We start from the raw sequence: 125,626 nt of genomic DNA, 5'->3' as shown, positions 1-125,626 counted from the left end.
AAAATTTTCATTGCAACACAAAACTTCTCTCTGTCTGTTAAGTACATTGTCTGTAGTGGCAGAGAGGAGGCTGTGGTGGTGGTGGGGAAAGGGGTGGAGGGCATGGCTGTCTCTGTGGGCAGCTGTGGCTACCAGTGGTTACTTGAACTATGAATAGCTGTCTGCCACTGGGACTGCAGCAGGGAATGGAGGGAGATGCTGCCCCAGGGGGGAGGGGGTGGCATTGTCAGGCTGCCAGGTGTGGCACTGCAACCCAAGCCCAGGGTGGGGGAGAGCCGCCTGCAAAAATTGGTGCCCAACACCTGGCCTGGCACAACACCCCTAACCTAGTCTCCCTGGACCTAGGTGGGCCATGTGCTGTGCAGGGTTAATGAAAGCACTCCAGTGTGATTAGTTAGCTGGCAAAGCATTTATTAATTCCATGCAGGAACCAGGGTCAGATTATGGGGTGGTGGTGCAGTCAATAAGGGCAACCCTGGGGAGCCAGGAAGGGACAGCAAAGCCCAGGGGGGCACTCATGCCAGTGCCATGTGGAGGAGGGTGCCTATGACCATGAAGGAGCCCACAGCTCTGACTGTACTCTGAGCTAGTACATAATAAGTGCCCACCATGGCAAGAATGGTTAATGGGTCCCAAAATTTCCCTTGCTGTCCAAAAAGATGTCCTTAGCAAAAAAATGAGGAGGTAAGCTCTGTCTCTGTTGAGCGTGTTTTGCTCGGAGACTTTAACGTACCAACTTATTGGGCTTTAATGGGTTCTCAATGTTCCACTGCTGTCTGTAAAGCTGTCAGGCTTTTGCAACAACTGTGGACTCCATGCAATGGTGTACTCTGTGCAATTAACATGCCAACTGTAGGTTAACCACCCACCCCTCACTTAGGTGAATTAATACACGAGCCAACTGTGCCCAGGGCCAGGGGCCCCTAGCTTGGCACAGATGAAACCAGTGGCCAGGCCAGTCTGGGCATGCATGATGTAGCAGGCCATGGCTGCCAGGTAGCTGGGGGGGGGGCGGGGAGGGGGGCACAACTGTGCCAGAGCCGTGGGAGCAGCCAGAGCCACTGGCGGTGGCAGGGAGCAGAGCTGAGGATGGTGTGTGGCCAGGACTAGCCAGCAGCAGGACAGCCCCAGCAAAGCCAGGTCCCAGCCTGGCCCAGCAGTGATCTTGTGCATTCGCCGGGCACCTCTATGGGGGGGACTACAGGGAATTTTGGGGTGGCTATAGACCCCCCAAGCTCCCCCCCAGGCCTGCCCTCCTGGCAGGGCATGCGGGAGGGCGCAGAGCTGTTCCACAGCTGGGCTGGGATCTTGTGGCAGTGACAGCATGGCCCAGGGCATGCAGGCTACAGATCGCAGCTCTGCCCCAGCTCCAGACCACACTGTCACCACTGCAAGGAGCCGCAGTACAGCCACAATCTGCTGCTGCATGCCCCTACCTGGCTGCAGGTTGTGGCTCTGCCCCAGCTCCGGACCATGCTGTCACTGCAGCAAGATCCCAGCCCAGCTGCAGAGCAGCTCCACATCCTGCCACGCAACCTGCCAGCACATCTGGGGCCAATCTCCGGAGAAACCCTGGCCCCATGTATCACAGTGTGGCTGCTGCTGGGGTCTCCATGGAAACCAGCCCCAGCCATGCAGGCAGGGGCTGCTGGGAAATGGAGCCTGGCTGCTGGCCAGATCCACCACTTTGCCCACCCCTGAACTATAACTTTTTTTGTATGTCATCTATTACAAAATAGCCCAAAATAAGCACCCTCCAAATAAAGCAAGCCCCCAAATGAACAACCTGTGACTCTCAAAAAATTAAAATGCCTGCAGACACTACAAGAAAGAACTGAGTGTCTGTGGGTTCAGGCAGAGCCTCCCCCCTGACTCAACCTAGCAAAGACCCACAGTGACCCAAGTGAGCTGCAGTGGCTGGCTACAAAACCTGCAACAGTTATCTGTCTGCTGTGCCAACTTGTGCAAGCAATTACAGGGTCGGTTGGGGGCTGGAGGGAACTTCCCTTGGCCAAGCCATCCCAAAAACCTTTTGGCCAGCTACGGCTTGAATGCTCCCCCCAGGGCCCCATTAAATCTCTGGCTACTTTTATGCAACAGTGACTAGCAGGGTTCTGAGAACCCCATCATGAAACTACAGGCTGCCACTTTATGAATAGTGGGTACACAATACCCAGCCCTGCCTGGCCCCCCTGGCCCCCCCAGTGCTGCTCACGGGGTGAGGCAGCTGGCCAAAGGAGCCTGCTGAGGGCAGAGTATGGGCAATTAGCAACAAATCAACACAGCAGCTGGCAGAGCGAGGTGGGGGGGAGACCTGGTAGAACCAGTAAATCAACTAAAAAACTGCAGATCAGATTTGGGAGGGGGTGGGGGAGAGATGCCTGCACAGTGACTGAAAAAAAAATTAATTTAATATGACACCTCTCACTTTGAACCGGGGGCGTCTTTGGGACCTAGCCTGCTTGGACCTGGGGAGTCCTGTGAGTGGGCGGGCGGCATTTGCTCTGAAGGGCAAATGAAAGTGCTCTGGGGCCCCACCTTAGGTGCCCAAGTTGTTCTTAATTCCCTGATGGAGGCAGGGATGGTGCCACTGGCAGTAACCGCATCCTGTGGGGAGCCGCAGGCAGCAAGGCACAGGGGGGGCAGCCATGCCAGAACCCTGCAGGCTGTGGGGGGATGACCATGCAGGTGAGGGCAGCTTGGTGTGGGGCTCCCTGTGGGCAGCTATGGCTTCAGGGGGATGGGTTTTGGGAGTGAGGGGATTACCCTTTATTGTAATTGAGTACCAAAGAGTTCAGCGGGGTGGATTGTTATGCGGCTCCCTGTGCTGTAAATTACTGTGAATTGTACACTGAACTTCACTCAATTTAAAAGCTGTCGCTTTTATACAGTGATGTAACAAATTAAAACACACTGCATCAATTTTAATAAACCTGTTTAATTTACTGAGGATTAAAACCCCGTCATGTATACTAGCGCCCCCCTGTGCTAAGTGTTTGTCTGCTACCCCTAGGCATTTCCCTCCCCTCTCCAATTTCATAACTCTCCTCTCCTCTCTTAACATTTGCTGTGCTTGTCTTTCTCCTCTGAGTTGTCTAACCTTATTTCTACCATGCAGTTGGTCCAATAAAAGATATCACCCCCCCAAAAAACCCTTTGTCTCTTGCACAATGAGACAGTTCCAGCTCAGAGAAATCTCCAGAATGAATTTTAAGCTAATCTACAGACCCTTCAGTTGAAACCCGGAGAGCGAGCACTTTAATTTACATGACTTAAGCTCTGTAAATCATGGAGTTGTGTCTGAAAGACAGTTCAGTTCCAACCTGCTAACCCTGGGAGAAAGGGAGTCAAATATAGGAATGCAGCAGGAGTCCAGACCTGAGACTTCAGAGTGTTCAGGCATCTTGTGATGCAGAGTCTTAGTTTTGGTTGGTCTCTAGCACTGCCTCCTCCCTAGGCTGTATTAGCTTCACATCACATCTGTTACAATTCAGACTTCCTTACTTGCAAAGCATTTACCAGCTTGGCTGTCCTTTCCATATCTAGCCACATTCCTGTCTTCCAGCTCCAACTGTTTCCTTTGCTGTTGCTTTTATTTGCTGCTTGAGTTCTAGATCAGATATGTTCTTAAGTGATGCATAGTAAGAACCTAGAGAAAACAAATCTCAAGCCACTCCTTTTGCCTAGAATGGTTTCACTAAAAGTACACCTAGTACAGACTCTTCTCTCCGTGAGAATATCTTGAAAAAGATCACCTGTTCCATAAACCCTACTATTTTTAATAAGAAGGCCACACATTGTCTTTTTACAGGATTAGATACCCTGCTGTATCTTTTAACGTTAGGCTTCTTAGGACAGAGATCTTGTCTTTGTATTGCATACTTTAAAAGCATATGCCACAAAAACTTTATTCAATGAAAGGATTATATTATTTTCTGTTAACTTTACAATTATATTGGTGACCCACAGTGGTATTTAGAAAGCTTTTAGAATGGCTTTGACTTTAAAAAGGCTTTTAAATGTAAAATCTTCTTTATGACGAATATGGCTTATATGGCTTTTGGCTACAACACCTTTCATAACCTTATTGGTCATTAATTTGTTCCTATGCTGATTTTTGACTAAGAGATTCGTTCTGTGGCCTATCAGCTGCTTTGTTATTTATCAGAGCTGCGGGCCAAAGTCTCATCAGTACTGAATTTATATATCTATCACAATATCTGTCTATATAAATAGAAATGGAAATTATACCTACATTAAAGATTGAATAAAAATGCTCCAGAAGCTGTTTCCCCTGAAAAAGTTTTTACCTAGCTTTACAAAAAAGATGGTAAGGAATGTACTGATGTTAACCTCTTTCAGGGGTTTCCTAACCCTTACAATACTCAGATGTTATAAATGATAGCTATTATGAGTTTTACCATTCACAGAGAACAAAACCTATATTTTTGATTTGAAAAAAAAACACGAAAATGTAAAGTATCCCTTTTTATACCCATGTACCACAGAATTAAGGTTGTTTCTTCAAATTTTAATTTAGTCCCCTCAGCTCGTCATTGAATTTGTCCCTTCCACTGGCCTTTAGTGTTAGTGTCCATGTCCAGCCAGTTCTAGCCTCTCCCTGATCATCACCCCCCTGATTCTCTTCCACTTTCCTTTCCCAGCCCTGCTCCATCCTCCTGCCACGTTAGCTATCATACTCTTTCCTCTGACAATCCCAGTCAGTCCTTAACCCTAGCTCTCATTCTCAATCTCTGACTTTTTTAGCTCCCAATCCACTGCATTCAAATTCTTCTGCCCATTTCCACAAACATTTTGTCCCGATATATACTTTTCTCTCCACCCCCAACCCATCCAATTTTGTCCTTTCTGCATTCAAAGCAGACAGCTTCCTTCTCTCTACAGCCAGGATACCAGAAACAGATGATTTTAGAGAGCCCAAGACAGTTTGAGTGCCTCGCCCCTGGCCTATAATAGCCAGGAACTGCAGTTACAAGGAAGCTGTATTAGAACCTAGGGTTGGAGCATACTCAGTAGCTTTGAGGGATGGTGTGTTCACAATCCAGTTAAATGAAGCACAGCTGGCAAATATGGGATCTCCTGATTTTTTTGGTGGCCACCATCTCTAGTGATTATGTGAAAACAGATTTTTTAGATGTTTGCAACTTGGCCAACTTTTTGCATATTTTCACAGGGTAATAGGAACGTAGCTATAGAAGGAACTTTACAAGTTAGGTGTCCAGGTCTGACATCCTTGACTTGAAAGTTTTTCCTTCTCCTGGGTGAGTTGCGTCAGAGTTTTTCCTTCTCCTGGATGAGTTGCCTGCAAGGCTTATTAACCCCACTTACTCAGAAGAGTATCTACCAGGTAACTACTGTAAAAAAATCAGCTCTCCTACAGCCACAGGATTATTAAAAAGGTGCTGTCCTATGTCCTGGGTAAGGTGGTCTTATTTGCCTTGGTTCCACTATCTTAGGACTTGCACTGGACTTACATTGGCAGACTTATAACCATGCCACCAGCTATCCTGTACAGCCTGTTGATCCACAACTGTTTATTGTTGAGTATTGCCAGATGTCCAGACTAGCTACAGGATGTTCCCTTATGCACCACTCAGGGATCTGCTGGAAGGGAGCTGGTTGCTCAAAATGGGACTCAGTGGTGAATCAATTTCTATTTGAAGTTGTCATGGATATGAAGAGTGGGAATACACAAAGGGAACTGCCTGAGAATATGCTATTTGCTGATGACTTAATGAGATATTTGAAGACTACAGTGTCTTTAGCAAGCTGGACAAGGAGTGAATGTCAGTAAGACTAAAGCCGTGATAACCAAGAGAACTGGGCCACTATAAAGTATATTGCAGGAAGGGGGCTTATAATGGCAATTACTGATAATGGCCTTACTGATTCTTAGCATCAGTGCTTGGTGCAAATGATGGGAGATGACCCCAGTTCTCCTTGATAAAACAAATGTGTATAAAATTGAAAAGTAAAGAATACAGACATATTATTTGCTTCATCCTCATCTAAGAAATGGAAACTTAGCCAACAAGAGGAGACTGGATAGGCACCTGGCTGGGGTCTTTTGACCCCCGCCAGCCCAGTGCTCCTTCCTGCCCATGGCAGGGGGTCGGACTAGATGATCTGTCTAGGTCCCTTCCAACTCATGATTCTATGATTCTATGAAGAAAAAAAATTAGTATAGTTGCTACCTGAAATGAGGATGTGAAATGAGAAAGCTGGTATAGTCAATGTTTGGACATTCTGTAATAGGAAAGAAAATGAGGAAATGAGTCTAATATGAGTCCAATTCACTCAGTCATATCTTCTACATGGGGCGTTGGGAACACAACAAACTTAGCTACCACACTGACCTTTCTAAAATCTATACACAGATGTAGGGACCCAACCTTTTTAGGGACAATTACAAGGGGACTTTGCCACTGGCTTCTTGATTCTCTAATAATCCCCTTGTCTAGCATCTTTTGTAGTTCCTGCTTTAGACCCATGTAAATGTGGGGGGATCTACTGCCAGGTCTCTCCAACCACACAACCTGGGGGTGTGGTGATCCTACATAATACCCCCTTTGCATGTCCAGGCCCAATGCAAAATACATCGTGGTATTCTTGTATTAAATCTCATAATTGCCGCTGTTGTGTAGTGGTGAGCTGCTTACCCAGCATGGGTCCTCCTGCAAGGTTGGGCTCCTGGTCATACTAGGTCTTTTGTCTAGTCTGGCATTTTGGGAGGTTTTTCTTTACTATTTGTCAGGTGCTCCTTAACCTTTGTTGAAGGTCTATGAGATGCCTAGGGATGTCTAGGGATGTCTAGGGACCTGGACCACTAGGGATGGTTGCTGTTCCCAACCCTCTTTTACAATGTTCAGGAGGCCTCAGGGCTGATACCCATCACTAGTTCAAAAGGTGAACATCCAGTGGAGGCCTGAGAAGCCTCTCATATAGTGAACATTAATGGTGTCAGCATTTGGTCCCACTGTCTCAGATCTCACTAAATGCACTTTTGAAGCATGGCCTTCATAGTCCAATTGAACTACATGACTGGACCATTGGTTTGGGGATGATATATGGAGGTGCTCAGGTGTTTTATCAGTAAGGTATTGCATACTCTGCACATCACCCCAGCCATAAAATTGGTCCCCTAATCATTAATAATCTCCTTAGGGATGCCCACCCCGGCTACCCACTTCAGCAGTTCATTAGCTATCCTAGGGGCTATTGCAGGCCTTAGTAGGATGGCTTCAGGGAACTGGGCCGCATAATCCATGATTACCAATATATGTTATTAGCTCCTGCTGCTTTGGGGCATGTTGGTATATAAGCTGGTAACTTCCATGGTGGCTAAGAGGGTATCACTAGTCTGTGGTCTGTGTTTTTAAGTTTTCATAGAAAGTCTATTGTGTCTTGGACAAAACTTGATCTTTGGGTGACAAAAGGTTTTAGGATGGATTCAATAAAACTTGATATTTCCTCAGTTAGGGTTCCATGGTTGGTTATTATATTATATTATATTATATTATATTATATTATATTATATTATATTATATTATATTATATTACTGGGGTATTCTCCAGGGACTGCCTCCACCCAGTTCATGGCCCTTTTTCCTTTCCACAGCGATGTAAAAGGGCACAGAATACATCCATTAAGACACAGGACTGGGACTGAAGTATGCTCATTAAATTCCTGGCTCTGTCATATGGTTCTTGAGTAACCCTAGGCAAATCCCTTAACCTCTCTGTTCCTTCATCTGTGGAAAAGGGAGAACAATTTTCACCTATGTTTCAACGGAGTTATAAAGTATTAACAGCAGTAGAGGGAGCTACTAGTATGAAATAACCTTGTGTGGAGATCATTCCACATTGTAATTGGAAAGATGATGGTGTAGGGTGCTGTAAAAATTTTACTTAACACAAGTTGGGGCTGACAAGGTAGCCTATAATGGATTCAAAGAGCATCTGATTGGAGGAGAGCTGTATTTCTTTCTCAGCTTGAATCCTGGGTCTTTTAAAATAAAACAGACTTTTTGAAGAATAGCAAACCAAGGGTTTTTATCTAGAACGAAATGAATGTTCCTACTTCCACCTGTTTGACAGATTGGTTATGAAAAACAAATTAGAAGATGCATAACTACAGCACCAATTAGGTTTTCCTTAATACTGGATGTTGAACTGGGAGGCTATGTGCATGACTTTTCTCCTTGTTACTGCATTTCGTTTCCCTGAATTATTTCAGAGGTATGCTATTGCACTGGTATTTTACTCCCTCAAAGGCAGTTATGCACATTGCAACCCCTCTCGTGAGCATATTTAACACTAATTATCACCTTTAAAAGCATTCTCCAAAGACAGACCAAGAACTGAGTTATTGCCTTACCACTGGTATGTATTATGTGGCTGCTGTTGTTTTTTAAATATTATTTGAAAGGACATCCTCCTTTACCCCCTGACATCAAAACTCCTATTGAATACAAAGCATAAGATCAGATAAGAAGTTTCAGATAGTAATCAGGGAAAAGGGAATTCATGGTCAGAGCTAGAAATGGATAATTAGGTATTATGAATTAAACCCAGAAACAAGACCTGATCTGTAAGTGCCAGTGGTGCTTCTCCTGGTGCCCCAGCTCCCTAGCCGGCCCTCTCGGGGGGACACCATTGCTCCCACCTGCCCCCGTGCTCCCCCTACATGTCCCCACTGCATATCATATGTTGGCATTAACACTTACACCTAGGGGCAGGTCAAGAGAATGGCATCTTATCGGTAGGGATACTTAATCTACACAAGAGAGCAAGTTCGCAACGGGACTCTCATTGGACCTAGAGGGACGGTTTTCCAGCTTCTGCTTCTCCTGTGTGAAAATGAAGTTTATTTCCTACTAATGGGGACTTTTTCCCCTCTCCAACTTTCCCTGAGCCTGGTGAAGGATGAGCCTGAAAGCTTGCAGAAGAAGATATATATATCTATCTATATATAATTGCAAATATATAGATATAGATATATATAGATAGATAATTGCAAATATCTATCTCTATATATCTATTATCTATCTGCAATTATCTACCTAGCTATCTATATATATGTATGTATACACACTTGCAATTATATATAGATATATATGTCTTTGTCTGCAAGCTTTTGGGCTCGTGCGCCCTTCATCAGGCTCAGGGAAAGTTGTTATATCTATATCTATGCATCTATATATAGATATTTGCAATTTCTCAGTTGCTGTAATCAAAGGTATCATTTAAGAACCAAGAGTCCTAGACTTGTGCATTTCTGTAGGGATACTAGGCATTTTTTTTTTAATCACTTAGTAGCAGAAATGATCGAAGGCTTCTTGCCTGTTCTTTGTTTGCACTCCGTCTTTTCTCTCTCTCTCTGGACCGGCAGTGGAGGCCCCGACGCAGTGCCGAGGGGCGTGGCCGCGGGGCATTGTGGGGCTTGTAGTGCGGGCGGCGGCGGCGCTGTCCCCGCCCGGGCGCGGGGCGGCAGTGCAGCTCCCGGCCGGCGGCCGCCGCGAGCCCGGCCGGCGCCGCGGAGAGCGGAGCGGAGCGGCGGCGGCGGCCAATGCGCAATTGGCTGGTGCTGCTGTGCCCCTGCGCGCTGGGGGTCGCGCTGCACCTCTGGCTGCTGCTCGGCGGCCCCGCCAGGCGCCCCGCAGGTAGGGGCGCGGGACGGACCCGCGGGGCTCCCCGCAGCCGCGCCGCAGGGTGGGCTGGGGGCGCGCCGGGGCGTGGGGACAGTGCCGGCTGGGCGGGTGCTCCCTGGCGGCGCTGCAGGGGAGAGGCTCAGCAGCTGCCACCTTTGATCCCCACCCCTCTGCTTGCAGGAGGGCCGGGATTGAGTCCAGCTTGCCCCCGAGCCCCGCGTCCTGGCAGGAGCGGGGTCCGGGTCGGGCGCCGACATCTCATCTTTCCCTGGCTGTGGGGTGGGTTTGCTTGGAAAGCCTGAGGTGAATGCGCTGCTCCCCTGGCACCGCCTTGTTCAGAGCCCGCGTTCCTGGGGAGGGGTTGGGAAGGCATCAGTTGTGTGTGTAAAAAATATCAACTAGTACAGACCGTAGGTCTTAGATGATTCCAAAGTTGGTGACTTTCTGAGGAAGTAGTCCTGCAAGAAAAAGAGATTGCTTTTAGTATCCTGTACCTTGTATTTCCTGTGCTGGCAGCCAAGTCCCAATGTCCTGGCAGGCGCAGGGCTTCCTCTTTCTATCAGTCCAAGTGCCAACAGCTTGTCTTACCCTGGCTGTGAAATGGGTTTGCATGCTTGGAAAGCCTTGTGCAAATTTGCTGCTCTCCTGGCACCACGTTGTTCAGAGCTGGCGTTCCCAGCACTCAGTGAGGTCGGGGCATTGCAGCCTGGTTGTGGCTCCAACAGCAGTCGTGAAGAGATGCCTGGCAGGCTTGTTATCATGCATCTCTGCTGGGAAAAGGGTGTTTCTTTTACTGGACAGATCTGCCTGGAGCTTCATGTTGAGCTAATAGCTTATTTAGTTATGACAGACCCTTTAAGAGGGAGTGAGCTGGAGCCTCTTCCCTCTTGAGTTGGCTGCGGGATTGTTCAGTGAATCCTATAGCCAGTTCCTGGCACCTCCGGGATGGGCACAGTGCCAGTGGGGCTGCAGGGGCTGGTTGCACAGGTGTCCATGAAGGCCCATGCTGGCCTTTAGAGGCCATGGCTGCCTGGCAAGGAAAGAGCTCAGACTGAATTTTCACATCCTGGGTGGTCAGGAGGGAAAAAAATGAAGCTTTATTTAGAAACGTAACACATTTGATCTGGGACCAGTAATAAACACAGACCCACCTGGTGCCTTTATTACCGAGAGGATCAATTTTCTGCATTCCTCTGCTGACCAGCATTTTCTGGAGAAAAACCGAGAATTTTTCCTGTAAGTGGAAGGAAATGCTTTCCTGGAAGGATGAAGAATAGCTTAAGTGTGTAAAGATGGTCTCTTTATACCTCTCTTATTTTATTGCTTGGTCTTTTATACTGTATCTGTGCTAGGGCAACACTGGGGATAGCACCAATGCACCTCATCCCAGACAGGGCAGGGTAGGGCTGGACGGGGTGTCACTCCGGTGTCTGAGGGGGTTGGGAAGGCACAGGTTGTGTGTGTAAAAAAAACTAACTAACTAAATAATAGACTCAATACTAAGCACAGGTATTAGATGATTTCAAAGTTGCTGAGTTCCTGAGGAATTAGTCCAGCAAGAAAAAGAGGTTGCATCCTGTACCTTGTATTTCTTGTGCTGGCAGGTGCATTCCTCCGAAAAGAAGTCAACATTTCTCCGTGAAGGGCAACCTCTTGGTTTAAGAAATGCCTTGTTAGGGGAAATGATACAGTCTTCATATCTGAAGATTCTTTTCCCTCATTCTAAGGATTTCTATTTCTATCTACCAGTTATTACTCTTTCAAGGACAAATCCTGGTTCTTTTCAATGCAGTAGCAAAGCACTCCCTTCAGCAGAGCCAGTATTTAGCCTGTAGTACTATAATGATAATGATTTTGGTGTTAAAATACATTGCCAGTTCGGAGTTCAATTCTCCAAGCACTTATTACTGGATTTTGTGATGCTCAGTGCGAGAGTAACTCCTTGTACTGTGCATGGTAGTGTTAGGGTGATCAGATCCTTCTTAATTAAACAGATGCCAAACATTTTTTCCAGATTTTCTTTCTCTCACTCACACACCCCTCCCAGCCCCTATGACCTTGCATTTTGATATATGTAGATCTTATTTAATTGTAACGAAAAGAAATCTCCTGTATTAATGTAAAAAAAACCAAAACGGATCTTGCACAATGTGGGATCATTTCCTAGAGATGAAAGCTGCCACCTTTGTGTCTTGTTTCTTCAAAGGGGTAAGCACCCTTGCTCAGCATCTTAAAAGGATCATACACCTTATTAACCCTCAGAAAGTGTTGAGAAGTGTATGTTATAAGAAACATCCCTGCACTGGCAGAGAGAAGAAAGATGAGTTAAGAGGCCTCTCTTATCTCTGCCTATTGTACTATGATTTGCATTCTTCAAAGTTCTTTGTGATCATTAATAAATTAATATGCCACAGAGTAGGAAATGCACTTATTTTTAAAACACTTCTCCAAACTTGAATTATTAAGGTGGTCTGACAACACTATCTAATAAAGCCAGCTTCGATGCCTTTTATTGTTGAGTAATTCTTTTTTGTTTTATTTTATTTGCTGTGCCTGCCACTCTGTTATTTACCACCTGGGTTCTTTGGCAAGAACAAAAAGTGAATTGATCTCAGAAGAGTTCTTTACAATAGCTGTGGCATAAAAATGTATTGTTGGTGCATATTTTGGCATTTCCTTAAGCTTTATGGCATCACAGCAGTTGTACAATTATCCACCAGTGTGGATCAAAAGTGATATGAATAGCAGTGAGTCACAAGGTACAGAGCCAAGCTTACCCTTATATTAATCTGTGAAGGCAAATGGAATTATACACTTGACTTTTTCATTTGGATGGAGGTCTCTGGATTTAATGCCTTTTTTGGGCTGGATAGTTCTGAAAGAAAGCAGGAATAGCACAAATCTGAGAGCTGTGTTTCTTAAAACAGGTTAATCTAAACTATCATTCTCATTTGTATTTTATAATGGAATCATAACAGAAAGGTATTGATGCATTAATAAGCATGTTTAGTTTTTGAAGGGGAGGGCAGTGATGTGCATACAGGGAAAAGGGAATTAAGGTGAACAGAACCTTCTGTAAAGAAAATAGCTGAACCTTAAATTTGGCATGCTTACATTAAGATAGTAAAATGAGAATCAGAGAACTAGAAAGGAACTGCTGCAAAATCAAATCTAGTATCCTTCTGCTGCAGGTACCTTGTCATCAGGGATCCTGGTTTTTGCTGGTAAAAAATTGTAAATTCTCTGATTGAAACCCCCAAATTTGTGATTAAAATGAAAGGTCACTATACATATATATATATATAGGTATCAGTTGAACACAATGTTTTCTTGATGCATTTACAATTTAAAGCAATTTGGAGTGTCACAATTACTATAATAAAATACATTCTAAATACCTATACATTTTGGTATTTGATTTTGGAGTTTTTTATCATGGAAAATCAGAGCTCCCCATGGCCCCTTAGCTAACAGAACGCAGATCCAGGCTCCTCATTCCCAGGGTCACAGCCCCCTGGCCCTGCTTATGCCCCTCACTCCCCACCCCCAGCCCCCTGGCCCTACTGGTGCCCCTCATTCCCCACAGCTCCTAAGGCCCTGCTGCTGCCCCTCACTTCCGCCCACACAGCCCCTGCAGCCCCAGCCCTGCTGGAAGGGGCCCCCAGCTGCCAGGGCTAGGGGGCCAGGGACCCAGGTCCACAGCCCCTTGTCCCCTACAGCAGCGCCCAAGCCCCAGCTGCTGCCATGGAGAGGAGCCCAGCTGCCCACCCCGTTGCCTGCTGCCAGCCTGATGTGGGTTCAGGCAGGGGTGGCTTGCTATTGCTGCACGTACTCCTGGGGCAGTGTGGAAGACCTGTGCCCCCCAGATCTGTGCATAGGGTGAATGTGGGCTGTGGGCTCAGGCTCCCTGCCCTGCTGCCCTCCCCAGAGCCTCTGCAGGCCAGTGTGTGCGATTTGGTGCAGCTGGGCAGAATGGGGCTGTGTGGAGAAGCACCCTACCACTGTGAGGTTTGGGCTGCCCTGGCAAGGCATCCCCTGCCCGTGCAACAGCAGTGAGCTACACAGCCCTGCACCACTGTAGCTGTGCAGGCAGGGGGCGCTTTGTCAGGGCAGTGAGGAGCTTGTGGCAGCAAGGAGCTTCCCCACCCAGTCCCACTGCCTTGCCATGCCAGATCGCACTCACCAGGCTGGCAGCCCCTGCCCCACACACAGATCTGGAGGGCACATGCCCCCACAATCCTCCCGTGGGAGTGCGTGCACCCCCCTGCCTCCTGGATGAGCTGCCAGGATCCTGCAGCCGCGCATTCTGGCCCTAGGCTGCAAGCCCCTCGTACCGCCCAGCCGGGCAGCAGCCCCAGCCCTTCCCAACTCCGTTCCTCTCTCCCTATGGGGGCCTCAATCCCACCCCCCACCCCAATTTGCTTGTATGAGCTGCTCTCCAAGCTGCCTGGCGGCCATATACATATTCATGCATATGGCGCCCGCTGCCAGACTGCCCTCCTCCTGCTTCCTCCCAGCCCCTTGCAGGCTGTAATTCTGCCAGCCCGCAGGGAGCTCTTTACAAAACTGCAACACCCATAGGTTTCTCTGTTAAAGTGAAAAAATGTGTTTTCCTCTGGTAAAGGGGGAAATCCATATTTTACTCCGTTTTTTTAGTGGGAAATGGAAAACACGGATCCTGCTTATCATGTAATCCTGTTCATCAGTTGATCAAACACTGTCTTAAAGATGGTCTGTTTTTTGGCCCCAGTTCCTCTGACTGGAATGTCATTGAACCCTACTGTTCTGATGGTTTGAAAACCTGCTAATTTCCAGGCTAAATTTTATTCATGGTCAGCTTAAGATACTCACTTCTTGTGCCAGCATTGTCCTTTAAATCGTCTTCTCATTTGGTGGTTATCTTAGAGAGAAATCTTACAGACCAGGGGTTTTCAACCTTTTTTAACAAGTGTACCCCTTCCGTCTCAAAATTTTAGCTCATGTACCCTTTATACGTTTTTCTTGTTTTTAAGTGGGAAGCCCGCTGCGCCCTGTGTGCAGATCTGGGGGGCACACACCCCTGTGCCCTCCCAGGGTGCGTGCATTGACAGGAGCTGCCACACCCCTGAAAGAGCCACTCGCGGCTCTGTGCCCCAGCTGGGCAGCTACTGCCACTGCTCCAGTCCCAGCTCCAGCCCCACTCCCTCCCTCACCACAGGGGCCTATGGAAGTGAGGCTGTCGGGGTGGGGGGAGGCTACAGCCACCCCAAGATTTGCCATAGCCTCCCCAGCACCCTTCCCAGCGCCACCTCTACCCGCTCTGAGCACAGCACGGCCCAACCCCCCTGCCAGGAAGAGCCCAGTGCCACCTCTCAGTCTGCAGTGACTCCCCACCACACAGATCCCGGGCACACGGTGCCATGCTCAGAGTGGGCAGCGGTGGCTCTGGGAGGGTGGTTGGGGGTTCTACAATGAATTTTTTCTGGTGCCTGTGGCCTGCCCCCCCATATTGCCACTCCCGGCACTGCCGCCACTCACCCCAAGCACAGTTCTGCCCAGCCCCTCACTGAGAAAAGCCTGGCATGGTGTGGCTGTAGCCCCAGCCCGGCCCACCCCATGCGCAGCTCCAGGGGCACACATCCCTCATGCCCTCCCAGGGTACACATAGCAGAGGAACCTTCCCCCCCGCCATGTGGCTAAGTCTCACACCCCACCCTGGCAGGCAGCCTCTTCCCCAGCCCCACTCCCTCCCCCCACAACAAACTTACCAGCTGGGCCCGGCTGCTCTCCATATGGCCGGTCTGTGCGCATGCAGCTGGAGTTCTGCATACCCCCTACAACTCTTTTAAGTACCCCTAGGGGTATGCATACCCCCAGCTAACAACCACTGTTATAGACAAAAACCTTGATTAGCCTTCTCCCTCAAGATTAGTTCTCTGTTCCCCTGAACATCCTAGTAGCATCTCTTTGTACTTGTTTCAGCTTCAACCTATCTTTCTGGAATATAAGCGACTCAGGTCTTCCCAGTGTCTATTACAAGGTCATTAACACTTCTCTATCCTTTACTGAAAATACCCCAGTTAATAGATTTTTTTAGGATTGCTTTTGCCTTTTTTATGACTGCATCATGTTGGCAGCTCATAGGCACCTTGTGGTCAACTAGTACACTCAGGTCTTTTTCCTTGTCAGTTATTGCCGACTGATGAGCTCCCAGCTTATAGCAGAAATAGTTTCCAAATGCATGACCTTGCACTTTGTTCTATTGAATTGAATCTCATTTCTGCTACTCCATTCCTTATAGTCATCCAGTTCTTCTCTGTATGGACAATGTTTCCCAACTTTGTATCATCAGCAAATTTTATCACGCTCCCTTCCTTTTGTGCCAAAGTCATTATTAAATATTTTTATTAAGATCAGTTGTCAGACCAAGGACACTTTAGCATGTAGTGTTTTAACAGTTTATCTTTTCTCCCAGAGTTCTGAACTTTGTGACTTCTCGCTTTGCTGCAGTTTTATTAGTCCAGAGTGTGCTGGTACTAATGCTTACACCTAGGGGCAAGGCAAAAGGAAGGTGTTTTATCTGTAGGAATAATTTCTGCTAGTGAATGATTAAAAATGACTTTTATCTGAGGCTTCTTATTTGTTCTTTAAGTTTTATATAACCTTTTCTACTGAGTATATTGGACATTTTCTTCTTTAAAAAAAAGTTTATGAAAAATAAAATATAAGCAACCTCCCCTCACCCCCACAAGCTCTTGCTTTAATCCAGCAGTCTACCTGGTGATCCGTGGGCTGCATGTGGTCTGTAAAGGATTAATTTACAGCCCCCAAATCCCCATCCAGCAGCCTCTCTCCCCATTGTTCCAGCTGCAGAAACAGCTTGGGGTCTGCAGGTTCCTTCTCCAGCTTCCACTTCCTGCCCTCACCCCAGGGGATGGTTTGGTGCAATGCGGTGCAGCCCACGGGCCCAGAAAGGCAAGGTTTGGGGATAGGGTGCCTGTGCTGTTGCAGCCACCAGCTGCTTAGAAGTTGGACAGGCTTGCTTTAATCCTTATAGGGGGACTTGGTGCTTTGTTTCTAATCATGAGTTTAATTGATAGCACCAGTCCAGGGGCAATACCTAGTAAAGTGGGAAGTTAGTTGCCTGTTGCAGGACTGTAGTTAGTGTTCTTGCTCAACAAGAAAATACATGCACGTTACATTTTACATGGTACATCTCTAAGGTGTCATGGTTACACTTATTTTGGATACCAAATGTTCAGATAAATATATGGGCCTTCATATATTTTAGAAATTTGGTGTTTTACTGCTGCATTATTATTTCAGACAGAATATAGCACCCAATCAAACCCCCACATAAAGAAGAGTGCATGTGGCCTAGAATACTTGGACACATGCTAACTTCAAGCATTGTCTTCAAGCTGATGGACCAGTCCCCATGCTTCAGGCTCATGCTAAACACTGCCATGATGGGCTGGTGCCATAGTGTTTACAGACTACTTTGCCTATGGCAGCAGAGGGTGAGCACGAGTGCCACCTGTGCTGAAGGGAAAGAATGGGCGTAGAAACAGAAGTCAGCAATCAACCAAATGCTGCGGGTTTTAACAAGGCTTACAGAAATGTGGTAGGATTCATCCCATCCCATGCACGCTCTCCACACAGCACCTTGCAGCCACACAGCATGCCCCACCCCATGCCGGGAGCACCCACCAGCTGTGGGCAGTGGAGTGCACAGGTGGGTGGATGTGTGGCTGGGTGTGTGAGTGTGTGTGTCTCTGAGGTGTGGTGGGGTCGCACAGGGCGGGGTGGCAGCAGGGAGTTGCATGTGGCTGGATGCAGAGCACGGGGCAGTGGGTGGTGGTGCACCATCCGCCTGTCATTCCTGACCGGCACTTTGCTGCTTATAGGATAACTGTCTCTCCAGTGCTCTTTTTTTCCCTTTGCAGCTATGGTGGTTGCTACTATTCCAAATACTCATAAATCACCCTTCTTTCTAAAAGGTTTTTCTTAGTAAAGCTGTAAATTACACCTAAAGTTTTATCTACATCATGGATTGTTAGCCAGCTGTGCAAGGGCTCAAGTGTAGATGCAGTTGATCCAGTGTAAAATGGGACTTAATCTGGTACAACCTATCCTAGCTTCCAGCTGAGGAGAATTCCTCCAAAGTAATATACCTATTCTAGGGGTTTACCATGCTGTAGTTACACCCATGCATAAATCCCTAATGCAGGGAAGTACTTTGCAAAATTACAGTAAATGAAAGAGATCAGAGAGAAAAGAGCTTTCTCTGCTTTTTCAGTTTTTCTTTTGCATGCTTGTCACTGCTTTGAGAATAATGAGCTTTTTTGTATAGTCCATTAGTTCCCCCCTATTGTTTGTTAGAGCCTTCCACACAGGTAACATAGGAGAGGAAAGCATTTGAAAAATAGGGTTATGGGACTGCCAAGTCTCATAAATTGGCAGTTACTGCACCTGAAGCTACTTTTACACTTTTTTTGTTTTGACGTTTACCTGAAGCTTCTTTTTAACTTTTTTTTTTTTTTTTAAAAGTCAATTATTTTCAAGTTGATGGTGTTCCCAGCAACCTCTGTCTTGCTTACTCAGGTCTCAGGGGAATAAAAAATGTTTGATTTCATCTACTTATTTAAAAACAAGAATCAATGAGGCCCAGATTCTTGTTACTGGAATCTTTCATCCTCTTCCTCGTAATGATGTCTAGAAATCTGTAATTGGCTACCCAAGTTTGACATTTTGGTTAGAATGGTGCGTAGTCTCAGTGAGACGTATTTTACTACTTCCATGTCTTAGCCTTTGTTGCTTCTTCGTACTGAACAATACAAGTAATATTAAGATCTGCCTGTTGTGAAGGTGGTTGTAATGTGGCTGAGGCGAGCATGCTGCCTTCCAGCATGAGATCCACCCTACTATGGCCTGACACAGCTCAGCAGTGCATGTTTTTACATGCAACTCTGAATGGCAACTCCGTAACAGGCAGTGCTGCTACTTGCTTCCAGATCACCATAGTCGTTGCTATGGGTTAAGGAGGTCAGGCAAAGTGGAAGTGTTTTGTATCAAAAAGGTGCGGGACTGGAGTTGCAATGCTAAGATACGAAGGGTTTTGTTGAGCCAGCGGCTCAGGCTGCACAATGTCGAGAGTTCAGTCTCGGTGTCTAATGGCAACATAGCCTGTGTTGGAAAGATTCCCTTCTTCCTGAGTCCCATCCACTATCAACATTCACTGTGATACTTTAGGATTTATTACAGAGCTTTGCATCCTTCTTTAAAGCATTGCATAAGTGGCATGAATATTCAGTGATTGGGAAGTGCAAGTGTTTTCTCCATTTTGTGGATAGAAAAACAGAGAGAGTGAGGGAGAGGGCCTGGCTCCGGGGGACTCAAATGGCACAGCTAAGATTAGAACCAGGCGGTCTGTTTGAGTCCTGCTGTTGAGCCACTGTTACTTGCTCTTTGTGTTCACAATTTCCAGTTACTGATGATATTAAAACAGGCAGCCGTGTGAGCAAGCCAAGGTTGGAAGAACACGTTACATATGAAAGTGATGATCAGACTGCAGGCAATAACAGATACAACTTCAAATGCCATTTGGCATATATAGGGAATGATCTGGCTTCTGAGTGCATGGAAATAGTCATAAATTGCTCCAGTTAAATTTAATTCCATTGGTTAAAAATAAATAACTAAATAAATAATGCATACTTCAGAGGTCAATGTTAATTTGCTCTGATTTGCTGCCGCTGTAGAAGTTCAGATCATACATAGGCAAATCTCATGACTGGTTCATGATAGGTAAATAAGTTTTCTCTGTACCTCTAATTTTATCTCCTTTTCATAATATTGGTTTGAAGAAAAATGGTGGATCTCTGTTGCCTTAGAGCATAATAAATGCTTTTCTCCAACTTGCCAGTGGGAAGGAAAAAGTTTTGCCTGGCACACATCAGGCCTGCTTATCAGCTTGTGCAAAGTTGAACCTTTTCTTAAGAAAAAAAAAAGTCACAGACTCTTAGGACTAAGAAATAAGTCTTCTGAATATAAAGGCTGAATATATAATGCTGCTGTATTAAACCTGCCCTGCTGTATACACCACCCCTCCCCCTGGGGCATAGGCTTGAGGAGGGAAGGGGAGCCAGCTCCTGTTCCAGGCCTAGCAATGGGAGGAGCACCAGCTGGGTAGGAGTTGTGGGACATAACTTAACCTCTCATGGGCTATTAGTTGGACAGCTCTGGCTTAAGGAATTCTGCCCCATGAGAAGGCTTCATGATTTTAATTTAGGTCAGTTTTAAATTTAATTTTGGTGAACTAGTGCAAACATTTATAAGTGTTTCTGTTTTGGTTTTTGAATGGCTTATTTTGCTTTAGCTCAAGTCAGTAAAGACTTGATCTATGCTAAGCTGGTATTAGCCACTCTAAATACGTGGCTTTAATTCTTAAGCAACACATGGTTTTATACTGGTTTGAAATGGTGGAAGTCTGGGTAAGCAAGGCCTCAGGTCCTGTTCAGAGTATCAGTGTCAGTTCTCCTGTGGGATGATGACACTGCTGCTTATTGGATAGCCTGGGTGTAGACTACAGAAGCTCTCTAAAGCATACTCAAATGGAGGAAAGCCATGTAAAAGAGAGTATGTGAAAGGGAAGAATTGTAGAAGCAGAGGAACTAATTGTTTTCTAGTCTATCAGGTATGGGCCTGTTTCACAGATACCCTTTATTATGGAAAATGGATTGGCTCCAGCTATATAAGGGTCTCTGTGGACCTCCAGTAATCTGCATGAAGGAAATCCAAGTTATTTTCTGGATGTAAAATAGTCTGACTTGACCTACAGTTTTTGTCCTGTAAAACTGTTACCTACGGCAAAGTATTAATACACAGTTAAATGCAAGAAACAAATCAAATTCCTGAAGCTTCCAGAATGTCAGTGCATATTTCTTAAAAACAGCAAAGCAGCGTGAGTGGGAAACTTAGGGCTTTTTGAGGAAGAAATGACATTTTAGTCAGTGTAAAAATAAAATAGCCTCAGGGATCTCATATCACCTCCAGAGTTGCTGGATTATGTAAACTTCTCTCAATTTAACCGTATGTACTAACCTTCTGTTTATAGTATGCTACAATGGAAACTGTGCTGCCAAAAGCCATGTTTTAAACTGTTTGCAAATGTAAATTTGCTTCAGACATGTGTATCTGGTGCACCCTGACTCTAAAATGTCTTTTTTAAAGACACAGTTGGCAACAACTTAGACTTTCGGAAAATTTGTTTTCTTTCTTTTCAACTTTGACCTCATACTGACTCATGGGCGACTGGTGCTTCCTGAGTCTGGGGGGGCATCAGTGGGGCATGACCAGGGCGGGGGGTCCCCCAGTGGCCAGCTAGTGACTCGGGGGTCCTCCAGCAGCTGGTCACTGACTGCGCCAGTTGGACGGCAGCTGCGGTGGAAGTGCCAGCACTTCCGCATGTGGCACGGCGGAAGGTTCCACCGCTGGCAGTTCCTCTGACAACATCCCACTGCCAGAGCCCATTTCAGGGGGGCACGAGCACTCTCTGTGCCCCCCTACCAGGCAGAGCACTAACTCTCAGGGGGGGCATGTACCCCCATGCCCTCTATACGCGTCGCCTATGTACTGATTGTGTATGCAGTTGTGGTGATGCTCATGCTTCCCTCTGAGTTTTTAAGGAGGACCCTGATACAGTGAACAGATATTTAGAGTTTCCAAATCAAACCATTTTAAATGGAATAGACAGTATAAACTTACAGATATTTTTTTGACTCCCCAGAACTAGATCCCAGAATGACTTTGTATTATTTGCAGTGTTTGTGTTGGAGAGCTCTGGCATTTGTAGATATGTCATTTTAAACTTTTAGATTAGGGGTTGAACTAAAGAAGGCTGGAAGGAAGTGATCCCTACCGTTTTAATTCTAATATAATAAAGGGCTTAGTCTGTCTGTCTGTAATGCTCTTGGAGCACTCTGATTGGTTACTGAAACAACCAATCAGAGTGCTCCAAGAGCATTCTGGTTCAGAGGCATGGTGGAGTGCCACCATGACAGCAGGCAAGCCCTGCTCCCTGGAGGCAGTGGCAGCGCTGGGTGGAGGGGCAAGCTTCTCCCCTCCCACCCTCCCATCAGGCAGCGGCAGTGATAGTCTGTCCCAGTGGCAACACATAAGGGGTGCATGTGCACCCCCTGAGAGCACTAATGCACCCCCGACAGGCCTCACTCCCTGCTTAAGCGATGGGCAGGAGGGGCCCCTGTAAACATTGGCCAAGGTGTGGCGGCCAGTTCCGGAAGCCAGTGAGTGAGATCAGCCATGGGGGGGACCCCCCCCCCCCCCGATCACTGACTGGTTGCTGGGGGGGCACATGCCCCCCCTGAGAGAGGTGCATCAGTCGCTCATGCTCCATCCTGCCCCAGCCGCCCCCCACATCATTCCTGGGGAGCAGTTGGCTAGCTGTTAAATATAAACCCAACTCTCTTGGCTTTAGAATAACTCAAACTAAACTGTGCAGGTCCATTAGATTGGTTGATTGTGGGATCCAAGTTGTGCATCTCAGGGTGCAAAAAGACATCCGAACCCCTTATCTCACTCCAGTTGTCCAAAAATTGTTCTGCTACCCTTGCTAGTCACAGTTTATCGCATCATATTGGGAGGCCATCTGTTAATGTATTGCACGCCCTGGGAATTTCCCTGCAGAGGAATCCTTGGGCTGTGCATCTGCAAGTGAGAGCAGGGAACTTCATATAACCTCAGAAAGTGCTTAAATATTTTTCTTTACAAAAAAAAAAGCTGATGAAGTTTTGGGGTTTTTTTGTTTTGTTTTTAAAAAGGAGAGGGGAGGGCAGGAAAGAAAAAAGCCCAACTCAGTCTGTGAAGGGGAGACCAGGCTGAGCACCAAGTGAGAGCCAATAGTCACTGGAGTCTGTGCCAGGCTGGGGTCAGCGAGTGCTACCCAGCAAGTGCACTTGGACTGAAAAAAAAGCAGGCTCAAATGTCACTGTACCAGAGTAGGATGAAGCAGGCTGTCTGTCAATTGGCACTCCTTCCCCATCTCCAGCTACTACAGTCTGGGAAGTCAGGGAAAGTGAGACTCTGCCATAAAGGAGCACAGAGCTGGTGGCAGGAAGATGCAGCCTGCGGCTCACCTGTTCTTGCCCACCTTGGAGCCTGCCCAGGCTGGAGGGGACATAGGACACGCCACTGTCAGGCTGCTCATTTATTCTGTAACTCTGGTGGACATGCTGAACAAGCATGTGGCTGCCTCCAACTGCTGTGGGCAGGGCAAAGACTGGGGATCTGCTGCCCTTCTGAATACATTCAGGCAACCATTACTAGAGGCTGGGTCAGCTGCAGCCTGGGACATTGGATGCTTTCCCCTCAGTGGCTTGGCACACAAAGATGGACTCTACTTCTAAAAGCTTGGACAGGGCCATTGTCCTACAGGATCAGGCCCCTGAAACAGTAAGAGAGGCAGGGTCCTGAGACTAGGAGACAACAGCAATATCTATAAATGCTAGTGAAGCAGTTTAGCTGTGCTGATCCCACAACAAAGATGATGTCTGTTTATACCCTCAGGTTACTCTTGAGTCAGTCTTGCTTTAAAGAGAAGTCTGATTTTTAACAACCTATACATTTAAAGAAACATTGTTAGCAAATACTGAATTATGTATGCACACTTATGGTGGACCCTATTGTCACAGATCTCTGTGCACACACACGCACACAGACACACACACAAGCCCTAATCAAAGTAAAAAAATATATATATATATATAGGGGAGCTAATGCTCGACAACCTTATTTCTCTGTTTTCACAACTTTGAAAGGGCAGAGACTAGGAAGAACTCAGGCAGGAAACAAAATGCTGAGGCAAATGAAGCCAGCAATAGTGAAAAAGCCTGGACAGAGGTGCAGAGGCATCTGCTGTGTGATTGTAACCAGGCTCAGCTGGAGTGTCTTGGTTGAGCATTCTGGTTGTGAAGGCATGATAGATCGCAAGAGTCACCTAGCTCTGGTCACACAGGGAGATGATAGCTGCATGAGAGAGGTGTAGCCAGAGTCAGTTCAGATTTTGCAGATTGTGTAAGCGGCACCTTCTGTTTTGCCCAGTGTTCAGCTTGAATTTCTGGTAGCTCATCCAAAATGTGGAGCATGACTGCAGCATGCTGTCCTAGAGCAGCTTGTTCAGAAGGTAGGTAGCCACATAAATAATCAGTCAAAGGAGGGTTGTGTTTGCTTTATGGGCCTCTGATCCTCAGTTAGGTTGCCAGCTGGCTATTCCCTTAGTTCTCTAGGAATAATTTCATAGCTCTGTAAGGCTATATGGGGAAAGCTGAAAATACCTTCCAGGTGTTAGGCATAGAACGTGACACTAATTTTCTTCCAGTTTTTTTAATGCTTCAGGCATTCAGTACACTTACCTTTGATGTGCTTTTGAATTACTGCTTGCAGCTCCGACTTGTGGGATTATGTTTGTACAGTAAATCGTTGTTATTTTAAATTCCTAGGTCCGCTCCCTTTCTTTCCTCAGTGGAAGCTAAAACATTATGATGTTATTGTGGGTGTATTATCTGCTCGCCACAATCACGAGCTACGCAGTGTTATAAGGAACACTTGGTTCAAGCACTTGAAGCTACGCCCAGCACTGAGCCAACGGTAATCTCTGATATTTTACATTACTTAGGCTGTGTGAGAATCTATTAGCCAAACAAATAAACATTACTTAACCTCTGCTATGAAAAGACAAGCCTTGCCTTAAGCTGATGAGCATCCTCTCTGATGGATGACAGGCTGTTTTCATTCATGATACCTCTTTAAAACCATAAAAATGTTATGCAAATGTGGGGCTGAAATGGATTTTTGATGGGAATTAACATTTTTAGTTATTTGTGTGTAAGAGTATTTTCTGATATTAAGAAATACTGACACTTCAGCTTAATGGAAGGATTCAAAGCTGATCTTACTTCACAGCATAGCAGTTATCATGCCTACAACTCTAGGTCATGTGCTTCCTTTTTGGTAGCAAGCTAACAGTATGCCTACATCAATGATTCTGAGCCAGGGTACCTTGATCAAGGGTGCTTGAGGGTGCCACACAATGTCAGCACAGTTAGGTGTGCAATCATGGCTCACAACCCATTTACAGGCTCGGCAGTGCTATGCTTGCTAGCACCACATCTGAACAAGACTTGGGTGTCATGATAGACAGCAAAATGAACATGAGCCACTAATGTGATGCTGTAGCTGGCAGAGCTAATCAAACACTGGCATGCCTCTACCAAGGCATCTTGAGCAAGGCTAAGGATGTCATCTTCCCGCTCTACTCAGCCGTGGTGAGACTGCAGCTGGAGTACTGTGTCCGGTTCTGGGCAGTGCACTTCAGGAAGGATGTGGAGAAGCTCAGGAGAGTCCAAAGGAGGGCCATGTGCATGGTTGGAGGCCTGGAGACCAGGTCATATGAAGAGAGGCTGAAGGCCTTGGGACTGTTCAGCCTGGAGAAGAGAAGACTGGGTGGCAGCCTACAAGTACATCAGAGGCATACATCAGGGCCTGGGGGAGCATCTATTCACCAAGGCCGCCCAGGGGAGGACAAGAAATAATGGGCAAAAGCTGATTGATGATCACTTCAGGCTAGACTTAAGGGAAAACTTTACAAGTCGAGTCCCAAGGATTTTGAACAGGCTCACCACAGAGGTGATACAGTCACCCACCCTGGCAATCTTCAGAAAGCGTCTTGACTCCCGTCTTGCTGAGGTCATCCAGTCCCAGCAGTCTTTCCTGCTCAAGTGCAGAGGGGCTGAACTTGATGATCTGTACAGACATATACCTTTGTTTTACGTAATGCAGCCACATGCCTACAGTGGCTCAGGCCAGAAGCCCAGTGGGCACTAGAGCATGGCTCTCTGGCACATAACCAGCAGGGGCTGTGTGTTCACTTCCTCTTCCTGCTGCCTCCAAGGTCTCTGGGATATGCAGACCAAAATTACAGCAGCAGGACTCTGCAGGGTTGCTCATCACTTCCTCTTCCTGCTTCCAGCTGTCTCTGGGATTTGTAGTCCACAGTTACAGCCACCAGTAAATTTGAGCAAGAAAAGGGGTGTTTAACCCCGCCTCTCTGGCCCCAGGCCCCAGCCAGGGTTTACCTGGGGTGAGGAGGCAGTCCCCCCTCCCCCTTCTCTCTTCCTGCAAACCGAGCTGCATCCCCAGCTGGGCTTGCCCCCCACCCCTTGTCAGCCAGCCCTCACTGCTCCAGTTAGGGAGCAAAGCGCAAAGGCCAGACTTGCTCTCTGGAACAGGTAGCACAGCCCAGCCCAGGGCTGCAAAGCATGCTAGGATGCTGGGGGACTGTGGTTTAAAAACCAGGAAGGCGTCTGGGACAGAAGTTTCATAAACTGGTTTGACCCAAATCAGTTCAATCTGATTCTATATTCATCCAGGTTTATCGTAAACCAGTTTCAGCCATTTTGAAACAGGTTTATATGCACTGAACTTCTGTTCTGTTACAGGTTTAAATCACTTACACCAGTTTATATGTAATTTCTGCCTTAGCCAGAGAGTCATGGTTTTGGTTCATTGTAGGTATGCATAAATTCAATTACTTTCCTCACACAATGTGTCATTCCGTTTAGCACACAATACTTGAAGGCAGTCTGGGTCACCTGAATTTCCTTTCTCTTTTGCTGCTGAACTCTCAATCTTAAAATCTCATTAAATTGGATTTATTTTTTCTGTGTTGAATTGCTTGGTTATGAAAATTGGAATGTCTAAGTTGGAATGGATGGCCTGATCGTTGCAGAACTTGTAGTTATGTCCTATGATTAAATAAAATGAGGAACAAAACAGCCACTTACAGGAAATCCCTTTGTTCTATGTGATACAATAATTTTAAGCTTTATTTTAAAACTATCTGTAAAACCACATACAATTCTGTTAAAGAAACAGCTCTTGGCTCTATTGTGCTTAACAATGTTGCTTTGCATTTGAGATTTGTAAATCTAACTCTCTAGAATAGAAAGGAATAAACTGATGGAACAGAACAGGGTGATGTCTAAGAGCTTGAACATGCAACAAATTTGTAGACAAGAAGTGAATAATTAAAGCATTATGCTGGTGTAGTTACTTATGCCTTGAATTCAGGGTAAAATTACCCCACGAGAAATCTGTCCTCTTCCAGGTGGGGTAGCCATTTGTTGTAGACTAGGGGTGTTTCACCCCTGACTCATGGGCCTGGTCTGGCCTGCAGAGCAATGCCATGTAGCCTGCAAGGCTTCCCTTAGTTCCAAAAATTTGGTAGAGTAGTGGCAACATTAATTGCTGGTCCCCTGCTCCCAAATTTTCAGACCATGGGGAACCTCTGCAGGCCACATACCATGAGCCCTGTGGAGTAGATTGGTTGGGGTAGCTCAGTGCTGGCCTGATCCAGGTGTGTGGGGCCAGCACAGCATAGGGCCCTGATCCGGGGTGAGGTCAATACAGTGTGGGGCTTGATCTGGCCATGGGGGGCCCAATCCCATGCAGTGACCCTGTGTGGGTTTTTACTTGGGGACCATCCCTGCACCATTCACCTGGCCTGTGGGGCCAAAAGATTGAACACCATTATTCTAGGAAAATAGGCTATTATATGCTCCCCTACCACTTAGGGTCAAAGTGCTATAATAGCACCTATTGGAAGCAAGCTATTCCTTAGAGCAAAGGGTCTCAACCTTATTAGACTCAAGGTAGCATCTTAAGTCTTAACAAGGACATTTTTGACTACAGAAAAATAATAGAGCAATTCATTGGTTACCGAGAACTCAGATAGACCACACCAAGTCAGAGTGCTTTTGACACTATGGGTTCCTGTTTGAAATGTCTGGATTTATCTTATGAATCATATTTGCACATCGAAGAGTGCTAACATTGTGTGGCACCCTGGTTGAGAACCACTGTCCTAGACAGCTGCTAGTCTGTCTGCTTGGGATCCTGGTAAAGTTTACATCTGTGTATATAACTGATGGAAATTGCACTGATACATATGTCTCATGTGTCCAGGCCCTCGGTGAATTATGTTTTTTTGGATTCAGTAAGTTCAGTTATAAGTGACACTTATTCTTCTGTCAAATGCCAAATTGACAAATTTCCATTAAAAGGATTATTTTAAAGGACTCAGAAACCCTAAACTGTGGAAGAATGGGTCTCTGTATTGAAATCGTCTTACTGAAGATAAAAATAAATAACTGGTGCTAATGGAAGCCAATTGTTTTAGTGTCCTTGTGAAGTTTATAATAGGTGCACATGGCTGTGATGTGCCTGTAGAAGACAGAGAAGATCCTTATTCCTGCAAACTTCTGAATATTAGTAACCCAGGTATGGAGGTTCTTCTTTTAAAATATTATATCAAATAGACTCCTCTTTATTGGGACACCCTGACAGCTTAGTGGTGGTCACAGTAATGGGCCAAAATCTTGCAAATGCTCTCTATTAGTTATGGAGTTTACTGTCTAGATATATCATATGTATATATCAATGGGGGAGACTTACCAATGCACAAAAGGAAGACTGTTGACTTTTAGAGTATGTCTGTGTGCCACAATGTTGTGCCATGCAAAAACACCTGAATTTGCTCTGATACCAGAAGCTGTGTAGTCACTTCAGTTTCTCAGCAAGACATATAAGCCTTGGCAGAACATTGGGCTAATGCAGCTATGCTGCTTCTGGTATTTGAACTAGCTCATTTGGAGCAACCTGGCACTGTATTGTGCCATTCAGACACAATCTTAGTCTTCCAAGCATAAGGAGATTCCCAAAGAAAAAGCATTCCCAGTACAGTGAAGCACAGTGTTAATACCTAATGTGTTTCTTCTCCTCTGTCCAAGCAGTGACTTACAGTCACTGGTAACCAGCTGACTATTAAGCAACTTACAAGCTTCTCTTTATGGCAGTCAGTCATCTTTCCTTTGGAGTTTGATTACATTTGTGCATATGCCAGCCAGGCCAGTTAATCAGCTATTCCATGCCTTGTCTATAATAAGTTAAAAAATGATGAAATCTGCTCTCACTGATTGTGTCCTTTTTTTTTTTTATATATAGTTTTGAATCAAGAAATTGAAGCATTTAGTCTGCCTGAGGATACTACCTCTTTGCTGTCTGAAGACAGAATTGTTAGCATCAATTTCAGAGTCCTTTACCCGATTGTAATTACCAGTCTGGGGGTATTCTATGAAGCTGATGGTGCAGGATTCCAGAGGAATATCACTGTCAAACTGTACCAGGCAGAACAGGAGGTACAGTATTATAAATATCTTACTAAAATATATCAAAGTGTACTTTCTGTTATGGATGGAGTACCTGCAGAATATTACACATATGGTAATGACCTAATAAATTCATGATTTCACATCTTGTATGCTAATAAAAGCATTTCCTTTTTCATTGCACTCTTGCAACTGTCAACTGAGTAATTGAACATTTTTCATGTTTCCCATTTTTTATCTGGTGCGTGTGAAAACCTGTGGAATTTACATACTAGTCCAGTGATTCCCAAACTCTGACAGATTGCACACCACCAATTTAAAATGATACAATCTTAAGTATCACCAGCAAATTTTTCCTCATATAAAGTAATTATAATAAATCTGTTAACGCAGCACTGACAGGTTGTCTGTGTACCATTGGCAGTACATGTACCACAGATTGGGAACTGCTGGCCCACTATCAAATTTTCTCTATAACAGACATTTTTAGGTATGTGATGTGTGAGTTAATAGAAATGCTTATTAATTTAAATATTTTCTGTAATTCCAAAATAAACTATTTATTTTTTAATCTTTAACTTAAGAACATTGAAAAATATTATATGTATTTAAACAAGCATACATAGAACACTTCTTTACTATCTAAGGCTGCTTGCAGATGTTAAAAACAAAAAAAACCCCAAACCTTTGCTTTACCAGAAGAAGCAGAGTCTGTATAGACCGGATACTTCAGTGGGACTTTTTGGCATTTTAGCTAAAGATAAGTCAGTCAGCTATCAGATAAAGGTGCCACGAAAGCCCCACAAAAGCGTGTGATCTATACAGATGTTGGGTGAGCCAGGTCTAACTAATGCAATACCTCTTTGGGCATGGGAGCGTGCTGAATTTAAAGTAGAGCGCCATTTTGGTTTTGGTTTTTTAATGTCTACAAGCAGTATAAGATTATGGAAACACAGTAAAACTATTGATTCATGTTTCATATATTTTTCCAGCTTCTGTCAGGGCATCTGAAAGCTATTGTTCATTTTATTAGTTAGTACATAGCCAACAAAATAAACTTTATTTAATTTTCCAGATGTGTTACAGACTCACACTTTAGGTTGGTAATATAAAGTGTCGCTGCTGGGACGCGACTAGCTGTTCTCGGGCCGCTCTTCCCCGTGGGGTTGGTGTTATCCCTTGTCGGCATTCCTGCCGCTGCCCGAGCGAGTGTTCTCTGCCCAACTCCTTGACCCCATTCCCGCCTGCCACGACTTGATGTTATCAGTGTTAGGGGTCAGTTGTGCATGCCTGTGGCCCAGGGTTCCCCGGCGGTCACACTCAGGGCTCCACCACTCTTGCACCCCGGTCTCACACCTCCTTATGGTGCTGTCAAGCCGTTAGTTGTCTTGCTCTAGGATTATTACTGAAAAAGGGGCCAACTTCCCTTCTGCAACCAAGACTATACCTGCTACCGGTCTAATGCCCCCTGGTCTCCCCTAGAACTCAGGGAATTAGGTGAGCCTTTTTCGTGTTTTGTGTTATGCTTAACACAAACTGGGCGTACCGCCTCTTTAATTGCCCCCCCCACCTTACAGAAGCCCCGTCTGTTTCATGCCTAGGCGTTCAGTTCTAGCCCCACTCCCCGGCACCTCCTGGTCCAGCAGTGACGTGTCCTATGGGGGCACTTCTCTCTGGGGCTTCCCCGTAGGCTGTCTGCCTCTGTCTGCTGTTGTCAGGGATATCCTCTGCAGTACTACAGAGACGATCCCAGGTCTCCCTGCCGGTTGCCTCTGCGGTGATGCTTCCGCGGCGTCCCTGCCTCCTCTTTTCCTCGTCCGGGGTGCTTCTCCCCTCGTGCTCCGCTGTTCTTGCTGGTCTCATTTTTATTCGAGCCAGCCGGTACTCTGTGCTTGCGTCACCAGCTGGCCGCAGCTGTATAAACGAGCGGCTGACGAGCCGTGCGGGTTTTGCCTCGTGGTCTGCCTTCCCCGGCTCAGGAGTTGCCGGTAAGTATCTTTGCGTCCCGGGACATAACCCCCCCTGCCAGTTGCCTTGTGGCGGTTTTTCAGGGTACCGGTTGGTGGCACTAGTGCCTTGCTGTATGACGGGATGTTGTGGGCTGTCAACCTTCGGCTCTGGGTCTTCACCACACCTAGACAAGAAGTCAGCCGTTACGTTATCCTTTCCTGGTCTGTACTGGACTTGGAACTTGAAAGGTTGTAATGCTAGCGCCCAGCGCATGATCCGCGCATTGTCCGTTTTGGTGGAACTAAGCCACTTTAAGGGTGCATGGTCGGTGATAAGGGTGAACTCCCGGCCTAGTAGATAATACCGAAAGTGTTCCACCGCCCACCGGATAGCCAGGCATTCCCTCTCTATTGTTGCATACCTGGTCTCAGCGGGCAACAGTTTTCGGCTCGCGTACGCTACCAGTCGGTCTATGTTGTCATCGCATTGTGTTAGAATGGCCCCAATGGCGGTGTTGGAGGCATTGGTCTGCAATGTGAAAGGTTTGTTAAAATCTGGTGAATGTATAATAACATCATCGCAGAGGGCCTTTTTCAAGGCTTGGAAGCTTTGGAGCATTGTTCTCGTCCAGAGTATATCTTTCCAAGGCTGCCCCTTCAAAGCTTCTGACAAAGGTGTGGTTATTTCAGCGAATTGTGGCACGAACCTACGGTAATAATTTACTAGGCCTAAGAAGGACCTTAGTTGTTTAAGTGTGCGTGGGGCCTGGAAGGTCCATATAGCCTGGACCTTATCTTCCAGGGGTCAAATGGTCCCCTGGCCCACCCGGAAACCCAGGTATTTGGTAGAAGTGTGGGCGATAGCGCATTTACACGGGGTCGCCGTTAGGCCCTCCTGCCGCAACTCAGTTAATACGGCCCTTAGAGCGCGTAAGTGTTGACTCCAAGACCGGCTAAAAATAACAATGTCGTTGATGTATGCGGCCGCATACTCCGCATGCGGTGCTAGGAGATGGCCCATTAGCCGCTGGAAAGTTGTGGCTGCTCCATGCAGCCCGAAAGGCATTCGCACAAATTCGTATAAACCCCATGGGGTCCTGAAAGCGGTCTTAGGTTGGTCACAGGGCCGCGCCGGTATCTGCCAGTATCCCCTTGCCAGGTCTAGCGTTGTTATAAATTGGGCTGCTCTGATTCATTCTACTAGCTCCATTACCCGAGGCATGGGGGAAGGCATCGAATGTAGCAACTGAGTTCAATTTACGATAATCGATACACAATCGTAGTGTTCCATCGGGCTTTTGCACAGGTACGAGGGCACTTTGCCAGGGGCTTCGAGAGGGCTTGATGACGCCGAGGGCTTGCATTTTTTCTACTTTTGTTTTCACTTCGGATGTTAGGTGATGCAGCAGAGGCCACCATCAGTCCCTAACTATGGTTCCCGGAGGTGTCAGGATTGGGTGAAACACATTCTTTACCTTCCCCGGGTTTTCTGAAAAGACCTCCTGGAATTCCCTGAGGAGCTCCCATACTTCTTTCTTTTGGGCCGGTGTGAGCTCGGTGCCTATATGAAGCTCTTTCATCGACTCAGGAGTTTCCTTTTGCTTGTCAGGTTCTTATAACCTCAAGTTCTTGGCCAACTTGGTCATGAAAGCTGCCCAGCCCTCAGGCTGGAGCCACTCCCACAATAGGTTGACATGATATATTTACCTGGGTCTTAGATGGCCCAGATGGTGGACTTTATAACCAACTGGGCCAACTCTCTGTGTAATTTCGAAGGGGCCTTGCCACTGGGTCAGGAGTTTGCTAGGTGAGGTGGGCAACAGGACCAGTACCTCTTGTCCAGGTTGAAATTCACGCTCCTTAGCGTGGGCGTGGTATCTTTCCTTCTGATGTTGTTGGCCCTGTCGTAAATTACCTGCGGCCAATTCTCGCGCATTCTGGACCCGTCATTGGAATGCCTGCTGATATCTTGAGGGATTGTTGATAACTGTCGGGCCTTGTTCCCATCCCTCACGAAGAATCTGCAGGAGTCCTTGCGGCTGATGGCCCAATACCAATTCAAATGGGGAGTATCCTTATGGCTCGGAAGGGGCATCTCTCAGCACCAATAAGGCTAGCAGTAGCATCAGGTCCCACCACCGTGGGACCTCTTGTATACACCTCCTCAGCACCCTCTTCAGCGTTCCATTCAGCCGTTCTACCAACCTGTTGGTTTGGGGGTGGTAAATGGACGTCCGCAGCTGCCTGATTTGCACGGTCTGGCAGACTCCCCGTAGAACTCCAGACATGAAGTTCCGGCCCTGGTCCGTAAGTATCTCGTGGGGAATCCCCATGTGAGAGATCCATTTCACTAACTCTTCTGCTATTTTTGGAGCCGTTACTGTTCTCAGGGGTATGGCATCAGGGTATCTTGTGGCGTAGTCAATAAACACCAAAATGTACTGATACCCATTGCTACTGCGTGGTAGTGGCCCTACTATGTCCGTCGTGACTCTTGAAAAAGGCAAGTCAATTATCGGCCTCAGGGGGGCGCGAGGTGGTCGGTCTTCTCTGGCCTTTTGGCAGACAGGGCATTGCGCGCACCGGTGGGCTATGTCCTCACCTATTTTAGGCCAAAAGAACCACCTCGATATTTTCTCTAACGTGCCTCCCCAAGTGGCCTCCAGCTGGACTGGCATGGGCCAATACCCACGCAGCTCTCCGGAAACATTCCAGCACCACTAGTTGCCTCTTCTCTTCCTCTCCAGCCCTACCCAACAATACCCTATAGAGGAGGTTGCTCCTTACCTCGAAATAGCTGGCTGGACCTGCCCCAGATGTTTGTCGTGAGGATCCGTCCATGGCTTGATCCCAGGGTCCTCGCAATCCCGGGTCTTCTTCTTGGGCCTGCCTAAACTGCTGGCCACTGGCAAGGTCACGCAGATCGACAAAAGGCTCTTCCGTCTCATCCACAGGGTTGTTCCCCTCTCTGGCGTCGCCAAGCCAGCCTTCCCAGGTTCTCAGGGATCTCCGGGTGGTCTCCACATCCCGCACCCTGTCCATGACGTCATATAGAGGGGCCCAGTCTCGGCCCAACAGCATGTCGCAGGCCAGACGTGGGGCTAAGCCCACTAATAAGTCTCCCTGGTATTCCATAACCTGAAGATCAAGCCACGCTCGACGCATAGCTTGGGACTCCCCATGGAGATACGCAATGTTCACCGGCTCAGCCCAGCGGTTCCGATGTTCCTTCACCAGACTGGCTTTTACCATCGATTGGGCACACCCGGAGTCTAACACAGCCTTTACCGGGCGGCCCTCAATCCAAGCCTTTACTACTGGGAGCTGCCACACCAGGCCCTCACCTCCAACCCCATAACTGCAATCCATCGGCTCGCCTTGGGCGGGCTCCCTTCCTAGTTCTATTCCTCCCCTCGGAGAACTACGTGGCCGCCACCTTTCTGCAGCCCTTTCTGGACACTTTTGTGCGAAATGCCCCCCTTGTCCTCAGTGATAGCAGACCATGTCTCCGCCTTGATTCTTGAGGCCGGTTTTCCGCCGCTCGGCTTCCCTGGCAGCTGGCGCCGGAGGTGTGGTCCCACGCCTGTCGCGTGGGTAGCATGCCTCCGCAGCTGTGAAGACCTCAGCTAGTTTTAATGCTTCATCACAAGAGGCAGGTGAGTGCTGACGGACCAGTCTCTGGGTCCTTTCCTCCAAGTCAATTAAAAACTGTTCTAATATAACCGTATCGACTATCATGGCAACCGTACATGAAAGCAAACTAACCCATTTCCCAAAGAGATCTCGTAACTGTTGCAGGAGGAGTCTCGGCCGTCTCTCTTCTGCCCCTTTCTTGGCCCTAAAAAGCCGTCGATAATGTTCTGGACTGATTTCTAATCAGTAGAGAATGGCTGCCTTGACAGGGAGGGTTGTATGTTTTTCACATCCATCACCTTGTCCAGTTGGTTCCAAGTATTCATCATGAAAATTTTCATCTAACAAAGGACTTCACAATGCATTTCCAGTGAATAGGTTTATTTTAACCAAATTTTAGTGATGGTTGTGTGTTAATATTAGGCATGCAATGGACATGACTAAACTTTATGTAGCCTTTCTATTATAGTGTGCCTTTCCTATGAGGAGCATGTATGAACTCTTGTTACACCTTATGATATAAAAAGGAGTATGCAATGAATGATGCTGGAAATGAAAGAGCCCTTTTCTGACAGCATATTGGTTAGATGTTTAAGTTTCACCGTGCTACACTTGAGTTATGCTGATATCGGGAGTGGCCTTGTGTTGATGCATCTGTGTGCAGTTTGATGTGTCCGGTTCTTCAGGCAGTGAGAAGCTGGTCATGCAATGATGGGATGGTACAGATCTCTGGGGACAGGGAACACACCATGTTTTTCATGGCAACCTAGTGTCATAGATAATTCCATAAACCTGGTTCTGTTATGTTCCTGGGCAAGGTTGCTCCAGCTAAAATTCATATGGTTAGTTGTATGCGTTTGAGATGAGGAATAGGGAGCTGGGAGCAAAAAGGGGTAAGAAAGATGATAGGGATACCTTCATAACATCACCTCATCCTGTGGGGACTGAAAAGAAGTTGGTGAACAGAGAGAGGGAGGCAATAAAATCACATATCCTGAGGGACAGTCTAGACATATAAGGTTCTTTGGGTAAATGTGATATCTTCTATTAAACTGGAAAAATTGTTCTTTACAAGCTTTTGGGCACACACCCTTCTTCAGGCATAGGAAGAGTCCAACTCGAGATGAATTAGCTTTACAGCTAAAGTAAAATGGGAGCTAATGAAATACTACAGGAGAGAATGCCTTGTTTAGGGGGGTGGGCATGAACAATGGTGTCTTGATTTCAAAGTCTCCAGGTATTATTTGAAAGGTGTTCATTGGTTCAGGTCCTAGTAACTAACTGTCCTTCATTACCAACTGGTAAGAATTAGTAGGCTGAGAAAAGGTGCATCATGTAGATCAAGAATGAGAAGCTGGAGGTATGGAACAAGGTAGCTGATACTGCTGTTGTTTCCTCTTTCTGGGTTATTGCCTCATGACCATTCACTAGCAGGCTTATGGGCTATTTGTAAGCAAAAAACATCCAATATAATTGTTTAAAACAGTACTAAAAGTTGCTTTAAGAGGCGTTTTGTTTCCACTGTCAGCTGGTTGGGATAATGTAAGTTTTCGTAGTTTTTGCAGCTCTTGAATATAAGATTTTAAGCTTCTTACATATTTTTTTCTTTCTTTTTCTTTTTGCATACAGGAAGCTCTCTTCAGTGCTCGCTTTAGTCCTCCTAGCTGTGGAGTGCAAGTGAACAGAGTGTGGTACAAACCAGTAGAGCAGTTTATTTTGCCAGAGGTATGTGCAGTATTTAAACCACTCCGAGTAGCTATAAGTCAGCATGGGACATTGATTTGTAAGACTGGTATTTCCCTTCTTATTCTATTTATATTTCTCAACAATCAGTATGTAGTGAGTAGTGATACCAACATGCCAACGTTAGCCATTCTAGGTGCTAACACTTGGCACCTCTTTGCAGCTGGTGCTCTAACAATGTTCATTTGCTCTTTTCTGTCTTATGCAGTCCTCTAAAATAATTTTTCAGTGGTTTGTTAGTAGCATTTCAGTGAGAATTGTCTCCAAACCTTGGCCTGTTGATATACCTCAGGCTTTTAAGCAAGTGTTTCCCATAAAATGGGGCATGCCCCCTTTTTTTTTTTTTTAGAGATGAGTGCGGAAGACTTCCAGAGGCACAGACAGATCTCTCAGTTTTCCAGTCCCCTGCTTTCATGGTGGGGGTAGGGAGAGTCAAGTTTTAGTTATGACTGCAAAATGTGTAGTGGGTATAAGTGAGGCAGAGGCATCTGTCCAAGGTTGCAGAGATCTGGAAGCAGTAGCTCTGAAATATAGACTTATTGTTTCAACAGATACTAACTCAAATCCTGATGATACTTTAAATTTCTGTGTCAGCTATTTCACTGCTCATTGGAAAATGTGGAAAATAAAGGAGGAATCATATTAAAGTGTGTATGTGCATGCATATGTACTCATGAAAACCTACGTAGGGGTGCATAAAGGATGTGTATGCCTTTTGCAACACATCTGCTAAGGTCAGGGGGAATAATGATCTGTGTAATTTTCCTGAAGTGGGAGCACAGCTTTCAAAAATTTGGGAAATCCTGCTGGCAGGGGAGGCATGGGGTTTTTAAAGTTGTTGCTGATCCTGAGCATTTTTCTTTAAGCTGTAACACTTGGATCCAAAGTTTTGTTATCCCATTAACGATGTCTTGAGTTTAGGTTGTTTTGTAAGGATATGTTTGTAGCAGAAGGAAGTTGTTAAATAAAGCAAAAGAGAGGATAGGCAGACAAAGAAAATAGAATGGGCATTACTACAGTGAGGCTACTATCTTACAGTCACTGCTCACGTTGCACACCAACTTTAAACAGGAGCACTGGCTCAGGAAAGCTGCCAGCTGTCGGGAGTATGTACTGTGTTCTAATCTTATAAATATTTTAGATGTTAAGTGGGTTTTCATTCCTTTATATGCTGCTTCTTACTATTGTCAGACCAGTGTTGTGATACATACACTACATCAGTGCTTCCCTAACTTTTCCTCATCACGGCCCCATTTCCTCTGCATGGCCCCTCACTTCCAACCCACAGCTCCCCCACCCCTGTGACCCCATCTGCTGATGTTACAACCCCATTTCGGGTCACGACCCACAATTTAGGAACCGCTGCACTACATCATATAGAAACCATATTTCTTACTCTGGATCAGGATGGTATTAGGTCATGGGAGAAACAGTAAAATGGTTTCAATGAAAGGGAAGAAAACTGAGACAAGTATGAATCTGGGGCCAGTTTAAACCCTGACTTCATTCCAATGGCTTCACAAGATTGAGTACACTGGGTGCCAGTTCCCTGTAAGAGGAGGAAGCACTTGATCGGTTGTTTTATCTCCTTAAAAAAATTTGTTTAATATTCCACCAGAGTAGTGTGTTGGCAGCATAGCTTGTCAAGTAAGCAAATATCTTGCAGTATTTTCTATGTGATTTACTGGTGCTTAAATTTCTTCAGGGGAAGGAAATGTAAATTATTGTGATGTGCAGAATATGCTGTATTTTTATTTTAGAATGCTGTTTGGCCAACAGTTTAGTGATAGGGGATTGGTTTCTGCAGGGCTCTGATGTTATTAATGTAAATCTTTGAAGACTTTTTCAAGATACCAAAATCCAAGACCATTATAATATATTTCCTCTTAGCATCTCTAAATATTAATGCATCTCCACACTTGGATATAAATTATTGCATTCTTATTAAAAAGAAAGATCTGAAGAATTTCTCTTTTCTAAACAAAATAACACCAACTCCTTTTTGCTATGGGGCCTGCTCTGTTGTTCTTCCTGTCCCACATGTGTTGTAAGTCTACATGGTGATGTGATGTTAGGGGCCTAAAGTTGAGATTCAGACAGTGCTGAGAAGGAAGATGTTTAAATCAGCCAGTAGGAGAGAAGGGTATGTCTCTACCTTGGATTTAGGCACCTATGAGAAATTGGGATTCACAGCCCCAAACTCCTGCCAGCCCGGAGGTGCCTGAGTGACTCGCTCTTTTCTTTAACCACAGGAGGGGGAGGAGGTGATGGTGGTAGTTTCCATCTTATATACAATACCCAGGGGGCACTTATTTAGTAAATGGGAGACCAGGGTTTTAGGTGCTCCTTAGCCTGAGGGAATGGAAAGCTCATCTCCCATCTCCCGTGAGTGCCCTAACCACCAGGCAGCAGGTTAGTCGGAGCGGGGTACTGTGTCCAGGATCTGAATTATGGGGAAGCTCGGGGGAGAAGGGGGGCGTTGAGCCCTCCCATAAGAGACAAGAGCCCTCCTGCAAGATTTGAAAAACATAACCTGGGGGGGTCTCTGATTTTATTAGGGCGTTGTGATGAACAGCCCAATTGTTTTTGCAGAGCTCCCCAAGAGGCAAAGTGTAATTCAAACCCTGACTGTGTCCATCTCTCCTGTTGAAGCTGGGACAAAGAAATGCAGGATTGATAGAGGAGAGAGAACAGCCCCAGGACGAGGGAGGGAGCCCTGGCTTCCGGTCTGTTCTCAAGACTCCTCGTGCATATTATCCAACAACCCTTTAATGCAACATACAAGAGAAGGGCCCAGTATCCAGGGCTCCCCTTTCCTGGGGGAATCCCCTCATTGCAGAGCTCCAGGGAGATGGTCCTCCATGCTGGGATCTCGCATTCCTTTCCACAGCTTCACAGGATGGAGACCGTCCCCGCTCCAGCCTTTCTACCAGCCTCCCAGACAGGGCATCTGTCTGGGAGGTGAGAGATGTGGTTTGTGCCCCTTCCGGCTATGGAAGGCATTGAGCTCAGGTCTGACTTCCTGGCAGCTGCTTTAACTTGTATTGTGTAAAAGGGGGCTCCTGCTCGGCTAGGTGTGTTTTTTTGAACGAAAGCAGCCGGATGCTGTACTTCATGCTGCACTCAGTGCTCTCTGCCTGGTAAGCACACTCTGAATCTAGGAAGATGAAGACCCTCAGGGAACTTAGGCATGGGGACCCACAGTTTGCAAACAGACGTAGGTAGGACTTAGGCACCTGGGCACTCGGCTTGACTGACCTGGCACCAGTTGTGGGTTCTCTCAGCAGCACAGTTTTAGGTACCTGGTGAAAACTTTAGTGCCTCTGGCCTCTCAGTTGCTTGAGAGATGAGGGTGGCTTTTGGGGGATGGACAGAAGTGCCTGATTTTTTTCTCTTGGATGCAACTGTAGGTGTGTACGTTCCATTTTGGATTTGGCTCATTGTTCTCTGTGGCATTTAGGATATTGGAGCAGGCAGCCTCATCTGGAAGAGATTCACAGCACACATTTCAATATGCAGTCACGTTGAGGTGGATAGATTAGTAGTGGAGTGTTTAATTGCTATAAGCTGGGTACAAGGCTACAAATATTTCCTACTCTTCCCCCCAGGAAGAAAGAATCTCACCCGTCTTTCAGCTAAGGTGCTACTTCCCCCCTCCCCCCCCATCATCCTAAGAGGGATGGAGGGAAATAAAACATCAGTGCAAGCATCTGGCAGGCCAGGTTGTCCAAGGCAGAGTCAATCACACAGATATTAGTGGAAGGACCAGGAGAGCACAGCCAGCAAACACCGGGGCTAAGGGACTCTTATGGACAAGTTTTAAAGAAGCATTTGTTTTGACACAGAGCTCCAGACCACTCATGTAGAAGTAGGACTCTGTGCCTTATGTACCCTCTGTTACTAATGAGAAGTAAAACAACAAAAGACACAGCACTGTTTTACATTAGGAAAGGTGTTTGACAAGGCTGCATTCTGTCAATACACCTGTTCAGTCTTCATTGTGAATGCCAGGGCTCTCCAGTTGCTAGAAGGGTGGAATTTAAATAAGGAGAAAATAGATTATGTGGTCTCAGGTGTGCTGCTAATGATCTCCTTTCAGCATTTCTAGGCCTGAAGTTTCCATTAGGAGCTTAGAAACAGAGTAGCTAAAGGCTAAAGCCATTAGTAAATTTGCTTACAAATCTCTCACCTTATAAAGCAATAATATTTTGCACCATCAAAATACCTTGCCTTCAACGATCTTGAATACTAATTGATTTAGCCTTTCAACATGTTTTTGAAGTAGACCTGGAAAGTGTTATCCTATTCCCTTTTATGCAGGAGGAAAAGGAGTCTCAAGCCTGCAAAAAATGTGAAAATAGGAAAAAGCAGCTACTAAAATACCTTGTAAATACATCACCAAGGGAAGAAGAGATGCTATCTGATTTTTCACAGTGGAGGATGTTGGGAAGTCATGCCATTAATTATTTACAAAAAGGCTTAGTAATGAGCCATTTGTCTTTTCAGTTAAGAAGTAAAGGCAAGCAGAGTGAAGGTATTAAGCATAAAAGTTGGCTTTGTCAGAGGACTAACTGGGTCTGTTCCTGAGTGAATCTAGGATTTTGAAAAGGTGGGTGTAGGTGGTGTGTGGTACATCATCATCACATATAACACAACACAGTTTTCTCCAGTTAAAAATAAACTAGAGAATTTACTATGCTATTCCATCTAAGATCAAAGCAAAAACTAATGCAATTTTGTTGGAAAGTATATTAATTCGCTATATCATATTTTGTGAATAAAAAACAAAAGTTAGTGTTTTAGCTAGAGATAAAAACAGCCTGCAGAGCTGTGAAATAGGAGCTAGGTTTCCAGGAGCAGCTAACAGACATCAGTCAGCATTGCAGAAGAAAGCCTAGCGTGATTAGTGAAATATCAAGACCATTAAAAAGGAGAGCGGGTCATTAACACCTGTGGAATGAAGAGTTTAGAAGGAATCAGGTAGATTATAATGATCCATTAAATCAATTGACTCCCTCACTGCTGCCTGAATAGAAATGCTGCTGCCACTGCCAGAAAGTTGGTTTTAAACTTTGAGTGGTGCAGAAATCAAAGGCAGTGGGGAGCAACCCCACCACTGCACCACCCCCACCCCCCGGATCTGGCTCTGTGTTCATTATTACTAAATTGAAATTAAAAACCAAGAGATGAGGGACTTCTGCAGTGTGTATCCATGACTGAATATTGAGCATGCCACAGTGATGAAAAATGGCCAGTTGGTGGATGATATTGAGAAGTCTGATGAAGCTGCAGGAAGCTGAACTGTTTTGGAACTCAGTCAATGAAGAGAGTCTATGGAGAAAAGGACAGTGCAAAGCAGGAACTGAAGAGCGGCATACAGGCAGGCTGGCAAACCATTCTGATCATTGATGAGTTGTCAGCAATCATGGATAGTTGTAAATAATGAGAAAGGTTTGCTTGTGTGCACACAACAGCCACCTGCCTTTGTGGTCACTGTACCAACATTTTCAGTTTCAGGTTGGGAGGCATTGATCTAAACCTCGACCACATCTCGCTGAAAAGAAAATCATTTAATGTTTGTGAAACTTTTGATGGATCTATTGTATGTTTTTTTCTGGTGAGGACAGGCTTACTTTAAAAATGAGAACTTAAAATTCAATTTTAATTTAATAATTATAATTTAAATTCTCCTTCATCCCTTTTTGCCTCTTTCTCACCATCTGAGAGGTTTCATCAGTAAATTATTGTAGCATTTACATATCTATAGGTATCCATATATGCAGTATTCCGTGGATCAGTGAAGAAGCTAATTGAAATGGGTTTTTTTTTCATAATTTTTAAAAAACCCTCTTAAGATCATATATGCCAAGAGATAGCTTTAAAGTGACAATTAAAAGCCTGAGGGTGGGTTGTGGGAAAGGAAGAGAGTGAAGAAAATCCTTATATCTTTTACTTGCCTGCCAAGATGGGCCTGGGTCCTGTGATGGTCCTGCAATAACTGTGCCAGGGCAGCAAAGGCAGTTCTATTTCTTTGTCTGAGTTCACTGATTTTCAGATTTCTTTTAATGTATTCTGTAATGTACGTTTTTATAGTTAATTAAAAAAACTTTCAGGTTACTTCTTTTTTAAATACAGTTCAGTTTTTTAAACATCTGGAAAACAAACTTTCTTTGTAGGTTTCTATTAAATTTTAATATGGCTCCTAACGTGGAGAAATATGATGTTTGGCTAAAAAGCTTAACTGTTTTGTATGCTTCATCCTTTTATTTCTGATTTGTTTTGTTGCCATCAAGGCTAAGAAAGATACCTTTGCTGTGTTACAAAACCAACATGTATATCAAGCTGGATCTCTCAAAATTAGAAATATTTTGTTTTGCCCTTAAAGGTTTGTGTGTGACTATGAGATGCATGTAAGCATATGTTTGTCCTGGTAATGGTAAACTGCCATATGCTTTTTTCACAGAGTTTTGAAGGCACTATTGTATGGGAAAGCCAAGACTTGCAGGGCCTTGTTTCTAGAAACCTTCACAAAGTGATGGTGAATGACGGAGGGGGTGTGCTCAGAGTCACTGCGGTGCGTCAGTCTCACTTTCCTATCCTTCCTGCATTTTTCTATAAACTTCAGTATATGAGATAATTTACGTTTGACTTCCTTAATTGGTTTAAATTTAAACTTGTACTACCAGCAGATCACTTGGGCCCTTTGGTGTACAAAAATAATGGTGCCACTAAAGGTCTTTTTTCATTCTTGATGGGAATGAAGTTGGCTTGTTCCCTCTGGGTGCATTGAAACTAATGGGTCAAAATTCACTGTTTTTGAAGCTCTGTTGAAGTCAGTGAAGTCAGTTTTTTACTGTGGTATATTCTGGCTTAGTTACTGAAATCCTGGCATAATCATTTATTTCTATGTCAGCATTTTAGATCACAAGCATGGAGAGCTTTAGTCAGGGTTGTTTTAACTTTTCTTTTAAATTTCAAACCTAGCTTTCCAGTCTTATCTGGAGTAATGGAACAAAAAAAATTAGCAACTCTGAAAACTGCGGCATCAATTTTTTGACATCCAGGTGCTATTAATTTTTATGGCAGTTGAGCATCTCAGATTGTTTAGGCATTTATGAAAATTTCGACCTAAAATTATAATGATAAGATCTTACTATTTCATATATGCACATGCTGAAAAATGAGATACTGAAAATAGTTTTATTTTTATTCTTAGTTATCACAAAGGTATATACTTTTAAACAAATCACTAAGAAACGCACATCAGGAGTGTACACTGAACTTTTTTTTAAATCACTCTCCATCAGGCAGGGGAAGGTTCATTGCCACATGAATTTACAGAAGGTGTGGAGGGAATATCAGGAGGCTTTATCTACACTATTCAGGGTAAGTAGAAAGAGGTAGTAGGACAGCCTCTATTGTTATACAGTAGGACATTTAAATGACTGCCTTGAAACAGCTGATGAAACTATGTCCACTATTACTTCGCTGGGCTAAAAAGTTCTACTTTTAGGATAATCAGTCTATTCCTCTAGAAAATAAAATGTGGTGATGTTATCACAGCCTTTCTGCTTCCCTGGCCCAGCTGATGTTGTCAGTTCACTATCTTTTCATCACTACAAGTAACCTTTTTATTTTTGATTCAAGCTCATTTTCCTGCCTTTGTCCTTGATCCTTGTTATCAAGCCCATGTTTTAAAAAAGAAAAAAGTTTATAGTGGTTGTCTTATGTCCCCTGTACACGTTACAGGTATTGCTTGAGACCAGCTGCATGTGCAAAGTACTTATCACACTATAAAAATTGCCAACCAGCTTTAAAGTGCACAAAACCCCTGGGGTCAGAGGATCACTGCAAGGACAATCCCAGTGGGGTGGGAAACCTCCAGGGCCAGAGAATTGCTGCAGGGGGTGATCTCTGCATTCTGGGGTTGCATGAAACTCCTGGGCCCAGAGGATCACTGCTGTGGTGGTCCTCTGGCTCCGGGGGTTTCACATCCCACCAGGGTGGGGAGACTGTGATCCTCCTGCCCTGCGGGGCATGGGGCACCCCTGCAGCTGGGAGCTCCTCAGCTGGGGTGTGTGAGGTTCCTAGCCACAGGAACTTGGTTATTGGGCTCCCCAAGGTGCAATGGGATCTAATGCATGATCTCACAGTTGCACTTTCTGCCATGCATGTGTGCTGTGGCAGGAGGCACGATTGCGTGAATTGCACATTAGATCCCCTCGTGTCTTTACCTGATGTGGAGAGGGGGCCTTAAAGAAGTCAGCTTTTTGCCAGTAATTAATGTGGTATATCTGGCACCGCAGTGGTACCTATTGATGAGTGCTGACACCTTAATGGTGATAAACCTGACTGACCTAAAATGCTCTTAACCTGTCCTAGCAGCACAGTTACCCTTTCTTCCCATTTGAGAAGACTGAATACAGAGCCTCTGGGAGCCCTTTCAAACTCTATGGTCTTTGGGCCATTAATACTGAAGCTGACAGATACAGTGGCCCCATGGATAGTGCTACAATGCAAAAAAGTTCATGTTTTTTAAAAAATCAGGACAAGTTTCTGTTTCAGAATGAAAAGAAATGAGTTATTTAACCTGTTTTTAAAATGATACCTGAGGGTGAGTCCACCAGCTTATTTGTAGAACCTCTCAGGCACCTAGAAGAAACATAGGACAAGCACAAGGCTTTGCTCATACTAATAACTGTCTTTCTACACCGCAGATCTTTACTATGTATAACAAGGTTGTAAACACAGCAACAGCTATGTTACAGCATAATTCCTATGCTGTGGTGAGGTAGGACTAGGAGATAAGATTGAGCAGTCCCATCTCCCAGACATCTGTGCAGGAGCAGGTTCAAAAATGCATTGACTATACCCAGGGAATGTCTGTCCAGTTTCCCTTAATGCAGAGCTGGCTGACATGGGAGTATCTGGGGGATACAAAGTCTGCAGGCTGCACCAGCATGGACCAGGTCTTCCCTGAGACCACGTTCACCCATGTGTGAATGCTTCCTTCCCCATGCTGCACCAAACCACATTGTACACAGGTGCTCACAGTGCTATACACACAGCCCCCTGGCTCCCCAAGGTGCGGGATATACTGCTATGCCCTGCGCTGCCCTGGGGCAGAGTCAAGAAGCAGAGGGAGGGGGAGCCTGAAGCCCTCCACTGCCCAGGGGCCACATATTAACCCCTCATGTACCACGTGCCCCAGGGGTCACACTTTGGACAACCCTGCCTTAATGCATTTATGCAGCAATGTCAGGTCAATGTGACAATATGCTGAGCTTCAGTAGTGGTTTGTCAGTCTTGGTTTGTTCACTAGAGCAGCCTTCCCATTTTTTGAGGATAAAAGGAAAAGAATAAAATATCAGGCAACTACTTCTGTTCAACAAGAGTTAGTATTTTGGAATTGTTTCCATGAAGCAAAGTAGTGTTCTGCAAGACGAACACGTACAGTCTTCAGGTAATCCTGTAATAATTATAATTTTAATCATTTAAATTGTTAAAACCTTGTGCCTGTTTTTTAACTACTTGCAGAATTTCCTAATTTATCTCAGTGTTTACTGGGAAATTGAATCTATAAATATGAGGATGTGGTATAAGAAAAATTACACAATTGCATGGGGACAGTAGTAATAGGGACATAATTTTGTCTGCATAATTTTTCCTCCCTCCTTCAGAAGGTGATGCTCTCTTAAAAAACCTTCATACTCGCCCTGAAAGGTTTGAAAGCCACTTAAAAAACCTGGAAGAAGAGGATACCTTGTTGAAAGAAGAAAGCAGGATCTACGATGATATTGTATTTGTAGACGTAGTTGACACATACAGAAATGTTCCAGCCAAACTGCTGAACTTCTACAGATGGTAGGTTGGAAACAAACATAACTAAAGCACTCCCTAAGAATATATTTCTGGTGCAGGGTAGTCCATGCTGTTACAGAGTATGTAGCCTGCAGTAATTTCTTTTTCTTTAAGTTTTAATTATTTTTCTCACTGCAAAAGAAAGAAAACTGGTGATAAAAACCGACAATGCTGCCATGAAGGCTATAGTCTCTGCCTTAATGAAAGCAAACCTACAGAACAGACTTACTCTACAAATCAGTCTGCTCTACTATCCCACACCAGTGTTAAATCATATTCTGTTTTGATTGTTGTTAGTTTTCTTCATAAGGTTGGCCTCAGCCCTACCTGAAGTCATTTCTCATTTAAATTGCTAGTCTTCAGATAAGTCTAATGATGGCATTATACCATAGACTTATCTGAAGACTAGCAATTTAAATGTCAGTGTTGGATGCTGGTTGACAACAGGAGGCCTGACCCAAAGCCCATTGAAGTCAAAAGAAAAGTGGGAGTTGAGTTTTTGAATAGGTCCAAAAGGTTCAACACTGGCAGGAGTTATGTGCTCTCTATTTTAGCTCCAATACAGATTTCATCTGAAAGAAAGTACTCAGTGTCTCTCAGGCTCCATCCCCATTCTGGAGGGCTTCAGAAGGCCTTCCACATAGTTCAGAGCACTAGTTATAACCATAGCACCCACTTGCAACCACAGCCTGTGGGTCACCTGTTGGGGTGTACAGAAAATGTCAGAACTGTGCCTACAACACCTGGAGTGTCTAAAATATGGACTCATATTAGATGTAAAGACCTTGGACCTGCTTCCTTATTCTTATTTCTGTAGGTATGGAGAAACTATTGAAGCTAATTAAATGATATGTTTTGAGCCTGTGTTCATTCTTCCTTTGTTTTAAATGATAACTTTAAAGAACTACCAGTATCATTCTAAACACCCCATAGAAATTGTTTGAGGGGGATAGGAAGTGCACAAATGATTAACTGAAGCAGTCAGCCAGTGTTCAGGGGGGTTACAAAAAAGTTTTCATAATAAGTTAAAGTACAGTTCTTCCTAGTGTCTATATTGTCTGATTGCACGTTAGCAGAAATGTATCTCCTTTTCAGTTTCTGGAATAGTGGTTATAAGGAAAATATTTTTCTCTTCAGGGGATGTGACTATATAGAGTGTTCTTAAAAATATGAACAAAATTGTGAACAAGTCCTTTAGGGATAACTCAGGGAATAATCTCATTCTAGTTCTTAGAGTTTCTCGTTTCCTGCCAGTTTCTCCCATCTGTAAAATAATAGCAGTACCTTCCAGCAGTGCTGGGGATTACTCATTTTAATGTGTGGAAACTGCCTTACAGAGAATAAGCACCAAATTATTGCTACAGATCATTCCTTGGACACTTTCCCAGTTGTATCACATTTGAACCAACTATAGCGTGCAGAAAACTAGTTAGGCCACTCACCCTTTATATAGCCTGTGGCCTTAACAGCTGTGGTGCAGCCATCAGCAGGAGCTTGCATCCTTCTGGGGTCAGTACTATTTCAGACAGATTTGTTGTAAATTAATCCTGCCATCTGTCCTGGATTGCAAAATTCCTTCCTCAAGTTTCTTGCAGAAATAAACCCATGCCATGAGGCAATGTCATAGTGGTTATACGGTCCTGAGTCTATAGCATAACCATTTAAAAAGACAGGGAAGAATGGCTTACCTCTCTAAAGGGTCCCTACCATTTACATTGCATATAGGTTTTGTTACAGAATTTTAATGTAGTTTTGAATTGCTTTCCAGTAAATCACTACTTTTGTCTTGACAACAGGACAGTAGAATCAACAAGTTTTGATTTGTTGTTGAAGACAGATGATGACTGCTACATTGATTTGGAAGCTGTGTTTAACAGGATAATGCACAAAAAATTGGACAGGCCAAATATTTGGTGGGGAAAGTAAGTCTCAAACTCTTCCTTTTGGTGGTTTATATGGGTAATTTTTCAGTGTACGTTGCTTTTAAAATTCAGTTCAGAACAACTCTTTCATGGAGTCTACCTTATGTCCATGGAAGCCAATTAAAAAACTATACAACATCAATAAGAACAGGATTCTACTCATTTGGGTTGCAGAAAGTACTCCTTTTTATAACTGTTTTATAATGCGCTCTTATGAAAGCTATAGCTTTTTCAGATGCTGATATGTGGTTTAAAATGTGGTGGATGGCTTGATGTAGCGCACTTCTCTGTGCCGCATAGGAGTCAATAGACATTTATCTGGGTGAAACTATGGTGCAGCTAAAACTGCAAGTGTGTGTCAGTATTTGAATTTTAGCCTTTTAAGACCTATATGACTTTTCTGGGTGATATTTTTTAGAAGTGAAATGTGTAGGAGGGAACAAAATCGACCTTATAATCTGTTTTGTGTTCTGAAGATTCTGAATGCCAGTGGTTAATACTGTTGTTTGCTTCTCTACAGGTTTGTATTAGCAGTAGAAACCCCCAACTGTCCTCTGCCCATGGGCTACAGCTTCCAGCTTCCCACAACTGAGAGTTTACAGTGCAGCTCTGAATACTGTCAGTGCAAAAATATAGTGAATGTTGAAATAGAGTTAGCTATCAGACACCCACCTTAGCAGTGAAGATGGTTAACCATTAACTCAGTTTGCCAACATAGGTGGTGGATTCTCCATCACTTGACTTTTTAAGTCAAGATTGAACGTCTTCTCAAAAGTGTGCTTTAGCTCATTCAAAAGTAAGAGCCTTGATACAATAAATACTATGGCTCAGAACAGACATTGCATTTGTCCCTGGATAAGTTGTGCCTGTGTTTGTTCTGAATCAGAAATATCTCAGGATTGGTATATACACCCTTCTGATCAGCAGGGATCCGGGTTTTCCGTTCACCATGGAAAAACACAGTAAAACCCAAATTTTCTCCTTTTCAAGAAAAAACCTGGGAAACGGCAGGTTTCCTGTTGCAGGCTGGCAGAGTTCCTGCAGTTGAGTGGGGCTGGGGCTGGGGCTGCTGTCCAGCCCAGACAGCACATGGGGCTTGGGGCCCAGGGCTGGAGTGCACGGCTGCAGGACCCAGGTGGGAAGCAAGACAGAGGTGTGGGTGGCTCGTCTAGGGAGTGGGAGGGCTGGCTCCCCATTGCTGTGTGTGCACTCCTGGGTAGGGCACGTGTCCCCAGATTTGTGTGTGGAACAGGGTGGATGCCTGCTGCGGGCTTGGGGCTCCCTGCCCTGCTGCCCTCCCCACAGGGCATCCATGGCCCAGCAGGTGGGACCCAGCATGGCAGGGCAGAGTAGAGCGGGGAAGCTTGGTATCACCACTGGGAGCCCTGCGCTGTCAAAGTGAGGCACCTCCTGCTCACCCAGCAGCAGCAGGGGCAGCAACACCAAGTTGTAACCCTTGTTACAACTGCTGCCAGGCAGGCAGGGGTGCCTCGCCATGGTGGTGCACGGCTTGCAGTGGTGGCATCCAGCTTCTCTGCCCTGCCTCACTGGATCTCACTTGCTGGGCTGTGGAGGCCCCAGGGGAGGGCAGCAGGGCAGGGAGCCCTGAGCCTGCAGTGGGCAACCCACATCCATCCTGCCCCCCCCCTTCCCCCCCCCGATGGGGTCTGGTCTGGCTGTGTCGCCTGTGGGGAAAGGGGAACCGGGCTCCACTCCACCTCAGCAGCCATTGCCTCCCATGGGGAGCAGCCAGGGCTTGGGCGCTGCTGCAAGGGGCAGAGGGCTATGAACCCGGGTCCCTGGCCCCATAGCCCTGGCAGCTGGGAGACACCTCTGACAGGGCTGGGAGGGGCTGTGGGTGGGGAGTGAGGGGCACCAGCAGGGCTGGGGGGTTGTGGCTTGTGAGTTATGGGGCAATGGCCTGGGCAGGGCACCAGCATATTAGGGCTGCTCAGTGCCACAAAGCAGTGGGGGTGGGGAGACAGCAGCTGCTGAACCTGCATCCTTGTGAGCAAAGAGGCTGGGGGAGCTCTCATTTTCCATGATAAAACCAAAATTAAACACCAAAATGTATAGGTATTTAGAATTTATTTTAGTATACTGATTGAGGCCTGATACACTTCAAAATCACTTTAAATTGTAAATGTATCAATAAAATGTTGTGTTCAACTGATACCAATATAGATAGATAGATAGTTAGATAAATAGATATAGTGGCATTTTATTTTAAACCCTCCCCCCCTCCCCAAATCCATGTTTTTTCATAATTAAATCAGAGAATTTGCTGTTTTTTATCTGAGAAAACCAGGATTCCTGCTAATCAGGACTGAGTGAATAGCTGAATGCACTCCTACCTTTCTACCATTGATTCAGTCATGCAAACCCAGTACAGCCATTCAGATGCACTTTGCAATGTCATGGGATAAAATGTTAGGACTTCTTACCCTGTGAACCTTTTTGGGGTTTATCCTAGAACAATGAACATGGAGCATCTGAATGATTGTACTTTGTTCTGAGATAAAATGGTTTATTCTGGGACAAATGCCACGTCTGTTTGTAGCTTTTGTGAAATTCTGTGGAGGTGTTACACAGATGGTCAGATGAGATAACTGGGACAGTTCCTTGTGGCTTTAAAATCTATGGCTGCAGCACTAGACTGTATTGTATGCAGCTTCATATTTTAGTTCCATTTTTGAAAAGTGTTCTTAAAAAACAAGAAACCCCCCCCAAAACCAAAAATAACCCAAAACCTTAAACTACTTCAGAGTCCCTCCACCCCTGTCAGGGAAACCACTGGTCCCCAGTTCAGAATTTGGATCCACCTTGCAGGAGCTTTGAAACTCACTGAAGTCCACTGGCCCCATCCTCTGCCTGCCCCCTGAACCCTCCCATCACTGCCCCACCGAGCCCCAGCATCCTGGCAGTTAAAAAAAAATTAAAAGCCCCACAACTCCTGAGCAGCAGCAGCTGCCATAGGGGTTACTGGGGCCTCATGGCACAATCTCCCCCATACAGTACAGGGCAGTGGGGGGCAGTGGGAGGCAGAACCGGGCTCTTTATTCTGAGCAAAGATTAAAAACAAACAGGAAACTTGAGAAATCTGTGCTTGTAGTGCCCAGCTCTTCCCAGGGGAGGTCTGCTTTACAAACTGAAGGAGGTTTTCCTTACCCTTCCTTTTCAAGTAACTGGCAGGTTTTAGGCCTTTCCCAGGCTTTTAGCAATACTCAACTTGGCATTCTCATTAGTGTTTACAGCAGACTTTAAAGTGACCTTGGCCTTGAGCTGGGCAGGACAGAGGTTTAAAAGAGTTGCATGGCAGAGTTGCTAAGTCTTTTGTAGCCGGGAAAACAAGAATTCTACAAGTCCAGTCCTAATGATTGTCTCTCTTGATGTCAGCTCAGCCCAGAGACATCCACTGTTCCCTTATTTTAGTCACCTGGGCTTCTTGCCATGTCTAAATGTGATCAAAAACAGGACAGTGCTCACGGTTACGAACAAACGTATATTTTATTGCTAAAGAAGAAGGAAAAGGGGGGAGGAATAAAACACAAGTGGTAAAAGGGGGTTAAATGGAGGACATGCAATGGAGATCAGATACTCCTCTGGTAGGATCGCTTGTACCTAGGTAAGGTGAGACCAATATGCATTGCTTGTATCATAGGTGAGCAAAGTTATTTTGATTCAGGGTCAGCAAATCCCATTTAATCCTGAACAGGTTTTAATGGTTTGTAAATGGACAGAGCTGAGCGATCTCAATAAAATCTGATGCAACAGAAAGAAAGAAAGAAGTATTTAAACTGGTTGCATGCAAATCTTCAGGAAGAAAACCGGAGAAGGGAAAATGATGGATATAAGGAATTTTAAATTCAGATTAAACTGTGCTGTATCTCACTGTTCATCCTGGTTAACAGATCTGCCCTATCCCACAATAAGTTGTCCAAAGAAACGGCAATTAACCAAAGAAGCTATTTTTGCCTTACAATGGCATTTCCATATCCTATTAAAGTCACTTCAGAAACTATTTAAATCTCACCCTATGGCAATGCTTTTGTAACCTCCCATCTATTGAGACCTTTGATGTATGGGAGCAACTGTGTTACAGAAATGGGGCTGTATTGAAAAGGGGCTGCTTTTTGTTTCCATGTTGTGAGTCTTTTGTTCATCGCCTTGCAGATGTCATTTGCTTGCTTGTAGACATGCTAGCATGGAAGCCTGATGAGGTGAAAATGAATAGATTGAGATGAGTTATATAGGAGTGAGTGAAAGAGCATGTAAAAAAAGTATAAGCAAAAAAGTATGCATCTTAGTTTGGAGGAATTTATGCTCTTCTTTTGACATAGTCTCATTGAAAGTAAAAAGTGCATCCCTTTCCAGGGCTGAATTCAAATACCAGTTGCTGTCACCTTTCACTGGCTCAGCACCTTGAGGTGATGGCTTTGGTAGCAGCCTTAGTCATTAATACGGTCTGCTAATGCGTATGCCAAGCTTATGTTTGGATCTTAAACTTAAGTGATTCCACAAGAGACTCTTTAAACATCCTGGGAGAGATGGTTCTTGCACTCAAGTTTAGTAAGGAGTTGCTTAAGCATTTCCAGATACCTAATGAATTTTCCAATTAATATACTCTTTTGTATTTAAATAACTTCATACATTAATAACCAACTAGAAGAAATCACCTTGCTATAGATTGCATAAAACATCTTGCTACTCCTATAAAATGGCATAGGGCAGCAGATACAAAACTTTGTAGATAATACTTCTTTTGAGAGATTAAGTATTTGAGGACAGGAAAAATTTTGCACGTTGGTAACGTAAGTTAGAATTAACCAGTATCTCCTGAGAAACGTTTCCAAGCCATGAATGTTTTCCTTGAAGAATGAAAACTTCATAGTGTTTATAAAAGAAACTGGTTTCAGTAAGGTTTTAGATCCAAAGGGTTTTTCCATTTGTAATGGGGGGGGGGGTAACAAGGTTGGCTTCTTTAGTTTGTAACTCTGAAAACACATCCTGGCAGAGATGAATCTGGTAGGGTTTGCACCCTGGGCAGCTGCAGGCTCCAGCCAGTGTCCAGGACTTGGGGAATGGAGCCAGGAGGGCTCTAGGGTCCTGACAGCTATGGGGGAAGGTCCTCCCAGCCAAAGAGTTAAGCTTTTTGCCTGCCCTCTTATCCACAGGCACTGCTGAATGCCATGATGAACAAAAATGTAGAACATTGAATTTAGTGACTGGGGGGGTGTATGGGGACAACACCTTCCTGCCTTCACTTCCTGACTCTTTTCTCTGCACCAGACCTGTTGCTGCTGGAGTAGCAGTGTATAGCTGTGTCTGTTCTGGTGCCCTCTGCCTGCCCCCTAATCAGCACCCAGGATTCGTGCCCCCCTTGCCCACCGCTAATTATACTGCTACCCTGAGCACAACTGCTCTTTAGACTACCCTGACTAAAGCCCTTTTCTAGGTTGTTTTGTACAACTGGCTGTTTCTTAAACACAAATAGCCTAAGACATTTTTTTCCCCTCTAGGGATAAAAGTCACGTCTGTACCGAAATGGTGGTGGGCACAAGGCTGAGGTGTCCTCTTGTTTAAGAAGGTACTTTTGATTGGTTCCTCTTGTTTGGATGGTTTTCGACCACTATTTGCTGTGTTTGTAATTGGCAATTGAAACCTACTGTCAGATTTTCGATACAAGGTGCAGTAACAACAGTTACAGCATCCTTCAAAACAGTGTAAAAGAAAATGCAGAATGTCAAAACAAAACAGAACACACAAGCTGTGTAAGTGTTGGTAAACTTGAATGTGCGGGGCGGTTATAAATGCGGTTTCTGGCTGAGACACTATTGTCCCTTGTCGTAGGCCTGATGCTTGTCAATTGACGGAAAGTAAAAAAAATTCCGTAACTGGTTCAAACATTTAATGTTGTACAAGTAGTAGAAACTATAGCTGTGGGGTCTCCTTTTTCAGGCAGGGCGAGTATGAAAACACTTTATTGTATGATTCATTATAGGTGACAGTCCAGTTGTAATCATCTGCAATTATATTTGTATTGATTTATTTTTTCCATCAGTATGTTGAGGTCTCTTCTCCAAGGGTTGCTACCTCCAAGGGTTGGTACATTCAGGTTTTCTTTGGGAACATTCATTGCCCATGGTAGAGGTACTAGAGATCCAGCAAGAATTACATTGCCATCCTGAATTCATGTTGCCTTCTTTCTTTAATTGCTTGCAGTGGTGTAACTGCAGAGCCAGGGTTTTGCTTAGCAAAGTATGCGTATGTGTGTGTGAATGTAAATGTTTGCACCATGACTCAAAGTAACTAGCCTAAAGTGGAAAAAATGTATTTTCCTGCAGCTGAGCATCTTGGGTGAACATCAATGCTTGTTAGACAGAGTGATACCGATGGTTAGCATCAGCCAGTATGTGGGTATGCTCTGTGGTAGTTTTATGCTTGCCTCTATCAAGCCATCAGTTCTACCCTACTAGGATCTACTGCATCCAGACTACTCTGCCAGTATTTGATGGCTCTAAAATAACTGTTGGGCTATTAGGAAGTTTACTGAGGCTGTTGAACTTACTTTATGATGGATTTAAGTCTTGTGCCTTCTTGTGAAAGGGGGAAAATCTGCTTTGTTGTCAGACATGCCACCACATGGGTGTCTGTCAAAGAAAGCAGAAGATCACAGAACAAAGTAATCCTTGAACTAGCCAGACAGCCTGCCTCATCTTCCAGACAGAAGTTGGAGGAAGAGCTGTGCCTTGTATCGTGCAAGGGAATTGTAAAGTACAGAATCCTTTTGCACAAAACGCTCAGCCTCCTGCCTCAGAATAGCATGTCTGTTCAAAGAAACACTTAGCTATTCCCTAGCCCTCTTCTGCCGCAGCTTGCAAAATATTCTGTGGAGCAGAGCAAATACCACAAATTGCAGGTACAGGGAATTGTATACATCACTTTTTAAAACTGAGAAAGGAAAACACTAGAGCTGTGCTACCGTGTTCCAAAGGCCATGTTTTAAATGGCAGACCTTTGGGCTGAAAGTGGCAGACTCTGAGGGAGGGATCCTGGGGAGCAGCACATAGCATGGGAAAAAACCCAGATTGCCGCCTGTCTAGGAGCCCTGTAATCAGGGGTGATCAGGGCTCCCAACTCTGCCAGGCTCCCCCTAGAACAGTAACCTCAGGACACAATAAAATATGCTGGGGAGTGGGGCGGGGGAGAGAGCGCAGGGAGCTTTGGGTCTCTGTAGACTTGGAGAACTCTGTTTATTTTTAATGTAACATCGGTGCTGGGAGCGGGGCTAGAAACTCGGTTGGGATCTTGAGGACAGGACTTATTAGTGTCTTTGAATTGAAGACTTCACTGATTTGGTTTAAGGCTTTGCCACCAGGTTGAGGAGGAAGGTCTGGGGCCCTGGAGAAAGAAGACTGGGGGAGGGAGGGAGAGGCCCTGCTAGTCTTGCTATACATACTTGCTGCCTGTCAATTCCTGAATTTCTCTCTGGTCACCCCACAGGCAGCAAGTCTGTGGCAGGTTTGCGGGTCTGAAACCAGATGATTTCTGACCTGGTGCTCTGCAAGCTTGAGACTTGCTGCCATGGCAATTCAAAGGCAAAACGGCCATCTCCAGAATGACCGGGACCCTCAACTTAGTTTAATTTCTGAATGGTCATTAGCAGGGATCCAGATTTTCCGGTTCCCGGGGAAAACGGAGAAAACTGTGGATTTTACTTTTTACCAGAGGCAAACGAGGATTTCTCATTTTACTGGAAAAATCTGTGGATTTTGGACTTTTGCGAAGAGCTCACTGGGGGCTGGCAGAGTTCCAGCTTGCGAGGGGCTGGGAGGGAGCGGGAGGGCAGGCAGGCTGGGGGCACCGTATGCACATGGCTGCCAGGCAGCCTGGAGAGCAGCTCCCGCAGGTAAGTCTGGGTGTGGGGATTGAGGCCCCCATAGGGAGGGAGGGAGGGAGTTGGGCAGGGCAGGGGCTGGGGCTCCTGCCCAGCCAGGCAGTGCCCGGGGCTTGGGGCCCAGGTCCACAATGTACAGCCACAAGGCCCTGGTGGGGAGTGGGACGAGACCGTTGGCAGCTTGTCCAGGGGGCAGGGGTGGGGACAGCTCCCCGTGGCTGCACACACTCCCGAGGGCCGGGGGGGACCCACGCCTCCTAGATCTGTGCGTGGGACAGGGCAGGCTGCCTGCTGTGGGCTTGGTTGGGGGGGCTGCTCCCTGCCACTGCGTGCACTCCTGGAGGGCAGGGGTACCCACACTCTCCAGATCTCTGCATGGGTCTAGGGCTGCCCACTTCAGGCTTCCACCCTGCTGCCCTCTCCCGGGGCCTCCACACCTTGGCAGGGTCACACATGCCCACCAGCATGTGGACTGTACTGGACTGCAACAGATCCAGCCGTTTCCTGAAGCCTTTCTTCAGACGCCTCACCGGTGCCTGCACAATTGGTGCCAGCAGCCTGCCCCAGCCAGGAGCAGTGATCCCCTGGAACTTCTCCATTTGGTTCTCCAGTTCCCTCACTAGGGGAATCACCTGGCTAAGGAGGGCATCGCCAGCACTGAGGGTCTCAGTGGCCTCGAGGAAGGGCTTGAGGACCACCAAGATCTGGGAGATGGTATCCCACTGAGCTCTGTTAAGGGGGCCGCTGATCCCAATCTCCCCAAGCAAGGCCATCTCATGGATGGCCTTCTGTTGCTCCAGCAGCCTCCTGAGCATCGTATGTGGAGTTCCAACGAGTCTCCACATCCTGCATAATTTTGTGCTGCAGGATGCTCAGCTCTGCCTCTTTCTCCTGCAGCACCTTGCCTGCCTTGATGCTGCAGTGGAAGTAGTCCGCCACCTTCCTGCATTTTGAAATCAGCTGGGTGGTAGTGATGGCACCATCACCGGCAGCCCTATCCCCTCCAAGGCATCCCTATGAGGTGGAACTTGTGTGCCACACAGTGGATGCCAACAAAGTTGGCATCCCAGACCACCTTGACCATATTGGCCCCATTGTCGGTGACCATGAACCTGTGGGTGAGCTCGGCTTGCCCAATGAGCCACCCCTGCACCATGCAGTTCATGGCCACCATGATCTCCCTTGTCATGTGGGACTCATCCAGCACCTCCACTTGAAGGAGAGTCCACTGACGGCCTGACCAATCGCACCAGTGCTCTGTGAGAGAGGGGTAGGTGTGATCGCTACCCCGGCTGCTGCAGATGTCCGAGGTGAAGTGCAAGGCTACCTGCAGCCCTGCCTTGCACAGCTCCTCCTTCAAGTACTTCATGCATGCCTCATACAGGGAGGGCACCACCGTCCTGCTACAGGTGGTGCATGTGAGCACTTGGTAGGATGGGGCCATGAGCTGCCTGAACCCTGGCCACTCAACAAAGGAGAAGGGCTGGCCATCCACACCAAGCATCTCCCCAGTGCTCTGGGTGATATCTCTTACCCTTGTAACACACATCCCTCTGCAGCTTTCCCCCCACCACTCCAGGGTGGCTTGCCTCTTCTTTGTGTGGACATGGGGTTTGGAGCAAGAGGGGAACTTTCCTTTGGGCACACTCCCACTGGTGCCAAGCTGAGGAGAAAGAAGACCAAGGGGGTGCTGCCTCCTGAGATGAAGCAGCATCGCTGTGGTGCTGAAGTGTTTCACCTTCTTGCCCTGGCTGATCTGCCTTCAGCAGTGCTAGCAGATAACATACTTGGGATCATCTGCCACTTCAAAATGATCCCACAGTACACTATCTCCCTGCTTCTGGGTTGAGGGTGGGGATCCTACCTTATTCCCCTCAACAGGCTGAGACACAACAAGAGGAGGAGCTGACTCAGTTGAGCCACTTGCCTCCACAACCTCAACCCCCTCCAAAGTGCTGTTTTCCAGAGAAGGAAACCTGGGTCTAGGGGAATTTTGAGGGATGTGGGCACAAATTCTGATTCCTGCTTGGTCCCCAGAATTTCTTTTGCTACAGCGCTCAGGTCCCCTGCTTCCATATCCAGCTCCTCCTCTGGCACTGGGGGGCTCATGCTGGGAGATAAAGTTGGGGTGAAGGAGACTGTCATTCTGCTGGTGGTGGCTATTTGTGGTGTTAAGGGAGGTGATGCAGGGACAGGCACTACTCCCACCTCCTTGGACCCACTGGCAGCAGAAGACTCATGGCTGCCAGGAAAGAGGGTGCACCTATGTTTGGGAGGGGAACTTGCAGTTCTAGTTTTCCCCCTACCCCTTTTGGCCCCTCTCCCTCCCACCTTGCTTCATATTAATCTTTCCTGTGCTGGAAAACATGTCTGTGTATGTGTACTGCTATAATATCTCTTCTTCTTTTCTGATTACTGTATGGATTCATAGATTGTTAGGGGCTGGAAGGGACCTTCTAGATCATTAGGTCCAGTCCCCCTGCACTAGGCAGGAAAAGACAACTAGGGTCAAGTGACCCCAGCAAGGTGACTGTCCACTCTCCTCTTGAAAACCACCAGGGTAGATGACTGCACCACCACTGGAGGGAGTTTATTCCACAGTCTGGACACCCTGACTGTGAAGGAGTTTTTCCTGGAATTGAACCTGAAGTGGCCTTCCAGGAGTTTGTATCCATTGCTCCTGGTCTTCGCCAGGGGTGCCTGGTGAACAGTTGTTCACTGAGCCCTTGATGTACTCCCCTAGTGTAGTGGTAAGCTGCTACCAAGTCCCCTCTCAGCCTTCTCTTCTGTAGGCTGAAGAGGCCCAAGTTCATCAGCCTCTCCTCATATGGCTTGTCTTGCAAGTCCCTGATCATATGGGTGGCCCCTCTCTGGACCTTCTCAAGTTTTTCCATGGCCTTGTTGAAGTGCAGCACCCAGAACTGGACACAGTACTCCACCTGCGGTCTCACTCAGCTGCAGAGTACAATGCGAGTATCACTTCCTTAGTTTTACACGAGATGCAATGGTTAGTGCATGCCAGTGTGTTGTTTGTCCTGCTAACCACAGCACCACACTGCTGGATCATGTTCATGCGATGGTCGATCACTACCCCTAGTTCCCTTTCAGCTGTGGTGCAAGTCAAATTATTGCCATCAAACCTCTAGGTATGTTGGGAATTGTTTGCCCCCCAGATGGAGCACTTTACACTTCTGAGTTCTGGTCCGCCCAACTCTCGAACCTGTCCAGGTCTGCCTGTATCTGCAACCTATCATCTGGCCTGGCCACGCTCCCCAAAACTTGGTGTAATCCGCAAACTTGGCCAGCGAGCTTTTCACCCCCACATCCAAATCATTGATAAAGATGTTGAAAAGCACCAGTCCAAGCATGGGCCCCTGAAGGACACTACTGACCACTTCTCACCAGGATGACACATGAGAACTCTCTGGGTCCTACCATGCAGCCAGTTTTCCACCCACTGAACTGTTGAGCAGTTAAGTCCACAATCTTCCAATTTTTCCACAAGGATATTGTGGGATACTAAATCAAAAGCCTTTTGGAAGTTTAGGTATATAATGTCAACCTTCTCTCCCATGTCCTGGTGGTAAGAGATCTGTTCATAGAAGGAGATGAGATTGGTAAGACGAGACCTACCAGTGATGAAGCCATGCTGGCTGTCATTCAGAATTTTATCCTCAATGAGCGTATTGCACATAGATTCTTTAATGAGTTTTTCCAGGATTTTCCCTGGGATGGAGGCTAGGTTGACCAGCCTGTAGTTGCCCGGGTCCTCCCTCTTCCCCTTCTTGAAGATGGGCACAATGTTGGCTCTCTTCCAATCCTCAGGGATTTCCTCTGTGTGCCACGATTTTTGAAAGAGTTTTGCCAGGGGTTTCGCAATGACCTCAGCCAGCTCCATCAGCACTCTATGGTGAAGTCCATCTGGTCCTGCTCACTTTTATAAATTTCTAGCTTTTCTCATTGGTTTTGCGCCAACTCAGCATCCACAGTGGGAAGGCTATCATTCCCGCCATGTCCCCTGTGATCCTTATATCACTTGTCTTTCCCCTTGGTCCAGTGAAATACCATAAGAATGTGTCTGACTTTTGTGTTGTGTTTAGTTTAGTGTATGTGTGTGTAATTAATAATAGTAATATCTCCTCTTCGTGTGTGTGTGTGTGTGTAATGTGCACAGTGATGAATCACACTGCTAGGGAAAACAGCTTTCTTTTTAAAAAGTGTGAGGGATTAAAAAAACCCAAGAACAAATAAGAGGTTTTGGGGGAAAAGAATGGATTGGATAGGGATAAGTAGAGGGATTCTAGTTAGTACGCTGTATCCAATCCTTTCCAAAAACAGAAACTAGCAGGAAGCTAACTAGGAAGCCAAGCCAGTCTAGCACCTTTCAGACATTGTTGCTCAGGCAGAAACAGCTTACCAAAGGGACAGAAAGGCTGCAGACAGAGGCTTGTATGCTGTTTCTGTGTCCTTCCCCCAGAGCACTTTAATTGGAAGGGGACTCAGGGAAAGATCACGGTCACTGGCCAGCTACAGATTTTAGTCTTTCCCCACCCTGTTCCCTCTCCCATTTCTCAGTTTCTGTTCCCCTGAAAGATTGCCTTCAGAATCTCCAAATCTTTTTCCAAATCGATTTGGGGGGAGGTCCTCCCGATTCAATTTGGATTCAGTGATTCGGCCTCTGAATCGAATCAGCGACCAAAGCTTCTCACACCTCTAGCCACTGGGCTGCAGAGGGGCATAAGCATGAGCATGTTGGGGGTGCTGTGGAAGGGAAATGAGGGGCACCACAGGGCTAGAGGGGCTGTGAGGGGGCCTTTAATTTTAATCACAGATTTTGGGTTTATCAGAGAATTTGAGATTTTTTATCAGAGAAAACTAGGATCCTTGGTCATTAGTTCCCTCTTTTCTAGGGATAACGGAATAAATAGCATCCCTTTTGCTGGATCATCCCTTTCCCTTGCTTGCTACATTTTAAGAGAGTATCAGTTGATATTGGTGAAGTTGATACCAGTACAGCACATTTAAAAATCCCACTACCTGCCTATTTGCTGGAAGTACCTGTCATCTATTTACAACATATAGGAGAGGCAGGGATCTGAGCAGGGAAGGCAGCAGGGTGTGTTGTGCAGACTGTACATATGTACATTTGTGGTTTTATAAACCAAACCTAGCGGCAGTGCAGATGCTCTGTAAATTAGCTGGCTGGTAAAGTTTTTGGGTTTTGTGCTGAAAAATGTCTGCATCTAAAGGAAACAGGATGTAATTTCCAATTTCAAGACAGAGTCAGAGTGCTCAGTGGTTTGTGCTTGGCCTCAACAGACCTCAAGGACTATTTGAATTATAACTCCAAAGAACAGATTTTTCCATGCTTTTAAATCAATGCTTATTATTTAGCAGTGCAAAAGTACAGCAAGCCAAGTTGCATGGGTGTTGAAGTGACATTACTTAAAAGAAGTTCACATTATAATTTTGATCTTAAGTTTCAGGCTGAATTGGGCAGTTGACCGAACTGGGAAGTGGCAAGAATTGGAGTATCCAAGTCCAGCTTATCCAGCCTTTGCTTGTGGGTCTGGTTATGTTATCTCCAAAGACATTGTTCAGTGGCTGGCAAGTAACTCTGAAAGGCTAAAGACCTACCAGGTACTAGAGGTGTGTTTTTTGAGGGGTTATTGGGCAGCTGTTGGGTTGCTCGAGTGCTCTAAGCTGCTGCTTGGAGTTTTTGCCCCAGGGGTTAGATTCTTCCCCTCCAGGTACTAGAGTGGTTTTGGGTAATGCATGGTTTATTAGAGGAGAGAGACATGATTTGGGACTGAGAGCTTCTATTCTAATCATGGCCCTTGGAATATGGTCTCAGAAATCACTGAATCTGTTTGCCTCAGTTCCCAATTAGTAAAATGCCATCATATGCTTATTAACTACCTTAGAAGTGCTTGGATGATTAATTTTACCATTGCCAAAAGCAGGGCTTCATGTTATATTGCATGCGCATGGCAGATGATATCATTTAGTTCTGAATTTCATAGTGCATGCATTTTCTGAAGCTAATTTTTGCTGTTTATTGTTTGCATTCTGTAAATGGGTCGTTTTAGGGTGAAGATGTGAGCATGGGCATTTGGATGGCAGCAATAGGGCCTAAGCGATATCAGGTGAGTAAGTCTGTGGGCATTCTCTACTGGTTTCCATGGTGCTACTTGGATAGGGCAGGGAAGCTGAGCATTACATTACAGCACTGAGATTTTTTTCTTGCAGATGCTAAGCAAATGTGCAGCTTGCATCACAAGAGGGCTGGACAGCGAGCATACACACTACAGCAGGGGTCAGCAACTTACAGCTCGCAGGCCAGATCCAGTGTCCAGAGCCTTTGAATCTGGCCTGGAATGAGGGAGGGTATGGCAACATTTGGTGTCAGAGGAGTTTTTCCCTGAGCTGGTTCATTCTGGCCTGCCTCTGGAAAAACTGTTGCCAACTGCTGGACCAGGCTACAGCCTGGAGGGTATGGCTGTCTACTCAGCAATGCAGTGCTTCACACTATTCTAAGGCACTGGCTCCCAATGTGTGTGTGAAGGGTATTTGGAGAATTGGGCCCCTCAAAGGAGATGAGCAAAGGGATCCAATTTTAGATCCTGATCAGGCTTAAGGAGGAGCTAGGAGCCAGCCTGGGCGGTTCTGGGCCTGTGAAGAAACAGACCTCCCTCAAGAAACTGAAACAACCTAAAAAGCAAACAGGTGCATCTGGGGAGCTTGGGCAGCAACCGATGCTAACTGTATCGCAGCGTTGTATTAAGGCACTTCATTTCCACTGAATACCGCCTTAGGCCCCTAAAGCTGCCTCTGCCTGTAGGCCTTTGACACTACAACAAACCATTTCCTAACCCCAGGGACAGACAAACCCACACGTGACCTTTGGCAAATGCTCTGGGGCAGTTACCCTCAGGAATGCATGCTGGGCTTTTCACTTTCAACCACAGCTGGCTCCTCTGCAAGTATTCATTAGTAGCTTTCCATGTCTGACCTGTGCTACAAAGGGGCTGCCTGCATTCCAGCATGGTGTGGAGATAAATGAGCAGGCTGAGGTATGGGAGCAGTGTATGCCAGTACCACAGCATCTCATTTGAAGCTGGCTTCTGTGACGTCCATGGAGACATTTTCCCCATGCAGAGAACATTAAGCTCTTACCCATAAGCTACCATCAGCTTCAGCTTTCCATGGAGGTTAGGGTGAAAAATTCAAGGGCAGCTTGTCTTCATGGGGAAATTCACTAAAAACTGGTGGGAGGGGGAGCAACACCTAATCCACCTAGATACGCAGACCTAGCTGCATAGTGGGCTTGGAACTGTGGGCTGAGCTAGCTTGAGGGGAGGGATTAATACCCTGTCTAGCCCTACTTCATCCAGGACCTAGGACTTTGTGCCAGCTCCAGTCGCTCTTCAGGCTGGAACCACAGGATAGAGCTTGCTTGGCCTTCACAAACCCATTTTGCTCCCTCTGCTTCATTCCTGCTAACGGATGCTTCCAAAGGATTTGGAACAAAACGTGGTCTTATACCGCTGCTAAAAGCTTGCCCTTTGGCAGAACTTCTGCTGTAGCATTGTTAGAGCCTCTGGCCAGTAGGAATCTAGGCAAATATACACTGAAGCCAAGTTAGAGACTTTCCAGCATGAGCAGGGTTTTTTTTGTATGAATATTCCTCACCTCAAACATAGCAAAGGTCTATTGGGTAATGTGCACATACCCTCTGCTATACCGTTGGCCACCATCACCGACTCGTGATCCTAGTAACAAGTGTGCGGTACACCATAAATACCTGATTCATTGTAGCAAGTGTTAATGTGGATGGTGAAATCTTTTTTAAAATCTCTGATTGAACTCATTGTCTCTAACAGGATAGTCTCTGGTTGTGCGAGAAGACATGTGAGTCTGGCATGCTGTCTTCCCCTCAGTATTCTCCACAGGAACTAACAGAGCTCTGGAGGGTGAAGGAACTGTGTGGAGATCCTTGTAGATGCGAGGAAAGATGACAGACTGGAGGCCAGGCAACAGACAGGTTTTAGGAGTTACCTAATCAGGAATATTAAGGTGGTGAATGGTGGGAATTCCACCTGCAATGTATTTGCACATCCCTTTTGATAACTAACTGACTGATACCGTCACATTAACATTTTCTATAGGGTAGGTGTTGGTCTGAGAAAAACCAAAATGTTTAAGATAAGCAATTTCTTTTTTATTAAGTCAAAGCACTTCTTGTAATGAATAAATGATAAATGCACACAGCAGAATGCCAACTAGCTTGTTTTTTAAATTAAAGCACTACTGACTTAACTCTGGGCTGGAATACTGCCTGAAGCCTGGATCTAAGTAAGTCTGAGCCTATGTGTACAGTCTTGCACTTGCTCACTCTCCCTGAAGTCCAGGTTGTAGGCCAGGATATTTGTTTGCAGAATTAATGTAATTTGCTATTCAAGACAGCAGCGATGTGAGCTTGGGATAGCTGGGTTCAGGGTTTCTCTGGTGTATTTTTATACTTAGTTTAATCATTTGGATGGGATGATGATGCCAGGTATCAAAGTTTGCTTATACCAAATCTTGAACTACTGCAAATATAGCCAGTTTCAAAAGGGAATTCTGATGGCTCTGTGAATAATTAGATAAAGGGTACACACTTGAAAGTACAGCAGGTTCAAGCAATTTACCAGTATAGACACTACCTTTTAAATTGTAATGCCCTGCAACATGCTAACAAGATATTTTTAATAAATTCTCAAATTCAGCAGTCTCGTCTAACGGCACTATCCATTTTTCTTACTGATTAAGTAGAATACAGGCTTATGTCTGTCAGCCTTTAATCTTAAATATTCTGCAAAGCATTGGAGATGCTGTGTTTATGTCCTCTGTTTTTAAGGTCTTTAGAAGTGAAGGAGACAAGGTGATGTAAGTGGCCTTTTCCAGTACAACATTAGTTCTCTTAGAAGCTTGGTGCTTGCACCTATTATAAGTGAAAATACGATTCTGGATTCCATATTGTTTTCTGTAACAAATGTACTGTTCTCTCCACACCACTGCAGCATGAACTTAAGGGAAAACTCCTATTCCACTGCCATTTAGGCTGCAAATTTAAAGAACCAGTAAAATTCTGATCCGCTGATATGCTAAACAATTTACTGATAAACCAAACCGCAGTGAATTGCTAATCTCATTTATTATGCTACTAGTAGTGCAGGAGCCAGGAGTTTCTTTCAAAATGGTCCCATCCCTGTGTACAAAATCCATGTTCTTCCACACAAATATGTGCAGGCACAAGTTGTAGAGTGATTCTGTTCAGGCAGTCCCTGGCTTCTCTTCCGAAGTTGCACAGTCCTTTTTTAGTCCATTACAAATGTATATTACCACCGTACTAACATGCAGTCTCCATTTTCTATTGCGTAAAATTGCAAGGACTTCAGGTCATTGTCTAGCTCAATTTCTTTACCTTCCATCTAGGATTTAAAAAAAATGCAGACATTCATCAGGCTCATTTGAAACACACACAAGTGAGAGTTGGATCAGATGGCTGCAGTTAACAGGGGAGCTATGCTTTTATCGCAGTTGAACAGAGCCTTAAATTACAGTGAGAAGAATGCTGTGCTTTAAGTGAAATGAGGTTCTTTCTGTGGCCTTCTAGAATGCAGTGGTGACCTTTCACGAGTTGTATTATTCAGAAATAAGTTTGAATTCATGCATTGATTTACTGAATGTCAACTTACTTTCGAACTTTCATAGGATAGTTTCAGTTCTGAACCAGGAATTTTAAGCAGACGATACAGCAATCCTTTGACCTTCTGAATAGTCATAGAATCTGTTGAGGGGAGAAAAAAAGAAAGCCAAGCATTTACCCAGAACAAGTGGCCGTTTGAGGCATTTATGCCCCTGCAACTTTACATTTTTTGTAGTTAGTCCATAAAATGGTTATTTCTGATTCAGTTCTAAAAGCAAAATCATTCCTTTTGTGGTCTGAGGAGAACTGCTAGCACCAAGCTGAGGTCTGTTTTATCTTTAGTAGATTAGATTGATAAGTAACGTGTTGGAATGCTACTACCTAACCTCTCCTCACCTTAGATACCAAATTAAAGATTTTTAGCCTCATTCTTTCCTGTTCATGTTTAGGATGGATGATTGACCTAAGTGACCTTCAGCACATATCGCACACCTTCCCTACTAGCACCCCTCCTGGTATGGCATACCATCCTGGTACGTTTGGCCCCAGGGCTCAGCTTTCCCAGAACAAATGGACAAATGTCTTTCTGGAACCATTTCTGTACACAGTTTGCAGAATTCAGTTACTTTCATTAGTTCTAAACATATTGTGAGTTGTTACGCACTTACATGATGAACCAATGCAGAGAGTGATGGGAATGGATATTTTTATAATGGAACTTGAATGAGTAAATTTAGTTTGTAAAAAAGGTTCACTGTGTTTGGAATAGAGATACTGGATATTTCGGTTATTTTTTTGGTTTTTTTGAAGCTTTACCTGAAGGCACAGCAATAGTGAGTTATTCCTGTAATGCCACATTGTACTTAGACAAATATTTTTCTATCAAACATTTTGTAAAAGCTGTATCTGATTTTATGCAACTTGTGATAATAAATGTGACATTTATTTTAGAATAAATGTTGAACATGTCTTTCCTCAGAGAATGTCTCTCTCTGCACATTTCACCATCCAGACATGCTTCTTTTCCTGCTTGGGAAGCCCACAGCTTCAAACAGTCAAAGCTCTGAGAGGAGTCAGTGATATCTATGAAACCAAGAGGTTCTCCCAGCCACACCACACACTCGGGTAACTGCAGTCACAGAATTCCTGTCCTTTTGGATTAAATTTCTGCCTTAAGCTTTCATTCTGATTTCAATATCAAGAAGCCCAATTCTGATAACCAAGTCATAATTTTTCTAAACTGAAGATGGCCTATACTGAAGGCAAATTCTTTGCATTTACTGATTTGAGTCCTACCCCAGCAGGCGTGAGTGGGCTACTGCTGTTTCAGTACACAAATACTGCATGTTGTACATCAACTATAACTTGGAAGTTAACAGCATGACTAGTCTTTGGCATAACCACCCTGCAGACCCCCCTGTACCAAGACTAAATGGCAGTGTTTAGAATTTGTGCAAGCTTCATTTAAAATTTGTACTTTTAAAAATTATCAACAGGAGAGAGGTTGCAACTACCTGCCCTCTTCTGTACTGCCCCTTCCAGTATGCTTCTGGCCTGCTCTGGAGAGAGCAGGCCTAGGAGTGAAGGAATTGAGTGACCACTGTTTGCTTGTTCAGAAAGATGCCCACTAAGAGCTGGAATTAAAGCAGCAACATGCTTTTTCACAGACCAATGAATAGCCACCACATGGTAATAGGGCTCAGTACTGGCTTGAGGTGAAAGCCTCCAGACACCAGGCTCACATCCTGTTTCCAAATTCCTCAACCAACATTCAGGTTGTTTAGAATAAAGGCACAGGTCCTGTCTTTGAAGGTGGGCAGTGTCTTCAGCTGGTCACCTGTGCTGGCCTCCCTGGAAGCAGCTGCCTCCCGCTGTCCTCAGACTATTTACAGACTGCAGAAAAGAGAAGCAAGCACCACATCAGCAGCCACTGAAACCAACTTGCTAACATCCCAGTTCTTACCTGGTAGTTTCTTCTCCATTGGTTTCTGATCAGGTTTATCAGGACACTTAATTGTCACAGCTTAAAAAAAAAAAAAAAAAGGGTTATGGTGACAAATTTAGCTGGATTTCAAACCCAAGTCTACCACAGCCCACTTCTGGCAATAGCTCTCCAGCTCTAGACAGAAGCCCTGAATTGTGGCTGCGTCCAGACAGGTTGGGTTTGGTTTCCCCCTCTCAAATTGGCTAAATCAACAGAATCTGAGCCCTAATTGGAATGTGGAGCTCCTTGTTTTAAGCAGTCTTGCTCTGACTGCATATGTTACAGAAAAGCAAAGAATCATCAGCCAAAACTACACCTTTCATCCTGCTCCTCGGGATTTTGTCTCCCCAGCCCATGGTAATGTGTCACGGCCAACTCTCAAAGGCTTTTGACCCTTTAAGCCTCCTCATGCCGCCTCTTCTAGAAACTGTCATTGAAATAGCCCAGTCTACTACACTGTGGCTGTAAGGTCATACTACCTCATCTGCTCTTCCTTTTGTGGATCAATTGTGAGAATGTAGGACACCTTTCTCTTTTGCCTCCTGACAGGTTCCAGGAATTATCCAAAGTTTACCTGCATAATATCTCCAGATTATTCACCAAACTGTATAACTGGGACTTTACACATAAGTTTGAGGGATGATTGTCGACCTTATCCCACAAGACTTCCTGCCCTTCATGTGTTACAGACACAAAAATACCAATCTAATAACACTGTAAATATAGAAGGAAATTCTTATTTATTGGAATGTGGTCTGGGAACATTATTAGACTGAACAAACAGGAAGGCAGCAGCATGCATAAACTGGCTTCAAAACTTTGGTACTCTAGAAACAATCTTTTTGTAACAGCTGGATTTTAAATGCAAAAATGTATAATATATTCATTTCAAGACTCTTACTTAGCAACTGATTTTTCAGAGTGAAAGGCTGTTGTCGTTTCAGTTCCCCTTCTTCAGGAGCACCATACTCTATAAAAAAACAAACACACACGCACACACACCTCTTAGTCAAATGAGATAAAGCAGGAAAAGCAAAGAAAAAGTTCTGCAGATAAGCGTTTCAGCTAAACTCTCTCTCCAGTGTAAGTGCAGAGAGAAATCACCCACTAATATTTTATGGGATAACCTGGTCCCTGGGATCATCCCACTAATACAGAACTCTACTGCTCCTCACTGTTACACTTCCCTTAGGGGCATGGACTCCACTCATCAAAAGGTTCTGTGACACAGACGATGCAAAACCCAACAATGCAACCTCCCATCCTGTCACTTACTGGAGTCTGCAGCCCTAAGCGAGGGTCCGCTATGCAATGCAGCAATGGAATGAGGGGGAGATCACTTCACCACAGAACATGCGGTAGCCAGGAGTTGAAAATACTCCCCTGGCACATGGGACCCACAGGGTCCACTCCTTGCTTGACCAATTCAGAGCAGAAATCTGAAGCCAGCTCTCAGATGAGTGCCCTAAACCCACCAAAACACCAGATATTCAGAGCAGGTCTCAGATTTGCTGATGTTTCAGTTTGTATAAATACAGATTTATTGGAGCGGGGACTCAACCCTGTCTCCCACACACCAGAGACTGCCCTATCCTCCCACTTAGACACCCAGTGAACAAGGTCTGCAATCGGGACATGAATCTTGGTCTCCCATATCTCAGGAGCATGTGAAGCCACAAGCTCATTCTGAGCAGGACACACCAGCATATTCTAAACACATCTACAGGACTGTGCCCTTCTGGAGAATCCTGTTTCAGGGTTGCCAGGGCCCTGACCTGTGTAGTGACGGCACTGGACAGACGGCTCTGCACATGCCACGTCTGGGCAAGTTTGTCGGTTCGGCAGTAGCGGAGTAGCAGTCTGAACATGTTAACAGTGGCCAAGTCCCTCTGAGGATTTAGGCCTCCTGTTTTCTACAGTCCAGCAGAGCCAAGGGCTAAAAGATGAAGCAAGACAACACTGCCAACACTTTTCCCTCTGAATTCACAAAATCTCATTTAAATATGTAAGCATAATAAGATTTTTCATCACTGACTCTGGAAGCACACTCTTAAAACCTTGGACATAGCCACTGCATCTCAGTTAGGCACCAGCATGGTACAGCAACCAGATACCAGAGCTGGATCCTGATGTGCAGGCCCATGTGAGCTCTGGCAATGTGAACCTCTTTGCAGTGCCACAGACCACACAGGTTGTATATTAATAAGTGTGCCGTGCTGCTAATTTGCAGTATGGGGCCAAAATTTGCTACTGGGATTTCCCAATAGCAAAAAAAAAATCCTGGGGAAAAAAAGCAAAAAAGCAGTGCAATCCACACTGAAGTGGCAAGCACCAGGACAAATGCAGAGACAAAGGAGCAGGCAGCCCAAGGCTGCCTGCTTTTCTGGCTCAGTCTACTGTGGAGCCTCTGTGCTGAGGCACAGAGGCTCCAGCCAGCTCCAGCCTGGCTGGCTAGCGTGTAGGGTGCCTCGAGACAAGGGAGCAGGCTGCCTTGGGCTGGTTGCTCCTCTGTCTCCATGTGCTGCAGTGAGGGGGCTTCACTACAGAACCCCCGCACTGAAGCACACTGTGCCCCAGCCAGCCACAATGGTTAGCATGGCAGGGGGAGGGACATCCAAGCCCTTTTGTCAACTGACAAACCTGGGTAAGAAGGCAAGCATCTTCCACACTGGTGTCTGACTGTGCAGAGGTATGTTCAGAGCGGGCACTGTATCAACAAGGAACTGGAACAGGCTGGTAGGAAGCAGGAAATGGGGCAACAGAATTTGGCTGGACAGACAGACAGACAGACAGATGTGACCTCCACCTCATGGCATTCAACTGCATTTACCCACCAGTGATTGGGGCCCAGGCTTCCACCTCCAGCCTGCTTTTGGCCAGAGCTTCTGGGAAGAGTTACTAAACAGTCATTTAGACCAGGGCAACAACCTATGGCCCAGGGGTCGGATCTGGGCCGTGGAACGCTTGATCTAGCCTACAGTCATGGGGCTTCAGCAGCATTCAGCTGTGGGGGGCTTTGGCTGCAGGTGCTTCCCTGTGCCGCTGCAGACACAAACACCGGCTGTGGACACTCTCTCTGTGCTGCTGCAAAGAGAAGTGCTGGCTGTGACTGTGTTCTAGCACCTGCCTTGGACCCAGGGTGGATCGTTCTGGCCCACAAGCAGATATGGTTGCCTATCCCTGATTTAGAGGATGCCCGGGAGACTCCCAAAAAAGTGGACCAGCAAGTCCTGTTAGGCAGCTGGCCCGAAACCTGTTCCTCAGTGGCAGAAATGCCTGAATGCTCAGACAGTACGTGACTCTTGTGGAAAGTGAGACCTTAAATGGGACAACAAAGGACAACTCCAAGACATAGCTCTCTGGGAAAACACCCTGCCAACTTCAAAACTGGTCAGGCCGCAGTTGAAGTACTGTGTCCAGTTCTGGGCATTGTACTTCAGGAGGGATGTGGACAACATGGAGAGGGTCCAGAGGAGGGCCACTCACATGATCAGGGAGCAGCAGGGCAGGCCCTACGAGGAGAGGCTATGGGACCTGAACCTGTTCAGCCTCCACAACAGAAGCCTGAGGGGGGATCTAGTGGCCACTTACAAACTAGTCAGAGGGGACCAGCAGACATTGGGTGAGTCCTTGTTCCCCTGAGCACTGCCAGGAGTGACCAGGAATAACGGTCACAAGCTGGCAGAGGGTAGGTTTAGGTTAGACATCAGGAGGCGCTACTTCACAGTCAGGGTGGCTAGGGTCTGGAACCAACTTCCAAGAGAAGTGGTGCTGGCTCCAACCCTGGGGGTCTTTAAGAGGAGGCTGGATGTACACCTTGCCGGGGTTGTTTGACCCCAGTACTCTTTCCTGCCATGGCAGGGGGTCGGACTCGATGATCAAGTCAGTCAGCAACACAGAAGTCCTTGACTTCAGAAAAGCCGACTTTGACAAGCTCAAGAGGCTAGTCAGTCAGGCCCTCAGGGACCATGACCCCAGGGAGATGGGAGTTCAAGAAGAGTGGTTGCTCCCCAAGGAAGCAATCCTCAATGCACAAGCTAAATCTATCCCAACACGGAGGAAAGGCAGCAAGAAGGCACAGCAGCCCTCCTGGCTCTCCAGAGACCTAGAGGACCTCCTGTGGCTAAAAAGGAAAGCCTACAAAGGATGGAGGACAGGATTCACCTCCAAGGAGGATTACTCCGTGCTGGTCCGGTCCTGCAGGGAGCAAACCAGGAAAGCCAAGGCTGCAACTGAACTCCAACTAGCTTCAGGCATCAAGGGCAACAAAAAGTCCTTTTTCAGATATGTGGGGAGCCGGAGGAAAAGCAAGGGCAACGTTGGACCCCTGCTAAACCAGATGGGGCAACTGACAACTGATGCCCAGGAAAAAGCCAACCTATTAAATAGGTACTTTGCGTCAGTCTTTCATCAGTCACACGGGATGCCCATGCCTGCTATGGGACAGGGAAATCTGGGTGAGGGGGATCCCCTACCATAAATGCTGACCTCATGAAGGAACACCTTGAGAAGCTGGATACCTTCAAGTCAGCTGGCCCTGACAATCTGCACCCCAGGGTACTCAAGGAGCTGGCAAGCGTCATAGCCCAGCCCCTGGCACGGATCTTTGAAAACTCCTGGTGCTCTGGTGTAGAGCCTGGAAGAAGGCCAATGTGGTGCCAATCTTCAAGAAAGGGAGGAGAGTGGATCCGGCTAACTACAGGCCCATTAGCCTGACTTCTATCTTGGGGAAGATCCTAGAAAAGTTTATTAAGGAGGCCATCCTTGAGGGACTGGCCCAGGCTAACATTCTAAGGGACAGCCAGCACGGGTTTGTTGCAGGTAGGTCTTGTTTGTCCAATCTCATTTCCTTCTATGACAAGGTGACCTATCACCTGGACAAGGGAGAAGAGGTTGATGTCATATATCTTGACTTCAAAAAAGCTTTTGATCTGGTATCCCATGATCACCTCTTGGCCAAACTGCCCAGTTGTGGCCTTGGCTCCACCACGATCCGCTGGCTGGGAAATTGGCTCCATGGTTGGACCCAGAGGGTTGTTATTGATGGCAGTCACTCATTGTGGTGCCCTGTGACCAGTGGGGTCCCTCAAGGCTCTGTCCTGGGACCCATCCTGTTCAACATCTTCATTAATGACGTGGACATTGGAGTCAGGAGTGGACTGGCCAAGTTCGCCGATGACACCAAACTTTGGGGCAAAGCATCCACGCCAGAGGACAGGCGGGTGATCCAGGCTGACCTGGACAAGCTCAGCAAATGGGCAGATGAGAACCTCATGGTGTTTAACACCGAAAAATGCAAGGTTCTCCACCTTGGGAGGAAAAACCTGCAGCACCCTTATAGGCTCGGCAGTGCTACGTTGGTTAGCACTACAGAAGAAAGAGACTTGGGGGTCATCATTGACCACAAGATGAACATGAGCCTGCAATGCGATGCTGCGGCTAGTAAAGCGACCAAAACGCTGGCTTGCATCCATAGATGCTTCTCGAGCAAATCCCGGGACGTCATTCTCCCCTTGTACTCGGCCTTGGTGAGGCCGCAGCTGGAGTACTGCGTCCAGTTTTGGGCTCCACAATTCAAAAAGGATGTGGAGAAGCTTGAGAGAGTCCAGAGGAGAGCCATGCGCACGATCAGAGGTCAGGAAAACAGATCTTACGATGATAGGCTGAGAGCCATGGGACTCTTTAGCCTGGAAAAGCGCAGGCTCAGGGGTGATCTGATGGCCACCTATAAATTTATCAAGGGTGACCACCAGGATCTGGGGGAACGTTTGTTCACCAGAGCACCCCAAGGGATGACGAGGTCGAACGGTCACAAACTCCTGCAAGACCGTTTCAGGCTGGACATAAGGAAGAATTTCTTTACTGTCCGAGCCCCCAAGGTCTGGAACAGTCTACCAGCGGAGGTGGTTCAAGCACCTACATTGAACACCTTCAAGAGTAAATTGGATGCTTATCGTGGTGGGATCCTATGACCCCAGCTGACTTCCTGCCCTTTGGGCAGGGGGCTGGACTCAATGATCTCCCGAGGTCCCTTCCAGCCCTAATGTCTATGAAATCTGCTCAGGTCCCTTCGACCCTACCAACTATGAAACTATGAAAAAGCAGCAGAACAATGGGAGCAGAGAGCAATTTTAGAACTTCAGAGAGGCAACTGCCCCAGTGATACTGAAGGTAGGAATCACATAGGGGCCCATTTCCTGTTCTGCAATACTGCATTGCTGGCTTTTTCTTCGCATGGGGTGTGGGCTCTTATTTTGCTTGACTTTAGGTTTTCTCTTCCTTTTGTCTTCAATAATCCTAAGTTTAACAAAATAGAGGTGGCACCAAAACAGAAAGGCAACAAAGCAGGTCAGGGCCATTCCCTGCACACTGGGAAGAACAGAGGCACAACACCACAATAGGAAAATCTCCATTTTGTCTCCACTGCACTTACTAAGGCAAAGTAACTGGTATCTGGGATGGGCAGCAAGGAACTCCTCTTGGGGCCTGTTTTTGTCAGGGTCCTGATGCCCGCCAGCTGCAAGCCATTCATTTCCAAACATTTTGCGATAGTCAAGCTCTGCTCCCTTTCTTTCCTGAGGAAGGATCTGTAGTGACACAAGGATGAACACATAAAAAGTGTCACTAAATGTCATTAGCTATTCGCATGTTCAGCACTTTTTTGAAGCTTTCAAGAACTATGAACTTCTGAAATCAATGGATTCATACTCAGATGTCAATTGTTGATGTTGCCATCATTACAGCATGTAATAAGAACAAAAGATTAAAGCGTGAAAGCTCTGAAGAGCACAAGGATTTTTATTAACTATGAAACATTTCAGATCCTTTCATGTTACTAACATCCTGTTAACACAGAACATGTTTGAGGAAGCACATCAAGGTTATCAACTGCATGTGCACCGTGACAACTTCTGACCAGCAAAGGGCTAAACAAATAAAACTCACCCTTGGCCTCTGTAGCATATACTTGCACGAGGTGAATCTACACGTGCAATTAATGTGAAGCAATAAACTTTGAAATCTATTGCTATTTGCACATGCACCCGAGATCACAGCATGTTGAGCTGGTTAGAGCAGCCCCAGCTGTCCGGGTGCACTGGGGGTCAGCTTACCAGTCCAGGGCTGCTCCCCTGGGCTCAATATGCACCAGAGCAGCTGGTTGAGACATGAGGGTGCTTCATTGTGGAGCTAGCCAGAAGGCAGCCCCTGCACTGAAGCACCCACATGCCCCAACCAGCCAGGACAGCGTCTACGCATGCACTGCTGCAGAGTTTTTTTTTACTCCACACCAGGATAGTACTTGTATTTACAAGTATTTCCAAGTACTATCCTGCTGCACAATAAATTAATTTACTCCAGCCTAATAGGGGCACATGTATAAATGCCAAGACGTTTACTGTACAGTTAATTAGTCTATTGCCCAGGGTGTCTTGGGTTGTTACTAAAAGGAAAATGTGGGTCATCTGCCCTGTTAAAGCAATGATCCCTGCTTAATGGAGCGTGGAAGTAATTCCCATTCAAATTGCTTCATACTAGTTTTGTTTAACCTGTCAATTTAAAACTCTGTGATCTGGGACCAAAAATCCCTTTGCAAAGACTATGTAATTTAGACACTAAAAATTCATGCTCCATGACTTGCCCACCCAATGTCACAGAAAGCCCATGGCAATGAGACAGAGCCCAGGATGCCCAACTGTGTGGTGGCACCATCTTCATTTCCCCATCTGTGCTCAGAGATGTACTGAGAAAGAAAGAAACCCAAAATGCCATGAGCTCTTTTTCCTTCATACAAGTTGTTGCAGCATCACATACCTCAGATTTGTTTAAGAACTTCAGCTGACCTATTTTGGCAATGATTAGCTGTCTTAGTGTCTCAGGGCTTTTCTCTGGGCCCAAAGGGTTATTCCAACAGTTCAGCGACTCCAGACTTTGCAGTTTATCAAGTTCATTGACAAATGACCACTGGAACAGAAGTTGGAAAGAAATGTATTATTGATTTTTTAAAAGAGCAATCTCTGAATCAACATGAAATTTCTATTTTGTTTCAGAACACATACCACTAGCTTCTGCCACCAGAACCACTAGAGAAATGACTATTTGGTTCTGCTACCCAAAGAATATTATTTATGTAGGTATTTATTCATTTGTTTTACTTGCCTACTAAATACTACTTTCACTGGGCTTGTTCAGTTAAGAGAACATTTTTGAAGGAACTGAAAAAAATGAACCTGTGGAAAAGCAAAGAGATCAGGACGTGTTCAACAGGAAACAAGGAAGAAATTATGGAATAATGAGAAAGGGAGAGGTCCAGTGAAAAAAATGGGTAGGTCCAGGGACCATGCATCATTATGTATAGCGTACTCCTCTATGCCCAGCCTAAGGACTGAAAACTTATCCATTTAACTCACATAATCAAACATCAGGCCCATGTTTGATTATGTGAGTTAAATAGATAAGTTGGACAGAAGGCAGGGAAGAGTGGCACCTTACAGACTAACTAGATGGGGTCTCAAATCACAAGAGGGACTGAATGGAGAAATGTGGCTGGAACTAAAACGAATTATGACTCCAGTTCTGGCACCTGCATTCACATTTAATTTCTCAGACAGGGATTTAATCCATTCTCTGAGAACAAACATACACCCGCTTAGAAATGATTCACCACATTCTACCAAATACCAGTAAGCCAACACACCCGCGCAGTCAACTCAGACTTGCTCACTGAGTCACAATGGGACCCAAATTGCAGTAGCGCATCTTTCGGTGCTCGGAGGCATTTCACCAATCCAACTTACTGCTGATAGAACTGCATGCCGGCTTTAATCTCGTGGTGCTACTGCTGTAAGGTTAGTCTACCCAGTCACTTCTAACACAATACAAGGGCAGCTATTCCTTTGAAAAGGAAGCAATTTAAACCAAAAAAAACCCCTACATCCTGTGACATAACTTTTTAACAGACTGCTTTGGGCACCCTGTAAACATCAGTAGTAGGATACATCAGGTTCCATGGATGCATTTCCCAATGCAGAAAAAGGTACAGGATCAAAAACATAGTAGAGGATTTACAAATATAAAGAATACAGTATCATGGTTTACAGGTCTGTTTTAGATGATTGAAAATCTGCCTTCCCTGGATCGCCTTGGCAGGGGGAGTGACATAGAGCAAAGTTAGTGTTTAAAACTATGGAATGTTTGCAAATGGAGTTTTCCAGAGAGAGCGCCTTCCCCCAAACACCTTAATGTTGACAGAATCTACCAAGATCTTTTGCACAGACCTTGGGTTCTGCTCCTAGTCCGTCTCCCTTGGGCGACTTTTTCCTCAGCTCACGCATGGCATCCACTGCTCTGGGAGGAAGCAGCATGGAAAAAGTTTGACTCCCAGGATGCATCTGAACTTGATGTGTTCGGACCAAACAAGACTACACTATGCATGCAAACTGGCAAGTTTTCAAGCATGGTGGGTTTCACATGAACAGTGTGGCTCAAGATTACCTATGACATGCAGAGTTACAAAGCCTAATCTACAGCCGATGTTAACTTGAATCTAACCTTTGGCAGAAAGCTTGGCAGGGGGGCAGAGAGGTAAGTAGCAAGATGCCTACATTTCCAATATGTCTCCGCCAACAGGGTGATTTTGGAGGAGAGCAAAAAATGCAGAACATGCTCAGATTACTTCCAAAATAAATTACACATGCTGGAAGGGGAGGTGGGAGTAGGGAGGCAAGGGAGTGGTGTTAAGTAGCAAAAGAGGGAAAAGGAGCTAGGATGACATACCAGGAGTGGTAGCAGGGCAAATGGTAGAGGAGAGAGCTAGGGGCAAAGGACCTGTCAGACTCCCCCTGCACTAACATGCTGAGATCTGGGGAGCCCCTGCCCATCAGGGATCATACCTCACATGAGCAGGAAGCTAGGAGGGGTTTGGCAGCCTGGTATGGAGCCCAGTTGGTGGGCACAGCTTGAATCAGCATACAGACCAGGCCAAGTAAACAGAGCAGTGTGCCATACTCAGGGAGCTGCTGCCTGAGAGCATGCTAGATGGCAAGTAGCAACTGTTTACATGCCAAAGGTTTCCAAAGTGCCCTGGGGAACCAGGTGAGAGGGAGGGGCTGTCTATGGTGTGTGTATCCCCCACCATTCCTGCAATAGTCTCCTCTCACTGAAAGTTGCAGCTGTGCTGAACACGAGCTGCCTTCAGATGGCCCGATCTGTATGCCAGGCCTGCCCCACAGGAAGCATTGCACCTGCTGAATTTTACCACCTCTTCGCCCTTTTTCCAGCACCTTTCCGCCTTAGGTGCATGACATTGTACTGTCACTTACCCACAACCCACACTCATCTCCCACCAAACAGCTGCCAATCCTCATGGCAGGAAGCCCATGCCCCACTCTTGATGCAACCTACACATAGCAGTGCTGGAAAGTGGCCTGCTGAATCTCACCAAGCACACAGCTTCGCTGCACTTTGATGACAGATATGGAAATCAGGTGGAGGAGGATCATACCAGCCCCAGAAGAGCACACAGCACAGTACCGAGGTGCCCTCATCACAGTCACAGCCCTAAGCAGATACTCTTAGCCTAACTACCATTCAGTACAGCTCCACCTGACACAGTGAATGCCCCTGTAATGCATAAAGACTATTCCCACTGACAACTGTCATCCCTAGAGATGCACAGGTACGATTACAGGGACATGTATCTTTACTCATTATTCCTGGTTTCCCAAAGTTTGACTTTTGCTGGAAAGATCCCAGAGATCCCAACAGCTAGCTAACCTTAACTCCCCATTCATTAAGTTTGTTGTCACTGAATCAATAATGAAAAACCATTCTAAAACCCAGAATCATTCTTTACCACAATTCACTGAGACAGAAAAACAGAGAAAGTCTACTAACTTCTCAGTTTGATTCCTGGCATTGAAATAGCAGAATCCTTGGGAGGATGTACTGGATTGGAAAAGCTAAATTACCATAAACACATTGCAAAACGATTTATTTTTAAAAAAATAATTAAAAAAATTAAAATTAAAAAAAATTAAAAAAAAAAAAAATCAAGAAAGCAATTCCGTTAAAGGTCCATTTTAAAATGTTCACAAACATCAAAAAAGTGTCTGGATGATTTTTAAAATGACAGAATTGCCTCTTGTTTCCAACCCTTCGCTTGTCTAATACCAGTTGGACAAACTGAGACATCAAAAGAAAGATCAATGAAAAATAAAACTTTTTTTTAATACTTCACCAATTACAGGTACAATGGTGAAAAGAAATGTTAACAGGCTTATCAACTCCACAACTACTGCTTACTCCTAATTCTAATTTGAATGAGGATATTAATTCCCCATTTGGCACTATTTGCCCTGGCAACAAGACCTGGATAAATTAAAGAGTCCCACAACTGGAAAATTAAAACAATTGGGGTACCTCAAATTATAAAATCCCCAAAATACCTCTTATGTCCTTAACTGTTGCTATTTTTAAAGGAAATTCAGGGAAAGAAATATTCTACTTCTAAACAAATTGACACCAATCAAGAAAATAATCCATGATTTAAAATCAAGCTTAGAGCTCATAATATATAAAATGCAATTAGGAAAATTGATAAGCAAATTTAAAAAAACAAGTCTAATAAAAACAAAGTTCTGAATGGCAAGAATTTTATTACAATTGATGAACTGACAGAGTCTCTGACCAACAAAAAACTTCTTCTTTTAGTTCTGTTAAACATAGCTCCATTAGAGATAAAAACAAAAGATTGAGAGCAAAATATTTAATTTTTATCCACAGAGAATCTGATGATTTTTAACCAAAAGATTTAATGTTTTTCTTTGGCTACTGGAAACCAGTGTTATTTACATATCCATGCTGCAGTCTTTAAGATGATAGCTAGATTAACTCCTAAAACCAACTCATGGGGCACATCCAGGAGCGAATGGTCATGTAGTATGTCGCACTGCAAATATGTCTGGTGTTCTCTGTGCTACAAGGGCACACTACTCAAGTGTGCACTGCACTGTTTTTTTTTTTTCTTGCAGGTTTTACTCACCCCTGGATATCCAGGGGTCAAAAAAAACCCACGGGGGAGGGAGAGGGGGAACAGCGAGCAGCGTTCTTGGGCAGCACGTACTGCTGAAAGGAGGAGCTGGGCCACCCAGAGCCATGTTCCGCTTCCAGCCAGGCTCCATGCAGCAGAATCGCTGTGGCTGCAGCCCTGGAAGGCCTCTAGACCCCCAGGTAAGGCTGCTGTGGCCAGCACAGTGCTGGCCCCAGTTACCCCTACTGCCCCTGGGTAACCTGCCATGTGCCAAAGCGTTCATGGCATGGGTGTTCCCTGGGGACAAGCAGCTGCAGTGCAAGGTGCACCACTGCTAGTTGTCCCTGGAGAACCAAACATCCATGCACGTCTGGATGCACCAATGGGAGAGTTATGTTGGGTACCTGGTAATAATTTGGGCAACAACTTGTCCGCTTAACCAGGTGGAAATTAAAGAAGATACTCAACCTCTCCAAAGTAAGAAATACAATAGATAGTTGAGGGCATTAGTTCTTACCAACAATTGTCTAGTCATGTATATATTTAGCAAAGTAAAACCAAAAGGTATATTTGCCATTTCTTATTAAACAAACAAAACAAAAAAAGGTAGAGAGAGAAAGAAAAAGAAAGGCATTATACTCTAACTTACCTGTGATATTTTGTTGTTATCTACTACAAGATGTTTCAGCGACAGAAACATTTTTGTCTTGCACCCTAGGAACAAGGCAATAAATTTACAAGATGATGACGACAATTTAAAATCTTCTAAAATATCGAAATGTAACACACAATGTTTACTTTACATACCAAATCCAGCATCAGGAAAGTGTACAGAAGAAATTCCAGTGTCTGAAAGTATTAGTTTTTCTAATCTGAAATTTAAAGTATGTTTGTTAAACATTTTAGTAAAAATACTGTCTTTTTTATACGCAATGACTTGTGTCAACCTTTTTATTGCATACACTGTGATTATAGAAGTGTACCAGTACCAGCAGGTAGGTTGGTTATCAGTTTAGTTACCAGTTTACTAATTATCAGTATTATTAATTTATCTGACTCCATATTTTTAACGGATGCAAAGCTAAATGCTGCTTAAAAGAAAGCAATTTTTTCCTTCAATCGAATGCTCAAAGGCAGAGTAGCACTTCATGCTATCTCAAAGTTGTAACTACTACACATTCAGCTGAACCACCTCTTGTAGAAAGTGATGTCTCCAAGATATATCTCTGTCCTTGGAAAGGTCTGAACAATTCTGAATTGTTATGACGGGTGGGATGGGAGAACAAAAATCAAATAAAATTGGCAGTAGAAACATGCCTTCATTTTGTCTTAATATAAAAGTTATAATAGTGTGGAAATAAGGGTTTTTTTTCCTTTTGTGGTGCACAACTGAAATATTTAACATAATCCGGAGGGAGGGGGTACAATTTTGTTTTTTATTAAGTCAATATTATCATACTTCAGTCCACAAAGTTATACATGAACTAATACACTTATGGAACATGAAAAAGAATTTTCAGTGAAGTTCTCCAACAGATACCTGGGGAGATGTGCTATTAGATGCAGCTGATTTCCATCAATTAATTGGTTGCTTGAAAGGTCTAGCAATTTCAGGGTCTGTAGAACATTAGTGGGCCTGCAGAATTAAAAACCATAATGACATTTTAGAGTTGTTTTAAGACACTTGCACTCATTTACACTTGCATAACTGAAATAACTATTTGCACAGGTTAATGTTTCCACTCAAATAACATATCAAAGATGTATTATACAAGATTACTATGGCAATGATAATTCAAGCACTGCTGGAATTGAGTTTAGTATTTTTTCCAGACACATCATATCCTTATGTATACAGTATAACAATCATAAAATGATGACTTTAGCATTTAAGCTGAACCTCATACCTTTCTAAAACTGTAATATCATTAGATGCAAGGTACAATTCTTCAAGTGCTGGCCACCCTGGAGCACACAGAAGAACCTAATAGGAAAACTTAATTTAGTATAAAATAAAGGTAATAGCATTTGTACTCGAATGCGTGCTTCAAATAAGCGTAAGACGCATTCAAAACAAACTGTAGCTCTTACAAATAAGTGATCTGCAAGACTTCCAATTTCAATACTCCCCCATCTCAACAGTGATGACAGTATGATTTTGGATCTGTTGACTGTGGATGGAAGAAGTCAGCAGCACTCTGCACAGCCAGAAAACCCAACATTACTGAACTATACTGGGTCTGTACTTCAAAAACTGACAATGTTCCTATTCTAATTTTAAAATTGTATAGTAATGTACCCCTCTCTTGCTTTGAGTCACTGCTTTTTACCTGAAATTTCATGTCTGATTCAAAGAATGAACAATTTGGTAAAGACCACTAAGATTAACTTGCTTCTAAGGGTGTAAATAGAGGCTGCATATTTCCCCAAGAGAAAGCCTTTTCTTTCAAGATCCTACAGAGAACCAGCCCTTTGTCCCACTTTATATACAAGGGAAGTATGCAAGATAAAATGTGCTAACACTCCTACTATAATGCTGTATAAGTTAAAAGTGGTTTAATTGTCAATCATTTGAGGGACAAACCTATCAGGCTATGTGCTCGCCCTGGCATTGAACAACAATGCAGCTGGGAAGGGCTGTGTGTGTAAAGGGCTTTGCAGCTCCTCTTTTGTCCCAGGTCTTGAGTTGGATCAATCGGAATTGCCTCATATGAGACATCTGTTTACAGAACAATACGTTGGATTTTAAAGGTGTTGGGTATATCCATGTTGGTCTAAGGACACAGGCAGCCAGGTTCTTTGGGTAAATATGATTTCTTTTATTAAACTAATAGTTAAATAATTGGAAAAATTGTTCTTTGCAAGCTTTTGGGTGCACGCTTTTCTCCAGATATAGGGAGAGTCTGCTGGTGCTGTGCGCGCTCTCCTGGGTGGAATAGAGGCCAATGAAAGTTTTCTGTGGTTTTGTATGTAGCCCTCTTAAACTGATAGCCCCCAAGCCACTGGTTTTCAAACTTCCTAAAGTCAAAGAACACTTTCAAATCACTTGTGCTGTGGAACCCCTAATCCCTGATTCCACAAGCCATGTGAGCTGACATAAAACCAGGGGACCTGGCCTGGCAATAGTGGTGCACCACCTCCTGGCCCCCTCTACCATAACCCCCAACCTCTTTGCGGAACTCCTGATGCTCTATCACTGACCCTTGAGGTTCTGCAGAACAGTTTGAAAACCAGTGCCATAGACATTTCATGTGTATTTTACCCCATAGTGCTAAACAGGTTCCCATGCAGGACTATTCTGCGAAAACTGCAACGTTTTAGTTTATACACAGTGATTTTTGAACCTCTGCATGTTACACAAGGACAGACAAACTTTATAAACATTGTCACAGATCAGGCACAGCTTAAAAGCTTCACTGACAGGTGACTGCCCAGCAGTCAGTAGGTTTCCCAAGTGAAAGTATGCAAGTTCATAGAGTGCAGCCAGTCAGTGCATTGCTTGGTGTTTGAAAATCCTAAGTGACACACTCATTCAAGGAACTCGTCTTGTATGCATACCAGACCAGCCTCTGGCTTCTTCCATCCTGGAAGAGCGCACACCAACTGCTGAAACTTCCTTAGCCTGACGAAGGGCTTTGGAACCCGAAAGCTTGCTTAATAATTGTTTTCCAACTATTTAAGTTGGTCTAATAAAAGATACCAGATTCACCCAAAGAACCTTGTCTGTTCAAGGAACCTATGCACTCAGCCAAGAAGGGTTTGGTTCAAATTTTGTGTTATTTATGCTTACGCTGACTGCAAAAAGTAACCTACAGCAAAGTCACATGTAGAAGAAACATAAATCAGTAAGAACTTAACAAAACAAACTATATAAAACAAAAAGAATTTAGGAGAAAGTTAAAGATGTTAATAGAAAACTCCTAAATAACTTTTTAACTACAAGTTCTAATAAACACCAGTGTTTATTAGACTCAAGCTCTCCATCATCCATGTTTCCAATAAGTACTACAAACCTGAAATTACATTTTATTATACCTAACATACAATAAAAATGTTAAGAACAAGAGTCCGCAGAGTTGCAGGTATACTGGTTACATGATTCTTGGTTTAGGTTATTCAGGCCCCAAATATAACTCACTACTGTACTATAAGTACACATCTGCACATCACATCATCTACCAGCTCAAAGAGCAGCTTTCCCTCAGGTGCCCAAACTACAGGAAAAAATGCCACTATATCTCACCTATTTTTGCTGCCAAGGTGCAACACTGTCTCATTCCCTTTGAGAAACTAAACCACCTGAGTTACCTTTCAGACTACATCTCATTGATGATGAGTCACATACTTGTAATCCTATTCCGATTCTCAACCAACCATAACAGATGAAATAAGACAAAAATATGGAGCGAGCATTAGGGTTGTTTGTAGAACCATAACTGTGAATCACTTGACTTTCAAATGCACCAGTGATGCTTGCATTTCACTGGCTGTAAGCTATTTTACATTTTTTTCTGGCTGGAGATTACATGTTGTACTTTAATCAAACATCCATAGGGAACTAAGGCAGTGCTTGGACACAATTTGGTTTCAATGATCTGTTAATACAAATCTCAGATGTATTTAGACCCCCAAGTGGTGTATTTAATGGGCCAATAAAACACAACCTTCAGTGCACTGAAACTGCCAGAATATGGATATTTCAAGGTTCCTTTATTTAGAAAAGCTGTTTTATAAAAAGTGTATCCTTCTACTATGAAAAACAGTTCAAAATGTAAGTAGGAGAAAAACAGAAAAAATTACAAACAATTCTATTTCTTGTGTTCTTATGCTGTAGAGATGGTTACGTTGTATGCTATTCTGAATAACTTTTCACCTTTTAAGTACTTTTCACATTAAATAAAAATATTTCCAGCATTTTCATACCCCTCTTCACATTCTCCAGGAGCCCAGTTGCAAACTGTAAGATTTTCTGGCTACCTGGGTCATAGGCTTTTTTTTTTGCTTTCTATGCCAAAATAGGTTGCATTTTCACAATTATTCCTAATGCAGCTTTTGCAGTAACATCTTTAAGGTGCTTCATCACAAAGCACTGCTGAAGTGGCAGCCTGGACCGCTTTCATTGCGTCTTTCTCCCCTTGTCTGACTACCCAGCTCATCCATCCCCCACAGGTGGAAAAGCCGCTTTCAAGTGCAAGCTTGTATTGAACTGTTGTTTACAACGGGAGTGCATTATTCTACTAGCCTGACTGTATAAAGAAGCGTTCAGACCTTAAAATACCAAGGAGAGCTGGTGAGCTGGAGCTAAGCCTCACAGGAAAAGCAAGACAATTTTAAACTGCTCTTGCTAACCTGGGGGTTCTCTTTAAAAGTCAGTCACCCAGAAATAACTTTTGTCTGTATGAGAAAATCTTTGCTAAAAATCCCCATCACTGCTACCACTAGCAAAGAGGAAAGCTGCTGATAGCTGCCACTGTTTTAAGCATCATGATGTACAGACTTGCTCTGAGAAGGTTTACAAGTATGTAGTTAAAATCACCTAGGGTCTTTATCTATTCTAGTACTAATCCTACTGGTAGCGAGAGAGATGCATCTGCATCCAGCTGATTGCTTATTGGCTAGTGTAGAGATAAACACCACAACAAAACCACAAAAACCACACTCACTCTTCCATTCTTGCTGCTGCATACAATACACTGCAGATATCACTTAACAAAATGGCAATTACAATTGGTTAAGTTGAAAGGAATGGATCAGATTGGAACACGCCTGGTGAAGTTCCTCAGGACTGATCTTGGGATTATCCTGTTTAACATTTTCATGAGTGGCCCTGGTGCAGAAACTAAATATGCATTTATGAAATTTGCAAATGCTAGGTCAGTGAGGCATTGGCAATAGAGAGGAGGGTCTGATTATCAAGCAGGGCAAATTAGACAGCCTTCTGGAAGGAAGTGACAGAAATGGCGAGAAGTTTAATAGTGTAAAGTACAAACTCAAATATTTAGGAACTAATGACAAGGCTGTCTGCTATATTACACGGACTCACAGACTGGAGTCAGTGGAAGAAGAGGGAACTGGCTCTCCTGGTTTATTGTTGTATACCCATGAGCCATTAAGTACATGCACCAAACAGTCAGACTACTGAAATCCTCAAACATATTAGTTTGGGTATTTTTAGTAAAGACTGGAAAATACTAGTGCTACTATAAGAAGAAATTGGTAAGACTCAATCTGGAATATTATATTCAAAAAGATTAATTCAGATCTGAGCAGGTCCAGAGAAGGGCTGCTAGGGTAATTAGGGAAACACAACTTAGGAAAAAAAGAGCAAGAGAGCTTATCTTGTTAAGCAAAAGCAAAATGAAGGCTGAGAGGAAATGTAATTGCTCCTTATAAAAATATCTGTGGGGTAAATAGCATGAAAGTAAGTTAAATAACAATACCAGGATAGGATTGAATGGATATAAACTGGTCACAAACAAATCTAGATGTATAATAGAAGCAGATTTTTAAACGCTGAAGATATCAAGTTCTAAAATAACCGTCCAAAAATAAGGGTAAGGAAACTGACTTGCTTCAAGATGAAGCTCAACAAGGTTTACAGAAGAGACAGTAGAGTAGGAAAAGTATGTTTTTGGTGCAATAATCTGAGCATGTTATACCAGGATTTCCATATCTGGTACTGCCCATGAAGGGACCAAAAAAGAAACTTTAAAATCATTCCACATAGAGATTAATCTGAAAATCTAGGATTTCTGATAGTCCTTTGTAGGGGCTAGGGGTTTGCTCTCTTCTAAAGCATTGGACATTGGCCACAATGAGATGTAGGAATTTGACTGTGATGTACTGGTGTTCCTAAGGTACCAACACATTCTCAAGTACTTATATGTTAAGTCTGATTCTTACCAGATATTCATTACCAAGTTTGTAGTTGTGAAAATTTTTTTCTCTGAGTCAGACTTGCAAGGATGGTGGAGGTTTTATTTGCCTTCATCTGCAGCGTAGGGGAGGGTCTTTTTTTTAGGAACCTCCTAACATATTTTAACTTAATTTCCTGCTGTTCCTGTGGCAAGGTGCTGCAGGTGTCCTTGGTCTCCTGGTTCTTTATCTGTGCTGTGGTGTAGGGTTTTTTATTTAGCACTTTGTGGATGTGGTACATGAGAGAGATGGCAATAGCGTTCTTATGCACATTTCTGGATATGGGTTGTCTATAAAGGGGACAGGACTTAACGGCCCAGAAGGCTCCTTTCAGTCCTACTTCTTAAATGAAATGGAAGTGAAACTTTAAAGGTTCATGCAAACAGCATGAAGTGTAGACGACAAAGGGAGGGTAAGGTGCTGAACAATCCAAATAAGGGGTAGACAGTGGGGGACTTTCAGTTTTGTAAGTCCCCCACTATGTAAGACTGGACAGAAAATGGGAGACTTGTATGCCATGTATATATGAGGAAAATGTAAGCAAGGTGTGAAGGAAGACTTATTAGTGAGGGAGAACACTCAGATGTTCAAGTCACTTTTCTGTGTCAAGAATTTCAAACAAGCAGGAGCCACCACAGAAGTGACTGGACATTTACCAGCTCCTTTATAAACAAAGATATATTAAATGCCTACTGTGAAAGTGAACTATATACTTCATAGGGAATGAAACGATCAAAGCATCTCAAACAGTCACATAAAAGTGGCTTTGAACAATCAATGTACACACAGCATTTTTTATTTTGCTTTTAAAGCTCATCTTTATTAAAAAGATGCACCAGTGCAAATAAAACTTTAAAAAGAATCAAAGTACTTTGCCACAATCTGCTAATGGAGGCACCATTAAATACAGGTTAAACCTGACTACAGTTGAAAAAGTTATCCCTTGAAAAAGTAACCCTTGAAAAAATTATCAAGGATCACATTTGTAGGAGTCCAGCAAGTAAAATAAATGCTAAAGGGCAACCAGCATGGGTTCATAGCAGGTAAATCCAGCCTAACTAACCTTGTTTCTTTCTATGACCAGGTTACAAAATGCTTAGATGCAGGAGTCGAGGTAGATGTCATCTACTTGGACTTTAAGAAGGCCTTTGACATGGTATCCTATCCTATTCTTATAAGCAAATTGAATGGTTGTGCCATAGATGATTACACAGTCACATGGGTGGCAAATTGGCTAAAGGGGCATGCCCAGAGAGTGGTTGTGGACAGGCCACAGCTGGACTACTATGTCCAATTCTGGGCACCACAATTCAAGAAGGATGTGGACAACCTTGAGAGGGTCCAGAGGATGGCTACTCGTATGGTTAGAGGCCTACAGAGAAGGCCCTACAGAGGGACCTGGACCTTTTCAGCCTCTGCAAGACAAGGCTGAAGGGGGATCTTTTGGCAATACACAAATTCACCAGGGGGGGCAGCACAGAATAGGAGATGCTCTGTTTACCAGAGCACCCTTTGGAATAACTAGGAACAAAGACCACAAGCTGATGGGGAGATTTAGGTTGAAAATATTCACAGTTAGGGTTGCCAGAATATGGAACGGGATTCCAAGGGAAGTGGTGCTCTCCCTTACCTTGGGGGTCTTCAAGAGGAGACTGGACAAGCACCTGGCTGGGGTTGCATGACCCCAGCACTTTTTCCTGCCACTGGCAGGGAGATGGACTCAATGCTCCATTGAGATCCCTTCCAACACTAGCATCTATGAATCTATCAATTGGCTTCAGTTATTTTGGCAAGCTGCCTGTGTAAGTGAAGATTAACTGTGTTTATGTCAGGGGTTTGAGCTACAGTTAAAGTGGCACAACTTTATAACACAGACCAGACTTTGTTTTGGAAGACTACGTGGTCTAACACAGCATTTCTCAACCCGTGGGTCCCTACCCAAAAGTGGGTCACAAGAATATATGAAAGGGTTGTGAACAAACTTAAAAAATGGATCAACAAACTTTAAAAATAGATTCCCCTTTAAAGGAAAACAAACATGGGAAACTGACTGTGGCTTTTCCCTTTCAGGCTGGCATAGTTTCAGCCTGCAAGGGCTGCTTGGGGCCTCCCCATTTCCCACACACTCCCTCCCTGCCCCCCCACTCTACATACTGGGGGCTGAGGCCTGGGGGCAAGGTTGGGAGTAAGGGGCACTGGGGTCTGGACTAGCCACTGATGTTTACAAATGGGTCCTGGTACAAAAAGGTTGAGAACAACTGGTCTAGTGTACAAATCTTCACTACGCTTAATTTACTGAAGAAACCAAATGACTCAGGAAGTAATTTCTATTTACTTGTAGAAGTCAAATATGTATTACCTCCACCCATGTAATTCCAGTTCGATTAAGTGCCAGAACTCTCAACTTGTCAAACGTACCAGATACAGCGGTTGCAGCGGATGGAAATTTCATTTTGTTTTCACTGTACCAAAACAACAAACAGATTCTTAGCATAAAACAAATCAAACAAAAATATTCAGTCAACTCGCCAATTTAGAATAACATACTTTGGGAGGGGGGAACACTTAGAATTAAATGACATTAAAATCAAGTCAAGGCTATAGTTATTTAAAACAGTCCATATTATTTATAAAAAATGTTGGTAGTTTGAGTTCAGACTATGTCCTTGACCATTCTATTTTTCTCCTCTGCACATCTGTTGTTCTTTCAAGTTCATGACAAAGTGAGTGGCATTTTTTAAAATTCTGGAGAGAAGAATTGTTGTTTTTGCTAAAAGAAATAAATATGGCAAGTAAGATTTCACACCCAACATTATCAACCGTGTCTGTAGTTAAAAACAAGTTATCTACATAAATGACCAAATCACCAATAAAATATCAGCATTTCAAAGGATTCCATATCATCGTAACTAAGACGTGACATTAGAAAGCAAAACCTTATACAATTAAACAGTTTAATCCTTACACTAATTCTAGGTTCCATTTCCCCAACATCTTTTGCATTCCCTCCTTTAAGGCTTGTCTGTATAAGGACATTTTCTGCATAGCTATTCCAGTAAACTTCCTAATGCAGACAATCTCTGGGAGATCTGATGGCAGGCTTCCTCAGTTGCTTTCTCCTCCCTATGCTTCTATCCCATCCCTCCCCACCCCCTTCCCAAATTGCTTATACTGAAATGATAGAGTCATTTAAAAAAAGCTGTAAATTAGAAAACAGACAAATTTATGACAAAAAGGGCCAACACCAAATGGAAAGAGCCATTCATGCTATCCCTGTTTGAAGTCATTAAGACTTACATTTGTCATGAGATGTATGTGAGTTTCAACAAACGGTAACATGCCAGGCATTAAAGAAATTTGTCTCAGAGTAAAAATGAGGGGTCTTCCAATGAAAATGATAGCTCTGTGACAAGGAGGTTGCTCTTTAAAGAGGAACTTTTTTGTCCTGCCAAAAAAATATTAACATCTGGCCAGGTGGAAAGACTCCCATAATTCCACTGCGCTCTGCTCTTCTTCTCCCCCTCCAAGGGGAGGTAGGGAAAGCAGACGGCTCCATGCCAGCTTGCTAAGAAGCAAATTACCAGGGAGGTAGGCAAGCTGCCCTGTCTGCCACTGGCAGTTGTGCCCAGTCAGGAAAACCAGTGTTGCTGTTCCTTCAGGTTGCTCTCTCAGCACACCCACAAGCCCAGTGGTGGAATGCCATTCAGCAGTGTCCTGGCTCCCAGGGTTAATGTGTGCCCTTTGAAAATCCCAACATTCCTGGGCTGTGGGTGCATGCTTTGAAGGTCCCTGTGTGCCTGCTACCCAAGAGCAGGTCTGCTGATCACCAGTAGTCATTTACATGTCAACTAATGCCACTTCCAACCCAACCCATGCTGCAGCAGTCAACAGCCAGTGGCAGTCCACGCTCCTGAGCTGTGGGAGTACTGGGGTTGTGTGCATGCTCTTTTAAGGTCTTAGGACTGTCCGTGACCACCACCCAAGTTCTGGTGAGCCCTCTGAAGGTCTGGATGCACAGCCTATCAGTTGCCAACCCCCGGCCTAATCCATTACCTTGCTTCTGCATCCACCAATGTTAGCTAAGATCATTAGCTGAATATTTAAATGAGTACAATCAGTTTTAATGTTGACCTTTAAACTCTCATCTTCACCTTTCAGAGTGAATGCTCCACTGAAGTAAACAGAGAAGCTCACATCTCTGAGTTATTGTTTCAGGTTGTGGGAAGCACAAGGACAATCTGCATCAGTTTGCTTCTAGTAGGTTTTCTTGGCAAGGATGTGCTAAACTTTTTTTTTTTTTTTTTTAGCAAAAGAAAGCTAAGATGTCATAGTGTAAAGTCTATAGCAAATATATTGGCCATGTAGCTGTAAAAAAAAACAAAAAAACAAGCCCTGCCAAGAATTGTTCTCTTGACAGTTGTACTAAAATGGGAGCATCTACACATGCTATTAATTCCAAGTAGGCTTACTGCACAGTAAAAATACTACATATCTACATGTGCTCCCTCTTGTGAAAGGACTTGCTCCCACCCTGCTTTGCCCCCCTGCATCAGACAGAGGGAGCTCCAGGCTTCCCCTGGGTGCCAGCCTGGGGGCTAGCAGGGAGCACAGGGCTGGTCCCCATGAGCACTGGGCCAGGAGACCTCTGTCAGCTGCAGTGGCAGCTGTCTCCTGGCCCCATACACATCATGGGGACAAGCCCTGGGCCCAGCAGAGCTTCCCTGTGCAGCCTGGAGCTGGCCAGGAACTCTCCCATTTCGGGGCGGGTCCCAGCCAACTTCATGGTGGACAGCCCAGAGCTGCTGGGACCTGCCCCAAAACGGAACAGTTTCCAGCCAGCTGCAGGTTGTGCAGGGAAGCAGGGAGTTTCTGTAGGGAGCCGGCAGCTGAGCAGTGCCGGAACAGGGTGGAGGTAGGGGACATGGAGGAGGGTTCAGAGAGCTACACCATCCTGGTGCTGCTTGGCTCCCACCTCCTGGGGGAGCTGAGTAGTGCCAGGACAGAGGGAATTCCCAGTCTCCTGTGGCCTCCTAATATAAGGGCTGACTGGGAGCAAATTTCCTCCCGCCCAGTGTCTACACATGCAGTGGTATTTACTGAGCAGTTAGTTTACTACCTGTATTCATGGGCAGTAACTAACTGCCCAATAGATTAATTTACTGTGCAGTAAATGTGCATATGTATAGTCAGTGACACTTTACTGTGCAGTAGATACGTCTATCAAGTCTAGACATAAAAAAAAACTTTTTTTCTGCAAGCGTCGCCAGAATCGGAAACACACTCCCCAGCAGAGGTGGTGCAGTCACCCTCCTTGGAAGTGTTCAAAATGAGGCTGGACAGGCACCTTTTCGAGCTCGTCTGAACCCAATAACTTCCTCCCCACAGCAGGGGATCGCACTTTACGATCTTACAGGTCCTTTCCAGTTCTATAATTCTACCGCACAGTAAAGTGTCTCATGTAGATGCATCCAGTGATAAGTGCAGAGTCCCAGGCCTCCTCCCCCAGTACATTTGCAACACCCTAAAAATTACTACTGATTTATAAAAGGTATACTTTTCCAAGGTTCCAGCTGCCTCTGACAAAGTCATGAAAACAAAACTAGACTATCCCCAAAGCAACAAAGTTCCCTTTGTCCCACATATCTTTGATTGCTCTCAAATCTCTCAAACCTATTAGACAGGCCTAATAACAAAAGCAAAGGACAGATCTCAATTACAAGCAAGGCAGAATAATCATAAATACAGATCACCTTAGTATCATAGGAACACAGGTCTGGAAGGGACCTCATAAGCTAATCTAGTCCAGGGGTGTTTTAACCTCTGGCCCACAGGCCAAATGAGGCCTCGGAAGCCACTGCATCTGGCTTGTGGGGCTCCCATGGACTGGAAAATTTGGCAGTGGGACAGCAGTGGCCACCCTCCCCTGCTGCCAAATTCCCATATCCCGTCCACCAGCACAGCCAAATCTGGGCTAGGTCATGCCCCCTTCTCTCTGTGCCACTGGGCTGGGGTCAAAGCTTTCTGGACCATGTCCCCCCTGATGCAGGGCTGTATCGAGCCAGGCTGCCCCCTGCCCTCTCTATGTGCCTGGATGGGGCCCTGCCACACCTGCCATAGATGCCAGAAGAGGGCCACTGGACACATCTGGCCTTTGGATGGACTGGCACTGCCCATGGCCTGCCAAAGAAAAAGGTTGAGCACCACTGATCTAGTCCAATTCCTGCTCAAGGCAGGATGATCCCTGACTAAACCATCCCAGTCAAATGTATCTAACCTGCTCTTGCGAATTTCCAAGCGTGGAGACTCCACATCTTCTCTATGTAGCCTGTTTCAATGCTTGACTAGCTCATAGCGAGAAAGTTCCTCCTAATTTTCAATCTAAATTTCCTTTGCTGCAGGTTAAGGTCACTGCTTCTAGTCCTGTCCCCTACAGCCAGAGACCCATCTCTACTCTCTCTATAACTGCCCTTTGAGTATGCAAGAACATTTATCAAATTCCCCCTCAGTCTTCTTCTCCAGACTAAGTGATCCTAGTTCTTTCAGCCTGTCCTCATAAACCGTGTTTTCCAGGCCTCAAGTCTGCAAAGAACATTTATAGATTATTTAGGCAGAAAAATTAATATTTCTGATTAGGCTCTCATCTTTCTCCTTGCAAAATTACATCTACAGAGAGCTAGTTATGACAAAACCTCAGGACCACATTCTGGCCATGTCTACATGAAAGGTTATGATGCCTGACAGTAACACCCTAAAGGGCACAACACAGTTTTGAGCTGACAACCAGATAATTCCAGAAGCAGTCAATATAGGGCGAAATGGGCAGATTAATTAGTTTAGGGACAGATTATTTCACCCCATTATTCACCAGAGTTAAATACCCTACCTCAAATGGACACAGCTACCCTACTTCCAGTTTACGAGGCACAAAGCAGCACACTGTTGGGCACTGCAAGTCTACAATGTAGAATGACCCTGGATGAATTTGCCCCCTTTATATCCTCTTCTAAATCCACTGGGGTAGGGGAACCCTCCACACATTTGGGAACATCTATGCTAATCTGTGAATTTCTTCCCCATCTCCTGGCAATACTACTCCATTTAAAGATACCTTTTTCCCTTGGGGGCAGGAGGAGTGAAAGAGTGGGGGGAATTATTTGTAGAGCAGGAACTCACTGACACAAATATTATCAGAGAGATTTTTCCTGTTACTCACTGTGGTCCAACATTCTAGCCAGCATTGGTTCAGGGCAGGCGGGCTGGGCCCCAGAGTATATTTCAGTTTGGTACTAAACAGACATTCTTAATAAAATGTATTTCTTTAGATAAAAATCAGACGCCTGAAAAACCAACAAAGAAACAAACAAAAAACCCTGGGGAGATAAAAATCCCAAGGTAAAAACCATTCAGCATAAGCAAAAAAATCCCAGAAAACCAACCTTAGTCTAAAGCTTTCCTACAAGAGAAGAATCTTTAAAATTTATCTCAATGAAAACACAAGAAAAAACAGATTTGAAAAACACCAGATAATTAATAGTTAGCTCAAGTTCACAACAACCAAGTGAGCCCTCAGTACTTGAACAAGGCATGAAGATGTCACCCTGGAAGCAGCAAAGAAGCTTAACATTCTTTGTTATAAAATCCTACAGAGCACATCTTACTATGCCAACCTGAATTTTTAAAACTCTGGTTCGTAACCCAACACCCTTTTTAAATAGTATGTCCTCCTTTTTTATTTTTATAAACTTTCTTTAAAAGGATTCAACTTCCCTGTTGACATTTACAAGAACTTTTTAGACAGTCTACTTCCTTCAATCTGCTTGGAAATTCTGGAACTAGCTAGGTGAAAAGTACTGTCAAATATGTGAGGTAGACTAAAACAATAAAGGCATATTTGTACTTTTCAACTGTAGCAGCCTCGTGAAATAATAATAATTTTTCAACTAGAATCATGATTTAAGTTGTACAGTATTTTCTTCAAGCTTTGAAACAAACTGGAATTTAGGGCTACCCCCATATTTCTGGTTTTGGCAAAACGATGCACAAAACTTCCTTGGGGATCTAGTCCTTCCTCAGTATGCAATACTTCTGGAAGATATGGCAAGAAAAGAAAAAAATAAGAGCCAGTTTATAAGAAGTAGCCAGGCACTTAACTCCTATTATTTTTAAAAGGAAATTTAGATCCTTAAATCAAGCTTTTATTTAAGTATCAAGCCATATATCCCTAACAAAAGCAGCAGAAATAAAAAATATGTATCATTATACCTGAGATGCAGTATTTCCAGATTCTGTACCTGACTAGCGATATCTATCACTGCTTCCCACGATGACAACAGATTTTTTGATAAGTCTATACTCTTGATATCTGAGAATTTACATTAAGAAAATATATCAGAAATATCAGAGACTGGAGCTATAACTTTAGATAAAGATAAAGCAAGCTATATCTTTAGCTATAACTTAATTTTGTACCAAAATATAGTAGAATAAATCTTCGGGATAAGTAGCAACATTGGTCAGTTACTCTAAACTATATCTTGATCTATAGTGAAGAAATGGGTCATCAAGACTTAAAAAATAACTTCATTTTACAGAGCCCCAAAACAATTTATTTCCCAATTACTGAGTATATAATTTTGACGTCCTAAAACAGTATAATTTCTATTATGTATTTTAGTAACATATAACAACAGTACATAGCAGCTTGAATATCTTATTCATTACACACTCACAGCTGCTTGTGCCTACAAAGCTCTTCTCCAGCAATTACATTAGAGGTTATATGGCTTTGTCCTATACCAGATTATTTTTTTAAATTCCCATCATTTCTATCACAACTGCACCTTCTGAAGTCTTGAATCAATGACAATAGTTAACTAAATTAGCATAGTTCCCCACCCCCTCTTTTTACCCAGGAACCCTATTCCAAATACATTCTAGGATTTTAAATAGTAAAAAGAATGAAGATTGAATTACACCCCTATATACAATGCAAAGTAATTAAACTGATCTGCAAATAACCGCTTGATAAAATATAATTGCTTAATTACTACAAAGTAAGTATGGAATGCTAAAAACATGTTTTATGTTAGTAAGTGGTGGTACATAATACAGCACCTTTAGAAAAGGATACTAGGACATGTTCTGCTAATTTCCTCCTTCTGACCTGCGTGGCTCACCGCACATTCTCTCACTGAGATGTTTTCCAATTTGTGCAGCTGACTATATGAAAAAGTGTCAAATTATAAACAAAGAAAAAAAACGGCAGATGGATTAGAAGCACATTGATATTAAGCCTAAACAGGATACATTTTTAAAAATCTTTTTTGGGGTTGCTATTATGAAAACTATTTATAGCCAGATAGTTGTATAATCTTTAACTGATCACAGAAACACTCCTTTGTCCAGGGTAAAAAGCAGAAACACTGGAAAAACAATGCTGGACAAGCAGCAAAGAAAATGACTCCATCCATCTGGAATCGAATTCAAGTATGCAAAATGCAGTTACCCAGTTTGGAAACTGGTCAGCGCACCAGAATTAACATTACGGGTTTTGCAAAAAAATTAACTACAAGAACGTTAATCAATTGTTTTATGTCTGACAAAAATGGCATTTTCAATTGATCAATAATAACCGGTTGAATGTCAACTCAGAGAGGAAGAGTGCCATCTACTGAATCGTCACTACCAAGATGCTGCAAGTGCCCCACAGGGATAACAGTGTACAGGCAATTTATTCCTTATCATCAAAAACTAGTTCACCTCCTCCTCCTCCTCCTCCTCCTCTGCCCCCGCCCCATACACAGCAAGGAGTGACAGAAGCTACTTAGAACAGGTGAAGACAGCTCCTCTCCATTTGGTACTCTGGCTTTCTGCTTCTCCCTTTTTTATTTAGAGAGTATAGCATGGAGTACTAACATTTAAAAATATATACCCTGTACAATATTAATAAAATATGAATATCAATTTATGTATAATAATTGTTAATTTATTCTAATTCTCGCTCTTCCCTTATTCAAGCCCTCGAATGCCTGTCATCACCTCCTGTTGTGTGAAGTCAAATTTAAGTCTGGAGCAACTAGACACTGGGATCATGTCTTGCATATCTGTATGCTAACAGCAGTGCTATATTAGCATCTCCCAACCAAGCACAGTACTGCTGATTTTCTGAAATCCAAGATTAAATCTCAAGGTAACATGCTAATGTGAGCCAGAAACTTCAATAACTAATGGACATTCTTCATCTGATGGAAGATAGTTGACTTATGTTAATAAGTATTACATATACATGTGAAAGGAGCACTAAAAACAGGAAGAGTTGCAAACGTATATACCAAAAGTTCATAAAGGAACCTTATGGCCCCATTTTTAAAAAAAAATAAACCACTGCAGTACTAAATATAACATTTAGTCTTGTTAGCCTGCATAAATTACTGGTAAGGAATGCAAAATATACGCATGTGATAAAGATGCTACCAGCTAAAGAGCTTCATTATCCTTTACAGGTCAAGTGCCTTTCCTTTGCCCTTTGGATGAATTTTAAATGTTAAGCATATAAAATATATGACACTCTCATTGACCCAGAGGGACAGTCTTCCATCTTCAGCTCCCCCTGTGCAAAAATTAAGTTTATTTCCTACCTATGGGGACTTTTTACCATCTTGCACCATCTACACTTTTCCCAGAACCTGACGAAGGGACTTTGATTCTGAAAACATGCAGAAAAGGACATTTTTCTTGCCATTTTCCAATTGGTCTAATAAAAGGTATAATTTTGGAACAAAGAGTTATAGTTTTTTGAATATCTTTTTGTCTCAGACCAACATGGCTACCAATTACACCCCTGAAACAATATAAAATAACACTTTTAACTCCCCTCCTTAATATATAATATATAATAATATATTAAGTAATAGGTACTTAATATATCTAGGTAATCTTAATATAAAGATGATCTTAATATATTATCGTATAATGATTATCTTAATATAAAGAACTCTACCTATTACATTTATTGTTCATCACATTGTTTTGGCCATTTCATTCAATTGGAAACAGTTTTAGTGTCTTTCTCATTTCAGGGTCTTGCCCAATGTGGGCTCAACCCTACAGGCAAAAGATTAATCTCACGCCTAAAAAAAAAGTTTAATTGAAAACAGAAAATAAAAATAATTTACATATATATAATTTTGTAAAAAAAAAGTGACCCACAAATCTTGATATCAGGCCCACCTTATCCAATCCTTTGAATATTTAAAACAGAATTCAAAACTATTTTACCAAATATAGTGCTATATCAGTAATTTAGGGTAACATTACAAAGATGTGATATTTATCCTCGAAGAACAGTAGTAATAAACCTAGGTAAGTTATACATTAAGCTTAACCTGAGAGAAATCCAAACACATTAAGATATGGAAATGCACAAGGCAACCTTATTTGTTCTGGCAGATTAACTTCCCATACTTTAAATCTTGTGCATGAGCAATATATTTGAATTATATTTAGGATTAATAGCCTTTCCTTCCTTATTGTCCTTATTTCTCTTTTAGCAGAAACCTTAACTCTGTCCTGTAGTGATCATTCATATCATTGTAGGCCCAGATTGGATTAAATTTTCTTAAATATATTTTTCCTTCCATTCAGTCAATGGCATTACTAGGTCATAGTTAAAGTGGTCTGTCCATATGAAAACACTAGGAAATGGCTACCATTTGGAAACAGGACAATTCTTTGTGGAGTTCTCTGTAACAGAGCATTGTATCCTTCAGTTTCTGCTTAAAAACAAAGTTATCATTTAAGAATGAAAGAAAAATGGCCATTAATCCTAAAAATGATTCAAATGTAGTCAGTGTGCAATATTTTAGTGAGTTCTAACTATATAAGAAAGTTGAATCATTGTAATCTGTCACTGGGATTTATAGGAACTAAGAAGGCCTCACACTAGATGGTACAATTTAAGGACCCACTTTTAAGTTTACTTCCTAAAAAAGGCTGTGTATAAACTCTCAGAATAAAACAACCCCCCACAATGTTAATCCTTAAGTACTGTATTCTGGGTAAGATGCATTGTTCTCATCTATAAGAGGTTGACTCCCCAGTTAAAGGCAAAACTCAACTCAGCATTAATGCCTTCCTCCCAACAAACTTCAGAGTTACAAGTATAAATGTTTTCGATCCCAGCTATTACACTTGCCTTTGTTCCTCTAAAATTGAGTCAAAGCCAACAAGTTCCACAGTTTTCTTTCCAAGGACTAACACATTATCTTTCCCATATGCCACATCTTGTTCATCATTCAATCCATAGCGGTTCTTCACTGCAGTAAGAAAACCTACGCCAAAATTCACCTTGTCTGGACGGATAAAGGACCCCCCTGTAGGATGCCTGGAAGAGAAAGGGAGGAAACATAAAAACAATTGTCAGTTTATAATTATACTGGTCATTTCCTGTTCTGAAAGTTGAGCAATTTGTATTTTTATTTTAAATAAGAAAAAATATGGGATTATTCCTGATGTGGCAAATCAAGTTATTCAGGGTCACCACAGACATGTAAACAACAGAAGGGTACATAATATCAGAAGTGCTTCAGTACAGCACTGCATTACTGACAACACTTGAACTGCTACAATGAAATAGAGACCATGCAAGAATGAAGGCCTAGAATCACGAAGATACTTCAGGCAAGTCCATACCACTACCTTACCATGTCAGGTGGCTGCTGTACAGAAACCTTCTGCACTGGCTCTTGCACCAGAAGTATTACAGTGCTTTAGCAAGGAATAGCAAAATGGCAAACAATGCCCTTCCATAAAGCTAATTAGCCCCAGAACAGTACTCAATGAACATGGCTACACTATTTCTGGTTTGGGAAGCAGCATGTACATAACAGTGTGACATTTTTCAGCATGACAAATAAGAGATACAGACATGCCTGTAAGTACCCAAATCTACCATTTCAACACCACTATCCAGCTGCTACCTAATCCTGTAAACCCCTCAGGCAGCTAATGTATTTTCTTCAATACAACTGTGGGTTTTAAAAGGCAGAATGAAGAAACAAGTTTTTTTTCCAAAAGTTACGACTGCAGAGAGCACAGACAGAGCCTAATCTGACTCACTTGCTTAACTAAAAGCCTAGCTGAGACTGAATACTGGTGTCCTCGGTTGGACCTATACATTTTGAAAAGAGCTGAAGAGTTGTGAAACAGAAGAAATAATCCAGAACCTAGCAGACAGCAAAACTGCACTAAGAAAGGTTATAGGCAGACAAGGTTTTCTGGGTGAATCTGATATCCTTTATTAGACCAACTTAAACTGAAAGTTGAAACTAAGAAAGGTTAGTTTGATTAGCAAAATATCAAAACCATTAAAAAGGAAAGACAGTTGTTAACATCTCTGAAGTGAATCAACTTTCTCAGCTTCCTGAACAGTAATACCAGAGGGCACATTTTACAGTGGAACTGACTGATTAGCTCCCCAGTAAAGTATCACCATCTACATGTGCACCAGTATTAGGTCACAGTAAATCAATTAACTCTGCTATAAGATAGTATCGGCAGGGACAGTACTATCTTACAACAGACTACTTAACACCACTGAAATGCATGCGACAGGGGCTGGCTGGGGCACAAGGGTGCCAAAATGTGGGAAATGCCTGCCACCTAACCCCACACTTCAGCATCCCTGCGTCCCAGCCAGCCCCTTGGCTGCCTGATTCTGCCATCTGGAGCCTGGGGCCGATCCCTGTGCTCCCCCTGCCAGCTTGGGGCTGCTCCCCCCAGCTCAAACTGATGCAGTCCCAGGTGCATGAGTAAATGCAGTGCCTGGAAGCAGCTGACTCCAGAATGAACTGTGCCAGTTTTTCACATTGCCTTAATGGCATGTATAAATGCACCCAGAAGTGCTATACTGTGGAACACAGATCAAAGCAGGGTGTTTCTATTCTAAGCAGAAAATCAGTTTCCCCACTTAATAAATGGACCCCAATTTTGGAGTGGTTGATTTTGGGGGGGAAGACTGTGTACTATATGTGGAAAAATACAGCAAGTTCCCACCAGTGGGAGCACTGACACCACCCAGGAAGCTGTGGGGAGCTCTAGCCAAAGTCCCAGGGGCCTTTAAATTAGATTTTCAGGGGATAAGTCATGTGCTCCACTCCCCATCTCACCTGCATTGCCCAATTCTCACTTCAAAACAACACAGCATTGTCTTTGTCTATACCAGTTGTTCTCAAACCCTGGATAGACTTGAGGCTTCTCTTGGAAAGTGTCAGCTCTTAATTTTCACTCATTTTTTACTACAGGAAAATAATAAAGTAAGTCTTGTTACAGAAAAAAAATTAGAAAAAACACAGCCAGTCAGAACAGTTTTAACACTATGGATTCCTATATGAAATCACTGGGTTCATCACTTGAATCATGTTTGCACACCTAGCAGTGCTAACACTGCATGTCAGTCTATGGCACACAAACAGATTTCACAGCACCCTGGTTGAGAATCACTGGTCTATACAAAAAGCCTGAGTGATGCAAGAGATGTAAACTGTCCCCCTCAAGACATGAACTATACCCCCCACCCCCGGCCAACTCCAAAACAAAGTGTGTCATTAAATGTCAGTGTTTGTAATATTTTCACTATTGATAATTTCAGTGGAAACATCTGGCTCATGTACTTATCCCCAATCTGCTTACCCTAGACCTTTCTGTGTGCCAAAATCCCAACTAGCCTCTTTCTACCACTTCACATAACCTCCAGATTCTCTGAAAATCTCTATAATATGAATATTTTTAATCAAAAAATATGCAGGATGCTTAAATTTCAGAGTGGGGACAACATACAATAAATTCAGTATCAGAACAGTCACAGGGACAGCTACACAGATTATTAAATTCCATCCTGAATACATCAAAATCTGCAACAAAACCTCTAGAGTTTTCTTTATTTACCTGACGCTACAGCAGAACGTGCAGTCTGCAGCCACCAAAATTAGGGGTCTTGCTACAGAAATTAAATCCATCTGGTCAGACCTTGATACAGGAATGCCCCTCCACCCTTGTCCAAGCAAACCGCCACTGGGATCTGGGGACAGGAAGGGGAGTTAAACACCCCTTCCCTGCTTAAATTTACTACTGGCTGTGACTGTGGACTACAAATCCCAGAGGCACCTGGAAGCAGGAAGAGGAAGTGATGAGCAAACCTGCAGAGTCTGGCAGCAGTAATTCTGAACTGCAAATCCCAGAGACCTCAGGGACAGCAGGAAGAGGAAGTGAACTCACAGCCCATGCTGGCTACGTGCCAGAGAGCCGTGCTCTAGTTCCCCCTCCCCCCAGCTTCTGGCCTGAGCCATTGCAGGCATGTGGCTGCATTTCCTGAATCAAAAATAAATGCGTATCCAGTTGTTTTTCAGTTTAATCTCTGCAGTTTAGACTGAATCAATTCAGCTTTGGGCACAAAACAAAGGACCTAAATACCTTTAAACTTTTCTGGAGTATTATCTCCTATAAAACTATATATTTGTTCAGACAACATGATCCAACTGGAAGGATGGAAAGACAAACGGTGTGGGTGGAGAAAAACCACCACAGATAAGAGTATGAGGAAGATAACGAAGGGGCATAAAAGCCAGGAGCACTGCATAAGTTGAAAACATAGCACAACTGCATTATAATGAACCCTCATGGGACTGGGATAAAAGTTAATTTAAAGATGGTATTTGCTCTAATGTGGTTAAGTCAATTTGCTGCATCATTATAATGAAAACAGTGGTTCCTAGCTTTGGGATTTTTAAAAGCAGAGTTTTATTATAAACAGGAACATTACAATTGTTTTAACAGTGTGGTACTCTCAATCCAAAGAATGTAAGTTGGCTGCAAGAGTCAGAAGAAACAATAATAAGTAGGTATGGAGGCAGGCAGGACAGGGAGCAAAAGTAAGCAACAACAGCAAGGGAAATACAATACCATATTAGCTAAGAGGAAGCAGAAGAAGGCAAGTGGCAGGTGCATTATCACTGAAGGGATGGGAGGGAAGGAAGATACCTCACAGACAGGTGGAGAACACAGTGGGAACTAAATGAGCAGTTAGGAGACCAACTGAAGGTAGTCAGAGAATGAAAATCTTGTTTGGTGGGAAGGTACCTGGAAGGAAGTTATAAGACCTTGTTTTTATAATAGAATGTGAAGGTGAAGGGGTTAATTAGCCAATCAGAAAACAGCAAAAAAACCTTATATAGAATTGCACACAATATCTCTCAGTGAAACTGCACCAGGTATGCTAGCGACTGCACTGTGCATTCTGACATAATGATCTTGAGAAACTGTGGACCTACTGTGAGCAGAAGGAATAATTTAGGCACTAGGTGACCACATTTTAAGGTGCAAATTATAAATCTGTCCTACAGTAAATTTAGTGTTGGCAGCTGTTTCAGGTCAGTTTTATTCACAAATGTTCTAAGTAATTATCCAAGCACTGATGCACACTGTGAGATACCTACGTAAGAACACTACATTCTTGGGTTTTTTTAAACTACTTGCAATAGGTTTTAAGAAATACAAATGAATTGCAGTGCACAATGGTTATAATAGATGCAGCTAGGCACACTCTCAAATAACACATACAGTCCACTTTTTATATAGCCAGTTTAAATGTTAAATTTAATCTTTCAACAGTACTGTATATACAACCCCCCAAATATTTAAAACCACTTCACTATCTAAAACTGCTTTTCTACATCATACTTTCTTACTTAAGGCTCTGACAGTGTGCAAGCATCCCATGATGTTTTAGACCAGAGGTGTCAAAGATACAGCCTATGGGTCAGTTTCAACCCACAGAGTCCCCCAGTGCTGCCCCTGATTCTGAAGTGACCCACGCAGTGCATGCCAGACTGGCCTTATGTGCAGGACCTGGGATGCGTGCCACACGGAGGTCCTGCTTCAGGATTCACACTACACATAACACCTGCCCCCACCAGTCCAAGACTGTGCTGCACACAGCACCTGGTCTGGGATATGCACCACACACAGTGCTCCTCCCACCAATCCAGGATGTATACCACATATGGTGCTCACTCCAGCTAGTCCAGGCCCCTAACCAACTGGAGCATGTGCCACATGCAGCAAAGGTCATGGGCCAGCTGGAGTACACACCATGTGTAGTATGGGTCCCAGAACAGCAAGGGGAATGAGGGGAAGAGGGGGGAAGTGCATGTGGTTGGATCCCAGAGGATCAGACAAGCATGACAGCCTTGTTTTAGACTTTCCCATGTGAAAAAAGGAAGCCACCTTTGCTTATGCTACTATTGTCTCATCTCCCTTCTACCTTTCCTCACTGAGATTATTGAGCAATGTTTGCAATTGGTGCATCTCCAATTCTCTCTTACATGATCTCCAATATAGCTTACTTCCTGCTCACATCAAATCTGTAACGGTGGTCGATCACGTTCTTTAACCCTTGTCCTCCCCAGCTTCTGTAACTACTTCCACATTCTTATCTCTCTGTCACCTTATGATACAGGATACGGAGCTGGCTGGACCTGTGGTCTGACCCAAGATGGCATCTCTTTAATTGCTTTTTCAGTGCGTCTTCCTCATCCCCGCTCCCCACCCCCTGCACTCCCCAACCCACTATCCCTTATCTTTGGGTGACCCAATCTGCAAACACAAATTCAACTTTCATCTATGCAAATTGTTCAGGTTACCTCAACTCCAGGCCTGTCTTTTTCACCAAAATTAAAACCCTGGCCTAACATCTCAGGAACATCTAGCTATCAACTCAAACTTGCTCAGTACAATTAATCTGTAGCTATCAACCTCCACTCTCTCTGAGACAGTCCTCCTTATCGCTTTCTTCCTTACTGGAAATAATACCCCCTTCTTACTACTCAGGTCTTTAACTTGTTCTTCATCTTCAACTCACCAGTCTAGGTCTCATATCCAGGATACAGTTAAATCTTGCTGATTCTTTCTCCATAACCAAAAATACAACTTCTCCTAACCATCCACATAGTTAAAATTCTTACTCAGGCCCCCATCATCTCACATCCTGGTTATTATAGTAGCCTCTTCTCTGGCCTTCAGCAATGCAGCCTTGCCCCAGCCAATCAATTCAGAATGCGGGTACATTTTTTGCAGCCTGAACCCCACCCCTGTGGTGTACCTGACTGAGTCTGAGGCACCAGAATGAAGGCAGGAGGACTTGAATCTCCAACCACATGGAACAGGGCAGGGCAGAGGCACAGGCAGAACTGCTGTGGAACCTTTGTCACACTCAAGGCTAACTCTTCCCTGGCCTCTCAGCTACTACAAAAATGGTGAGTGAGACTCTCTCACTCCCTCGGTGACAGCTGCAGTGGCAGGGAAATGTTAACCTGGCTCTTGGCAATGACACCTGTTACATCCTCTGCAGATGGCACCCTGTCCTGCCTGCTCCATTTGCAGGGTCCAAAACTCAAGCCCCCTGCCTACAGTCTAGGGCCTCCCTTCATTAAGTGCCTAGGACTCCCATGCCAGACACAGCATCAGCCTGTGCCACTTGTGATATGCCTACCATTGTTTCCCCATTTTGCCCCTTGCACAGGGGAGATGTGCCATATAAACAACCAGAAACTTAATGTATCATTCTTCAAAGCTCCATCAAAATTCTGCCATGGGGGGGTGTAAAGAGACACAAGGATCATTCCACTGATGTACTAAGGCTGCGCCTTCCATGCAGACTAATGCTGTCATGCTGTTTCCCCATCCTCCCACATCTCTTTGTATAGTCTTGTGTTCAGACTGTCCCCTTCAAGACATTTGAGCAAGGGCTCATCTTTTGTTGCATTTGTATAGTTCTTAGTATACATATGGACTTGCTCTGTAATCAGAGCTGTAAGATGTTACGGTAATATAAGTAATTGTAAAACAAATTACTGCTATACTTTTTCAAAGCTGATTTATCTGAGAAACTCTTTGAAGTAACTGCAGTGATTAACAGAAATGCAAAGCAAAAGATCAGAGCACAGTAGAACCCAACTGACCCAAGATCAATTATACTTCCCCTCAGCTTTCCACTTTGAACTGTGTTGCTTAATGCATCTTGCATAAAGCCTTAGGCCCAGCCAGGTACATGATGGGGGTGCAGATACTCTTCCCAGTGCTTAGGAAGTCAAATGGTCACAGAAGAAAAATAGAGACAAAGACTGTATGACTGATTCCTACCATCAGAACAAAATATTTAGATGATCAGACAATTGCAGTAATTTTATTCTTTTCTTTTTAAAGGTATTCTTATTACATGATATTTAATAAAAGGAGCTTGGACAAACTCTATAAAAAAAGAAAACATTTTATTTGATATAAGCAACAATGGGTAGACAGCTTTAAAAGGGAAATGTTTCATGGTTTAATTCATCCTAAAGTTAATTTTGCTCGGGGTTGGAATGCTGCTGTAGCCATAATGGTCCAGGAAATATGCAAGAGCCAACTTTTTAGTAGCATCTTTTATTAGAACTACTAAGTAGTTGGGAGACGTGTTAGACAAGCTTTTGGGAACAACATTGTTGGTGTCACTGGGCACAACCCTGGGTAACTCAGAGGGATGGAAGACCACGAGTGTCGAGGAAGTCCTTCTGCTCCAGGCTCAGATGAGCCAAAGCCCCCCCTTGCCCAACCTTTGCAACCCTTTCTTTGGCGCCTGCAATCTCCTGTCCTTCTGGAAAGCAGGTGAGCTAAAACTGTTATCTGTGGAATGCAAGGGCACCGCTCGGCGAGAGAAAGGAGGAGGGAAAGGGGAGAAAGAGGGGGGCCAGCTGGTGAAAAATCACTGACAGTGAAACTGACCGGGGTATAAAGATCTCGCTGTTGCAGGGTTAGGTGTGCAGGTTTTAAGACAATACAGTCTCCCTGTGCCTTTTACTTGAGCTCAAATAAACTCTGTCTGCTTCTCCCCCAGTGTGTTTATTTGGCGCGACGCACACCGGGCAACGAACCCAATTGTTGCCTCCCTCGGGCACCTTGTGCCGGCAACAGTTTTGGCGCCCAACGTGGGGCTCGAGGCTAACATTTCGCCTTGCCCGGATCCCTCCTGGGGTCGACAACTTGCAGCAACAACCGACGCCCAGCGCGCACCGGTGGTTTCATCGGGGGCCTCGGCAGAGACGTGGTTTGATCGACCCCGGAGGGCACAACGGTGCAACGCGTTCTAATAGTGGAGAAGCGATCGTGGGCAACGGTGTGAAACCAGTCCCTTGGATAAGGTAGGATAAGCTCAGAGCATTGTCTGTTAAGACCTGGGGACGCCCAGTGTCTCCCTGTAGGACCTGGGGACGCCCAGTGTCTCCCTAGAGTATGGGCAGGGACAGAGTACGGTTGGCAGGGTACGGTGTACACCCATAGAATGCATTCTGACTAATTGGAAACTGTTTAAGTCAGATCTAATGACTAAAAATGATCTTAAAAGGTTCTGTACAGTGGAATGGCCTCAATATCAACTGGAGGATCAGGAAAGGTGGCCTCCGGAAGGGTCAGTTAACTACTATACAATTCTCCAATTACTCCTGTTTTGTCAGCGGACGGGTAAGTGGAATGAACATTTGTATGCACAATTGTTTATGGCTTTATGGAACAAGACAGATATTTTGCAGAAGTGTAATTTGACTCCGACAGGATCAGTAGTTGTTAGTGTTGAGTCTCAGCATTCCCCACCATTACTGTAATGCCAGAGTCGGCGTCCCCTTCGGCTTTAACACCTCCACCATATAAAGATCAGATGCCCCTGGTTCCAGAGATTCCTCCCTCAGCGGGATTTTATCCTTTACTTACTGAAACTGTAATAGCCTGGCCTGGGGCAGATGGGCGTGCAGCCCAGACCATGCAAGTATACACCCATGTACCTTTTAACCTGGTGGACCTGGCAGCTTTTAAAGCACAGGCTGGAGAATTTTCAACTAGCCCAAGTAAGTTTATCTCTGTCTTTGAGGGATGTTTAGCTAGTCACAAGCCTGATTGGGACGACTGTAATATCCTTATGCAAACCTTATTATCTGAAGTAGAGCGGAATCAAGTTATTTCCAAAGCCAGGGAGGAAGCACAGCGGAGGCATGAAAGGGATCCTGTCAATGTTCCTGTTCCGGCAGATGTGGTTCCCCTAGCAGACCCTAGATGGGACCCTAACAATCCTGTGGATCATACCCGTCTTACCTCTTACAAAGAGCTACTTATGCATGGGCTCAGGCACTCGGCTGTCCAACATAATAACTGGGCAAAGCCATATGAAATAGTACAGGAGCCGAAGGAAAGTCCCAATGCATTCCAACAGCGCATCCGGGACGCCATTCAGCAAAATACCAGCGCAGACCCTGATGATCAGGCGATGGAGGCAATTATAAAGGGTATTTTTACCAGCCGTGCAGCCCCTGATATAAAGAGGAAGTTACAAAAGAAGGAAGACTTAACGGGTATGTCTGTAGCACAAATCCTGGAAACTGCAAACAGGTCGTATACTCTCAGAGAAGGAGAAAAGGCCAAGAGACAAGTTAGAATGCTAGTAGCAGCAGTACAGGCTGGAGTCAGAGAAAGGCCACAAGAAGGTGGGAGAGGCAGAGGTATAAGGGGTCATGGGCGCGGGCGCCTTGGCCCACAAGAAAGACGCCTGAGACGGAACCAGTGTGCCTTATGCTGGCAAGAGGGACACTGGAAGAATGAATGCCCAGAGAAAGGGAGAGACTGTACTCCTGTAATGACAACTGAAGGAGAGTAGGGGTGTCAGGGGAAACGGATCACCCCACCCCCGGAACCCCGAGTAAAAATGCGGGTGGGGAATTCAGAAATTGATTTTTTGATAGACTCCGGGGCAGCACGGACCGCTGTAAATCAACCTCTTCAACTTCCCATAGAGGACTCTCTCACTGTGGTGAGTGCCACGGGGAAAAAAAAAAAAGACTCAGTGCCCAATGTATGCTCCTGCAGAATGTGCTCTGGGAGACCGGGCTCTTTCTCACAAATTGGTCTACCTTCCAGATTGCCCAACACCCCTGCTAGGACGAGACCTACTTTGTCAATTAGGTGCATCACTGCATTTTACCCAGGATGAAATAACCCTCACATTATCCGTGCATTTTCAGGGGGCAATGACCCTCGCGGTTGAACCCTCGGCTATGAACGCTCCCCCGGAGTGGAACCAGTGGGAAGACCAAGTATACCCTTTGGTGTGGGCAGAGGGGGTCCCTGGAAAGGCTACACATCAAACCCCCATTAATATCCAACTACTGCCAGAAAAAGGTCCAGTACGAATCAAACAGTACCCAATCAAAAGGGAAGCCAGAGAGGGACTGCAGGAGACTACAGACTGTTTCCTAAAGTACAGCATACTGCGAGAGTGTCAGTCCGCCTGGAACACTCCTATCTTGCTGGTACTGAAGCCTGATGGCACATATCGACTGGTGCAGGACCTAAGGGCGGTTAACGAACAGGTTAAAACTATTCCTCCCCTCGTCCCAAACCCATATACCTTGCTGGCCTCCATAGGGGGGCAGTATACTCATTTCTCAGTTCTTGATTTGAAAGATGCTTTCTTTACGATTCCAGTTGACCCCCCTCTCAGGGGATATTCTCTTTTGAATGGGAGGACAGAAAAAGGGTTAAGAAACAACTTTGTTGGACAGTATTAGCCCAGGGATTTAAGAACTCTCCTACCCTTTTCGGCCAGTCCTTAGCTAAAGACTTGGAGGAGTGGAATAATGAGCATGAAGTTCTCTTGTTACAATACGTGGATGATTTATTAATTGCTGCCATAGATTTAAACTCCTGCCTTAACGCCACGGTAAGCCTCCTGAACTTTACTGGGCTTCGAGGATATCGGGTGGCTCGAAATAAAGCTCAAATTGCTCTCCCCGAAGTACAATACCTGGGATTTCACATAAGACAGGGGGAGCGCCAGCTTTCAAGCGAGCGAAAGGAGGCTATATGTCAGGTTCCCATCCCAAGCAACCGTAAGCAGCTCAGGGTGTTTCTTGGCATGGCAGGTTTTTGCAGAATGTGGATCCCTGAATTTGGACTATGGGCAAAACCACTATATGACTGTGTGAAAGGGGCAGACCACGACCCCTTTTATTGGGCTCCAGAAGCCGACACGGCATTTAAGATACTAAAAAGGAAACTAATGGAAGCCCCCGCCCTGGGGTTACCGGACCTTTCTAAACCTTTCCAATTGTATGTGCATGAACGAAAAGGGATGGCTCTGGGAGTGCTTACTTAATTGTTGGGGGCATGGAAACGTCCTGTTCCTTATTTCTCCAAACAGCTTGATCCAGTTGCCAAGGGATGGCCAGCATGTTTACGAGCAGTTGCAGCCACTGCCCTAATTCTTGAGGAAGCTGAAAAGTTAACACTGGGAGGAGTCGTGCAGGTGTATACCCCACATATGGTCCAGGCTCTGCTAGACGCAAAGGGGGGTCTCTGGCTCACGCAGGCTCGGGTGGCTCAGTACCAAGCTAAGCTGTTGGAGAACCCTGAAGTGACTCTGCAGCCCTGCCCCTCCCTCAACCCGGCTACTCTCTTATCTGAAACGGGAGAACAAGAGCATGATTGTCTAGACATCATAGATGCACAGTACTCTAGCCGTCCAGACCTACAGGATCAGCCACTTCTGAATGCTGAATGTGAGTGGTACACTGATGGCAGTAGCATTGTTGTAGAAGGGCAAAGGAGGGCAGGGTATGCTGTTGTTGACCCTCTATGATGTTGTTGAGGCCAAGGGTTTGCCCGCTGGAACATCTGCTCAACTTGCTGAACTGGTGGCCCTGACCCGGGCGCTAGAACTGTCAAAAGGGAAACGAGTCAACATCTATACCGACTCTAGGTATGCTTTTGGAGTACTGCATGCCCATGCTGGCCTATGGAAACAAAGGGGACTGCTGACAGCCCAAGGCTCCCCAGTGAAGTATGGACCCCAAATTCTCCGACTCCTGGAAGCTGTTCAACTTCCCTCGGAAGTGGCAGTAATGCACTGTAAGGCACATCAGAAAGAGGATCAAGACGTAGCCAGGGGTAATGCCCGGGCAGACAGAGAAGCTAAAATTGCTGCCACCCTGAGGATGCCGAGACCCGCTGACATCCCTATGCATGCTCTCATTCCATCAGTGGGGGAGCTCCCGGATCCCCAGTACTCATATGAAGAAAAAGAACTAGCCGACAAGCTTGGTCTCCAAGAAAAGAAGGGATGGCTCTGCTCCATGGACGGGAGGATCCTCCTACCAAAGAGCCTGACCCAGCCGGTGTTGCAACGGCTACATCAAACTACACACGCTGGAAAAGAAGCTCTCACTCAGTTGGTGAACAAATATTTTCTAACCTCTGGACTTCGACCTCTGGCCTCCCAAATACAGGCCAGCTGTTCGATTTGTCAAAAGAATAACCCTAGACCCAGTCTCTCAGCACCTCCAGCCACTTTGGAACCTACTCCAGGCCCCGGACTGGTTTGGCAAATAGACTTTACTGAGTTCCCCCAAACTCAAGGATTTAAGTATCTCCTTGTTATAACAGATCGATTCAGCGGATGGCCTGAAGCCTTTCCATGTCGCAACTGTACAGCCAAGACTGTAGCTCTAAAATTCGTCCGGGAAGTTATTCCCCGCTTCGGACTTCCCCAGTGGATGGAATCTGACAACGGAACACATTTCACTTCAAAGATCATCCAAAACATCTCAGATGCCTTACAGATCCCCTGGAAACTCCATACTGCATGGCGACCACAAGCTAGTGGTGTAGTAGAATGTACAAATCAGGCCCTCAAGCATCATCTATCAAAGATCTGCCAGGAGGCCTCTCTGCGATGGCCCGATGCTTTGCCCCTTGCTTTGCTTCGTATCCATGCCCTCCCCAAGGGAAGATTAGGGCTTAGCCCCTTTGAGATTATGTTTGGAAGGGCATGGCCTATGAACGGGACGCCGGTTCTAGCAGGGGAGTGGGAAATAGGATGTAGTATTTTGCCATGGTATATGTGCTCTCTGTCTGCTGTTCTTTCTTCTCTCCATAGGTATACTAAAGACTTGCAGCCTCTTCCGTTGGATGCTCCAGTCCACTCATTACAACCGGGAGATTCTGTGCTCATTCGTACCTGGAAGAACGAGCCCCTCCAAGAGAAGTGGAAAGGACCTCACACTGTTCTACTAGTTTCCCACACAGCGGCAAAGGTCGACGGACACAAGAACTGGATTCATCACTCTCGTCTGAAACCGGTGCCTACTCCACCCGAGGAACAGTGGACCGTCTAGCCCCCTGACGACCTGGGACTAAAGTTGCTATTTAAAAGGGGAAAAGTTTAGAATTGACAGTATGAATTCTAGTTTAAGTTTCAAGACTACTGTAACATTCTCCCTTTCCATTGTAAGCTTTCTTTTCCTGCTACCTTCTGCTGCATTCTCTTTACATGCAGGATGGGGAGGGGACCCAGCAGACTTCGTTACAAACACCTACGAAGCACTGAAGGTTACTTTTGCCAGTGAGTTTAACCTATCTAACTGTTGGATATGTTCCCAAATCCCTTATCACGCTGCAGGACTCCCATGGTGAGCCATTCCTAGTAACTGGTCAGATATCTGCCAGGAAGAAATAGCCATTAATATTACAAAGTACCATGACTCTATCTTTAACCCCTCAGTATACCCCTCCATACCTGGAATCGCTCCTGGGCGACCACACTTAGCTAGCAACTGTACCAAAGAGGCTCCTTTCAGTCTCTCCAATTCCTCATGGAAGCCAGAGTGGAATGATTCCTATATCCCCCAGCCTATCCGCTTACATTTAGTTCCCCCTGGGCTGCTTTGTTATACTCAAAATGAAACCACGAACCATACTTGGTTCGCCAGCAATAGTTCATGCCAATATTCTCTCTCTCCTGATCAAAACATATCCATGCCTTTGTATAATAGCTCTGGTTGTGACACCGGCGAAGGCTTGTTTTTCTTTACACCAGATCAATCCAGTCGAATGCGAGAGGGGCTTAATGGAATGGTGGGAAATGGGGAAACTTTCTGGATTTGCGGTACCTCGGCCTACAAATGGCTACCTGATGGCTGATATGGAAGTTGCTACATAGGGCTTCTTGCCCCTCCTCTTCGAGTTTTAACCCATCCCCCCCCCCGGCCGCCCAAGACGCCAGAGATCCCTCTATGCAACTCCGCCACCTCTTAGTAAGGGAGACAGACTTGGCATGATCCTTCTCCCGGCATATGGAGTAGGCCGGTTAGCCAAGCTATATTGTCAACTTTCTACGTTCCTTACAAAATTTGCTAATGACACTTTAGCTATTGAAAAGAGCCTTAACTCCGAGATTTATCAACTTCGTTTATTATCTCTTCAAAACCGTCAGGCCCTAGATTATGTTTTAGCTTCTCAGGGCGGGGTATGTGCTTTAATTGGGAACGAATGTTGTACTTATGTCCCAGAAAATTCCCAAGGTATAAACAAACACATTTTGTCAGCTGAACAGGCTTTTGAGTTGTGGAAAAGTCAGGAACGTGAACCCACTGTCTTTGATTCTCTCTGGAGCTGGTTGCCCAACCTCGGAGGCCTAGGAGCGGGCATCCTTCACCTCCTGATCACCAGTGTTGTGTTGTGTTTAATTACTCTCCTCTTATTTGCGTGCTGTAACGCCCTCCTGCACAAAGTCTGTGCATCCCCCTCCCCGAGCGCCTCATTATACCCTTGCATTGAAGATTCCAATCCTCAAACACTCAATCACTTTTTGGCTTCAGAATATGAGAAAACTCAGCCAAAACTTTGTTGAATATTCTCAAAGGGGGGAGCTGTTGGTGTCACTGGGCATAACCCTGGATAACTTAGAGGGATGGAAGACCACGAGTGTCGAGGAAGTCCTTCTGCTCCAGGCTCAGATGAGCCAAAGCCCCCCCTTGCCCAACCTTTGCAACCCTTTCTTTGGCGCCTGCAATCTCCTGTCCTTCTGGAAAGCAGGCGAGCTAAAACTTATCTGTGGAATGCAAGGGCACCGCTCGGCAAGAGAAAGGAGGAGGGAAAGGGGAGAAAGAGGGGGGCCAGCTGGCAGTGAAACTGACCGGGGTATAAAGATCTCGCTGTTGCAGGGTTAGGTGTGCAGGATTTGAGACAATACAGTCTCCCTGTGCCTTTTACTTGAGCTCAAATAAACTCTGTCTGCTTCTCCCCCAGTGTGTTTATTTGGCGCGACGCACACCGGGCAACGAACCCAATTGTTGCCTCCCTCGGGCACCTTGTGCCGGCAACAACATGGAAAGACCTTTCTTCCCAGAGAAAAGGCATTTTGTGCCCAAAAGCTTGTCTAACATCTCTCCCAACTATACAGAAGCTCTAATAAAAAGATATTACTAAAAAACCCCAAAACAAAGAACCCCAAGCAAACCCTTTCTTTTCACAATTCCACCCAAGAAAGGAGAAACAAATTTAATCAAATCGCCACTAGAGTATCTATTGTCCTCTCTGCTTAATCTTGCTTTGCTGAGCATGTGCAGTGTCAGTACGCTTTGAAGTGTATGTTACAGGGGTGTAGGTTGTAGCTGTGTTGGTCTAAGGACATAGGCAGACAAGGTTCTTTGGGTGAATCTGATATCTTTTATTAGACCAACTTAAATGGCTGGAAAACAATTATTAAGCAAGCCTTAGAGTTCAAAAAGTAAAGTAAGGAAGCCAGAGACTGGTCTGGTATACATAATTTTGACTTACCTGTCTTTACTTTTCATTCCATTCAGGAAGAGCACACACCAACTGCAGAAATTTCCTTAGCCTGACTAAGGGTTTTTGAACCCTAAAGCTTGCTTAATAATTGTTTTCCAGCCATTTAAGTTGGTGTAATAAAAGATATCAGATTCACCCAAAGAACCTTGTCTGCCTCTTGACGTGTACGTGATATTCTCAGGGATATAGCTTGTTGCCATGTTGGGGTAAAAAGCAGAGGCAGACAAAAGTCTTGGGCTAGAGGAGATATCTTTTGGAAGATATCATAATTAGTCATTTAGAAATGTAAACTTCATTGCTAAACAGGAAATAAGCAAAATTCAACTCACTGCCTGACATCCGACACCTTCAGGGAAGTAACCTGTTGGAGCTTTGCCTCTGCCTAATCTGCATATTCACAGAACAGCTTTTTCACAAATGGATTTGAAACCCAGGGGAACCCTACCATCCTTTACCTCCCCTGTGCAAAATTAAGTTTCTTTTCTACCTGGGAGAACTTTTACAATCTTTGAATTCTCCTCTGCCTAAAGAAGGGTGTTTGGACCCAAAAGCTTGCAAAGAAAGATTGTTTTTTTGCTGTGATAGTCTCTGACCCCCTTCCCTACTTCTCATTTTAACTGGGGATTTTTAATCTTTTTTCGAAAAGTCAGTATAATACATGATCCAGGTTATAATACAAACAGGTTAGGAGGATGGCTGCCTAAAAGGGGAGAGTGCAGAATGGAGCAGGGAACACCTAACCCAGCCATCCCCCACTCCCCCTTCAGCTCCAACCCTGGCAGCAAGTAGGCAGCAGAGCGTCAGTCAGTGAAGGTCATGGTGGGGGATGTAGTTTCATCACACAACAGGAGCACTGGAACTCAGGGCTTCTAGTAGAGATCTTGCCCTATATTTTTGGTGCCAGGAAGGGCAGAGGGGGAGGAAGAGTGGGGGGGGAGGGAAGGCAGCCGGGTAGAGGAGGCTTGCCCGCTCAACATGACTGCCTGCAGCAAAAAATGGCAACATCTTCCATCAGTAGGCCTAAACTCCACGGCTGCTCCTGCATGCTACCTGCTGCCAAAGCTTCCAGAGCCAGAGCCCTACAAAAAGGTACAGGGGGAGGAAAGACAGAGGGACCGTCCTGGGTACAGTCCTGGCAAGTTACAACTCAGATCCAGACAAACCACTGTGGCTGAGACATGCAACTTTAGGAACTGCTTGTACATTTGCATTACTAGGCACAGTAATCTTACAGATGAGCAAAATCCCAGTAAACTACTAGAGTATGGATAATTCAAACCAGAAGGTTTGCTACGCTGGACAAAGTAAACGTGTTAAGATACCTTGCCCTTTGGCCATAGTTTGGAACAGATGTTTAAATTAAAACTCTCTCACAAGTTTTCTTCAACAGACGAATACAGCGACCACTTCCACCTTTTGACTACCGTTATCTATGGCAAAGATCTACCTTTATTTATAAAGCACTTCAGTGTTTTATGCACTACCTTTATCTTTGCTAAGTAATATACTCTGTTTAAGTGCATAGACCAGGACTGACAAAAGGCTAAGACTATTTGTTAACCTCAACTCCCTGTAATGCTCATTAAACTAGAACAACAGCCTAAGCTTTTCACACCTCATTAAAGCTCTGCAACTTTTTTCAGAAAACCTTCTGCCTTTTGTAGCAGCCTGGAAACTGACAGGCTAATCAGTTCAAGGCTGAGTTAGGAATCTTGAAATTGCTGGCTCATAATCATTTTCAGCAGCTACACAGTTACAAGACATAAAATTAGGTTACAAAGTAGACAGTAAGGCCCAAAGATGCTGTGCACATCAGTGTTTTATGCACTACAAATATACAGATAACTAACATTTTGTTATAATACTTAATAAACTGGAACTGACATTGTGTTATGGAGCTGCCCAATATGCCAATAAAATGAGTACACTGTACCGGCCTTCTTTACTCACTCACATACACTTTAATCTTCTCTCCTCAGAGGCAGTATAAGAAGTTCAGACTTGGGCACTGAGGATCTCTAAGTCTTTTTGGTTCAACTGAATTTAAAGCCTTTGACAAACCCTTACTTCTAAGAAATTTAGGGGGGACTACAATCCTGGGATTCTGAATTGGAATTTTTTGGCTAGAGTCATTACGTTTAATTCTCCTTTTCGGCTGAGAATATCTTCATCTTTCTTAAACCTAATTTTATGATTAATTACTATTATTAGATGTAGGGCACAAAACTATCCATCCCTCAAAGCCATCTCTCATTCCTTCTCCATTCCCCTCTTAAAGAATAAGCTTAGCTTTATCATCTCATTTTCTGATAATTAAGCCTCTAGGGCTTCCCCCTGTACGAGTCCAGAGTGCTAGCGCATGCAGACAGAATTCTGATTGACACTGTCAAACAGAATCCACCCTCATTCACTTCAACCTCTTTGCTAAGGGAGGGGTGGGGTTGAAATCCTTCTAGGAGCTGTAATGTGCTTAATCATTCAAATAAAAAAAAGAAAATAATGGGTAAACTCTTCAATAGCAATCATCTGAGGCTGAATTGTTGTTCCTCATTAGGAAGTACGGATTTTTTGTCATAGCTTTTTACTAAACTGAGTGTTGTTGGAAGAGATGTTGGATAAGTTTTCAGGCACAAAGTGTCCCTTCCCTGGTCTAAACTGAGTGTTTCCTCATGAAGAATTCTGATCAGGCATGGGGGGTTGCTAGCCAGCCGCAGGGGGTGGAAGGCACCCCACAGGGGCAGTTTACAGGTGGTGCAGGCAGGGGGGCAGGTGCCAGATGGGCAGGCCCTGCATTGGGCAGGATAGGGGGCAAGTGGTTGAGGGGACATGTAGCTGAAGGCAAACCATGGCAAGTGTCAGGCTGCTCAACTACCCCACTGCCTGCTCCCCAACTTCTTCCCTCACCACCTGCCCTCCCACCACTGCTCTCCCTGCTGCAGCAGAGGGGGGTACAAATTTAAGACAACACTCCAATAATAGATTCTATACTTGGAAACTTATAAGTTATAAATTGTTCATGTATATTGGGGAATCATCTTAAATTTAGTCTTCTCGGATTCACATAAATACAGAAATTGTAAAGAAAGATAGGTAGTTTCTAGCCATAGGTAGTATTTAGATCATCCTTCAGAAGCCTCTTCTATTTAATTTCTATTTTTATCACTTGCCTGAAGTAGTAATTCCAAATGACAAACAAAAACAAGAACAATTCTGAGAAAATACACACAGAAAATAGAGAAAAAAGCTCTCCTTCCACTAGTTCTAAATAGCTGGTGCAAGCTATGTCGTTTGATAAAAACTTTTGGTACTGACTACTTTAAAGCACTAAATTTCTGTAAAAAAATTAATATTGACAACAAGTTAACGGCCCTGTAGTAGTTGTTGGAGACTGTAGGACACAAACACATACAAAAGGATGTATAAACAAGATCGCCTGGTCCCATCTCATCATTCTGTTATCTGGATTTCTCTGAAATACTTCAGTCTGCTGGGAATGGGTAAATCCTGGATTTCATGGTAAAGGAAAATTATATGTCAAAATCTACTGTTTTTACTATTATCACAGAAATAAGATTAGCCACACATAAGTACAATGCAATGTGATATGGATTACACTGTGATTTAAAAATTAAGAAAAAAAAACTTTATCCCTAAAAAGATCCTCTGAAATAATTTTCCTTTTTAAACAAAGACTTTCCTTTTTAAACTAATCAAAACACACACAAGTTAATCCACATAAAATCCTTATCTTGCCTTACTGCATATCATTTATTTCTAGTCAAGTTGCTAGTCCCTATAACTTATGACCCAAATACTCCACATAAAACATGAGTAATTTAACATTATTAGGACAGCCCTGGCTTTTACAATTCTTGTCTGGGGAGTGTTTAAAATTTACCTTAATATCTACATTGATGTAACAATAAAGTACAGAATTTCAAACTGATGAAAATGTTTTTGATTTGATCCAGACTGGTGACATTGTGGAAGGATGAAAACATGTTGTTGAGAAGTGCTTTTAGGGGAAAACAAACAGAAGAAAAAAAATCTGCAGAGGTTCCCTCTGTCTACTTATCCCTCAAAAATCCAAGATTTTTTAAATATATATTTAAAGCAACTGTAGTATTGCAACAGCAAATGAAGTAAAATATTAAGACAGAATAGGAACTGTAACATGTCATTACATACAACAAACCTCAGAAAAAGATTACACTAGCTATCACCAAGCTTCAATATCTTACAAAAGGCTTAAATGTATCCCATGATCATCCATTAAATGTACCAAAGAAACCAAACATCTTCCCTCAAAACAAGAAAACCCCACAACAGTACCTGCCTTAAGGTGTGTTTGAGTAACTGTTGTTTGAATTCAAGAGACACATACACAGAACTGGTAACTGACAACCAGCTTCACACAATTCTGCAGCATTACAAAGTGGGCAGGACATGTTAGCTTCTCCACTAAACTCAACTGCCCGAACACCCTTCTCTCTATCTAGAACAGCGTTTCTCAACCTGTGGGTCACAACCTAAAAGTGGGTTGTAATAATATATGAAAACATTGTAAACAAATTTTAACAATGTATCAACAAACTTAAAAAAATGGATTTTCCTTCAAAAGGAAAAAAATGTGGAAGACTGTGGCTTTTCCTTTGCAGGCTGGCAGTACCTGCCTGCAAGGGGCTACCCCCTGCCCCACACACTGGGAGGTCTGAGATCTGGGGGTGGGGGACAGAAGGTCAGGAGTGACAGGCACTGGGGTCAGGACTGGCCATTGATGTTTACAAATGGATCCTGGTACAAGAAACGTTGAGAACCACTGATCTACAACACAGAGCCATCAATGGCAGCCAGCACTCAAACCTCACAGATACAATACAACTTCCAAACAGGCTCTTTAAAAATTAGATATTTGAGTTTAGTTCTTACAACTGGATCAACCTGGAAACCTGCTTCTCAGTACAGCCAGTGGTAAAAGCTAGAGTTTAGGGCAGTGATTCTCAACCAGGTGCCATGGCATCCTTGGGTACTGTGGAATCCTTTTAAGGGTGTTACAGGGTGCCACGCAATTATTAGCACTGTTGCGTGTGCAAATACTTTCACATAATTCACAGGCTACACACCCAGGGTTTTCAAATAGATATCTGTAGTAACAAAAGCATTTCTTAGCTGCTGTGGTCTGAGTTCTTTGCAGAAAAAATAATTACTCTATTATTTTTCCCTAGTCAGAAAATGAGTGAAATCCAAGAGCTCACACTTTACAAGGAGTGTTTCGAGTCTGAGGCTGAGAACCACTGGTTTAGGGTCTGACCGAATATGCACCGGCTTACACGATCATTGGAATAGGTCCTAAATACTCAAAGGAAGACTTCAGTGAACACAGTATGAACAGGCAATAGTTACTGTATGTACTGGTTCTCTCCCCACCCATTTTTATAGCCTTGGTCACATACATCTTGCACAAGAACCAACTTACCTGCATTTAAAATACTGTATTCCTTCATGATTACCATCATGCTTTCCTCTTTGGGGATTATCCCACTCTACTCCAATCCAAATTCCTTTAAATAATAATAATAATATGATTCACAAATATATTAAACATTTTTATCTACTAGATTTGTTAACTATGGGGGGATGCAGTGTCTTCAAAGCTAATTTCTAATGCGAATCCTTACTTAAAAAGCTATTGACAACTCTAACATTTGCAAAATGATTTGGCCCGCAGCTGACATGGTTCCTAACAGCAATAAAAAACATTTCTATGAAGTGTTTTCCCCTCATTTTTCCACACTGTTTTGTTTAAATAAAAGCTAAAGCTTGCATGAGATTGTTTATGTGAAAGCGCTATACAAAAATATTAGACAGAATCTGAAGAGGGAAAACAGAAAGGAACCTAAACTATCCAAAAAACCTACAAAAGACTTCAGGCTGCAGTCTCTCCCTAAAAAGGTAACTGCAAATGGGAAACTGTGCCAATGCACTGAGATTTCTCAAATCTCCCAGATGCTATATCTAATATCCTCTTCTACTGGGCTTGAGAGATAAAAGTCTCTGTTCCAAGAGGAGGTTTAGCTTAGGGTGCTATTATTTCATAATTAGAAAACATCCTCAAAATCATTGTCAAAATAGGATTTTGTTTAGCTCATGAGCCCCAATTTGATCTGAGGCTGCAAGGGCTGTAAGGGCTCTGGTGACATCATGTCTTTTTTGTTGTCTGTGTAGGTTACAAGAACTCCAAGATGAATGAAGTTTTAATTCATATAGTAGGAATGTATTAAATATTCACTCCAGTTCTTTCCCCTAGTCCTTCCCATCCAGTGAGATGGTCACAAGTACCTTCCGAAAGAATAATGAGTCTGTCTCAGGGCTTCCCTGTACTAGGACAGCCTGAGGTGTTGCGCAACCAGTGATGTGTCTCCATCTGAAACGTGTACTGAAGCCAGGGGAAAGCCTTTTCAACATTCCATTTTGGATCAGACTATCTTCAGGATTTAAAGTCCTTTGGACAATTTTGTAACCAGGTGCTATAATTGCAACTATTGGCATTTAAAAAAAAGTCTAAGATAATGCAGCTGTTCAAGCCACTGGGACAACTTACACTGTTAACTAATAAACGAAGTTGTATAGGCAGCAAAACAGTACTCTGATCAAGAGCCAAAAATTTGACATAAGAAAGCCTAGTGTGAGAAAGCCAAAGTTAAACGTTTTGTTTACAAAACCTTTACCATTAACAATCTATCTTTTTCTCTCTCTACCTTTGGTAGGTGGCACACTGCCCACATACTGTACAGTTGCATATTCCGTATTACACAGAATTCTTCGGCCGATGGCATCTGAAGGCAAAATGCTGGACATCGCAAGGAAGATGGAGTTGAAGGCACGTTTCTAAAGGACTGGGGAACAAGGACACTACATTCTTAACTGACATTCACAGGGTTTTGTTACACTTATAGCTCTGCCTTTACCTTATCATTGCCCAAAGTTTTCTTTTACGTGCAGGAAAACAAAAGTATTTCTTGTCAGCATTATACTCTTCGCTTTGACATACACTCATTCATCCCTAACATAAGAACATAAGAAATGCCATAGTGGGCCAATTCAGTAGTCCACCTGACCCAGTATCCTGTCTCTAACAGTTCATGCATGTCTCCAGGCAGAGTTTCACAGGGCTGTGTACACCTGTTTCTTGAACTTGTTCAAGGGCCAGCAGGCATTGGCCCATGTCCTCTGCTCAGTGTCCCTACTTGAAGCACTCATTATGAACCCCTGATGCCCACTCCCATCCTTGTTTTCACTTTACTTGCCCCAAATATTCAGTTGTTATACCCTTAATAGCCCCTTCTTGAAGGGGCTGGTGGTTTCAGTAGGGACTGAGATTCACAGTCCCCTATGTGTAACAAATAGGCCTTTTTCTGACAGTCTGCACACATCTCTAGGCAGTTTCACTGGTCGGTGTCCACAAGCTCTGGATTCATTCACAGGCCAGTGGATGTTTGCTGGCATGCTCTGCATCTCCCCTTGGAATACCACCCTTTGAACCGCACTCCCATACCCATTTTCATTTTTGTTCTAGTCCAGAATCTCATTAAGCCCCCCTGAGTGGGGCTTCCCTTGGTGACCTAGGCCAGCGGTTCTCAAACTTTTTTTTTCCATGGACCACTTGAAAATTGCTGAGGGTCTCGGCAGGCCACTTAATAAACTTTTTTTTATTTTTTTTTTATTTTAAAAATCAAAGCACACAATTAGTATCAGTAGTCTTACAAGTACAGATATTCTTGATTGTTCCACAACCTTTCTGCGGGCCACCTGAATAGAGCTCAAAGACAGTTTGAAAATGTCTGGCCCATCACTGCCTCACCTCACATAACAAATAGGCTTGTCACTGGCAACATGTCCACGCACATCCTCAGGCAGTTACCTGCGGTGGCACCTCCAGGACTAGCACATTACCAGCACTCATTCAAGAGCCTGCTCTGCTCTGCTCAGCATCCCCCATTGGTGCATTCATCATCATTAACCTGCGAGCCCACTCTCACCCCCATTTGCTCTTTTGTTGTTCCTAGTTCCTAACTGTCACATATGCACTGGCCCTCCTGACTGAGGAAGACTTAAAGGTGTCTTGGTGTGGGGAGGAGAGGGGGTCACAGTGGTGCCAGGTGTACAATAATTATATTTGTATGATAAGTTTAACTTTTGTACAATCAAGAATAGTAAAAAATGTTCAAAATGTACAATGGCATCCAGGTTGTTGCCGCTTTGATCCAGAGGCAAAAGGAATCAAAACTCGTAGTAAAGGTGATCTCTTTTATTATTATTATTATTTAACAGACCTAGTTGGTCTAGTAAAGGAGATCATCTCTAACACTGTGAGAGAGTGCTTATGCTAAGCAAGGCCTAGCATTAAAAAAAATGCACTAAAACTCCCAGAATGCTTCAAGGAGGTTGAGGAGTCAGCGACTGACATTCTGGTAATCACTTTCTGACCCTTAGATGAAAATACTGAACTTCTGACCTTTGAACAATGATAAAAATAGCAGACATGCCGCTTACATTGTTAAAAATAGGAAACCGCATGGCTAAACCGCAACGACGAAAAAACAACCGCATATTATGTCAGTTTTGACATTTTAACCCTGCAAAAACCAGCAAAACATATAGATGAATAATGTATTTAGGTTATAGAAAATAAGCATAAGAAATATAAAGGTCATTAAGAATTAACATAAGAAGCGTAATGATTATAATACAAAGCGTATCACCTGATATTATAATATAGATAAGTTAACTAAATAACCAATAGAAGTAAGAATTAGAAAATGCATATGTATAAGTGTTATCATATATAACTAATAGTAAAGTTATGTTAGATGCCTCACTTCCACCATGGGGACAGGTTTGTATCTTTTGCCTAAAAAAAGATAAGGGACTCCTTTTAAATGGGCTGTTGACCAGTTCTGAGACTACTGAATCAGGCAGCCGCACCTAGCCTCCGGGTTAGAGAGCAAGGGCTTGATTTGGGAACCTTGTGAACCAACAGACCTCCTCTAGTTTATGACTTTGTGAAACAATAAAAGTTTTAAATTGAACAAGTCTGAGCCTGTGCTTAATTCAGTCCTATATAATTTGGCATCGAGCTCCCACAAACACAAGTTCCAATTAAAAAAAAAGTACGGTAATTTTTGAGATAACTGATGCAGCAGCACACACACAAGCCACCCTCAAGAAGTCTTAACAAACTTTTAGGTTGGCTGTCGGTGCTCTCTCGGCTACCTGCTTGCCTCAAAATAAAGAAACGCGTCAACGTTGATGCCTCAGTGCTCACGCACTCGCTAGGGCCTTACAGCAAGTGATACCAAGTAACGACGACTTAGTTGCATACTTATTTGAACACGATTTTTCCATACGTTTCCCCTGTACCAGTTTTGCAGCAAATATCATTTTGAGCTTCTCACATGATAATCTCATATTTGAGACCCGCAGCACAGGGAGGGGGCTGGTGAAGCTGGCAGGCGGGGAAGGTGGCTCTATTCACTACCACCGCTTCCCTGCTGACAAATCCCCACACCCTGCGGGCTCCGCGTCTGCGACTGGAGGCTGAGCACCCCCGGGGGGAGCCAGGTCCTGTCCCTGTCCCGCTCGGCACCCGTACCCCACCCCGCACGTACCGCCTGGGAGCAACTGCTGCAGCAAGGCCGTTAACGGCCGCCGGAGCGGGGGAGGATAATGGAGGGAACAGACCGCTGCGCCCCACCCCACTACTACCTACCCCGCCGCCCGCGGCTGCTGCGGCCCAAACCCTTCCGCCACAGCGCCCTCGGCTCCACCTTCCTGCCGCCAGCACGTTCTCATTGGCCTGCCGAACGCAAGACCCGGCCCCCACGCTGCCTGCCATTGGCTACCGTACAGGAACGTCTGAGGCCAAATCTGTCCCACCCCGGCGCCGCAGTGGTTGCTGGGTAAAGACGGGGGCGGGGGTGAGGGAGGGCTCAGCCGCGACCCCTGTGCGCAAGCGCGAACGGGAGGGAGCCTGATATCCCTGAGCGGGACTACACTTCCCAGCATGCCCCGCGGGTTGGTGGTTGTAGCCTGGCCCCCTCCGCGTACTGTAGGCGGAGCGTAGGGAGAGAAGGGACGGGGTAGGGAGCTGTGTTGGAAGAGGGGTAGCGGGGCGGCGCGAGGCAACCTGGATGCAGGCTTGGGGGAGTGCTCTGGGAATCGTGGTACGAGCCTGCATTCAGCGGGGGTTGCGCTGAGCTGGCAAAGGGTTGCGGGGCTGTGTGAGGCCTTTGGTTTGTGGTGCCACGTGGGAATGCAGACCCCGTGCCGGGCTAGCCTGGCACAGGGTGGAGAGAAGCAGCCAGCCATGTTCATAGGCTCGTAGGAGCATAGGGCTTGGTCAAGACCCGGAATCCTAGTTTTCTCTGATTTGAAAAATTCCCCAGTTTTCGGATTTAAAAAAATAACCCAAAATCCGTACTTTTGCATGATTAAAATGAAATGCCACTTATATATATATGGTGGTGTTTCATTTTAATCACGGAAAAATATGGATTTTCAGTTACTTTTTTAAATCTGAAAATTGGGGATTAGGGTATCAACCAGGGGTGGCCAGCGGGCTTCATTTCACGGCAGTCCCTGCATGTGTCGCTGGGGCCAGTTTACATGGAGACCCCAGCAGCAACAGTGCTGTGACAGTGCAAGGCCAGGGTTTCCATGGAGACCAGCCCCAGCAGTGTTGGCAAGGCAAGCAGCTAGGCCAGAACAGCTGGGCCAGAGCCTCATGGTGGTGACAGCATAGGCAGAGCTGCCACCTGCTGCCCGCAGGCCTCAGGCACGGGTGAGCAGGCAGCAGATTACAGCTCTGTCACGGCTCCTGACCATGCTGTCACCACTGCAAGATCCAGGCCTAGCCCTAGAGCAGCTCCCTGCCAAGAGGCATGTCCTGCCAGTGCCCCTGGGGCTGGTTTCCATGCAACCCCTGCCACGAAGCTGTAATGGTGCTGCTATTGGGGTCTCCATGGAAACCACCCACAGGGCAGGGGCTGCTGTGAAATGGAGTCCAGCTGCCAGCCAGATCTGCCATTTTGCCCACCACTTGTATAAACTGACCAATAAGGTCAAGTGGCAGCAGTGTGTTACAGATAGCTGTGGTCCAACTGTGTCAGAAAAGTCACGTTTGCTAAGCTGGTAAGTAGTGTGTGTAGCTACCCTGGTTGATGTTTCAGCCCCCGCCAGGGTTAGAAAATTAATCCCAATAATGAAACAAACGTATGAACTGAGATCAAGTCTAACATTTCTGTTGTGGTGGCCATGTTGGACTGCAGGATGGCTACCACAATTTTACAGTTTTGTTCATTATTAGGTACCCAAAAGGTTTGCAAAATTCCTACATCAACTCTGTTCTGCT

The 125,626-nt window shown here is 44.5% G+C and overlaps 2 protein-coding genes across 8 annotated transcripts; one reads left to right on the top strand and one right to left on the bottom strand.

The window, feature by feature from the left end:
- Positions 1 to 9,491: 9,491 nt before the first annotated feature.
- Positions 9,492 to 66,544, top strand: B3GALNT2 (beta-1,3-N-acetylgalactosaminyltransferase 2). Of its 3 annotated transcripts, none has more exons than XM_090044512.1 (12): positions 9,494 to 9,683; positions 24,167 to 24,314; positions 27,904 to 28,004; positions 28,728 to 28,921; positions 36,103 to 36,198; positions 42,680 to 42,790; positions 43,524 to 43,602; positions 45,897 to 46,080; positions 47,874 to 47,999; positions 61,377 to 61,545; positions 61,986 to 62,042; positions 63,780 to 66,544. In XM_090044512.1, the coding sequence occupies exons 1-12, from the start codon at positions 9,590 to 9,592 to the stop codon at positions 63,912 to 63,914; spliced, it is 1,494 nt and encodes a 497-aa protein (XP_089900638.1). In that variant the 5' UTR covers positions 9,494 to 9,589; the 3' UTR covers positions 63,915 to 66,544. The 3 variants fall into 3 exon arrangements, with proteins under 3 accessions (XP_089900656.1, XP_089900638.1, XP_089900647.1); XM_090044521.1 differs by having other exon boundaries at positions 9,496 to 9,683; positions 61,377 to 61,536; XM_090044530.1 differs by lacking the exons at positions 61,986 to 62,042; positions 63,780 to 66,544 and adding an exon at positions 53,519 to 53,586 and having other exon boundaries at positions 9,492 to 9,683; positions 61,377 to 61,513.
- Positions 65,074 to 124,084, bottom strand: TBCE (tubulin folding cofactor E). Of its 5 annotated transcripts, none has more exons than XM_090044470.1 (18): positions 123,986 to 124,018; positions 122,770 to 122,852; positions 120,975 to 121,112; positions 119,693 to 119,777; positions 98,704 to 98,896; positions 95,645 to 95,729; positions 94,777 to 94,876; positions 88,874 to 88,976; positions 81,507 to 81,583; positions 81,140 to 81,235; positions 80,407 to 80,471; positions 80,249 to 80,313; positions 75,384 to 75,533; positions 74,005 to 74,158; positions 68,473 to 68,541; positions 67,551 to 67,610; positions 65,637 to 65,728; positions 65,074 to 65,369 (listed from the first exon to the last, which is right to left on the bottom strand). In XM_090044470.1, exons 3-18 carry the CDS (start codon positions 121,072 to 121,074, stop codon positions 65,277 to 65,279), a joined length of 1,587 nt encoding a protein of 528 aa, XP_089900596.1. In that variant the 5' UTR covers positions 121,075 to 121,112; positions 122,770 to 122,852; positions 123,986 to 124,018; the 3' UTR covers positions 65,074 to 65,276. The 5 variants fall into 5 exon arrangements, with proteins under 5 accessions (XP_089900596.1, XP_089900606.1, XP_089900587.1 ...); XM_090044480.1 differs by lacking the exon at positions 123,986 to 124,018 and adding an exon at positions 123,885 to 123,976; XM_090044461.1 differs by lacking the exon at positions 122,770 to 122,852 and having other exon boundaries at positions 123,986 to 124,084.
- Positions 124,085 to 125,626: the final 1,542 nt, after the last annotated feature.

Source organism: Crocodylus siamensis, chromosome 1 (assembly GCF_052110815.1).
Source record: "Crocodylus siamensis isolate JL-2025a chromosome 1, ASM5211081v1, whole genome shotgun sequence".
NCBI lineage: Eukaryota > Metazoa > Chordata > Crocodylia > Crocodylidae > Crocodylus > Crocodylus siamensis.
This window is presented reverse-complemented; position numbering and strand designations above follow the sequence as displayed.

Excerpts from the sequence above, each read along its gene's own strand:
- TBCE (XM_090044461.1), bottom strand. The coding sequence starts at position 121,074 with ATGTCCAGCATTTTGCCTTCAGATGCCATCGGCCGAAGAATTCTGTGT. Across the intron at positions 119,778-120,974 it reads CAGTGTGCCACCTACCAAAG|GAATTTGGATTGGAGTAGAG; the intron begins GTAGAGAGAGAA and ends TATTATTTAAAG. Across the intron at positions 65,729-67,550 it reads AATGGAGAAGAAACTACCAG|ATTCTATGACTATTCAGAAG; the intron begins GTAAGAACTGGG and ends TCCCCTCAACAG.
- B3GALNT2 (XM_090044512.1), top strand. The coding sequence starts at position 9,590 with ATGCGCAATTGGCTGGTGCTGCTGTGCCCCTGCGCGCTGGGGGTCGCG. Across the intron at positions 28,005-28,727 it reads TCTGAATATTAGTAACCCAG|TTTTGAATCAAGAAATTGAA; the intron begins GTATGGAGGTTC and ends TTTTATATATAG. Across the intron at positions 48,000-61,376 it reads CCAAATATTTGGTGGGGAAA|TTTCAGGCTGAATTGGGCAG; the intron begins GTAAGTCTCAAA and ends TTTGATCTTAAG.